General features: G+C 39.7%; 1 protein-coding gene across 5 annotated transcripts; it reads right to left on the bottom strand.

Annotated features, from left to right (window-relative positions):
- Nucleotides 1–43,388: 43,388 nt before the first annotated feature.
- LOC136874982 (zinc finger protein OZF) lies at nucleotides 43,389–104,595 on the bottom strand. 5 transcript variants are annotated; one of them, XM_068227946.1, is made up of 6 exons: nucleotides 104,543–104,570; nucleotides 94,925–94,998; nucleotides 93,009–93,086; nucleotides 91,462–91,521; nucleotides 89,540–89,622; nucleotides 43,389–44,862 (listed from the first exon to the last, which is right to left on the bottom strand). In XM_068227946.1, exons 2-6 carry the CDS (start codon nucleotides 94,934–94,936, stop codon nucleotides 44,037–44,039), a joined length of 1,059 nt encoding a protein of 352 aa, XP_068084047.1. In that variant the 5' UTR covers nucleotides 94,937–94,998; nucleotides 104,543–104,570; the 3' UTR covers nucleotides 43,389–44,036. The 5 variants fall into 5 exon arrangements, with proteins under 5 accessions (XP_068084047.1, XP_067004794.2, XP_068084048.1 ...); XM_067148693.2 differs by lacking the exon at nucleotides 94,925–94,998 and having other exon boundaries at nucleotides 104,543–104,595; XM_068227947.1 differs by lacking the exon at nucleotides 91,462–91,521.
- Between the last annotated feature and the right edge of the window lie 39,584 nt (nucleotides 104,596–144,179).

Genomic DNA, 144,179 nt, shown 5'->3' with positions numbered 1-144,179 from the left:
GGCAAGGCAGAACCATGGTAGCTATCATCCCATGGTCCCGCTCATAGAGTGGTACTAATCATAGGTACTGAAAAAGCCGACCGCTTGGTGCTCCTGTGTGCTACTAATCATAAACCTATTTCGTACCTAATATAGTGGTACTACGCACAAGTAAAAGCGACCCTTGGTGTTCTCCGCGTGGTGGTACTAATCACATGTAGTTTCATGGTTCGAATGCAATCATCCCTTGGTCGCCCCTTTGAGTCGCCTCTCACGACAGGCAGGGGATACCGTGGGTGTATTATTCGTCTGCCTCTCCCACCCACAGGGGGTGTGTGTTTGGTCCGCGAGAGGTATTTTATTTCCCTCAAGTCCGCCGGCAAGCCGGTTAGGACCCCCCTATCCGCCACCTGGGACGCGCCACGTGGAAGTATCACCTCTCCCCTGCTACGCCTGCGTAGCAGGTGCGTGGCGGAAAATCTGGAACAAGATTTTAAATGCGTAAGTTATATGACTGGTCAATAGATGAAAACACAAAAAAAAGGAATTTAATAAAATTATTTTTTGTTTAAAAAAAGAACTTATTTTCACTTGCTAATAATTTCTCCAATTTAACTCGACCTTTCAGGGAGTGTCTGTTCAGCGTAACAGCATACACGTGACATTACGTGATAAAAGTAAGCAAGAAAAAGGAATGAAAAAATTAATATAATTAAATTTTTAACCATGTGTCATGACCTTAACACAACGCCGAAAATCAAAACAACGATGGTAACACACACATCAATAATTCACAATAAAAATAAAATCACTTAACCTGCAGAAAGAACAAAATAAAAATGCACGAAATAAGTCTCCCGTTACCATCATCCACCAAGGAAAGAATTATAACCAACTACAACTACGGATACTATTTTACAAATATACACACACGTCCACACGTTATCCGTTCATTTTATGGGAATGGCGGACTCCCATACATAATGATTTGCACCTATAAGTAATCCATCCGGTACAAATAGTCTGGGCAATGATGACTAAAATATCGCCAATATTTGCATCGAACTCAGGACGTTACCAAAATTTAGCATATATCGAGGAGTTGAGTAATATTATACAGCTACGGTTTGATATTATTGCGATGACGCTCATCCGATATGACAAAAAGCTCTCACCATCTCATACACTCATTTTTATTTTGTAGGGAGACATGTGGTTTACCTCGTGGTTCAATATTTTATGAAGACGCTATCGCCTATAGTTCTCTCACGAAAACAACTCACACCTACATCAAAATGACGATAAATTATTCCTAAATATCCATTCATCATAGCACGCAACATCGCAGAAAATAGATTACATGTGCTCCTGTTCACAGACACGAAGGTTCGCCCCCAAATAGCACATAAAATCACCATAATCGATGATGATGATGCTTATTGTTTAAAGGGGCCTAACATCGAGGTCATCGGCCCCTAATGGTACGAATGAAACGACAAAGTAAAAGTTCACAATCATCCACTGACCAAAATAAAAAATGTCATGAAGAACGAACGAACGAATGAATGAATCAATGAATGAATGAATGAATGAAAATGAATTTAAAACAATCAGTGGATCCGTCTCAAAAAGCTATCATAGTTAATAGTAGTACAGACCAAGGGACCACTTCCAAAGCACAATCCTGAATCGAGAATGCTTGGTGGCTAAATGGGTCCAAAATACAGATCAAAGGCCCCTCAGAATGATACTTATCGCTTGTGATGCAGAACCATGGTATCCGTCCTGTTGCGGTACTAATCAAAAGTAGCAGAGACTTGCGGTATTCCACACATTATTGTACTACTCAGAGGTTATGAAATTCGACGTATAATACAGACCTATGTTTTTCTCACTTTGCGGCGCCATTTACAGGCAACGCAAACCTATGGTGTTCATCACATGAGAGTACTAACCACAGGGACCTCTCCCTATCCCGTGGTGTTCCTCATATAGTGGGTACTAATCATAGGCAAGGCAGAACCATGGTAGCTATCATCCCATGGTTCTGCTCATATGGTGGTACTAATCACAGGTACTGCAAAAGCCGACCGCGCGGTGCTCCTGTGTGCTACTAATCATAAACCTATTTCGTACCTAATATAGTGGTACTACGCACAAGTAAAAGCGACCCTTGGTGTTCTCCGCGTGGTGGCACTAATCACAGGTAGTTGCATGGTTCGAATACAACCATCCCTTGGTCGCCCCTTTTAGTCGGCTCTCACGACAGGCAGGGGATACCGTGGGTGTATTATTCGTCTGCCTCCCCCACCCACAGGAGGTGTGTGTTTGGTCCGCGAGAGGTATTTTATTTCCCTCAAGTCCACCGGCAAGCCGGTTAGGACTCCCCTATCCGCCACCTGGGACGCGCCACGTGGGAGTATCACCTCTCCCCCTGCTACGCCTGCGTAGCAGGTTCGTGGAAAATCACCATAATCCATGCCACATTTCTCCACATGGCACAATGGCAGAGGTACAATAGCGAAAATAATTCGCAACATCCGTCCAAAATATCACGGGAAATTTCTCATAAATGACTGGAACCATGTGTAATGTAATAATCAGACAATATCCTCCCTTGAAAGTATGAAATCGGATCCAAAGGAAAGCTATCCGTATCGTTAGCGTAGCGTTAATATGTCAGATGAGCCCGCTCCCTCGTGCAAAATATAGCAAACACTTTTGGCAAAATATAAGAGGAATACATTCCGAAGAATGAAAATATCACGCGCACACAATCCTCAGTATTATAGTAATTGAATGGAAACGTAAAATTCCTTAAAGGTTAGCTGATGGCTGATATTTAAATCAGATACTTGTCTGATGACATGACTTATTGAAACCCGTGTGGTCGATGAAGTCGGCATACAGTCATCACGCAACTTAAAATCACATAGTAATAGAAACTACAAATCCAAAGTCGTATAACACAAGAAAATGACATGCTAAAGATACTAGAAATCTACTCAAACTACTGTTTGAGCAATAATCCCTTCAAGAAGAAAGTTAACTACTTATTACAGCTACATAGAACAGATAATACCCAGTATAAATGAAATGTTGACTTAACTTGGATGTCTTGATGACCCTGGTTTTCTTCTAGGTTGGATTCATGGCATTAGGTCGCTGTTGGCCTTGGTTCTGGCGTTTAGTACTGCATCCTGATCCAGGCGATGTCTCCAGGGCACACGAACTTCTTACTGTAGGTCTTCATTGCCTTGGCTGGTATCGAACTCTTATTGCTTGAGGTGCACTGAAACTTTCACAAAAGTATTATTACAAATTCCCCACTCGTGGTTTCACAATTGACATGTAATGATACGTACTTTCTTCCCAGACACTATTGACGTCTGTTATGATTTTAGATGGTCTGTTAAACTGCACAGAAATGACACTGATCTCCTCGTGGTTCGAGAAACAGCTGTCCAGGTCTGTAGAAGACCTCTTTGCGAAGTTGTTCCCGGGCAACACGCGCAGCCGGCAGAAACAAGAGAGAGTGAGAATATTCTAGTGCAGGTTCGCCACCTATCTTCTGAGCTCTGACGTCACATCTCGTGATTCAATTGACGTCCTGAATTCCTCGACGTTGTAATGAACATGTCCCCTAATTTCTTGTTAATTAATTATATAATTAATTCCATAATTAATTTAATTTCCAAATATTATTATTCAGGCCTTCTTGAAATGGGATATCACAGCTTTTACGCACACTTGTTGGAGAATGTTTATTAGGACGTCGAATGTGAAGTTGTAATATGACAAAGATTTTGAATGCAATACTTGTCGTGGGTGAAAAGTTCAACCGGATAAAAAAATTTCCCGTCTCCTTTTGCGGTGATAACATTGTCTCTCACCCCTCAACAGGTTACATAAAAGATAAACAAAAAATCATCCATTTGAATTCCCCTGCCGACACTCCACGCGGGACAGCTGGGGTACAGTCCGGTCTTATAAAATTCACTGCCAATTACAGTAGACCTAAAATGTCACTATATATATATATATATAGAGAGAGAGAGAGAGAGAGAGAGATAGAGAGAGAGACTGACATATCAGTTTCTCTTCGTTAGAAGTGGCCACGAACCTGCTGCGCAGGCGTAGCAGGGGGAGAGGTGCTACTCCCACGTGGCGCGTCCCAGGTGGCGGATAGGGGGGTCCTAACCGGCTTGCCGGCCGACTTGAGGGAAATAAAATACCTCTCGCGGACCAAACACACTACCCCCTGCGGGTGGGGGACGCACATGTAGAATACACCCGCGGTATCCCCTGCCTGTCGTAAGAGGCGAGTAAAAGGGGCGACCAAGGGCTGACTGAATTAGAACCATGAAACTAATTTTGAATCGTACCATCACGCGGGGAACACCATAGGTTGCCTCAGCGCCTCCTAGAGAACAAGGCCTGGCAATACGATTCGTGACGTCACGCGACTGGGCTCAGCCGTGACCACCACGGCTCAGCGCGAGTGGATAGTAGATGAAGCTAATTCCTTACGAAAATTGAAAAATACTCTGGTTGAAGTGCATTCTACGAATATTCTTTCTCGTAGACGCGCATATCGGAAGAGAAATGAGTAATATACCGTAATAATTAGAAAGAACAATTAAAAATGCAAATAAATTTTTTAAGAGAATACTGAACAACTTTAATAATATGTCTATATGACGCTTTCTTACGTATATTTAAGAGTAAAAAATAATCAGTTCCTTTTACAAAACTTGCCATAAGACCTCTCTGTGTCGGTGCGACGCAAAAAAAAAAAGAAAGGCAAGCTTTTACAAAACTGAATTTGCTGATGAAAGATAAAAAACAACATGTAAGTACAGAAAAAAGCTATTAAATCAAAATAACATATAAACTACCTTGCTTACAGTATATTAGTAGCAGTCCAGGAACATACAAGCTGTAATGCTCAGTGTTGTCGGTCATGAAAACAGGTAAACTTTTTTTTTTTTTTTTTTTACAATAGAAGCCTCACATAAATTAAGGGGGTGAAGAGCTCACACAATTTGGCTGTTATACAAAGAGAATGATTACAGTACATGCCATCAATAGTTTGTTCATCAAGTCATCAAAATTATATTCGCATTCCCTAGTGTAAATAAATGTACTTATATGATTTTGGACCCTGATTCAAATAACCAGAACAGGGAAAAAATTGACATTCTTAAATTTGAAAAGTAGCATGCCAATTCTTATAACATTTGAACTGACCTTCACCCAGACATTTTCTGAAATTGTTTTCAATTTAACTTCACCAGGTTGCTTAAAACTGAAATGGACATGAGGTGAACATGATATAAGAAAATATAAAAGGATATCTCTATGAACATTAATTGTTACAATCCTAAGAAACCATATTAAGAACTTGCATCCCTGCCATTACATTAATACAGAAATAGCAGAACACACACTGAACTACTCATTTCATGCTTTATGAACCAGCTGCATTATATAGATATGGCACACGTGAGATCAATTAAGTAATTAATCCCCAATTTTTCACAGATGCATGTTAGATTCATTACATAACAAAAGCTGGAAGGAGTACTTTCTCCCAGAGGAAATTCATAACCACAGTGTGAATAGGCTATAATGCTGGAAGAGGAAATTCATAATTGAATTCACAATTACTCAAACAGGAATGTTTACTACTGAAGGAACTTACAGTGGTTAGCCCTGAATTCAGAGTTTACACATTCCCTTTGAATGTAATTCATAGAGGTTCATCAACTCAGTGATTAATAATAGTAATGTACTTAAAAAAAAAAAGAGAGCCTCAGCTTACCACAGACTAAAGGAAAGGATGGTTAATGATTTTGTAGGATATGTGCCAACAAAAGCCTCCGTGGCTCAGACGGCAGCGCGTCGGCCTCTCACCGCTGGATATCGTGGTTCAAATCCTGGTCACTCCATGTGAGATTTGTGCTGGACAAAGCGGAGGCGGGACAGGTTTTTCTCCGGGTACTCCGGTTTTCCCTGTCATCTGTCATTCCAGCAACACTCTCCATTCTCATTTCATAGCATCTATCAGTCATTAATACATCACTTTGGGAGTGGCGACCCCATCGTACTAACAGCCTATATCTGCTTCATTCATTACATCCCTGACCTGGTCAATGACTGGAAAACAGGTTGTAGGTTTTCATTTTCATGTGCCAGCAAGGTAATGAACAGTATTTGTTAAATGACAAAATACCTGTTTAACATAAAAGGTGTCCTCTCAAATGTAACATCACTCCCTGAAAACATACCACCTGGCAATAAATATGATAAAATAAAAGTGCTCTTGTGTTATTACTGTGTTCTCTTCTAAATAAACTACTATGGAACATAGAGCTACTAAATGTGTTCCTTTTCAGTGCAGTTCCAGTCTTGTTTTACAGATATTGAACTTAATTTTTCTTTAAATTCCTGGAAGTTCTTGAAAGAAACAGTACTGACATGAGCTTCATAGGTCTCTAAACTTCGAGCAAGAGCCTTGGCCAAACTTTCATTGTCTACTTGACAACGCCTATCGTCTGGAGCTTCTCGGTGGGCAGATGTGGTATCAGACAAGTACTCTGGGCAGTTTGGAAACTGAGAAGGAACAGCTCCTAAAACGTTTAGACCAAGTTAGAATGCATTCGCCTAGATGTAAATGCGCTCGTCTATTAATTCATGGCACCACTTACTTCACAGGACCATATCATGTCTTAGATATATCTGGTTCATTTTAATATAAAATGAATAGCACACAAGGAGACAGAGAAAATCATTGAACTTATAATAATTATACAGAACCTAACATAATAGCAATAAACACAATAACATTGCTGTCTAGCATAAACTAAAAATATTAACCCACACTAAGTGGTATTTTCCCTCATGCGATATAATAAACAGAACTGCCTCACTTGCAGTTAAGGGTCCAGCACAGAAGGAATACTTGAAAGCCAATACCTTATAGGGCCTAAATTATGAAGGCATGTAAGTTTTCCCAGAATATCACTATACCCCCAACAGTAGTCCTATGAAGTAATGTGAATACTTAGCACATCCCAAACTAAATATAATAACTGGTCAATTCAATACAGCAAATGCTTAAATCAGTAAGATATAAATCACCCTAAAAAAATTACTATTTCATTCATAAACAGCAAAGATATAAGAGACCTATCCACAAACCTTTCACAGGCCTTGGATGAGATAAAGGTGCAGTCAATAATTTCCCATTTCTCTCATCGTGCATGCTGGTCGTCCTTTTAACCTCATGAGTTATGAAATGGAGCTCGCACACCTACAACACTGGGCTCAATTTCAAGGACCATTCCACAACTTAAGTGATTGAATGATTGAAATCATATAAAATACACTAATAACTAAGACTTATATTTGCATTTTTGCAAGGAACGAAATGATCGCGGCGAATAGCTCGTAACCACTTAGCTCTCTCCGAGTCGTCAGTTGGAAACGAGAAAACTCACTTTAGGGCCAGTGCGATAATTGCCCTTACAATTTGGAACACTGCATTTCTGAGGCATCGTTATTCATAATTTGAAAAACAGTGATCGCAATTCACAACACACCATTAAAAATAAACTCAGTTCTAACCTCACGTGGTGGTCATGCCGGCACTTTAAACACAATTTATCAATATCACCTTTAACTGAACTTACACTAATAGGAATATTAAGCGAGTGTTAACACACAAGACTTGATTAATATAATCGATGAAAAACACACATAATAGGGAAACGCGTCCTCATACACCAAGCAGTAACAAGCTAACTGATTTACTGGCATGGGCCTCCTTCAACATACGTCATCAGCTACTCTCATTCGTATTGCCAGGCCTTGTTCTCTAGGAGGCGCTGGGTTGCCTGTACTTGCGAGTAGTACCACTAAATTCGGTACGAAATAGGTTTGTGATTAGTAGCAGTAAAAGCCTGGCCTGGTGGATTCCAGTACCCGTGCGTTGTACCCATGTGTGCAACACCGCGGGTCTGGGCGTAGCCTGTGAGTTGTACCACTATATGAGCAGCACCGTGGGTCTGCGTTGCCTGTGATTAGTACCCACTATGTGAGGAACACCACGGGAATACCGGCGCCCGTGTTTAGTACACCTAGGTGGGGAACCTTCTCGGTTTGCGTTGACTCTGAGTTGGGCCATTGTGTGAGACACACCATATGTCTGCGTTACTTGTACGTATTGCAATACTTGTGAGTAGTACCATCTTTTGTGGAACACCATGAGTCTTCGCTACTTCTGATTAATACCCCAACATGACACATACCATGGTTCTATTTTACTCGCGACATGTACCATTCTGTGGGGCCTTAGACGTGGATTTTGCACCCCCTTTAGACACCAAGCATCATTGTGCTTTATAAGTGGTTCCTTGGTCGGTAATAATGTTATTTTTGATCTGTATTGAGTCCGATCCACTGGTTTTTGTTTGTTTGTTTTGTGTTTTGTTGAGTTCCTGTCCATCCATCCATTCATTCTTCATGCCATATTTTATTTTTATTTTGGTCAGTGGATGCCTTTGCAATTATTGTTCTTTCATTTCGTACCATTAGGGGGCCGATGGCCTTTGATGTTAGGCCCATTAAAACAACAAGCATCATCATCATCATCATCATCATCGTTAGGAGTGGGTGATAACTCCTGTCATTGCACAGTTCATGTATATTTTTCACAGTTTCATATCTATTTTACTCATATAATACAGAGCTACATTCTTCAAACTGGACAGACCTATCAAAGTTGGTCCTATGGCATGAAAGTACAACTCGATCATGGCATGTTGGACTGCTATTTCCAAATAACAGGCACAAAATGAATCTCCTTGGCGACGTGTTCCCATCCTCCTATATACAGCATTTATTACCAACTATTAAGATATAGCGTAAGCTGCTGTCGTCTAGCGACAATCTGTCCATCAAGTTGATCCAATCTTCTTGCGGCTTTGCAATTATGTAAAATTACCTAAAATTACCCATCATAAAAGACTACCCATCGGATTTCGTTCAAACTACTTTATAATCTCTCTCAGAAGTAATAAGAACAAACTGTGAAATTTTCAGCAAAATCGGTCCAGTAGATTTTTAGTCTATTAACGTCAAATATACCAACATTCAATTATATATATATATATATATATATATATATATATATATATAGATAGATAGATAGAGAGAGAGAGAGAGAGAGAGATTTCTTAACGGACTATCAGGATATAGCGTAAACTGCTGTCGCCTAGCAACAATTTTGGTGCTGCTTAGCAATTTAATAAAATTACATAAACTTATTCATAATAATAAAACTACCTATTCGATTTCATTCAAAACACTTCACAATCTCTCTCAGATGTAATAAGAACAAACTGTGAAAATTTCAGCGAAATCGGTCCAGTAGTTTTTGAGTCTATTAATTACAAATATACCAACATCCAATTTTATATATTGTACCAGGAACTGTCCAGACCTGTACATTGTTTTATTATTGCCGGAACATATGGAAAAAGGACGGCGAAAATATCTATTCCTATGCCCGACATCTTGTGCTAGCGCAATACGAAGCTCCTCGTGGCGAGCTGGACACGACAGGAGCAAGGAACCTGCGGGTGACGTCACTACCACATGTTGCACGCCTCTCTATCGAAAGTACTGGAAGAAAATGTCCAACGTTTCAACCAATTAAGTTACGGAAATGAGACATACACTATCGTGTAGTTCATGTTCTAAATGTAAACATTTGTTAGTTTCAATAAAATCCGTCAAGGCATTTAAGAGATATAAGCACATTTCATCTCTGTGACGTAGCAAGCAGCCTTGAATCGTACGGGATATAAGCAGCAGGCCCGACCACAGCAATTCAAAGGAGCAGCTGACTGTCGTAGCGAGAGGTCGTACGTGCCTGTCGCTCCGTTGTCTCTCTCCTTGCCAGGCGCTCAGTACTTTCAAGTGCTAACCAGGCAGCTGTACTTATTAGTACGACTTCGAAAGGGCTTTTGTCTGAGCTGAGCACTTCTCAGTGCTCGCTTATTCTTATTCTCTTTCAGGAGTACCAGGATGAAGAATACGGACGTGTGGCGAGCAGCAGACTACTGCTGGGCATCGGAGGAGAAAGAGCCGCCTGCACCCGAGCCGGAGCCGGAGACCGAGGTGGAGACGGAGCCGTACAGGGACGGGTGCGACCCCCCTGACGGCTTTCTCTTCTCCGAAGGCCACACCGACCCGGAGTACGAGGCGCTGCTCGTGTACTACAGGCCAGGGCGCCCTGTAACTTCTGAACGGGGCCTCGTCCTGGACAGAATGCGGCGCCCTCGCCGAGGAGGCAGGATCATCTCGACAACCATGGCCGTCGAGAGCTTCCTACCAGGAGGCCTCATTATCCGGCATCACGACCAGGAGCGGATGCGCGACGCAGAGAAGGAGCTTTCTACTCTGTTCCAGGTCATCCGTCTACCAGGGAGAGACGGCGTGCCAGGGATGAACACCGGCGCAGTCAGGGCCGCGACGGAGACCAGAGAGACGCCGAGGAGGCTAAGGAATAGGGCGGTTAATACCGACCTAGTCCTGGCCACCCAGCCGGCGACCAGCGACGCCATCACGGAGGTGGGGCATGACGCCCCCTGGCGCCGCGACGGTGCGACTTCAGTGGAGGAGGACGCCCCCTGGCGTTCTGAGGCTGCTGTCCAGGCCCAGCCTGACAGCACGTCTGTCGAGCTGCAGACCTCGATGTGCGCCCCACAGGACAGGGAATGCACTCAGGCGTTAGCACCGACCGACGCCGCCGCCGCCGCCAGCCAGGAGAAGGAAGAAGACGGCGACGCAGCGGAGCCATCAGCTACCCTGGGGTCACCAGGCCGGGAGGAGGGCCACCAGGACGAGGCCTCTTCCCCCGCCGAGAAGCAACCCCCGGGAAGAAGAAGAAGAAGACGACGCCGCACCAGGAAGCAGAAGGCGTCGCTGGCTCACCAGGAGAGGACCGCCAAGCCGCAACCCAGGACTGCTCCCAGGACAGCAGTCAACCGAGGAGCCAATCAGGAGAGGACCTCAGCGGGTAGCGGCAGTCAGGTGAGAGTAAAACGTCCCCCTCAGCAGCTCTTGCAGTGTTTCCGCTGTCTGAGGTGGGGCCACCGTCAAGTTAGCTGTGGACTCCAAGTGAAGTGCAACCGCTGTGGTGGTGATCACCACTACACGGCCTGCGCAACACTTAAGGAGGCGCCGGTGTGCGCCAATTGCGCGGGGGGCCACCCGGCCTCCCACCGCAGTTGCCCAGTCTACAGGGCCATGGCGCGGGCAGAGAGGAGGGAGGCCCGGCGCCATGACCCACCCCATTCCAGGAGGCCCCCGCCTCGGCGGGCTTGGCCTCATTCTCCGGGATCGGAGACTGGGTACGAGGTACCCCAAGGAGGTGGAGTCGTGCAACAGGCCCTAGTGGTACTTGACGCATGTCTCCGCAGCCGGCAAGGACCGCGCTAGTTCCAGCAGTGCCCAGACGGACTGATCCCCAGGCGATGGAATGGCGAGGAATTGGTTTATGTTTTGTGCATGTTACCTGTTCCTAACTAACACAACCTCTGGTCTTTTTCCAGCCCACATCCTTGCATGTGCTATCAAAAGATGTCAGGTTTTACATGTAGGCTCTTTCTTCTTTCTGCCTATGTGGTTTTTCCCTGACCCTTCAATACCAAACTTCAATACCATATACCTAATACAATATCGCCTGGTAGCGTGTTTGAGATGGAAACAGGCAGATACTCCTTGTATCACTTCCCACTCTTCCCTGCTATCTCTTTCTTCTTCTTAGAAATAATAGCATGTCGGAGGCCATGTAGATTGAGTCGTTGGTCACGCGGGGGGAGCGGGCTTCGGGGGCCCCCCCGAAGAAGAAAAAAAAAACACAGCAATTCAGTTCGCATCCTTCACAGCTGGCTAGCATGTCACGCTGCACGCGAGGATTCGAACTCAGTATTCCTACGGCCGGACATCATAATACTTGGTAAATTTCGACGGTAAGTTGACACTTAGTTTCTGCGAATACAAATGAGTAACTTATAAATTGTGGGACTTGCAATTCATCAGACATTCAGGCTTAGAAAATTAACGTGTGTGTAACATCAAAGTCTTAAAGACTTGTAATATTTCACCTATAGGTGCACTTGACAAGTATCTTAGTTTTTGAGTGAATAACCGTAACTAACTTGGAGTTAGTACAGCTACTTCGCATTGTAACGATCTTGGACTACTTTAACTTGGAATATCGTGTGTGTAGGTCGCAACACATTGATTATTTTGAGAGCCTAGAACACTTTCATTTGTGTAGAAAGACTTCGCGTATCGTCATAACAGACCGTGCTATTTAAAATTAACGCGTGTGTACAGACTGTATGATGAACTCCGTAACCAGTGCTATTGTGAAGTATAGGACTTATACATGAATAATTGAGATACAACGAGAGAGAGAGCCACTTATTTACTTTTGCTGTAAAGATGAGCCATGACAAACTGTGTTTCAAATGAAAGTTACTTTGACCCTACGAACAGTGAGCAGTAAGTGTCTATATAAACTGTGCAGTGGAGTGTATTTCTCATCATCGTAATTTACGATAATAGACAGTGCTCCGATGTATTTCTCATCGAAGTGAATGGCGATTATTTATGAAACAGTCACCAGTTCTAACAGTGCAAAATCAAATGGTGCACATTTTCAACCTAGTCAGTTGGACTTTCTCGTGTTAAGCCACTCTTTTTATAACATGAGAAATCCTGACTCGAGACGACAGAGAACGACGGAGATTGGTACTGCGAGGGACAGTTCCAGGAACGTGGTAATATGGAACATCGTGGTGTCTGCTGAGAGCTGAGTTCCAGATTGCTGTTTGCAGAGCAGTACTCAACAGTTCGAGCTCAACGAGAAGGCGTATATCAGGTGATATCAGTGCATTTTCCATTCAATTCTGACTTTGAGCAGAACTTTTATAAACTGAGTCATTACGGACAAAGAACATTAAGAGTTCACTTAATTAATATTTTACTTGAACAGAATTAACATTTTTCAAGTCAATACAGACTTTCAAACAACAGTGTGCTCTCGTATATTCTCATTTACTAGAAATTTGAAATTTCAATTGAGTGCATTATTCGTAGTGGAAGTGTAACATAAACTCACAATTTACCATATTTTCATAAATTGTACAATAATTTACGAAAGAATAGGACGATACTCATAACTTTATACAAGAAGGCTAGATTTGATTTCAAGTGTTTTTATATTTGAGTTTAATGTGTTCTCGAGAAGGAATTACCAAATTTACTTTACTCAATTCATGTATAAAGCGTAATATGAAATCGCAAGTGCCCATAGAAAGACTTTAGGATTTCTTATTTTGCTTACAACATTCTTTATTATTGATTTATGCCATGAAGGATATAATGGACATATCAGATTGAGAAAAATATTACTCATTAGGATTTCACTCGAATTTCGATATTCTGTTGTTAAAATTAGGATTTATTTTCTATTAAATATTCATAATTCGGAGACATAACAGGGTGCCTTCCAAAAGATTGAATAAAAGAAAGAAAGATATAATATCTATTATTTCGATTTGTAATCCTCTCTCTCTGTACCATCTCCTAAGGAGTCGGCACCCCTCAGAAAGACCTCATGCTCTAAACAGTCAACTTTTCCTGGTACAATATATAGATTACGTTATATTCTGCATACTTATGTGGAAGCTAAAATAATGAAATTTCAATTATATTACAAATCATACACAAAAATACAATCTTCTCACTCGCGTACAATTTCCGTAACAGTGAAATCGAATTACATCTCGTCAATAATCCACGATTCCGTGATAAACTGCACTCCAACGCGTCCCACAACTTAATTTTTAATCACATTTGCTACTGCTCGGCGAACAGGTATACGGCACTCAATACCTAATACTTTAAATCTATTACAATTTGAATATCAGATCCCTTAAGGGAATAACCCCTGCGCATTAAGTTCTACATTAGCCAGTTATTATTCATTAAGTGAAGAAATGCTCAGATCCACGTTTCTCCGACGGCGATCACCAAAACTTCCGTACCGTACCGTCGCGTTCCGAAGTTAGGAGAGTAGCAAGTGTCCGCTTCACCACTTGGCGTCCTTCGGTCCGCTTTCCTCGTGGCACAGCGTCTAGGGAATCCCCTGACCAATTTCACCATATCCTGTTTCCAGTAGCCACATATTTAAATTAAAAGGTTTGCAAAGATATTTCAATTTCATTTTTCTACTCATGTAAATGTCTTATTTATCTTTGGATTTGAGGTAATATCGCAGCGCGTCCATATTGGTGTTCATGCTACTGCATAGCTTCTCTCCCCGCGCGCTATCTTGTAATTCGCTGGTTCGAAAGTTCTGCCAACTTAATTTAGGATATCTCTGTCGCCTAAGTCTCACTCTTCTCTCTCTAGAGTGGAAGATTCCATTGCCTTCTTTCCTATGCAATATCCGCCGACATCGACACGTGTGCTATTGGACTTTTTAGCAAGCTCGTTTACAACATGCATCCTGCTTCCCGTACAGACTTTGCCTCATATAATATTACTTCCATTCAATTTTTACAATTATAAGCCAATGACATGAACCAATTGGGTTCAATATTAATAACAATGTTATTGGTTTGACGTCCCAATAACTACTTTACTTGACGAGATGCCGCAATCTTGTCCCACAGGAGTTACCTGCAAGTAAATCTACGGCTGACGTATCTGAGCACCGTCAAGTACCACGGGACTGAGCCGGGATCGAATCTGTCAACTTCGGCTCAGAGAGCCAGCGCTTTAACTGTCTGAGCTATTCAGCCCAGTACTCTTGTGAATATTACGAACTGATATGTGACTGAACTAATGAATAATTTCCGTTGAGTATTAATTGGTTTCTGTAATATACCGGTAATACTTTTATTATATTTTATCTAAAATATATAAAGCAGACATTGCGTCTCATTTCAGTAATTCATTTCACTCTTTTACTCCCCGAAAGATTGTGGAAGATATATTTATTTTAAATGAAGTTTGACGTGAGAAAGTCTTACGTGCGACCACTCGTGTTATACTGTAGTTTGGCTCGCTGCCACTCATGGGTTAATAAAAGGATTCATATTTTAGGAATGAATAATAATTAAATTCGCATATGTTATAATATTTTATTTACATAAACTTCGTAGCTCATATCCCTGAGATGTTCTCAATATTGAGCTGCTTGCCTGAATGGCTAGAACTGTGAGTTATTGATTTTTGGGAGGAAAATTGCCGGTACAGCGTACCATTGCATACCGGCACAAAAGAAGCAATGATTATGTATCATTGTACAGAAAGGCACACGGAATGAGGAATAAAGGCTAAGTCAACAATGAACTTGTGAATGAACCCGTGACCACAGAAGAATCAAAACTCGGCCATGACGGATAAGGGAAGTAAGGGGGAGACCAAAGTCTAGTTCGGTAAATTCTGTTTTTAATCTTTGAATAATACAAAACGAGGCCCAAGTGCTGTGGAGAGACTTAGTGAATGCACAAAGGCTTACTGGCTAATCACTGAAGTGCGTCGTAGTAGTAGCAGTATTAGTAGTAGTAGTATATATAGTGTGAACATATTGTAATCTTCAATCATTCCGAAACTATTTATAGATCAAGTATTCAGAAGTCCATCTCCGTGGTGTAGAAGTTAGTATGATTAGCTGCCACCCCCGTAGGCCAGAGTTCTATTCCCAGCTCTTCCAGGAAATTTGAAAAGTGGTACGAAGGCTGGAACGTGGTCCATTCAGCTTCGAGAAGCCAACTGAGTAGAGGAGTTTCGATTTTCACACCAGCGATCCTCAAAGTCGTTTCCCAATTCTCTCCAGGCAAATGCCGGTATGGTACCTAACATAAGGCCACGGCCGCTTCCTGCCCTCTTCCTTCTCTCTCCCTTCCGAACTTCCCATCAACCCATAAGGCCCCTGTTCAGCATAGCAGGTGAGGCTGCCTGGGCGAGGTCCTGTTCATCCTACCCACTTGTATCACCCGGCCCAAAGTCTCACGCTCCAGGGTACTGCCCCTGAGGCGGAAGAGGTGGGATCACTCGCTGAGCCCGAGGAAAATCTAACCCTGGCGGGTAATCGGATGAAGAAAGGAATTTCCAGGAAGGGCTTTCTACGATCAGAATCCCTAATTTCTGAATGTAATCTACGGCATATTTTGTGGAAATGACCTTCAGACTGTAATAATTCTGTGAACAAGCAGGTTCGTTTCATGAAACAGTATATTCGAGATATAGCTTCTGAAAACTTCATGGATATTTGGTAATATTATAATTCATAAGAAACAAGATATGTCATTTAAAAAACAACGTATTCTAGAAATTGCCTTCTGATGATAACAACTAGGACTCGGAAGTTAACGATATTTAAAAAGAGCTATAATATCAAAATAGGGTTAAAAACTGCCAAACGTACGTGTAAATGCAATCCAAATGTATTCATAATTTTAGTTTTTATTATAGGCCTACTGCATTTAATGAAGGGAATAAAATATTTTAAATATTCAACTCATGTGGCATGCAACATACAGGCAAATATGTATGTGCGAAATACTACTTTTTCCAGACATTATCTATTTTTAGATTAACATCATTGTAAAAAAGTAATTCCTTGTCTGTTAAAAAAGTACTTTCTTAATTTAGAATGAAAAGTTTTCTCCACAGAAACTGGAATTCTTAAACCTGACCTCAGTTGGCATTGCGGTATATCACAATAGTCTTCTTCAGGTTCTTAGGTGTGAAGGATTGTCTGGTTTCAGACAGCACGTTACAAAACATCAAGAAACGTCTTTCCACATGAACGGATCACATTTTGCTCCAGAAATACGTCTTTGTTTAGAACAGTACTATTTGACTTTACTAAACAGTATTTATTTTGTATCTTTTCCTTAGTAAGCTTATTTAGTGCTTACCTTTGTGCCACAAATCTCATCATGTTATTCAACAATTACAATATGCATTATGACTGTACTGAATGAGTGAATGACTGCATGAATTAGTGAATGGATAAATTCATGATTGAATTGTGGTGGTGCATGAGTGAATAGTACTCTTCTCACCCGGTCACGGATGGCCACTAACTGGGGAGAGAGCATTGAATGATGAGTGAGTGAGTGAGCGAATGAATTGGTGGACTGAGATGAACATTCCAGTTTGAACGAATGAGAAAGAGACTGCCTAAATGAATGAATGAACATTCTGGGTATCAAATCTTCTCTCCAAGTCACTACAACCCCGTTTATGTATTCACCCTATGAAGATCTTTTCTTATATGAACAGCTAGCAATTTGTAGTTACCTACATACACTCCATCAACAATATAGTCAGAAAGGAGAAGACATTTCCTGACATTTAACACCCGCTTGACGCCTGCAGTCTATCTCGCTACATTCTTGAGGCCTTTTCACAGTCGCTTACAAAGATGTACTTTATTCATTACTCTACATTACCTTAGAAAGGCTTCTCTCTGATTCCATTTCTTTACTCATAGCATTTATACGAGAAATATAAAGATCCAGTAATACTGTCTTGCTAAGCAATCCACTTAATCTCTACAGGATCCGACAATCTTTCACTGATATTTATTTTCTAGAAACGTACCCACCTATCCAGTCACCTTTTTCTAGTCCATAAGCCCTCATATCTTGGACATTTCCCCTTCATATACCCTATCAAATGCCTTGAATTCCTCAATACAGAAACTGTCCATTTGACCTTCTCAGTCTAGTATCCACTGTATACTGCTGGAATCCCGCTTGTAGAGTCCCAGCAGAAAAAAATTATTTGATTAATCCTAAATTCTTCCTATCAAACCAGCTACTAATTTCAAAAATATGTCTAATATAATAAGCAGCAATGCTTATTGGAGCTTACAGGCAACACTTGACCGGCTGAATGACCTGTAATTGTCTGCTTTATGTTTGTCACCATTTCGACTGTTCACAAGTATACTTAAGCAACTCCCCATTCATCAAGTACAGCTCCTTTTTAATTATTATTATTATTATTATTATTATTATTATTATTATTATTATTATTAACAGCAAATAATTGCAAATGGGAAATATTCCGGTGGCAATAGTCACTTACAATAATATAATAATGAAGTAATGTTAAAATAAATACCCAACAACAACAAAAAACAAGCAAGCAAACAACACGAGTACAACAAGCAAATATACGGAGAGAATATATTACAAGAATTATTACTAGCTTAACATTCTAAATCCAGCATCATCACACAAAAATGTAAAAAGTAATCATATAAGCACGTTACTATATCCAAACCCATCCCATATAGGATAAAAGACGTGTGTGTAATTTGGATCATTTAATTTTAAACGTCAATAACTCTATTGACCGTAATGAAAATCTCTCAAATTTTAAACACGATAATTCACACAACGTATCAAATGATTTGGTTAAAAAAAATGTTTTTTTGCTAGGGGCTTTACGTCGCGCCGACGCAGATAGGTCTTAGAGTGCAATTGGACTAGACAAAAGAGTGACTGAATGGGTTGCTATATTTCTAGAAAATAGATCTCAGAGAGTTAGAGATCATGCGGAGCACATTCGAGAACTGACTCTGTTAGCAGACGGACGTGCAGCTTATTGCTAAGACCCGGACTGTGTGTTGAGTGTGTGCGAGTGTGTGGTTGGAGATTGGAGATTGGAGTTGGACTTGGAGATTAGAGATTGCTGACCCTGCTTCCCACTGGTTTTTTGACTTGGTTCTGTGATGTCCGAGCCCCCACCTGGTGGTGGGGTCTCGACCCCCCGGCCAGCCAATCAGATGACAACCCCTGCTACAACAACTGACAACGATTGGGTAAAGTTGGCGGAGGCTGCTGGCTCACAACCCAGCTCCTCCATGATAAACTTACTCCCTGACGCCAAAACTATAGAAGAACAGGCTAAAATTCTTGCTTCCTTGCACAAACGTACCGACTCCCAGGCTTCCTGGTCAGTCGCGCGCAAAGTCAAAGGCAAATCTAAACCTCGCTTTGTTTTGAAGAAAGTCTCGGCTACGTCCCCCAGCAAAATTTATAACAAACATACTAATAAATTTGAACCTCTTTCGGCATTGCCCACCAGTGGCAGCACTGGGCCAGAGGCACTAGTGCCTGCACAGTCTCAGACACCACGGACAGAGACTGCTGCCGCCCCCTCTACGAGTGCCTCTGCCAATGCCACAGCTCCTGGTGGGGAGGTCGAGGACATGGAAGTAGTTCAAACCACCCCTAAGAAAAAGTCGCTGCCGCCGGTTGTGGTTCATGACAAAACCAACTACCAGCAGCATTATCGATACCTTAAGCAACGATGCACTGGCGAAATTAGGGTAGTCAACACTAGGGATGCTCTTAAGTATCACGTTGACTGTGAAGAAGACCACCGGCTGTTGACCCAATATTTTGAGAATTCCAATGCTAACTTCTACACCTATCAGCTGCCTAGTCAGAGGTTGCTGAAGGTGATTATTCGAAATATCGTCTCAACAGTCGATGTTGATTGGGTTAAGGAAGAGCTGCTTGCCCAAGGGTACGACCCCAAGGACATCTATCAGTACACCAAACGGGATGCCACCACCAAAAAGGTTATCCCTATGAGTGTTTTTAGTGTCACCCTACCTAATGATGAATTTAGCAAGACCATCTACTCGGTTCGCTCCCTTTGTGGTGCCCGAGTTACGATTGAGGCTTACCGGGGCCGTGAGGGGCCTTCCCAGTGTTACCGATGCCAGCGGCTGGGCCACACCGCTAATTATTGCAAGATGTCCATTAGGTGCGTCAAGTGTGGAGAGAACCACTTGGCGGCTGCCTGCCCGCTTAAGCCGGAGACACCCGCCAAGTGTGTTAATTGCCAAGGGGAACACCCAGCTTCGTGGCGAGGGTGCAAACTTTTTAGAGAGGCCATTGCTCAGAAGCAAACCGCACAGCAACTCAAAGCCCAGAAAAAGAGTGCTCTGCCACCCTCGCGACCTGTCACTGAAGAGATCTCGTTCGCGAGCCTCTTCGGTGGCGCTGCTGCCCCTTCGCCATCTCCCGCAGCCACCACTTCAAGTAGCACTGGGACCTCCCTTCCCGACCTGTTCGGTCTGGGTGACATCATCGGTCTGCTTCGGCAGATTGATTTTTCCAGACTCATCCCTATACTTAAGGATACCTTGACAAAATTGAGCTCGTGCACTAGCACTTTTGACAAAATCTTGGTGCTGATTGATGCCGCTATGCGGTATTTCTCAGCCCCTTAGACGACGCGACAGACGCCACGGACTATGGACTTAAAGGTTGGTGCTTGGAATTGTCAAAGTGTTGTCGGTGAGAGGTACGAGCTTGATGCTTTTATCTCTGACCATTACATAGACATCATGTTGCTGGGTGAGACGTTTCTGAAAGAGCATATGCCCTTTAGAATCAAAAATATGGTAGTCTACCGGAAAGACAGAGCCGGGATGAAGGGCGGGGGCGTGGCCGTGCTGGTTAGGTCTAGCCTTACCCATCACGTGCTCGACCCCCTCCCCCACTCCGTGCTAGAATCCCTCGGGATTGAAATCCGACATCGGGACTATCATTACAGAATTTTTTCGGCTTATTTACCACCTGATGCTCCTCTAAATCTCGTAGAACTAAATGCTCTTTTAGAAAACCCTGGCCACGTACCCACCATAGTGGCTGGTGACCTTAATTGCAAGCACCCCGACTGGAACTCTAGGGTTGCCAATCCAAAGGGGAGAATCTTAAGTGCCTATATGAGAGACAGTGACGTCAAGGTGTGCGCTCCCACGGAGCCCACGATATACCCGGCTAATGGGTTGCCTGACGTCATAGACGTGACAGTTGCAAAATATTACAGTAGAAATATTGATTTTGTTGTTCCATGTGAACTAAATTCAGATCATAATCCCATTGTTTTCAATCTTACCTGGGAGCGTCTAGAGGGGCCATCTCGTTCGACCCCTCCTTCCAACCTGGACTACCACAGGTTTACTAAACATGTGGACAGAAATTTAAACACTTTTGATATCCGCACTCGGGATGATGTTGACCGCGCGGTTGAGCACCTTACGCGTAAGATGCTCAATGCTCGGAGACACATCCATGAAGTTGCTAGAAATTCTCGTTCGACCCGCGGTCCACAAGTTGAGGAGGGTCTTCCCGATCTCCTCAAGGATTTGATCATGATTAAGAATCGCTATCGGAAGAGGTGGCAACTCTTCCGCGATCCTGCTGACCGGGCAGAATACAAGGAACTTGCCAAGGTCGTCCGCCAACGCCTGCTGGAACATAAGATTGAAAAATGGGAGGAACTCTGTCGCACTCTCACTGAAAATGACTCAGACCGCGAGTTTTGGAGGGTTACTCGTAGTCTGACTCGAACCCGGGAACCTAGTCGTGCTCTTCATGGCCGACGGGGACTCGTATTCTCCCCCTTGGAGAAAGCTGAAGCTTTCGCTGACTCAATTGAGAGTCAGTGTGTAGTACATTATACCCACCACGATGACGACCGTACAGACAGACAGATTGAACGAAAAGCTGCAGCTTTCAGGCAAAGTAGGACGCCACGTGACCCTGTGACTGACATCACACCTGCGGAGGTCCGCAAGTGTATTAAAGGACTTAGTGAGAATAAGTCTCCCGGGGCTGACAAGGTCACTACTAGGGAAATCAAGTCCCTCCCCTATAGGGCGGTGGTATTCCTGGCCACCATCTTTACAGCCTGCCTTTCCATGGGCTACTACCCGTCGGCCTGGAAGACGGCAAAGGTTTGCCTTATTCCAAAGCCGGGGAAAGACAGGCTGTTTCCTCAACATTACCGACCTATCAGCCTTTTATCGCACCTCTCTAAGATTTTCGAGAGACTTATTCTCAAACGCCTCAACTCGTACCTCGGAGCCAATAGGATACTGAGACCGGAGCAGTTTGGTTTCCGGTCCAAACGATCCGCTCCATTGGCAGTTTTGCGCCTGGTTCAGTATGCTACGAGATCGTTCACTTTACGGCGTAGTGTGCCAGCGGTGTTCTTTGACGTAGATAAAGCATTTGACACCGTCTGGCATGAAAATCTCATTGTGAAACTGGGGGAATTATATCAAGTCCCCCTCTATTTGGTAAAAATCATTGCGTCATATCTACGTCATAGGTACTTTTTTGTTACCTGCGAGGGTGAGAACTCCTCCCTTCGGCCCCTACTTGCAGGGGTGCCACAGGGAGGAGCACTGTCGCCAACCTTATACGCCCTATATGTGAACGATCTCCCTAGGGTAGCAGGAGTAGAGATCCAACAGTTCGCAGATGACATTGCAGTTTTTACCGCCCAGCGAAGACATTGCCTTGCCATCGCGAAACTTCAAGCCTGGATTAACCACTTTCTATACTGGTGTACCAAGAATAAAGTCAAAATCAATCCGGACAAAACCCAGGCTATCCTTTTCTCGAGAAGGCAGCCGAGGTTTCCTCATCTCACCATTCGTAGGACAGAGCTACCATGGCTGACCAAGGTCAAGTACCTTGGTTTGATTCTGGACAAAAAACTTACTTGGAAATGGAATATAGACCAGGCATTACAGCGTGCCAACGCCCGGACAGTAGCACTGCGCCCTCTGCTGCTGAACGGGCATCTAAGCGATAGCATTAAGAGGACTCTGTACCTTGCGTGCATTCGCCCCATTATTTTATATGGCTGTGAGGCCTGGTGCTATATTGCTAAGACGCACATTCGACGACTTCAAGTGTTCCAGAACAAGGTGCTACGGCGCATGACCCGTTCGCCATGGTACACGTCCAATAACAAGATTCTTCAGAATCTCAATATGAGAACTATTAATCAACAGATTAGGAGGATTGTTGGGATGACGAAATTTCGGATTACCTTAGCCCAATCAAGTGATGCGGGCATCGCCCTGCTAAAACGGGTCATCAGGACCAAGAAGCCTAATACACGTTACCGCATTCGTGGCCCTTGGCTCCTGTATAACAAATTATAAGTTTCGGCCTTTTTCCAAATTGACAACAATTTCAGGTATTCATTAATCAGGTACAAAATTCCGTCTCTACAAGTCTGACCCACTTACTAGTTGAGTATTTTTAGCCCAGCGATGAGGGGGTTTCAATTCTGCCCTACCAATCCCTGGTAGGAAAGAGTGATTTTTCCCCCGCCAGTGTAGGTAACACGCGACTTTTTCTGACTCATCAGGTAACCACGGTAACAGATGAGTAAGAGGGCATTTTTTAGCCCTGGGGCTCCCATGTACTCGATTACCTTGAAAAAAAAAAAAAGAGAGTTAGAGTAGGTGAAGCTTTGTCTGACCCTGTAATAGTTGAGAGGGGAGTTCCTCAGGGCAGTGTTATCGGACCTTTATGTTTTCTTATATATATAAATGATATGAGTAAAGGAGTGAATTCGGAGGTAAGGCTTTTTGCGGATGATGTTATTCTCTATAGAGTGATAAATAAGTTACAAGATTGTGAGCAACTGCAACATGACCTCGAAAATATTGTGAGATGGACAGCAGGCAATGGTATGTTGATAAACGGGGCTAAAAGTCAGGTTGTGAGTTTCACAAATAGGAAAAGTCCTCTCAGTTTTAATTACTGCGTTGATGGGGTGAAAGTTCCTTTTGGGGATCATTGTAAGTATCTAGGTGTTAATATAAGGAAAGATCTTCACTGGGGTAATCACATAAATGGGATTGTAAATAAAGGATACAGATCTCTGCACATGATTATGAGGGTGTTTAGGGGTTGTAGTAAGGATGTAAAGGAGAGTGCATATAAGTCTCTGGTAAGACCCCAACTAGAGTATGGTTCCAGTGTATGGGACCCTCACCAGGATTACCTGATTCAAGAACTGGAAAAAATCCAAAGAAAAGCAGCTCGATTTGTTCTGGGTGATTTCCGACAAAAGAGTAGCGTTACAAAAATGTTGCAAATTTTGGGTTGGGAAGAATTGAGAGAAAGAAGAAGAGCTGCTCGACTAAGTGGTATGTTCCGAGCTGTCAGCGAAGAGATGGCGTGGAATGAGTAGACGAATAAGTCTGAATGGCGTCTATAAAAGTAGGAAAGATCACAATATGAAGATAAAGTTGGAATTCAAGAGGACAAACTGGGGCAAATATTCATTTATAGGAAGGGGAGTTAGGGATTGGAATAACTTACCTAGGGAGATGTTCAATAAATTTCCAATTTCTTTGAAATCATTTCGGAAAAGGCTAGGAAAGCAACAGATAGGGAATCTGCCACCTGGGCGACTGCCCTAAATGCAGATCAGTATTGATTGATTGATTGATTATGGCGACGATGGGATAGGAAAGGCCTAGAAGTTGGAAGGAAGCGGCCGTGGCCTTAAGGTACAGCCCCAGCATTTGCCTGGTGTGAAAATGGGAACCACGGAAAACCATTTTCAGGGCTGCCGATAGTGGGATTCGAACCTACTATCTCCCGGATGCAAGCTCACAGCGGCGCGCCTCTACGCGCACGGCCTACTCGCCCGGTATTGGTAAAAAATAAAAGTTAATATTATATTCAGGATTTGTTTAAAAGTAATATTTGTTCTAAAATTTGTATCGTGTAATTTGGACTGTTAAATATAAACACTTACATGTTATTTAATGTATTCTTTATGAAATCCTAAGCAATAAAATACGTCACTATGAATTGTGGGCGTAACGTCTGGCATTTAGGACAGTGATAAAACCATTCATCCTAAAGTTTGGTGCAGTTTCCATGAACCACATTTTTGCAACTAGTGCACTGAACCCAACCGTCACCATAATACTTATCACATTCGATACAAACAGTTTTATATATTTTTGCGTCTGTAGTGAACAGTGTAATGACCACTACTCATCCCGAAAGCCTGCAGAATAAGAGGTGTCGAGTGGTTAGCACGACGAATACTATCAGCCGTTATTCTTGGCATTATAGAATGGGGCCGCCATTTCACGCTGAGATAGCGCCCCACTTGTAATCGCGTAGGCTGAGTGTACCGCGAACCAGCCCTTAGATCCAGGTAAAAATCACTAACCTGGCCAAAAATTGAAAGCCGGGACTCTTGGCTGAAATGTCGACTTCCCAGTACACTGCCACAGTATAAGCTCACAAGGAATCTGAGTATTAAGATAGTTTTTCTCTTCCCCTTTCAAACTCAAATCCATTAGCAAAACAACTTCCAGAAAAAAGCTAACCCCGGCTGTCTTGCCGACCTTGCCTGAGACTGATGGTGACCAAACATGCAAAAATATTATCGGTCCAAATTACGCGCAGGTCCAAATTACAATGAATTCCGCTATCCCCAGACACCTCTTCTCTTTTTCAAATTTTGTACTTTTTGAAAGTTATTTTGTTACCATAGATACATTTCAGAATAACGTTAATAACAGTCACCTCCTCTACCTGCACATCATTCTCATTCCACACCAAACAATTCGAACTTATGTAAATCCCCACATACAAAACACTTTGTTCATTAACGATTCCTGGAATGACCCACCTGGAAGCTGCTGCTTCATTATATATACTTCCAATCTGCAAAAATATCAATCAACCGATCAATCATCTATCATCAATGAACTTTATTTAGAGCTGTCGCCCAACTGTTTACCTAGGCATGTCGTAAAACTTTTAAAGAGCTTGGAAATGTATCGAAATTTCCTTTTATAAATTATCCAAATCCTTTACTGCTCGTCCTATAAATGAATATCTGTACGGCAATGGTACATATAATTATATATACCTTCTGTAAGTCATCACATATACACTCCCCATATTTATTAATGATCCCTGGAATATCCTTCATGGAATCTGTTTGAAGGCTATATTCGACAAATCGTTCAGTTTAATAATGCATGCACTCAACCCGTGCAGTCTGTGAAACACGCCGGCAAAATCCAAGGGTCGTAAACGGGTAACACCCAGAAATATCTTCGAGTAAAAATAACTAAACTTACACTACTAACAGGAAGGATTAGAGAAAATAAAAATATGAATGACAACCTTTGTTGCAAAAAAAATTATTAAAGAAAATAAAAGAAACACTGGCAAAGCAAAACATGAAAATAAAATTTAAAATAAACCACCCCTCGCTACACAAATATTCGTCACTCACGCACTAGGTCAACTGAAACACTTACTAAATATTTCATATCATAAAACTGATCAGAGCCACTTGAAATTTATTCCAAGTAGCTACATTTTGCTTTAATTTATTTAATTTTACATGTCGACTTAATTTCAAATTAATTCAATTTTACTCATAAATTTATTAACACAAAAGAACAAACTTATTTCGTAAACTCCAAATCCAAATAAAAGTATTTTAAGTTGTTGAAATATATTACCACTTAACAAATTCATTCTGACAACTTCGTTAAAACAAATACCGCCGACATCAATTTAATTAACTCATCCATTTATTCACCACATATCGGGTTGCATTATTATTTATTCATTAACATTTCCAAAATATCATTGACCTAGGTTATTTACCTCTACTTCATTTTGAGTGACATTGCGATCCAAACGATTACAACTACAGTTCTTCTATATATGAATTGTTTAATCGATATTGCATCATTATCTTTCCTCGTGGCTTTATAGCTCGAATCTACAAAACAACTAACGTGGAAAACGAATCCGGACCGATGAGTACATTCGGACACGACTACTATAGAATATCACTCTGATTTTGGCTTAAAAACATTAACACCACACATACATAATCAGCTGTTTATATTTCACAAAATAAAAACAAACTCGTAGCAAGAGCCCTACAACTAACAAAAAGTACCCAAAAGCTTATATCTACACTGAGTCTACTGCAGCAGGACATAACCTCTGCTTCAGAACATGACATCCACCTGAAATTGAATCCATCAATCGAAAACATTACAACCACTAATCAGAATTTGCGTTGCCAAGATGTACAATAAAACAATTCACATATGCCAACAAAATAAATTCATCCATCAATAATAACCGTCAGGAAATACCAAGTCCATTGACCTGGTCGAGAGTCGAAGTGACGACCATCAGGATTGTGACATTACAGTGACCTAAAATCCCTACCTTTAATTGAAGTATTGCAAATAATATGAAATCTTTTTAATTTCTATGTGCTGTTACCTAAGTATTCAATCTGAATTATATAATAAATGACATCGTATCTATTCTTTGATGACCCTATTTCAACGGGGTTCATTTTTCAAACACGAAACGCAGAGCAGTGGAAACATCTTATCTTGAAAGTCGAGCACATTTATTTTCTTCACGCCTTCAATATCTCCATGTCCTCGGCAATTCACTTGATTCATCTCAAATAGTACTCCACATAACTTAAAATCCACTGGCTTATAATCTCAATCTGACTAGCCCATCAGCCTGTAACACATATCACTGAAATTTCTAACAATGTCAAACATCTCTAATAATTACAAATATGACTAAACTCTACAACATAACTACAGAAAATATTATATAGAAGAACTATCTACAATATTTACACAATATCTACAAATGAAGTAATACTCCTACTCTCCAATTAAGTCAACTCCGGGACATAAATGCGGATATGAAGTTTCCATGTGGTTAGGAATTCATACGATTAAGATTAGGTTCTCGCCTGGAATCGAACTAATGCATGTTATAGTTAATAATCATCCCAAAATCTGCATCATAATTCAAATATTCTTCAGTAAATATTTACAAATACACTAAAAAACTTGGATCAGTTATCTCATCTACTTGCACCAGGATAAATTTATTTGACAGAAATGAAGTCATCATCTTGGAGTACGGCAAACAACTTATTATTATTATATTACTTTATTAATGCGACTACAATCTGGTATCCCTGAGGACACAGTTATTCACCTCCATCAACTTTCAAATGTCAAATAATAAAATATCACAGCGCAAAATATGACGGAATTCACTATCTGACGCCTATCTTCACATTCATTAATTTTCTATTAACTCAATAGTACCAATAAATAATTTACAGCGCCGACCATTATCGTCCATAATCATATCTCACACAAAATATGTGGTCAGAAAAAGTCGCAAAATATTATACAAAAAACAAGTCTTAATATATCATATCAATCTCGAAGGTTATATCTACCACTTGCAAGCATATACTTTTACACATGTACTCCAAAATACGCAATGATCAAATTTCTGAATTAATATTCTGACGACGCCATTCAGTCACCCCAAGGTATGAGTGTAAACTCCAAGTACCAAAATATAAAAAGGAAACAAAAAATATTACCACGCTAGATTCATATGGCACATGCCAACTCACAAATATCGTAATATTCATTAAATATAGAAGGATGACCACGATAACACACGGATAATCCTTCAATGATCCATCATGGTCAAGAGTATGTAACATGTGGTCAGGGCTATCTGTAGTTTTAAGTGACCCACCTATTTGAATAACAATTCACATTTCAACTCAGTGTTCTGATGATGATGATGATGATGCTTGTTGTTTTAAGGGGCCTAACAGCGAAGGTCATCGGCCCCTAATGGTACGAAATGAAAGAACAAAAATTACAAAGGCATCCACTGACCAAAATAAAAATAAAAAATGTCATGAAGAATGAATGGATGGACAGGAACGCAACAAAACACAAAACAAACAAAAACAAAAACCAGTGGATCGGATTCAATAGAGAACGAAAATAACAGTATTACCGACCAAGGTACCACTTATAAAGCACAATGATGCTTGGTGTCTAAAGGGGGTGCAAAATCCACGTCTAAGGCCCCACAGAATGGTAATGTCGCGAGTAAAATAGAACCATGGTATGTGTCACGTTGGGGTATTAATCAGAAGTAGCGAAGACTCACGGTGTTCCACAAAAGATGGTACTACTCACAAGTATTGTACTTCGTACAGGTAACGCAGACCTATGGTGTTTCGCACACAATGGCGTCACTTACAGCCAACGCAAACCGATGAGTTTCCGCACCTAGGGTACTAGTCACGGGTGCCGGTCCCAAGGGCCCCGTGGTGTTCCGCACATAGTGAGTACTAATCACAGGCAACGCAGACCCACGGTGTCGCTCATATAGTGGTACAACTCACAGGCTACGCCCAGACCCGCGGTGGTGCCCACATGGGTACAACGCACGGGTACTGGAATCCACCAGGCCAGGCTTTTTACTGCAACGAATCACAAACATATTTCGTACCATATTAGTGATACTAGTCACAAGTACATGCAACCCATGGTGTTCCCCGCATGATGGTACGAATCAAAAGTAGTTGCATGGTTCTAATTCATTCATCCCTTGGTCGCCCCTTTTAGTCGTCTCGCACGACAGGCAGGGGATACCGTGGGTGTATTATTCGTCAGCCTCCCCCACCCACAGGGGGTGTGTGTTTGGTCCGCGAGAGGTATTTTATTTCCCTCAAGTCCGCCGGCAAGCCGGTTAGGACCCCCCTATCCGCCACCTGGGACGCGCCACGTGGGAGTATCACCTCTCCCCCTGCTACGCCAGCGTAGTAGGTTCGTGGACTCAGTGTTCTCCCCAGGACCTTTTTAAGGGGCGCACCGCCCGGCTGTTTTTACAGACCGCCCGGCTAACATAACCTAGTGCACCCGTCCACCTCCCGAGTCCCAGACTAGCATTTATCTCAGGGGTGTCGGTTCATTATTTTAAGTCCACGAATATATAAATATAGCGGCATAATAGAACACGGGAATGAACGGAGCAATTTAAAATAAAAATGGGGAAAGCTCGAGTGTAAACTTGAATTTAAGGACTCCATGATAGGACTAGGAAGTGAATGTTAACTTTAAAAAGGGTCTCATTTAACTACAATAAAAAAGATTATGAGAATGGTTTCCTTTGAAATAATTGCCAGAAGGTGCAGTTTATTACGCCATCCAACGTACGAAACTTTGATACATTTGGCAATGAAATTTAAATTTCCACACATGTTACATAAACAAATCACTTGCTATACCGCAAGTGGTATCAATATCTTGCTGGGTTTCTTCTGAAAGAAATTACAATAATTGGAGTATAACATACGGATCGATTCCATTTGAATCGAACCGTTGTTCAAGGATATAGCTTCCTTCTATCGGGAGCCCGAGCATAACCCATGTTATGGTCGGCTTCTCGATTTAACTAAGATGATGTACCCCGGCTATATACATTTTTCCGAGACCGGTACTCGGACTGGGTAATGTTTCTCGTGAATTACGAAAATGGATTACACGGACAGTTCCTATCTTACGATGTCCAGCTGATGCCATACCACTGAATTAGCATTTATATTTTATTTACACATGATTTGAAATGTTACAAAGTAGCCTCAGTAGACTACTGCCACAGATGAGATAACGAGCAGCGGTGGGAAATACCGTGCCGTTGACCTCCCCTCGCATCGCCAGCGAAGTAAACAAACACACCAAGTATTACTGTAACTCGTCCCGTGCGGAAACCGTACAATAACGAGGTAACAAATGACTATAATATTATCACTCTTATTATTCAACATAAGAGTAGAGGGATGTTGTCACCAACTAATTAATTCACTATCGTCAGAATATTCATTTATCCACGAAGTTATCATCATTGAAATTATTATTATTATTATTATTATTATTATTATTATTATTATTATTACTCAACGGTTCCTGGCACTGCCACGTTGGATTAATATCGTCATTATTGTGCGGGACGCAAACACAATGGTTATTAAAGTTCTTATTATTATATCCCTCTCGTGGTTATTATTATTATTAATGAATAGGTGACTCAAGATATTATTATTATTATCGTCACTCAAGATATTGTTATTATTATTAACGTTACTCAAGATTATTATTATTATTATTATTAATGAATCGGTCACTTCCGCCAAAATATATTAGGATATCGGTCGCAACTACAATTATTTCACTAATCAACCAACGGCATCATTACTGTTATTATTATGACAATTATTATTAATCTGACCGCGATGATTTAACATCGTCCTTACATTGTTATTATTATTATCGGTTGCATATTATCATTTAGATTCCCGTTTAACATCTTTATCAATGCTCATTTAATTAAGGGGGTCCAATCCTTTATCTGCAATATTTATTATTATTATTATTATCACGACATCATGATTGTCATTACTCGTCATTACAATGATTACAATATACGATCATTTATATGGACTCTGAACTTTCATTATCCTTAGATCCGTAGTATCTCGACGAATAGCTGTGCAGTCTATTTATTTCGTACATGCTGTCACGGGTTCGAATTCTACCCGCTACGTAACTCAGTATTTCTCTGTGACACTGCCCGTACATTTTACACTCATTTCAATATCCTAAGTGTCTCTCTATCTCAATATTCCTTGATTCATTTATTTCTCACGGAATTATCAACTGACTTATTTATTCCACTTCTGACATCGTACGACCTTTTATTATCTGACTGCAGATTCTTTAACATTTTTCTATCTCATTTTGATCTACGCCTTAGTTCGTTCTCCACAAATAATCGTAACATCTTGAAATTATATTTACCAAAATTTGACAATCATGGTTTCGTAATATTAGTCCTACGTGTTCCGGCTACTGAATCGCAACTTTAAGACACGACATTTATACGTAAAAAAATATTGGACCGTAATTTAAACCACACGTTCATTAACATGTACGGATTATTAGCACCGATCTTAAATTTCAATATTATTAATTTATCAAGTTAAATTACCACACACTTTAATTCCGAATTAAAAACGACCTCCCGTCATTAAATGATTCCCGACAAACTCAACACCTGATCACTTAAATTTATTATTACGCACGGCTCACTAAATTTCCGATATCACATGAATTATTATTATATCCAAATTTATTTTTAAAAAATTTCTTCTTAAAAAAGTAGTTTTATTATATTTATTATTATTATTAATTAAAAAAATTAATTTTCGCCTGTTACACGGTAGTCCATTCTTAATATGTTTAACGCATAACCCCTTTTACAGTTTCGATTTATTCTGGCACTAATCAATCCAGATATGATTTACTTGGAATATTATTAGGCCTATTATTATCGCTTCTCACAAATTTTACAACTTCACTTTGGTATGACAAGGCTGGACTTCCCTTCAATGTCATTACATAACTCGTTAAAATGACAAACAGAAAAGCACATATCGGGTCTATTTAACTATAATAACCAAAATCAAATGTAAAGAAAATTATTCTTGACTACAAAGAAACTATGAATGCATGCATGACTTAACGTACTACCCTATATCTACAAAATTTACATCTACAACAAACTGAATACATAAAAAGACCCGATTATTTACATTGTTATATTTACTACTGTCCGTGCTACAAATTTAGGATGGGGTCGTTAAGCGACTCATCTTGTTACAGAAGGTAACCAAGTATAATCAAATTATTCCCATTTTTCCCAATCACGCTAACATTTCCCAAATATTATATACATTATGTACTCATCTTAGTTTCTCCGTATTCCATTACAGCTTTGCAGATGAGAGGCTCCTTTCGGGCCCTCTCTGCATTTTGCTCCTCCATTCTTGATGACGTAGTTCCACAAAATATTTCCTGGCACATTACCATTTTACACTAATACCTTAATGATCACAAAACTTCACCATTGACAACGTTAACACTGAACACTTTAACTTTTATACAACAAATTAATATCCTAGACCCAAAAATTTAATATTTTACACTATGTTAATCTTCGTCCAATTACCGCACAATGGACCTGGACACGTACGACGAGGTGTCAACTTTTACGCCTGTCGCGATTTATGTCGTCCGACGCGATACACCCGTTTCATACGGCACTCTTGAAGTGTTCATGATAGCGGTTCGATATTGCAAAGTACAGGCTATTATTCCCTTAAGTACTGTTCGTCACACAGTCTGTTATTTACGTACTTATTGCGGTGCAATTTATATTACTCTCTTACAGTGCAATTAACTGACTTCACTGATATTTATAACTGACAAACACTGTCCTACGTTAACTATTTCCAGTTCATGTTGCTTGAGCGCGATCACATTTTATAAACACTGGCGGATGCTCGCGCCATTAAATGTTGAGTTACTGTACGCCCGTAGAATTCTAAGTTAGCTGCGACCGACAGTTCAGCTCCAGAGATTCATTTCAAGTGTGTTGGCGAGGATCCCTTGTCCCGTATATATGGATGAAGCTTTCCCTCGCGGATTCATTGACGTCATACCCCTCAGGGAGGGGGTGGATTTTTAATATCGGCACTTGCGCTCCGAATTGGACGTTAAAATTTACATCAAATTAATCCACTCCGCTAGCATATCTGCTGGATTAAATATGAACTCCTGGTGATCACAGATTTAGGAGATACGGATGGATTTAGCTCCTCACATTTCGCGCCTTTGGAAGCGTCCCTTACAACGTGGTCTTCGTCCAGCCAATGACATTCAAGCTGTCTGGTTTCCAAGAAATCCAGCCTTCAATTTATTTAATTTGCCAATAATTATTGATTATTTTTCCATGCGTGACATCTAATAAATTCATTACATCGATCCGTGTACTCACAATAATTTATTACTGATTACTTTTGAAGTTACGAGAATATCTCATCCAACATTCCTTAAGATGGTATCCCTGAGTCTTCCATCAAATTTTAGCGATTGGCCGGCAAGCGGTCACGTGATTTAAATTTCCACCTGCCCGAACCTAGGCTAGCGAATGTCCTCCCAACCGCTGTAGCTTTCCATGACGTCACGGAATTTCCGTCCTGCCAAAAATATCCCAGCGCATTACTCATGTTGCGAGCTTCCTTTATGTCACCTATCCCTTTCTCTTTCTGACCAAGACTTATTTGTGGACTTGTATTTCCCTGTTCGCCAACTAATGAGATCCCCTGCTGTGAAGTAGCTAAATGTTGTTGTGTCGAGCTAATCCGTCAGGCTCCAGTCTGTTGTCCTTCCTTCGCTCCTATTTCGACATTACACAGATGAAATATTTTCAACTACACTTCTGTATTTCAATAAATGTACCATATATTATTTTATCAATCAAATCATGATTGACTTTGGGCCTAAGTCACTCGGGTTCACTAGATGTGTGCTAGTTACGTTATTTGAACACATAGTTGAGTCATTGGTTGTTTCGAATTAAAATATAAATGATGATGATGATGCTTGTTGGTTTAAGGGGCCTAACATCGAAGGTCATCGGTCAATGGTACGAAATGAAAGAACAAAAATTACAAAGGCATCCACTGACCAAAATAAAAATAAAATATGGCATGAAGAATGAATGGATGGACAGGAACTCAACAAAACACAAAACAAACAAACAAAAACCAGTGGATCCGACACAATACAGATCGAAAATAACATTATTACCGACCAAGGAACCACTTATAAAGCACAATGATGCTTGGTGTCTAAAGGGGGTGCAAAATCCACGTCTAAGGCTCCACAGAATGGTACATGTCGCGAGTAAAATAGAACCATGGTATGTGTCATGTTGGGGTATTAATCAGAAGTAGCGAAGACTCACGGTGTTCCACAAAAGATGGTACTACTCACAAGTATTGCAATACGTACAAGCAACGCAGACCTATGGTGTGTCTCACACAATGGCCCAACTCAGAGTCAACGCAAACCGAGAAGGTTCCCCACCTGGGTGTACTAAACACGGGCGCCGGTATTCCCGTGGTGTTCCTCACATAGTGGGTACTAATCACAGGCAACGCAGACCCACGGTGCTGCTCATAGAGTGGTACAACTCACAGGCTACGCCCAGACCCGCGGTGTTGCTCACATGGGTACGACGCACGGGTACTGGAATCCACCAGGCCAGGCTTTAACTGCTACTAATCACAAACCTATTTCGTACCGAATTTAGTGGTACTACTCGCAAGTACAGGCAACCTATGGTGTTCCCCGCGTGATGGTACGATTCAAAATTAGTTTCATGGTTCTAATTCAGTCAGCCCTTGGTCGCCCCTTACGACAGGCAGGGGATACCGCGGGTGTATTCTACATGTGCGTCCCCCACCCGCAGGGGGTAGTGTGTTTGGTCCGCGAGAGGTATTTTATTTCCCTCAAGTCCGCCGGCAAGCCGGTTTGGACCCCCCTATCCGCCACCTGGGACGCGCCACGTGGGAGTATCACCTCTCCCCCTGCTACGCCAGCGTAGCAGGTTCGTGGTAAAATATAAATAGGCCTACTGTGAAACTGTTTATTTAAATGAAAAAAAATCATTGTTGTCAGCATAATTACATTGCAGTTTAAGTGTTTTGCTTCGCTATAACGTAGCGTTGTGCGTGAGCGGGGGGATCAGCGTAGAATCAAAGAGAATATGTAGAATCGCTTGCGAGCACTTGTCTCGATTCCGTATGACGTCACAAACCCGCACGGCACTCCACAGCAAAGGAGTGGCAAGCGCACGATGATACACGATTATGAACGAGCGGTAGAACGCCATAAGTTCAAAATTCTCTGTCAATACTTGAAGTAATAACGATTAGAACAAACTCCATGCAATACAAATGGAAGAAATACACCGTATAATATTGGCCAGGATCGTTAGAGACCATTATAAGAACGAGATGGTGATTGTGATATATTAGTAGCGTTCTAAAACACAAAATTCTAACTACATTCTCTCAATATAGAAATACATTTACGAATCAATTGGAGAGGATTATGTTGCAGCAGCATTAATCAAGTCATGCATCCCAATGTGATGCTTGGTACCAGCATCCTCCCAGTCACCTTGGTGAATTCATTAACAGTGATATACTGATAATAATAATGTTGTCGTTACGTACCAGTAACTACTTTGGACAGTTTTCGGAGACGCCTAGTTGCCGGAATTGTGTCCCGTTGGAGTTCTTTTCTGTGCCAGTAAATCTACCGAGGCTGATATATTTGAGCACATTCAAGTATTACCGGACTGAGCTAGGATCGAACCTGCCAAGTTGGGGTCAGAAGGCCAGCTCCACAACAGTCTGAGCCGCTCGGCCGGGAACAATATCACTAGCAGCTACACAGAAATTACTGACATTCAGTCCTTCCATACTTAATTTCATGAAGTGGTAACGCGAATACCACACTAATGTTTAATGAGATTATCCTAAGTTAAGATTTAACCGAGTTTGGGGTTTTGTTCATTATTTTATTCTTGATTTGAAATTATGTACTTCGCATATATTGAACCATATCATTGTCTTGGAGTCATTAAGTGTTATTTTAAACACACTTCCTTCGTTACATCACGATTTCATTCCTGCTAGTTTCGTTGTTACAAGTAATTTTACGAACGGTCAGAGATACCGATGCGTATTCCCATGGACTCGATTCCGGCGCAGTGTCCATTTCCAAGCATAGAACTAAACTCGAGACAGACTTTCTCGACTCCACTCCATCGCTAGCTTATCACAACATTTTACCAAATACTTCAATACAATATTTGGTATTGCGCATTAGCTATGGCAGCCATTTTGACGGAAAATATCGATCTACAATCGAATATTTTTTTTTTTTTTTTGCTAGGGGCTTTACGTCGCACCGACACAGATAGGTCTTATGGCGACGACACAATCGAATATGAAACATACGAATCGATAGAGTATGTGTTAGTGTTCAGTGTCACCAACTTAGTTGTTTTCGAAGCAGATCTGTTTGTTCGGTGTTCTTTTGGTTTCTTTAAGATTTACTACTGCTAACAATGGACTTCAGTTGAATTATAGTTCCGATTTAATTACATTTTAACTATTGTTGTCACTGTTTTCCATTTGTGCTTTACTTTCTAATTCATCACGAATATTGGTATTATTTTCAATCCCTTGCCGGGAATTACCTAAATGAACTGCTCGTTTCTTTCTTCGTGTTTTTGACGCCACATTCTGTGTTCTCAAAATGAGTAGGAAATCTCGTCAAACATCTACTCTTCTAAGTTTCTTTAAGAAGAACCTAGTAAAAGTAATAATTTAACACCAGGAGAGATTTCCGAAAAGGACATTGCTGAGGCCGGCTCATCTGGTGAAGTGGAAAGTATTCAAAATGAAAAACCACAAGTGAAACATTCTACTAAACACCGCTTATCAGGCATCAGTAATGACTGGTTTAAGCAATTTACGTGGTTAGTTGTGAAAGAAAATGGTGTTTTGTTCCACATGTATAAAATGTTCTTTGAAGAAACCGACAAAGAAGGAAGTGACTTGGGTGACTATACCGTGTGCAAGACTTCGAAAGGAGAGTTTAGTTGACCATGAACAAAGCAAGCTGCATACCAATTCTTGTTCAAACTTAAGTGAAAGACGTGCATTCGAAGAAACTGGATTTGGGCAAATAGAAAAATCAGTTTCTATTTTAAACAATTTACAGAGAGATGCTTTTCTCGGAGCCCTAAGATCAATGTATTGGTTGGCAAAAAATGAGCTACCACACACTACATTATACGGAAAATTGCTCAAACACTGTGAGGTTGTACATGTCTAAAGCATCTTAAATTGGTGATAATGCTAATTATACTTCAGAAAGAATAATGCAGCAGTTACCTGATGTTATAGCTTCAGAAATTAGATGTGAAATATTAAAGAACAGACATTCAGCAGATAATTTCAGTGTTCTGTTTGAAGAAACTACAGATATTTCTGTACTGAAACAACTTATTGTGTACATAAAATATGTTAACCAACTTCAAAAAGAGGTTAATGTTAGTTTTGTGTCAACCTGCAACATCATTGATGGTAAAGCTGAGACCATAACAAATAAACTAACTGAAATCCTTGAAAATTTAGGGTTAAAAACTTGTAATTTGGTAGGTCTAGGATCTGATGGGGTAGCTGTCATGATTGGTAAGAAAAAGGGAGTAGCAACACTGCTAAGAGAGAAAAGAAATGGACTCATGGTAAACTGTCACTGCATTAACCACAGATTGGCACTTGCTAGTGCCCAGGCAGCAGCTGAAGTGCCTTATTTAGTGAAGTTTAATGACATTTTAAGACAACTCTTTTTCTTTTTTTCAAAATTCCTCAGTCAGGATGGCTGGTTTAACTGAAATCCAGAATATCATCGACAGCCCTCAAATTAAACTAAAATTGGCCAGTGATACTAGATGGTTGTCTCATGACTCTGCTGTACAGTCTCTAAGAAGATCTATGGTGAGTGTTGTTGCTGCACTTGAAAGAGAGGCCACTGAAAGGAATGATTTTACAGCTGAAGGCTTAAGCAAGTACATGAAAACATACAATTTCCTAGCTGCAATTATGATGCTTTCTGATACCTTACCTCTTCTGTGCACATTGTCTAGAGCTTGGCAAACGCAAGATATTGACTTGACAGAAATTGAACCAATCTTAGAAGCCACAAAACTCAGCGTCTTAAAATTGAAAGAGACTCCAGGAAATCATTTTCATAGTCTGTCACCATCTTGCTGGTGAATGGTCAGGCTTCCATATCACTTATTCAGATGTCAATGTTGTGACCTTCAAGACAACAATTTATAACAAGTACATAGATACTGTTATCCAACATCTAGAACACAGATTTCCAGATATGCCCATCGTTTCCTGCTTTTCAAGAGTGTTTAATGCAAAAAGTCAAGATCAGAATGAAGCTTCTGAGTTGCTTCTTGACTTCTACTCTAAAATGGGAAGCCATCCAGTCATAAATTGCAATAGCACTAAACTGGGATGGTCTGTCGCATCAAAAATGTTCCAAGGAGAGTCCTACATTGGATTAAGACCTAAACAAATAATGATGAACTTTGCAACAACATGCGAGCTTAAGGAATCTTTTCCAAATTTAGCAAGACTAGCTGCTATTGGGCTGTCCATACCTGTGAGCACAGCTGAATGTGAAAGGGGATTTCGGCTTTGAAGAGAGTTAAAACCTCTTTGAGGAATCGTATGAAGCAGAGCACACTCAACAATTTGATGCCGATTTCACTAGAGGGACCAGATTCAACAGAATTCAATTAACACGTTGAGTGCCAGACCGAATTTCATAGGACTGCCGTCTAGTGCCGTGAGCTAATAACATCGAGTTACTCCCTGTTGCCAAAACGTTCACAGGCTTAACCAAGCAAATGATCGCTGAAATGAGGATGTATTTATGATATATTACGTCAACATATTATGTATATTAGGTAAAATATTGCGACCCCATATGGGGTCGCATTGGTCATTACGAATTGTACACGAACACGCGCCCCCATATGGGGTCGTACTTATACAGTAGTTACTGTCCCGACGCTCAATCATACTTACCTTTTCCTTTGCAGGGACGCGTTACACGCTGTTAACTATGAGAGATATGTTAGCTTGTTCATACTGGGGCCGTAAAAAAATAGGATCCCCGATTTTAGGTCAGGAAATGTTTGTAAATGGCGATCTTCCGATTTTAGGTTAGGAACTTTTCGTATAAAATGTTGTTATATAAAGTTGTGAAAATCATGTAAATTTGGTTAATTAGGATGTAGCAGAATATTATTATAAGAATAATTAGTAGTTACGGAATATTGAATAAGTGTGTAATTTTATTTGTATAACATTTAATTTGAGTGAGAGAAACCCAGCAGCGATGATAGTGCAACATGGGAAACCAGTGACTATATCGTTGAAGACGGTCATAATTGTTGCAACAGCTGGCTTGGAAACCCGGAATACAGCGGCGATGTGTATGCTGAAGACTGTAATTTCTCAATATGGATGAACATGCGAAATCGCTATTTGTTCTGTACTGAGTTCAAAATTAATGTAACTATATACTACGTTTGCAACATTGTCTGACTTGTTCGATATATCGTCCAGACTATCTGCACTAAGTATTTTACTGCTCGATTTACTAGTAACGACTTAAAAAAGAAAAGGAAATTCGCAGCACTGCACAATTACATAAACAATCCGTGCGCGAGATAGACAATGACTTTTTCACCCTATATAGCACTCTTGACGTACCCATATGGGGTCGCGCCAAAACAAGAATTGAAGAATGGAAGGTGAACTATGTACGTACTTAAATAGACAACCAGCAGATGGCAGGAAGAGAACTTATACAGCTTCGAATCACATACTTACTGCGCACCCAAATGGGTTCGCACAGTTCTTGATTTAGAACGAACGTACGACCCCATATGGGGACGTGAAGTTCAAAAACTTGACTACTCTCACGTACCCATATGGGGTCGCTTGGCACTCAACGTGTTAAATAAGAGCGGCAGACAACTCGGCCTCAAAGAAGAAAAGAAGTATCAACATATAAAATGTCATGCTAAAAGTAAATTTCAATTTTTTAATGGTAGAAAAAGATATATCTTATTTTGTCTTGTTGGTGATAACAGTGAAATCAATTTTTTAGTTTATGTTTACCTCTCTGATATTATTGTTAATCCAAGCATGTGCCCCACCTATATCAACCAGAGAGGAATAAACAATTCATTTATTGAAATTTTATCACTCATATTTGAAGTAGTATTCCCCCACCCGGCTACTTATTCCTGCCATCCGGCTGACAAAAATTTCTGGGGAGAACACTGCGAACTCATCCATTTAGTTGATGAAGCAGGCATAATTTTCCTGGCAGGCACTTAAATAAACATCTTAATGTCCCTTGCAACCGTCAGAAGGAGCACGACGTCTCTTACTGACGTTCCAAAATATGCTGCGACGTTCTTGATGAGAAAAACAGAATGAGAATGAGCATGCATATTGCCTTGTTTAAGTAGGCCACTTTCCTCCACTACTCACTAGAAGTACAAGTCAGTTCAAATACTGAATTCTTGCAAACTCCATAAATTAATTACCACTAACACCACACGTACACAGTTAAATATTTAAAAATAAATTACATTCTTAATATTGTAATTTAAATATAACATCCTTAACACTGTATGATCTAGTTTAATGTTTGAACATATTTTGTAATTATAGTAGATCGTACTGTTCACAATTTTCAGTGATATTTACTTCCGTATGAAAGACAACTGTGAGGGTGCATAATTCATTTATTACTTCTCTTCCATTTTCTGTCTAGCTAGCTCATCTCCACTTGATTGAGATAATTTTGCCGCCGCGCTAAGCGAATACGACACACGCCATGCCGACAAAGAGAGGCCAGAAGTTATTCATCATATCAATCCATATTTATCCATTCAGACAGAAGCATACTCTCACACTATATATCTGATTAGTGCATACATTTCAATTCTCGTACTTGTCGTGCATGTTTTCGCCTTTTCTTTTAGATATTTTAACCTGTTCTACAAGCAATATTAAGAAAAGATTAAGTAATTTATGCGTGAACTCTTTCGGCAGGGAAACAGCTGAAAGGGAACATGAATATATTAAGACATATTTCGAAATCATATCACGATCAGTGAAGCTTGAAACACGTTGATTGCGTCTTTGGGGACGTGACCTGAGAAAATAATATTTAACACATACACTCACTCCCGAAATAAAGTACTCTCCTGTCACGTCTGTAGATGTTGAGTATTCTTTTTCGGGACTGAAGCCAGTTTTAACAAACGCCATAGAATGAAATCAGAAAACATGCAAAAGAATGCTGTAGTGCGCTGCATAGCAAAGCAAACAATGAGGACGTGGATATACTCATGCATCTAATTCTTGTAACACAAAATAAAGAAAGTACAACATCCATAAACCGTCCTTATTCCTAAAAAGTGCACCGATGATGAAAATGTGACCTTTTTTCACATAAAAATGAGATCGACTTCCGAAGGGTTAAATTGGCATTGTAGGTAAAATTGCTACCTCTTAGCAAGTTGTTTCTCTGATGTCCATACTGTGGCGTAATAAATATCTCAAGAAGGAAGTATAAATAACCACCTAATCGATACTTTATTAATGCCTCAGGCAAAATTGAATAAAATTAAAACTTACAGGACATGTTTCGACCACTTAGTGGTCCTCTTCAGCTGTATAAATAAAGAACTGAAAAGAAAAACATTATGACAATAAGCACAAATAAAAGTTCTTTGGAGACTCCTTTGATAAAAATGGAGGTTATCAGAATAGGTCATCTTGCCTCTCGTTCTTGTTTGGAAAAGATGATTATTCTGCGCTGTCTAGAGGGTCTGTCTTTGAGCGCGACCTGGTGAAGTAACGATGTGATACAGTTTGACAGTTCATGGAAAGCTCTGGAGAGAAGGGAAGTAGAGTTTTATTGTCATCTAAAATAACATGTGAGGGAGGAGGGAGATTGGGCTGTGCTTCTGCGATGTCGTGTTTGATTATATCTCTTGTTCGTCTAGTCTGTTTCATGTCTACCCATTCTAAGTATTTGCTAATATTCTCATATAAGATGTTTTTATGCTCGTTCTTTTCGTTGAGATTCTCTTCACCGTTTTCCAATTTATCAAGAACGATGTGGATGTTTTCCAGGTTGTTCATAAGATTACTTTTATTAATCATACAGATAATTTGAAGGTCCTGTTTTATATTGGTGAATTTGTGCTTCGACTCTTTCATATGGGATCCCATGGCAGAGAATCTTTTGTATCTTTCAGCTGAAATTATATGTGTGATTAATAAAGGTAATCTTATGAACAACCTGGAAAACATCCACATCGTTCTTGATAAATTGGAAAACGGTGAAGAGAATCTCAACGAAAAGAACGAGCATAAAAACATCTTATATGAGAATATTAGCAAATACTTAGAATGGGTAGACATGAAACAGACTAGACGAACAAGAGATATAATCAAACACGACCGCAGAAGCACAGCCCAATCTCCCTCCTCCCTCACATGTTATTTTAGATGACGATAAAACTCTACTTCAATTGTCTCCACAGCTTTCCATGAACTGTCAAACTGTATCACATCGTTACTTCACCAGGTCCCGCTCAAAGACAGACCCTGTAGACAGCGCAGAATAAACATCTTTTCCAAACAAGAACAAGAGGCAAGATGACCTATTCTGATGACCTCCATTTTTATCAAAGGAGTCTCCAAATAACTTTTATTTGTGCTTATTGTCATAATGTTTTTCTTTTCAGTTCTTTATTTATACAGCTGAAGAGGACCACTAAGTGGTCGAAACATGTCCTGTAAGTTTTAATTTTATTCAATTTTGCCTGAGGCGTTAATAAAATATCGATTAGGTGGTTATTCATACCTACTTCTTGATTAAACATCGATACGGTCACGAAATGGACAACTTGTAATAAATATCTCATGCGAAAATTTATACTCGGTACGTCTTAAATGTTATTGCTGTAACGTGAAACAAAATGGAATGCAAATTATATTCACCTAAAACCACTTAATATAAGTACAAACACATTTTAAAATACAATATATTTAATTGTTTAAAACATAAAATGTATAACCTAAAATGATGACTATTTTAATTAATTTTATTTTCTATCTTACTGAGTATGTGAGTGGAGTATTCATTATGAGTGTAGGTTGGATATTTAAGGATATTGTTATTTGCGATTTTTCAAATGTTTGAGTCTTACAAACTGCCAGTTTTTTTATTTGATCAATTCCGCAGCCAGGGATTTTGTTAAGACTATTATTTCTTTACCATAGCATTATTATTGACAGTATGGTGCTGCGATAGAATGGCTTGCCACGAAACATACAAGGGGACGATGACCTTCGATGTTAAGCGGTGAAGTTTCTCGCCAGTGTGATTCTTCAAGGGCACTTTTAAGGTACACAACTGGATACTTCTCAGAACATTTTTAGCCTTCTAGAACGTATACTTGCGAATGTAATAAACAGCGTGATATTCTGGGCGAACGCAGTATGGCTGCTAACTTGTATTTAACCAAATGTGATTGCTGAAGTTGGGTTTCTGGCTAGAGCACTTGCCACCGATATTGCATTAAAACGGCTCCTCACCTGCATGCGTCAGCGATTGTCTCGTTAGTTCGGTAGCCTGGCTAGTCTTTCCAACACATATTGCTGCAAAATGGCCTCTAGTCTGTATGCGTCCGCATGTGTGTGTTTAGATTGCATTTTACGCTAAAGCCCTTCCCACACAATTTGCATATGTACGGCTTCTCTCCTGTATGCGTCCGCATGTGTATGGTAAGATACGCTTTCCGGCTAAAGGCCATGCCACAAATATTGCAGGAAATTGGCTTCTGACCTGTATGCGCTAGCAAGTGTCTAGTTATTTCACCTTTACTGCTGAACCACTTCCCACATTCATTGCAACAGCATAGCTTCTCATCTATATGTGTCCGCGAATGTTTAGTTACTGCGCTTTTACGACCAAAAACTTTGCCACAGAAATTGCAGGTGAATGGCTTTAAACCTACATGCGCCTGCCTATGTGTAGTTAGAACGCTTTTAGAGCTAAAGCCCTTCCCACACAAATTGCAAGAAAGGAGTTTTTCACCTTTATGGGTACGCATGTGTATCGTCAGAGTGGCTCTCTTGGTAAAAACCTTCTGACAAATATTACATTTTAAATGCTTCTCCCTTGCATGCGTCTGCATGTGTTTCGTTAAATGAGACGAAAACCTGAACATTTTCTGGCATGATGAGCACTGAAATCTCTTGACATCGGTGTGCAAACCCATGTGAACTCTCAGGTTTCTCCTACGTGTGAAGTATTTCTGGCAAATTTCGCACACGTAGAAGACCATGTGGATCATGACGTGCTCAGACAGGCTGCTTTCGCTATTGAACACCTTTCTGCAGTGATCGCAGATGAAGCGACTCTTCTCTATGTGTCTCTTGAGATGTCGCCCGGAATCCGGAGGTGGATGATCTGCGTAGCTCTCATGTGGGCGCGACCTACAGTGACAAATAGAAACTATGTGACCAATAGTTTAACAGTCGACCCCAGTTCAAATCTTACACAGAGGAATGGCTACTAAACATTTCACTCAGTTATATCGCATGCAGAGAACTCGTTACTAATGACCATCACATCCCCGAGGGTTAACATCATCTTCACTGATAATTCAGAGAGTATTCGTCAAATTCAAAAAGCAGTCACCTGTTAAGAGGAGGTGTTACACCTTTTCTCTCGAATGCCTAACGTCAATATATAAAGCACAATAATCTTCTGACAATTTACTAATGTAAGAGCTAATGGACTACCTCATTTAAAGAATGAACGAGGAGGAATGGTCTACCCGAAAGGAAAAGCTCTTACATCCGGAGAACATTTAAGTACTGAAATCCGTAGAACGGACGGCATATGCTTTGGAGTTTTGATCATGTACAACAACACTGTGGTTTGTGGCAGGTGCGTAATTAATTTTTGTAAAAGCCCTTGTCGTTTGAGGGAATCCCAGTATTCTAATAAAGTTGAGAACATTCTTTGCCGACAGTCAGCAAGATCTGCTCAACGATGGCAAGTAGTTTATAACTATTAAATACTGTGATATAAACATAGTATAATACTGTGATATAAACATAGTATAACACTCTCAGCTCGAACGGGAGATAAGTGACGGTAACAAAGCATTAAGTACGAAGAGACAGAATATGCGACGGAGATGAGAATAATCATTTGTCGTGTGTTTTAAATGTCGTGCTGTACGCCGGAAAAGGAAATTTATGTACTTGTGAATGAACGAAGATTTGGGAATTGTATGTTATTTTGATAAAATTATTAGTATTAGCGTGCATGTGTGCGTAGAATTTTCTTTATATCACAGCGACACAGACAGGTCATATGGCGACGATGCGATACGATAAGCCTGGGAGTGACAAATAATGGGCCGTGGCCTTAAATTGCGCAGAGGCCAAGCATTAGCCTGTGTGAACATGGTAAAAAACGGAAAACTATCTTCAAGGCTGTCTACATGGGGCTCAAAACCACTAACTCCCGAATGCACGCTCACAGCTGTGCGCCTCTCTCGAACTCGCCCGGTGTATAGTTTTCTTGTTAGAGTTGTAATGAGATTCCTACGGAAAGGAAATTGACGTACGTTACCGGAACCCAAGAATGTAACAACTGGCGTCACAAGTGCGACAGTCCTTGGAAATTAGTGTCCGTTTAAGGATAGTATGGTATATGGGAGACGATACAATTCGTGATGACTTTGATGAAAGTGAGTATGAACGACTTAAAAGTTGCCGAAATGAAGTGCGAGCTGGAAGAACGTGATGAGGAAATTTTCGAAAGGAAGGCCTTATTACGGTCACGACTTAAAGCAGTAATAGAAGCAGAAGGTAAGGATACAGACAAATACATTTTTGAAACAGCGGGTGATTACATATCTGCGCAAAATTTGGAAGTATGTAAATAGTTCTAAAAAGACAACTCAGAAACAAGCAGAAATACAGAATGGTAGCATGTAAAATAGTTGAAATTTGTCAAGGACTAAATGAAATAAAAACTGATGTAGAGCGTAAAACAACGACTATAGATGACCGATTTGCATCATCAGAAAATAAGTCTATACGAAAGAACGGGCACACCGCAGAATTCAGATCAAAAGCAGAGAATGTTGCGGGACGTTGCGTGTGAAATCAGCACCTTATGTTTGCAAAATTCCTATCGAAGGTAATTTTAAGCCGCAGCCGCCACCAATGCGTTGACTAGAGAAGAAAAAGGCACTGCCTCGGATATTGCGCTGCGAAATGATGCATTGGATGTACTCCGAACGATTCCAGACAGCGAGTAAAGTCATTTCAATTCTCTGGTGGCCCGATTGGAGATGGGATAAAGACCTTCAATAAAATTTACCATAGTCAACTTCTTAGCAGACGCCACAAACGTGGCGAGACACTACAAGTTTTTGGATGCAGACATCGCGCGTCTTGCTTCTATGGCTTATAATGCACCAACAAACGATTTCATAGAAAACTTAAAATTGTGTAGAGTCCCTTTTGATGTATATATCCGACCCAGAATAGGAACGAGCTCTTCGTCTGGCACACCCAAATAGGTTAAAAATGCGTTGGCTCGTGCGTTTTACTTCGTAGCTGCTACATAGACGTCAAATCTAGAGCAGCTTCGTCGGCTGGATGAAGGGGATCCTCTAGACGGAAGGGTAGAGGGGATTGTTTGGTAACAAAGTCCAATGAGGATGGACAACTTCGAAGGCGGGAGAATCGCTGTTGGAGTTGTGGTGAGTTTGGACATGTCAGTAGCCGCTGCCATAAAGACTCAATATTTTCGGAAAACTAAAAAGGGCCGGTGCTAACGGGTAAGCACAACGTGTCAGCCCTCCTGCAACGAGAAAGGTGGTACATATCATTTCATTGGTGCGTCGGTTAGACAGTAATATTTTCGACAGATAAGTGAATGGTTTTGCTCGTGCTTCGCTTCTGAACATCCTGCCCAAACCAACGTTGTCAAGGACACCGCAAAAGGAGACCTGGAACCTGTGACATTTTTTATTGAAAACCGCAACCGAAGACCCAGTGAACACGTACGGCAAGAAATAATTCAACATCGGCCAGATGAGCAAATTGATAGAACATCGAGTAATAGTGGCTCATGTCACAGATGATGTTATTATCGGCATGGATCTAATGACTACATCTGAGGTCATTTTGGATCTGAAACGAGGATGTTTCAAATTCGCAAAAGAAGAATACATTCTTCGCGGATGAAACAGTCCAACCATTCAAATTGTCTAAAGTAGAGACTAGGTACTTCATACCAGAAGCGATAATGTGATGTGGGTCAAATGCATAACATAAAGCGATAAGTGACGGGAATTATCGAGCCCGTTGCCGAAAAGAATGTCTGCCCTACAAAATTAGAGGGAAGAGATGTAAATGCTAAGGGACCTACTCCAATCAGAAAGATGAACCTAAATGGTTTCCTAGTATCATTGAAAAGAAGCACTCAAGTGGCCTGTTGTAATCCGGTATGATCCATTGTTCGAGGGGAGACCACGAAGGATACCCAGGATGTCCATTACCTTTCAGAATTAACCGAGACATCGGACATATTAAGCTGACGCAGGATCAAAAGGCCAAAGCCGAAATATCAGGATGTGTTCGCAATCGACGACTGTCCGTACGACAGGACGAGTGTCGTGAAATATAAAATAACCCCGGAAATACACAAACGATTGGAGAGCATCCACGAAGCTGGCCATTATCGAGAAGGGAGGAGGCTGAGAGAATTGTTTGTGACATGTATAAGCAGGGTGTTACTGAACCGTTTAGTAGTCCCAGAACGTCACCGGTGATCTTAGCGAAGGAAAAGGACGGGTCGATCTAATTTTATGTGGACTGGCGACAGTTCAATACCAACGCAGTGAAAGAACTCCTTTATCTAGGACAGATGACACTCTAGAAACACTGTCTGGATCTCAAGTGTTCTTCACACTGGATTTGGATAGTGGATATTGGCGAGTAGAAATGAAGGCCGAAGATAGAAGACAGCATTCTCAATTGGTACGGAACTTTGGCACTGCAAGGTTACGATATTTGGACTAGGCAATGCATCAGCTACGTTTGAAAGACTGATGGAAACAGTACTCCGAGGTCTGTCCTAGGAAGCCTGCCCAGTTTACTTTGATTACGTCGCTAAAATAGGTAAGACTTTGATGAACACCTATCGAACCTGGAGGAAGTCTTTAAGCGACTGCAGGGAGCAAACCTGAAACTGAATCCAAAGAAATGCCACCTCTTCCGTATGGTAAGATGGCGGCGAGCGAATATCTCAGTGTGGGTATCCTCTGTGCTACTTTAGTAATGTGTGTGGTTAATCAAGGATTTGCTGTCTCGAATTGTGTTGGAATTTCTTCCGAGGAATTTAGTGATGATGTGGAGTGTAGTGAGTGTGCGATGTGTGACGATATAATGGTGAAAACAATGAGATTGTGTTTGTGCGCCACGTGGTCGGGGTGTGACAAGCTTACGCACACTACGGGGCCGGCGTCCTCAACTGCTGCGAGTGATCCGCCTTCAGGGCCTGCAGGTACACAATGGAGCGTGGAAACTTCCTTAGCCCTCTCACAGGCAGGAGTCTGGTTAACTTCGGATCGTAAGTTTTATTTTCCTTCCTTACCGACGGCTAACCTGTCTTGTTTTCTTAAGGTCCCAACATCGACCCACGATTCGTTGAAATTACGCTGTCATGCGCGCCGTTCCCCGTTAAGTTTCTTACTAACACTGTTACTACTGTCTGGTGATGTGCAAATTAATCCTGGGCCGACAATGAATAATGAGTTCTCCGTGTACTGTCAAAATATCAGGTCCATAAAAAATAAGATTACAGACTGTGAACTTCATGTTCAAGAATTAGCTGCTTTCGATGTTATCGCCTTAAGTGAAACTTGGTTGACGGATTTTGTGTTAGACTCTGAAATCCCACTCTCAAAAGAGTTTTCGTTATTCAGAGCCGATCGTAGAACAGGATCCCGGGGAGGGGGTGTTTTAATCGCTGTCAACTCTAAATGGCATGCGACCCTACGCTCCGACCTGATGAATGACTGTGAAGCTGTTTGGGTTGAAGTTACATTTCATAACATAAAATATCTTTTTGCATGTTTCTATAGACCACCTCGTTCTTATCTCAGCTATTCTGAAGCTTTTCTTTCCTCTGTGCTTAAAGCCGTTCATTCCAAAGATAACATTGTCATACTAAGAGACTTTAATCTGTCTGTCTCCTGGATTTCCCCTTCATTAGGTCAGCCTTCTAATAGCCTTGACAAATGGTATATGGACCACTATATTACTGGACTGAACTTCAAACAGCATGTCTTGGAAAATACCTGCGGAAATAGTCTTCTTGACTACCTGCTTTCCTATAACGAGCCCTCATCTGTTTCTGTGGGACGAAATATTTTTAAATCCAACCACAAGTCCTTTGAAGCAACTTTCACTCTCACCCCTCCCCGTGCTCCGAGATGTCATCGACCTGTCCTTAGGAGCTCTGTGCCTGTGTGGCGTAAAGTTGACTGGCAGACTGTGAATCGTACCATGTCCCTGTTACCATGGCATTTGTTGCATGTGGGTGAAGTTCAAGATGCGGTGGACTTATTTTATGATTGGACGCTTGCTGTGATTCGGGACCTCATTCCTACTCGTTCGATGTCCAGAAAATTCCCTCCATGGAAGAAGAGTGATACTAAAAGTGCTGAACTACAAAAATCGGTAGCCTGGAGACAATGGAAGAATGCGCCTTCCGAGAGTAATTATAAAATATTCTCGGACCTTCGCAAACACCACAAATACTTATTACGGCGGGATTACTCTGACTATATTAACGGAGCCTGCATTGAAGTAAGACACAACAGTAAAAGGTTCTGGTCACTTATAAATAACAGAAGAGACAATAAACGAATACCGGAAGTAGTAACCTGGGACCAGTCTATAGCCAGTGGAGCAGATAGATCTGAATTATTCAATGAATATTTTACATCTAATTTTGTTAAACCTGTGCAATATGATGAGTTTCCTAAATTCAAACCTGTTACTTCCCATAGCCTCAGTAATATTTCTACCACTGATTCTGAAGTGTACTCCCTACTTTCGTCTTTGTCAGAAAATAAACCCACTGGTCCTGATGGTCTCAGTCCTATCTTCCTTAGGAATACAGCAGTAAGTCTTTCATACCCTATTAGTGTGATATTCAATCGGTGCTTCTCAGTCGGCTACTTTCCGAGCTCCTGGAAACTTGCGTATATCACACCAGTTCTTAAAGGTGGACAGAGGTCGGATATTGCAAATTATCGCCCGGTCTCTATATTACCTGCTTTATCAATCATTTGTGAAAGGATCATCCATCAGCATTTGCTTGCGTTTACAAATCCCTATATATCCCCTCAGCAGCATGGTTTCCTTCCTGGAAGCTCCTGCGTAACTAACTTGGCTATCCTCCTCCATCATGCCACGTCTGCCATCCACGCGGGCTCTCAACTTGATGTATGCTATATCGACATCGCGAAGGCCTTTCATACCGTGGATCACACCCTTCTTCTTGTGCACAAACTTTCTGAACGGTTTAACGTGCATGGGAGACTCCTAGCTCTAATTAATAGCTTTCTGAGCGAAAGACTACAGCGCGTTGTTCTTGATGGATGCAGTTCTTCTCTCACCACCACCCTCTCTGGTGTCCCGCAGGGTAGTGTCCTTGGTCCACTTCTTTTTGCCCTGTTTATTGATGACCTTATCGATACTGTTTCCCACCATTCATGTGAAATACTGCTCTTTGCTGATGATTGTAAAATCTTCAAGCAGATCGATTCTCCTACAGATACAATCCAATTGCAAAATGCACTTGATTCACTATCAGGTTGGTGTACTACATGGCGTCTTAAACCTCATCCCTCCAAGTGTTCCACCATTTCGTTCACACTTCGTAAATCCCCCGTTCTACAAGAATATCACCTACTGAACCAACCGATTGCTCTTGTTGACAATCAAAAAGACTTAGGAGTGCATTTTGACAGTAAATTGTTGTTTGTCTCGCACATAAACAGGGTTACCTCACGTGCTATGTCACTCCTTGGTTTACTCTACAGGTTTTCTGACATCACAGATGTAAATGCCCTCAGAGCATTCTACGTCTCCTGTATCTTACCTATTGTTGAATACGCCTCTCCAGTCTGGTCCATTTCTGCTTCTTCAAACCTCAGCCACCTTGACCATGTACAATCTTTTTTTCTGTGCTATCGTCAGAGCCAGGGTCCCTGCATGTCGCAATCTAAGCACTATCCAAGTGCTTGGGAAACTGAACCTCAAGACTCTTTCTGCTCGGAGGAAAGTAGCCGACCTAAAGCTGCTATACAAAGCTGTTAATGGTCTGTTTAGGTCTCCAGATTTAGCTTCCTTATTTCCCCTCCACGTCCCGTCCCGTAATACCAGAATGAAGACCCTATTCCATACTCCTTACTCCCGGCTTTCTCTCACCCAAAGGTCCCTTTCGGTACGTATTCCAGCAATGTTTAATACATTATCTATCAACAACAACCTAGATCTCTTCGTAATGCTTCCTTCCTTCTGTCATGATATTTATCATATAACCTAATTTTCCTTCTTGTTCTTTCCCGTTCTGCTCCTGTATTTACTGTAAATGTACTTTTCTTTGTTAATAACGTTGTTTATGTAAATATGTATTATATATGATTGTACAGTTTTTATTGTGTATATTCGTGTCCTTTGTAAGTATTTATATATCTTTCATTTTAGATTCATACCTATTGTACATAGCTCAGATCGTTGTAATTCGGCGTTATGCTGTTGCTGAAAATAAATAAATAAATAAATAAATAAATAAATAAATAAATAAATAAATAAATAAATAAATAAATAAATAAATAAATAAATAAATAAATAAATAAATAAATAAATAAATAAATAAATAAATAAATAAATAAATAAATAAATAAATAAATAAATAAATAAATAAATAAATAAATAAATAAATAAATAAATAAATAAATAAATAAATAAATAAATAAATAAATAAATAAATAAATAAATAAATAAATAAATAAATAAATAAATAAATAAATAAATAAATAAATAAATAAATAAATAAATAAATAAATAAATAAATAAATAAATAAATAAATAAATAAATAAATAAATAAATAAATAAATAAATAAATAAATAAATAAATAAATAAATAAATAAATAAATAAATAAATAAATAAATAAATAAATAAATAAATAAATAAATAAATAAATAAATAAATAAATAAATAAATAAATAAATAAATAAATAAATAAATAAATAAATAAATAAATAAATAAATAAATAAATAAATAAATAAATAAATAAATAAATAAATAAATAAATAAATAAATAAATAAATAAATAAATAAATAAATAAATAAATAAATAAATAAATAAATAAATAAATAAATAAATAAATAAATAAATAAATAAATAAATAAATAAATAAATAAATAAATAAATAAATAAATAAATAAATAAATAAATAAATAAATAAATAAAAGGTCACCTATTTGGGATATGTCGTTTCCAAAGATGGTGTAGTCGTAGATCCAGATAAAATACGTGCAGTAAAAGATCGGCGTGTCCCCAGAGATGTACATGACCTCAGGAGTTTCTTGGGACTATGTTCCCACTACAGATGTTTCGTGCCCGGATTTTCCACCAAAGCTATACGGATGAACAGGACGAATAGAAAACAGCTATCTAAAATTTTAGCCGTCAACCACTTGACTGGGATGAACACTTGCCTTTATTTTTAATGGCATATGAGTCTTTGGTCCATGAAACGACAGGACAGACTCCAGCCTGTGTTCTCTTCAGGAAGAAGATGCGTTTCCCCTGCGATCTGAAGTTCGGCAGTAGACCCAGCGAGCACCAGATCCAGATGGCTAGGTATGACTACGTGAGGTGTTGGAGAGAAAGAAAGGGTCAGATTCACGGCCTCGACCGAAGAAACACCGAAGCTGCTTGTGGCCGAATAAAACATGCCTACGACGCGCAGGCTGAAGAAGGTGGATTCGAAGCCAAGGATTTGGTGTGTCTCTAATCCACGGAGGCGGCGAGGTCTGCCACCTAAACTCCAACGTTTATGGGATGGGCCGAACGAGGTATATAAAGTCTTTAACACCTCGACTTTCCAGGGGATTGCAAAAGGTGGAGCATACGAAGGAGCAAATTCCTTGACTAATGGGTAATAAAAAACTGGTTGCGAACTGATCCAGGATGGAACAGGTATAAGGAGGGGGCAGTATTACGAGTCAAGGAGTAGTAATAACTCCCTCAGCTAGACAAAGAGACAAGCGACGATCACTAGCCGAAAAAGCAAGGAGAGACAGAATGTGCTGCAGAAGTGAGAATAATATTTTGTCTCGTTTTGTTGAATGACATGCTGTATGCCAGGGCAAGGAAATATATGTACTCGTGAATGAAATATGATTTGCAAATTGTTGTATATTATTTTGATTAAAATTATTAGGATTAGCATAAATGTGTGTGTACAGTTCACTTTGCAAGTTGGTAATGAGATTTACAAGATCAGGTGCCATAGAGTTTCCTACGGAAAAGAAATTGACGTACGTTCCCGGTACTCACAAATATAACAATACGTATTTTACTTGTGCATTTTTATCACAAAAGTGTAGCATTCTATTATGTCACAATTTGGTCACACCTAATTACATAGCTTTATTGTGCAATCAACCAGAGCTGCCTTAAATACTGTACAGTAGGATTATGTTTGTGGTACATGTTTGTGGGTTACTCTAGTCACGTCCTAGTTCGTGAACCATGGGTAACGGCTGAGTGGCCTAGTAAGTGGTCCTGAGAGTCGGGATACCAGTTGCTATGGAATGGGAGTGGGCATCTCGGACATATTCTGAGTCATGGCCCTCCTTGTGCTCAGGTGGCTAGGACTATACAATTCACCAGTGGTCCATAACCCGTTAGAGGAGAGATCCTCACTTGGACTATGTGCAAGTAGAGTAGCATCCTGCTTCCTAAATTTACCGAGCTCAGAACACTTTAAGCAAACCTCGGACCTATGGGAGTAATGGAGTCCCACTCCCATTTGACAGGCGGGGGACATCTTGGAAACAACTTGGCGAATGAAATGGAATTCGATGGGGAGCTATCAATATTAATGGGGTTTATGGAAGAAAGAAGGTAGAACTGGCTGAGTCAGCAAAGAGGATACATCTGGATGTGCTAGGAGTAAGTGATATTCGGGTAAGGGGAGATAACGAGGAAGAGATAGGAGATTATAAAGTGTACTTGACGGGTGTTAGAAAGGGAAGGGCAGAGTCTGGGGTAGGGCTCTTTATCAGAAATACCATTGCACGCAACATAGTTTCTGTTAGGCACGTAAATGAGCGAATGATGTGGGTAGATTTGTCAGTTGGAAGAATTAGGACTAGAATTGTCTCCGTGTATTCACCATGTGAGGGTGCAGATGATGATGAAGTTGACAAGTTCTTAGAAGCATTGAGTGACATCGTGGTCACGGTCAACAGCAAGGATAGAATAGTGCTAATGGGCGATTTCAATGCGAGAGTTGGGAATAGAACTGAAGGATACAAAAGGGTGATTGGTAAATATGGGGAAGATATGGAAGCTAAGGGGAATGGGAAGCGTTTGCTGGACTTCTGTGCTAGTATGGGTTTAGCTGTTACGAATACATTCTTCAAGCATAAGGCTATTCACCGCTACACATGGGAGGCTAGGGGTACCAGATCCATAATAGACTATATTTTAACAGACTTCGTATTCAGGAAATCTGTTAGGAATGTACGAGTTTTCCGGGAATTTTTCGATGATACAGTCCACTATCTGATCTGTAGTGAACTATCTCTAGGCCTACGGTAGAGAAAGTGAAATCTGTCTGCAAACGATTAAGGGTAGAAATCTCCAGGACAAGGAAAATAGACAGTAGTACGTGGATATGATTAGTGATAAGTTTCAAACAGTAGACAGTAAGCAGGTTCAGGATATAGAAAGTGAATGGGTGGCATACAGGTATGCTGTAGTAGAAACAGCAGGGGAATGCCTAGGAACTGTGTGTAAAGATGGGAAAAGGCGATTATCATGGTGGAATGATGAAACGAGACCAGCTTGTAAACGTAAAAGAAAGGCTTATCAGAAATGGCTCAAAACAAGGGCCAAGGCAGACAGGGATTTGTACGCAGATGAAAGAAATAGAGCGAAACAAATAGTTGTTGAATCCAAAAAGAAGTCATGGGAAGATTTTGGTAACAACCTGGAAGGCTACGTCAAACAGCAGGGAAACCTTTCTGGACAGTAATAAAGAATCTTAGGAAGGGAGGGAAAAAGGAAATGAACAGTGTTTTGAGTAATTCAGGTGAACTCATAATAGATCCCAGGGAATCACTGGAGAGGTGGAGGGAATATTTCGAACATCATCTCAATGTAAAAGGAAATCATCCTGGTGGTGTTGCGATGAGCCAAGCTCATGGGGAGGAGGAAAATTATGTTGCTGATATTATGCTTGAGGAAGTGGAAAGGATGGAAAATAAACTCAATTTTCATAAGGCAGCAGGAATAGATGAAATTAGAGCTGAAATGGTGAAGTATAGTGGGAAGGCAGGGATGAAATGGCTTCATAGAGTAGTAAAATTAGCATGGAGTGTTGGTAAGGTACCTTCAGATTGGACAAAAGCAGTAATTGCACCTATCTATAAGCAAGGGAACAGGAAGAATTGCAACAACTATCGAGGTATCTCACTGATTAGTATACCAGGCAAAGTATTCACTGGCATCTTGGAAGGGAGGGTGCGGTCAGTCGTTGAGAGGAAGTTGGATGAAAATCAGTGTGGTTTCAGACCACAGAGAGGCTGTCAGGATCAGATTTTCAGTATGCGCCAGGTAATTAAAAAGGCTAAGAGAGGAATAGGCGGTTGTGTTTATGTTTTGTACATCTAGAGAAAGCATATGACAGGGTATCAAGGGAAAAGGTGTTCGCCATACTGGGGGGCTATGGAATTAAAGGTAGATTAATAAAATCAATCAAAGGCATTTATATTGACAATTGGGCTTCAGTGAGAATTGATGGTAGAATGAGTTCTTGGTTCAGGGTACTTACAGGAGTTAGACAAGGCTGTAATCTTTCACCTTTGCTGTTCGTAGTTTACATGGATCATCTACTGAAAAGTATAAAATGGCAGGGAGGGATGCAGTTAGGTGGAAATGTAGTAACCAGTCTGGCCTATGCTGACGACTTGGTCTTAATGGCAGATTGTGCTGAAAGCCTGCAGTCTAATTTCAGGGAACTTGAAAATAGGTGCAAGGAGTATGGTATGAGAATTAGCCTCTCGAAGACTAAATTTTGTCAGTAGGTAAGAAATTCAACAGAATTGAATGCCAGATTGGTGATACAAATTTAGAACAGGTCGATAATTTCAGGTATTTAGGTTTCATGTTCTTCCATGATGGTAATATGGTGAGATTGAATCAAGGTGTCGTAAAGCTAATGCAGTGAGCTCGCAGTTGCGATCAACAGTATTCTTTAAGAAGGAAGTCAGCTCCCATATGAAACTATCTTTACATCGGTCTGTTTTAAGACCAACTTTGCTTTACGGGACCGAAAGCTGGGTGGACTCAGATATCTTATTCATAAGTTAGAAGTAACAAGAATGATTGATGGTACAAACCGGTGGGAGCAATGGCAGGAGGATACTCGGATTGAGGAGATAAAGGCTAATTTAGGAATGAACTCGTTGGATGAAGCTGTACGCATAAACCGGCTTTGGTGGTGGGGACGTGTGAGGCGAATGGAGGAGGATAGGTTACCTAGGAGAATAATGGACTCTGTTATGAAGGGTAAGAGAAGTAGAGGTAGACCAAGACAACGATGGTTTTAGACTCGGTTTCTAACAATTTAAAATAAGAGGTATAGAACTAAATGAAGCCACAACACTACTTGCAAATCGAGGATTGTGGCAACGTTTAGTAAATACACAGAGGCTTGCAGACTGAATGCTGAAAGGCATAGTCTATAATGTATGTAATGTATGTAGGATTATACAAAGAAGTTCATAGTCAATACCGTGTATTACATCTGTCTATGTCTTTATTGCTTTCTTTCACAGTGGCCATATGCAACATGGAAACCACTAATCCTGATGAAATCTTGGGGAATCTTAAAGATAACAAGCAGATGACGGTTTTCTCCCTAACTTTTGACGCTTCTACATCATCTTCAGGTAATACTGTCCTAGAATTTACGATGGTGACAAAAAATATGGGCTAGGTTGTAGTGTTTTATAAAAATGTTCTGATATCCTGAAATATTTGTATCAAAATGCAAGTTACCATGTCCATGAATATTCCTGCAAGTGTTCCTTTGAAACTACAGCTAAAAGGAGCATGAAATTCAAAGCATAAACCACAATTCAATATAACAGGACAATGAAGTGCACCGCAGTGTGGCATAGAAAATATCGCAATATGTACAAAAAGCAAATTACAGCTCCTATAAATAAGAAACATAGGAACTATGAGCTGCCAAATACAGAATATAAGTACATGTAAGGACAAGATTCCCTATGCAGATTAGTCCAAAACGCAGCTGAATATTGTACATTGGCTAGCAAAGGCATTCAGTAAAGTTTAAATACTGGAAATAAAACACTCTACGCATCCATGGCGGTTCAAGTTCAGTGAACATGAAGGTCGATAAATAATCCGTGTCCTAGACTTAAACATCTTTCGCAGTGAGCACATCGAACGGCGGCTGCCATGAAATTCACTGTAGACGATAAAACTACTTTATCTGTGATGAACCGTTCCATAATTTTAAATGGACGGAAAAGAAAGCACCCACTGGTTACACCAATCCAGAACATTTTGCAGGGATCGGTTTCTTGTGAAATTCAACATCTTCTGGAACTGTCTCAGTGTATAGAGCATCATCTTTATTTCCTGTCAAATAATCAACCAAAATAAAAAGTCTATATCTGTCGCGCAAATCCGGCCATAACACTTGTTACAGGAACGCTTTCAAATGCCGTTTTGTCATGTTCGGTGATTTGATAGCATATGCCTTCACACTGGGATATTCAAGTGTATGCTTGGTGGAAATTTCCCACTGGATTTCGAGACGATAACATACGTGTGTGGAATAAGGATGCCATCCATTAAAATAACACGCATTATCATGTATGAACAGGTGGTTACTGCAACTGAACCCTCGGTACCACAAATTGTCTTTGCTCGCTTAACGGCAACAGGTCCCCCAGAACGTTACTCTTTACAAAATCTTTAGTGATCTGCATTAATTATCTGCTCTGGTGTGAAATTATACTCATCAATGAAACGCCTTACTTCCATAAAAAACTCAACAGTTGTCTCTTCTACATCAGTGGTATCACCAATAGATCGGCTGCCAACTTTATGCGTGATTTTGAAAGAAACAATCTTAATTTTCTCTCGAACCTTTGAATTTGCTTGCATCAATTTAGAATTAAGAAAACATCGCCCAGATTCATAGCGTTCAGTCATGTATAAATGCATGTTGTTTTCGTACTGCAATGAACTGATCATGTAGGCCTACATCGTTATTTATTCTTTCTTGTAGCACCTTCCTGTTTATGCCAAGTTATTTCAACGACTTTTCAAAGTTTTGCAAAACTGTCTTATTTTTTATTGGTCCTACTGTGCCATTACGGTAGTGAATAAGATCCGAGGGATACTACAGGAGGGCAGCATTGTAGAGGATCATATCCTCTTGATGGCGTTGTCCACATTTTGTAAGCATCAGCAAAGTAACCGTCAGGAAATTTTGTTCCAGTCTTCTTTTGTGGTAATGGATAATACGAGGAGCCATTGTCACATAATGCTGGACCGCTTTATAAATTTGTTGTTTCTTCTAGCTGGATCATCCCCAAGATCACACTCAATATCATCTTCAACGGCGAATTCTTCATGTACCATAAGAGTTTCATACTCGTCAACAAGAAAGTCTTCATCAAAGAGCTGTCCCGTGTCTACACATTTCATTGCACTCCATACATCCTTTGCCCTCTCCTTCCAATTCCAGCGGTCCATAGTACGTTAAATTGCACCAAATATCATAATGATGTTCCGAAACATAAATAAATTGATCTTGTCAGCGATAACAGTTGGGCACTCTTCCTTGTTACCTTACGCTGAGACGTGGAAATAATGGTAATGAGACCCTAATACGTTTTTCTTACAAATATAATGAAACCTTATTCCATGCATCCTACTACCAAATGATCTTAAAACTACCTAACTAATCAACGAACACATGCTCATTCATTCTTCAATAATAATGATATTTGCTTTACGTCCCACTAACTACTTTTTCGGTCTTTGGAGACGCCGAGGTGCCGGAATTTAGTCCCGCAGGAGTTCTTTTACGTGCCAGTAAATCTACCGACATGAGGCTGTCGTATTTGAGCACCTTCAAATACCACCGGACTGAGCCAGGATCGAACCTGCCAAGTTGGGGTTAGAAGGCCAGCGCCTTAACCGTCTGAGCCACTCAGCCCGGCATTCATTCTTCAACCACTCAGTCAGCTGTCTTCAGCAGATAGTCTCAGCATGCAACTTCACATCTTGATAATGAGTTAGTTTCTGTAACATGAGCTGCAGGGAATACCATCATCTGGTGCCGGTCACCACAAACAGTCTATTATCTTTATTCATGCGGTACACAAGTAAGGAACTCAAATGGAAAAAGATGGATTTAGAAGAAATGTACAGTGGCTGCTTTCCAGCCAACATTCTAAATACCACTGGTAAAATGTGTAGCTGCTGACATTTGTCAGGCTGCAGCCATGTGAGAGCCGGATAGTATAGGGTGGCATGAACATCATACCCGATATTGCAAACAAATTGCAGGTGAGAGTTCAGTGTTAATTGAAATGCTACGTGTTTGTCCCCTTGTCATGTTAACTAAATTGTCACAACAATCAAGACTATGGAAAACCAGTGTCTATGGCCCTTACCACATATGGAATTATATCTCCATGTCGTTTAATAGGGTAGAGCACTTCATAAATATTTTGATGGATTTATTTTACGTGATCAGACCAATGAAGTGTTTAATTCATTATTATGAAAATAATTATATATGTTTTCATGTTGGGAATGTCATTACCATTCTGCAGGATAGGCACCTCAGTCATCTTTGTGATCCTAATTGCATAAGTCTTGGTGGCATTCAATATAAGATTATTTCATTGTGCATATACACTGAGTCATCTGAGTAATCATTCTTAATATTTTCTATTGCTTCACCTAAATCTAAAGTCTCAGTGTTGATATATGAAAGAACGTCAGCAGAGAGATGGAGCATGTTGTTTCCAATCACAGATGGTACATATATATATTATCATTATAGACTGTTATGCCTTTCAGCATTCAGTCTGCAAGCCTCTGTGAATTTACTAAACGTCACCACAATCCTTGATTTGCAACTAGTGTTGTGGCCTCATTTAGTTCTATACCTCTTATCTCTAAACTGTTAGAAACTGAGTCTAACCTACCCCTACTTCTCTTACCCTCCATAACAGAGTCCATTATTCTCCTAGGTAACCTACCCTCCTCCATTTGCCTCACGTGACCCACCACCGATGTCAGTTTATGCGTACAGCTTCATCCATCGAGTTCATTCCTAAATTCCAAGTACCCTCCTGCCGTTGCTCCCACCTCTTTCTACCAGCAATCATTCTCGCTACTTTCATGTCTGTTACTTCTAACTTATGAATAATATATCCTGAGTCCACCCAGCTTTCACTCCCGTAAAGCAAGGTTGGTCTGAAAACAGACCGATGTAAAGATAGCTTCATCTGGGAGCTGACTTCCTTCTTAACCCTTTCAGACCTGAAAGAAAACTTGAGGTGTGAATTTTTGTTTGTATGTCAAAAACTTACTAAAATGCTCCTCAGTACACATATTGATAGTTTATTTTACAAAATAAAAACCAACATCCGAAAAGCAGGACCCACACAATTGTGCATATCAAAATTCAAAACCTCGTTGTATCACATACGATGATGTATCTGCAAAATTTACGTTCACTAACCAATGTACACACTTCATTGAATATATTCCGGTATTCAGTAAAGCTTCTAGATTAATATACATGCAATAAATAAATACTTAATTTTGGCACTACTGCTTCCCGTCATCTCGCCGATCAACTGTGCTTTTTAAACTCTTTTTCCTTCGCCCAGGCGGTCAAGCGCATACTAAAAGCAATTGAAATATACGCCACGAGTCCCGCACAATCACTGCAGTCCGGTCTAGCGCCGAAAAAACATCAAATACGGCCAGGGATAACTAAAATATGAACCCGCACAATTGTGCGTACTCGGTCTGAAAGGGTTAAGAATACTGTTGATCGCAACTGCGAGCTCAATGCATTAGCACCACCATGGTCAAGATTATTAATAACTGCATTAGCATCACGACACCTTGATTCAATCTCACTTACTGTATTACCATCCTGGGAGAACACACAACCTAAATACTTGAAATTATCTACCTGTTCTAGTTTTGTATCACCAAGCTGACATTCAATTCTGTTGAATTTCTTAACCTACTGACATCAATTTGGTCTTCGAGGAGCTAATTTTCATACCATACTCCTTGTACCTATTTTCAAGTTCCAAGATATTAGACTGCAGGCTTTCGGTCCAATCTGCCATTAAGACCAAGTCGTCAGCATAGGCCAGACTGTTTACTACATTTCTACCAAACTGAACCCCTCCCTGCCATTTTATACCTTTCAGCAGATGATCCATGTAAACTACGAACAGCAAAGGTGAAAGATAACAGCCTTGTCTAATCCCTGTGAGTACCCTGAACCATGAACTCATTTTACCATCAATTCTCACCAATTGTCAACATAAATGCCTTTGATTGATTTTAATAATCTACATTTAATTCCATAGTCCCCCAGTATGGCGAACATCTTTTCTCTTGGCACCCTGTCATATGCTTTCTCTAGATCTACGAAACATAAACAGAACTGCCTATTCCTCTCGTAGCATTTTTCAATTACCCGGTGCATACTGAAAATCTGATCCTGACAGCCTCTCTGTGGTCTGAAACCACACTGGTTTTCATCCAACTTCCTCTCAAAGACTGATCGCACCCTCCCTTCCAAGATGCCAGTGAATACTTTGTCATGTCCAGGGACACGAACCTTCATCAAGTAGCAGCACATAAGTAATACATAGTGATTATTTTGGCAACTCAATCCATTGGCCTTGCTGTCGAAGCAGCCATGTGCTGGGGGTGATATAGAATGACAGTTAAAAACAGAGTTGTGTGAGGTCAAGAGGTCTCACGATGAAGTCGATACGGACAAATCTAAAAAGTCACGTCCTGTCGTCTGGAGATGGCAAGAAAATGGGGGTAGTTTGAAGGATACCATACTTAAAATTAATGGGCGACCCAATTAAGTGAAACGGGACGCAGTGTCATGTTTATGATGACAAGTATTAGAAATGGGGGAGTTATTTTATGAGCATAGGTTTAACGGCGAGAAGTCAAGTTCATGTTAATAAATATTGCCACGTGCATAGTGTGGGATTTGAGATACATGGGGGAGGTGGTAGCACCAATAGTAAGCCAGTAAGGCTTTATCTGAGAGGAGGGGAGACCCTCATATCATATTGCTAGTCCCTTTAAATACGTATGTAATTGAAGGAACAAGCGTCTTATTGCATTAGTCTTCGCTTTGGGAGCCTTGCCTTCCGCTCACGTTAGAGAATTGCGATCAATTCTCCAAGCAGTCTCGCTACTTAGAATATTTCTTAGTAGATCAGGTTGAACGGTGGTGCTAACACTTGGTATTCACCATTCATACTTTGATTCTCGACTTAAGCCCTAGTTCTTCTGGGTTTTATCGTAGTTGGCAACTTAAAGCTTGAGGAATCTCTGTGAGACTCCACGATACTCTTGTTTTTAACATCGATTAGCATTTCAGTGGTACTCTAATGCTTTAGAGTCCACTTGCATTTACTTGGAGTAGCCGTTCTGAGGAAGGCTAGTTCCAGTACGTCACAATACGTGACCGACTTCAATTGTACGTGTATATTCTTTGTACATCATCTGTCAATATACGCACATATATAGGAAATCATATGAGTTTCAACTCTTAACAACCAACTTACCTAACGCCTATAAATTACCATCTTATATCCCTTTCGTTTTTAGTACTGTTGTTAGCCATCAGGTGATTCCACTCACCGCTCGGCGTCTCACCTGTTGGCCGGGATACGACAGGAAAAGAAAAACTGGTGTCAGTTTTGTGGGGTTGGTCCTGAGTTCGACGTCCATCCAGGGTTGTTTAACATTTAACCAGGCGTTGGTGGTTTCCTAAGCGGCTGTCTATCCTAGTAGACTGAGGGGCGGTCGGCAGGAGGAAGAAGAAGTCCGTAAGCAGACAGAGAGCAGAACCAAGGGCTGGCCCACGGAGTAGCAGAGGGATTCATAGGAGTCCAAGGAAGGAAGACGCAATCGACCCGGCGTACCTGCACGTCGTCAGCTCACCATCAGCACGCAGTAGAAGACCAAATATTGTAAGGTAAGCCAAACTCAAAATCAGTATGTCTAATTCTGAAGTGGGAAGTGCCAGTGATAATTCAGATAACAATTATATTAATATCAATCAAGCGTTCAAGTTAATCGGAGATCCTTTTGACGGGAGAAATCAGAGTAGGTTGAAAGAGTTCTGTGCAAATGTAGATTCAGCAATAGAATTTGTTCAACCAGATGAACATCCGCTGTTTTTTAAATATGTTCTTACCAGAATAACGGGTGAAGCTAGAAGCAAGTTATTAGTAAGACAGGATGTTACGAGCTGGCCAAAAGCGAAGGCAGCTTTGTTTGAAAATTATGGAGAGCGAAGGACTATTGATCATTACGCATGTAAAATGTTTAAAGCACAGCAAAATAAAGATGAATCTGTAATAGCTTGGGGTTCGAGAATGGATGCAATGGTAAGCGAACTTAAAGAAGTTGCCACGGCAAGAGTCGAACCGGAGGCAAAAGTTCATAGAGCGAATTTAATAGGAGAGTTAGGGATATCATGTTTTGTACAAGGATTAATTGATAAAAGCATTCAAACGATTGTCCGTAGTAGGAACATTACGGATGATTTCGGTTTAGCAGTTGAGGTAGCGGCCCAAGAAGAGTCGGCCGTACTCTCAAGTAAAGAAAATTTACGGTGAATCAGTTAGGAGAGATAAATATTGTAGTAATTGCAATAAGAAAGGACATTTGGCATCCTCATGTTTTCTTAAAATGCGACCAAAGGAAGTTAAGGCAGTAACGTGTTACAATTGTAATAAGGAAGGGCACTATTCACGAGAGTGCAGAGTAATAGTTTGTAAACGGTGTAAGAGAACAGGGCATGTAGAGAAAAATTGTAAAAGTAGTAAACCGCAGCAATTCACTAATTACAAGGGTAAAGGTTACGAGAAGAAGCAGGCGGAAAACTAGAACAGGATCATGACGCAAGGCCGGTTATAGGTCCTAAAAGTGTTCACATAGGCCAAGTACACAAGTGTAATAACAATGAAGGGACAGTTTTACTATCTATAAATGATGTACACGGACCTTTTCGATTTTTAATCGATACAGGCTCAGAAATAAGTGTAATAAAGAAACAATGCGTACCGAAGGAAATAAAGATAGATACAAGCGATAGATTAAAATTGCTAGGAGTTAGCAAAGGAACACTATTCACGTGTGGAACCGCGAAGGTAAACTTGGGAACATCTCAATGCAAATTGCATGTAGTAGATGATGAATTTCAGCTGTCACAAGACGGATTGATAGGTAGAGATTTATTGAAAGATTCTGTAATTAATTTCACGGAGGAATTCATAGAAGTAAATGGTGATAAACATCAAATAGAAATTAGAGACGCTAAAGTAATAACAGTACGTCCGAGAACGGAAACTATGTATGCACACGTAATGAAGGTAGAAAAAAGTGAAACACAGCAGTGTACAGCATCGAGAACTCAGAGGGTAATCGAACAAATTAGGGCAGATCATATGCCAAGGAGTGATAGAGAAAAGATCTTTGAAATATGCTCAGAATTTAATGATATATTTTATTTAGAGGGAGATAAGCTTTCATGTACACCATTATTGAAACATTCTATACCTACTGTACGTTAGAGAATCACCCACCTGTGTATTCAAGACCGTACAGAATACCCGAAAGTCAAAAGGAGGAGGTACGGAAACAGGTAGATGAGATGTTAAGGGAGGACATTATTCAACCGCCAATCAGCCCGTGGAGTAGCCCCTTATTGCTCGTCCCAAAGAAAATAGATGCATCAGGGACTCAGAGCTGGAGGGTCGTGATCGACTACAGACGTTTAAACGATATTACGATCGGTAGCGTATACCCTATACCATGTATTACAGAATTAATTGACTCGCTAGGGAAGGCGAAATATTTCTCAACGATTGATTTAGCCAGTGGCTACTATCAAGTTGAAGTAGAGGAAAAGGATATTGAAAAGACTGCATTTTCAGCGTTAGATCGGCATTTCGAATATAAAAGGATGCCTATGGGTTTGAAATCGGCCCCAGCAACGTTCATGAAATTAATGACAAATGTATTGGCGGGAGTAAATGGGATAAAATGCCTTTGTTATCTTGATGATATTATAATTCATGGCGATTCAGTGGAAGATCATAATAGTAAAATGATTGACGTTTTTCAGAAGTTAAGAGAAAGTTCGTTACGCATTCAGCCATGTAAATGCGAATTTTTACGACCAGAAGTTTCATTCTTAGGTCATGTAATTACCAGTGAAGGTGTAAAACCAGATGAAAGGAAAATACAAGCAGTTAGAGATTTTCCTCAACCCACGACCACAAAACAACTTAAGGGATTTTTGGGATTATCGGGATATTACAGACGTTTTATACCAGATTATAGCAAAATTGCTAAACCACTGTATGAACTTTTAAAGAAAGAAGTAGACTATAAATGGGAAATTAAACAAGAGGAAGCATTTCAGATTTTAAAGAATAAGTTGATAACGTATCCGATTTTACAATATCCAGATTTCGAGAAGCCGTTTATTGTAACAACCGATGCAAGCAATGAAGCGTTAGGTGCAGTATTGTCACAAGGGAAGGTAGGAAGCGATTTGCCAGTAGCATACATATCTAGAGTATTGAATAAGGCAGAAAGAAATTATTCAACAACAGAAAAGGAAATGTTAGGAATTGTATTTGCAGTAAAGTATTTTAGACCGTATGTCTTAGGACGAAAGTTCACTGTAGTGACGGATCATAAACCACTTAAATGGGTATTTAATGTGCAAGATCCAACCTCAAGATTGCTAAAATTTAGATTGAAGTTAGCAGAATACGATTTCGATGTTGTTTATAAACAAGGAAAGTTAAATACAAATGCAGACGCACTGAGCAGAATACACAAATTAGATGAGGTTGAACAAGAAGAAGTTTCAGAAATGGAAACAGATGAGAAATTCACAGAGAAATTAACAGAGGATGAAAAGAAAGAGATTATGAAAGAATTTCATGCATCTTTAGTTGGAGGACACCAAGGCATTACACGCACGTATGCTAGGTTAAAAGATTGTATTGAGTGGCCAGGAATGAAGAGAGATGTAGAGCAATACATTCGATCATGTCATTCATGTCAAACTAATAAGTTTACGAAGCCAGATACGAAGGCGAGTATGGTTATCACAGACACACCGCGGATTGTGTTTGAGAAAATAGCGTTAGATGTGGTTGGACCACTTCCACTTACACTCGACGGAAACAAATTTATTTTAACGTGTCAAGATCAGTTATCGAAGTACTTAGTAGCAGTGCCAATGAAAAATCAAGAAGCAGAGACAATTGCAAGGGCATTGATGGACAATGTAGTACGAACATTTGGAATACCAAGTGTAATATTAACTGACCAAGGTAGCAACTTTTTGAGCGAAGTAATGAAGAAATTATGTAGATTATTAAATATTAGGAAGATTCATACTGCCGCATTTAGGCCACAGTCAAACGGAAGTTTAGAGAGGTCTCATGCAGTATTAGCTGAATTTTTGAGACACTATGTATGTGGAACCCAAGACGATTGGGATAAGTTCATTTCAATGGCAACTTTTGTATACAATACAACGAAAAGTATGTCAACTAATTTCACACCATTTGAATTAGTATTTGGAAGAAAGGCGAATATACCAGGGACATTGCAGAGAAAACCAAACGAGAAGAATTATAATGAACACGAAAGCTATGTGGAGGAATTAGCTCGAAGGCTTAGAGAAAGTCACGAGGTAGCACGTAAAACTCTAATAGAAACCAAGTTGAAAAATAAAGTCCAGTATGATACAAGAATAAACGAAGTAACGTTTAAGATAGGAGACCAAGTTCTTTTAAGAAATGATTCAGTAAGGCGAGGTCGTAGCAAAAAATTAAGTCCAAACTTTGTTGGCCCGTACACAGTACAGGAAGTTTCAGGAGTGAACTGCGTTTTGAATATGATTAAGCGAGGGAAGCGCGTTACAGTACACAGTAACCGATTAAAGTTATATATTTAAATAAGAAGGAAAATTGTATGTAAATACATTGTGAACAATCAGTAATAAATTATAGGCAACGCAAGGTAAGACAAATCTGTTACTTGCAGGTCAATGGCGCTGATAGCAGCGGCGATCGCAGTGATGGCGATATTTACGAAAAGAGGAAAGGCAATTGATTTCCAGCTCCAACCATATGAGTCCACCCCAGGGGTTTATTTCGACAAGCTAGGTGAAGTTCAACTCTATAACACTGAATGGAAGGTAGTAACTTATGTAAATTTAGAAGCGTTAAATGATGCGTATAATGTTGGTAAGAAATACATTCAGAGAACCATGAGATCGTGTTCAGAACTGGAAGTAAATTTAACATATACGTGTGAGAATGAGGTAAAGCTTTTAATTATGCAATTAAAAAAAACTCAAAATTTGCGTGAATTAATAAGACAAACAACTAAGACTGAGGAGAAGGAAAATTCAGATCAGAATAGAATGAAGCGAGGAGTTCTTAATTTTGTAGGAAGTATTGCTAAAATTTTATTCGGAACCTTAGATTCGCAAGATGCAGCCTATTATCAAAGTCACATTAAGGATCTTGAATCAGAGAATTTGTCGATGTTAAAAGTCACGAAAGAACAGATGATTGTAGTAAAAAGTACGTTACAATCAATGAATAGCTCATTGTATGACGTCGCTAAGAACGAAAAAGAATTAAGCGATAATATAGCAACAATACGGGGATATCTGAAGGATGAGACTGAGCAAATAGAAAGCGCATTTAGGAGAACGGAGATTGAAATCGCGGTCAATAGGCATTTAATTGATACGCAAGGATTCTTAGCGCAATTAAAAGATCAATATGAGATTCTGTTAAATGGAATAATGTTGGCTCAAAAGGGAGTCTTACAACCTCAGATTATAAGTCCTAGTGATATAATAAAGTCGTTTTCAAAGGCACAGAATAATTTCCCACCAGGAATGACATTACCTGTTGAGTTGAGACTGGCTTATGGCTATTTAATAACTAGAATAGCAGAGATTGAAGTGTTCATTACTAAAGAAATACTTGGTTACATTGTAAAGGTACCTTTGGTAGATAAGGTAAAATATGATCTTATTAAGGTTATACCATTCCCAACAAGAGTGAATGGTGAGGTAGAAAACTTTGTTTTCATTAATAGTGAAAATGAATTTATTCTTTTGGACCAGAACAGGCAAAATTATGTAATGTTAACTGAAAATCAAATTAATAATTGTAAGAGGTTGAATGATAAACTTAAGGTATGCAAACAAGAGTTTGCTATCAAACTAGCTCATTCACATGAGGAATGTGTAGTAAAATTGTTGACAGGGGCACAGGTTATGCCACAAGATTGTCAAAAAAATGTAATTAGAGTACAAGAAGTAATGTGGTTTCCCTTAAGAGAAAATAAATGGATTTATATCGCTCCACAGGAGGTAAAAATAACAGTAGTATGTCAAGAGTTGCACACAAGTGATGCTAAGTTAACAGGTACAGGAATAATAACAATGTTTAATAGATGTACGGCCTTTGGGCCAAAATCAAAAATTCAATCTTCAAATGTAATTAAAACAAATAGTACCAAAGATCAAGGGTTTGTACCTGATCTATTGTTACAGTATGACTGTTGCGATCATTTAGGAATTAACACTAAATTGAGTCAATTGCAGGATGAAGGAAAGATACCGTTGGTAAATGTGCTTCACCATGCAGAGGAATTAAAATTAGCAAGTCATAAAGTAGAGGCAGTTGAAAAATTAATACTTGAACAGGAGGATGAATTAAAGCAAAATCATAAATTGGATAAGTTGAATTTTCTGTCTTATATAGGTGGAGGAACAATTACTGTTATTTTGTTATTATTATGTTCCTGCTGTTGTTGCAAAAGATGTTGCAAAAGATTTAGACTTGCTCATAAACTGTCAGAGCTAGGAGATGAGTGTTGCGGAAAGGTGTGTATCCGCCAAACTATAATTAATAGTCCTAACTCACATTGTTCAGATGAGGACGTTACAGTGCACTTTGATAGACAGGAGTATGTAAGAGGTAAGCACGTAAATGAGTGCAGGGGTAGAAGTATGACAGATCTTACTACTTCCAGTATAGAGCTTAATGAAAGGTCTCTCATCAGAGAGCCAAGGAGGCAATAAAAAGGGAACATAACCACATTAGCAAAGTAAAAATATCAATGACCATTGTATAAGTAATGAATCACTAGTAAGACAGTGTTAAGGCTGTAATGTAACAAATGTAACTTTAAAATTATTAAAGTAAGAAAAAAAGACTTGCCAAGGGGCAGAGTCGAACAGGCAACCTTATGTTAAGGTAAAATTTCATGAGACTGGCCTAAGAAGGCACAGTTCGGGCTTGTCGAGGGAGGCAAGACCCAAGCGTCCATTCCTATGAGTTTGGTACGGGTAATGTCAGTAATAGCTGCACAAGAATTTGTGAGACTGGCCTAAGGAGGCACAGTTCGGGCTTGTCGAGGGAGGCAAGACCCAAGCGTCCATTCCTACGAGTTTGGTACGGGTTATGTGTCAGTAATGACTGCACAAAAAATTTGTGAGACTGGCCTAAGGAGGCACAGTTCGGACGTGTCGAGAGAGGCACGGTCCAAGCATCTATTCCTATGAGTTTGGTACGGATAATGTGTCAGCAGTGACTGCACAAGTTTGTAAGACTTACTCAAGAAGTATAGTCAGGGGAACCGAGTTGCTATTGCAATCTCGAAGCCGGCCATTCCAAGAGTTTGGTACGGAAGTAAAAACCGACCAGAGAAGGCTGGAAGGTAAAGTTGTATGTACTGTGAAGCATATAAATTGATATGTGTTAATTACTGTGAAATGTGAAATTAAAAAATGTGAAATGTAAATGAGTGATATTAAGTACTGTAAAATGAAAAAAATGAAGTGTTATATGTACTGTGACATATATAAATTGATATGTATTAATCACTGTAAAATGTGACATGTAAAATGTAAATGAGTTATATCAGTACTGTGAAAAAAAAATTGAAATGTTATATGTACTGTGAAACATATAAATTGATATGTATTAGATGTTAAATCTAAACTGTGTTATATTAAGTACTACATGTACTGTGGAATATATGAATTGAAATGTATTAATGCAATATGGTTTACTGTGAAAGAATATGTTAATTGTAATGTGAAATGTATTAAGAACATTAATTGTATGAAGGGTAAAGAGAATTGTATTAATGTCAAAATGTAATAAGTTAAAGTGTATCTATGAAATGTAATGTAATATTGCTAAAATGTAAAGTGCCATGTAAGGTACATGCGGTAATTAAACCTGTATGTACGTGTACTCAGGTGGAAACCAGTTGCATGTGTAGCAACTAGTTTCTTTCCTAAGGGGGGAGGTGTCATGTCCAGGGACACGAACCTTCTATCAAGTAGCAGCACATAAGTAATACATAGTGATTATTTTGGTAACTCAATCCATTGGCCTTGCTGTCGAAGCAGCCATGTGTTGGGGGTGATATAGAATGACAGTTAAAAACAGAGTTGTGTGAGGTCAAGAGGTCTCACGATGAAGTCGATACGGACAAATCTAAAAAGTCACGTCCTGTCGTCTGGAGATGGCAAGAAAATGGGGGTAGTTTGAAGGATACCATACTTAAAATTAATGGGCGACCCAATTAAGTGAAACGGGACGCAGTATCATGTTTATGATGACAAGTATTAGAAATGGGGGAGTTATTTTATGAGCATAGGTTTAACGGCGAGAAGTCAAGTTCATGTTAATAAATATTGCCACGTGCATAGTGTGGGATTTGAGATACATGGGGGAGGTGGTAGCACCAATAGTAAGCCAGTAAGGCTTTATCCGAGAGGAGGGGAGACCCTCATATCATATTGCTAGTCCCTTTAAATACGTATGTAATTGAAGGAACAAGCGTCTTATTGCATTAGTCTTCGCTTTGGGAGCCTTGCCTTCCGCTCACGTTAGAGAATTGCGATCAATTCTCCAAGCGGTCTCGCTACTTAGAATATTTCTTAGTAGATCAGGTTGAACGGTGGTGCTAACACTTGGTATTCACCATTCATACTTCGATTCTCGACTTAAGCCCTAGTTCTTCTGGGTTTTATCGTAGTTGGCAACTTAAAGCTTGAGGAATCTATGTGAGACTCCACGATACTCTGTTTTTAACATCGATTAGCATTTCAGTGGTACTCTAATGCTTTAGAGTCCACTTGCATTTACTTGGAGTAGCCGTTCTGAGGAAGGCTAGTTCCAGTACGTCACAATACGTGACCGACTTCAATTGTACGTGTATATTCTTTGTACATCATCTGTCAATATACGCACATATATAGGAAATCATATGAGTTTCAACTCTTAACAACCAACTTACCTAACGCCTATAAATTACCATCTTATATCCCTTTCGTTTTTAGTACTGTTGTTAGCCATCAGGTGATTCCACTCACCGCTCGGCGTCTCACCTGTTGGTCGGGATACGACAACTTTGCCTGCTGTACTAATCAATGAGATACCTCAATAGTTGTTGCAATCCTTCCTGTTCCCTTGCTTATAGATAGGAGCAATTACTGCCTTTGTCCTATCTGACGGTACCTTACCAACATTCCATGCTAATTTTACTACTCTATGAAGCCATTTCGTCCCTGCCTTCCCACTATACTTCACCATTTCAGGTTGAATTTTATCTATTCCTGCTGCTTTATGACAATGAAGTTTATTTACCATCCTTTCCACTTCCTCAAGCATAATTTCACCAACATCATATTCCTCCTCCCCATGAGCTTGGCTGTTCGCAACACCAAAGGATGTTTTCCTTTTACATTGAGAAGATGTTCAAGATATTCCCTCCACCTCTCCAGTGATTCTCTGGGATCTATTATATGTTCACCTGAATAACTCAAAACACTGTTCATTTCCTTTTTCCCTCCCTTCCTAAGATTCCTTATTACTGTCCAGAAAGGTTTCCCTGCTGCCTAACCTAGCCTTTCCAGGTTATTACCAAAATCTTCCCATGACTTCTTTTTGGATTCAACAACTATTTGTTTTGCTCTGTTTCTTTCATCTACATACAAATCCCTGTCTGTCTTGGCCCTTGTTTTGATACATTTCTGATAAGCCTTCTTTTCACGTTTACAAGCTTCTCTCACTTCATCATTCAACAAAGATGTTCGCCTTTTCCCACCTTTACACACAGTTGTTGCTAGGCATTCCCTTGCTGTTTTTACTACAGCATACCTGTATGCCTCCCATTAACTTTCTATATCCTGAACCTGCTTACCATCTACTGTTCAAAACTTCTCACTAATCACATCCATGTACTTCAGTCTAATTTCCTCATCCTGGAGATTTTCTACCCTTATTCATTTGCAGACAGACTTCACTTTCTCTATCCTAGGCCTGGATAACCTTAGTTCACTACAGATCAGATAGTGGTCTGTATCATCGAAAAATCCCCGGAAAACTAGTACATTCCTAACAGATTTCTTGAATTTGAAGTCAGTTAAGATATAGTCTATTAAGGATCTGGTATCCCTTGCCTCCCATGCATAGCGGTGAATAGCCTTATGCTTGAAGAATGTATTCTTAACTGCTAAACCCATACTAAGCACAGAAGTCCAGCAAATGCTTCCCATTCCCATTAGCTTCCATATCTTCCCCACATTTACCAATCACCCTTTTGTATCCTTCAGTTCTATTCCCAACTCTCGCATTAATATCGCCCATTAGCACTATTCTATCCTTGCTATTGACACTGGCCACGATTACACTCAATTCGTCATAAAACTTGTCAACATCATCGTCATCTGCACCATCAAATGGTGAATACACAGAGACAATTCTAGTCCTAATTCCTCCAACTGACAAATCTACCCACATCATTCACTCATTTATGTGCCTAACAGAAACTATGTTGCGTGCAATGGTATTTCTGATAAAGAGCCCTACCCCAGACTCTGCCCTTCCCTTTCTAACACCCGTCAAGTACACTTTATAATCTCCTATTTCTTCCTCGTTATCACCCCTTACCCGAATATCACTTACTCCTAGCACATCCAGATGCATCCTCTTTGCTGACTCAGCCAGTTCTCCTTTCTTTCTTCCATAAACCCCATTAATATTGATAGCTCCCCATCGAATTCCATTTCATTCGCCAAGTTGTTTCCAAGGAGTCCCTCGCCTGTCAAATGGGAGTGGGACTCCCTTACTCCCATAGGTCCGAGGCTTGCTTAAAATGTTCTGAGCTCAGTAAATTTAGGAAGCAGGATGCTACCCTACTTGCACATAGTCCAAGTGAGGATCTCTCCTCTAACGGGTTATGGACCACTGGTGAATTGTATAGTCCTAGCCGCCTGATCACAAGGAGGGCCATGACTCAGAATATGTCCGAGATGCCCAATTCTATTCCATAGCAAATGGTATCCTGACTCTCAGGACCACTTACAAGGCCACTCAGCTGTTGCCCATGGTTGACAAAGTAGGACGTGACTACAGTAACCCACACCATGAACCATGATGGTACATCATGAATATAAATACCAAATGTAAGGGGCCACTGAATTTCATTTTCCATTTAGAGGCCTTCTCGTTTACTGTTACCTGCTGTCAATGTTAACTCAAAAACTAAATCAGAGCTGTAATGAATTTTAGTAATTGCATTTTCTCTATCATATTGTGAATTTTTTTATAGCGTCAATGGCTCTACTGATGTTAAGGATAAGTACAGTGAGCAGTTGTTCATAACATTTCTAATGCCCTCACTATCATTCAAAAGTGGAGAGACAGAACTGTGACCCATCCTAAATCCAGACTGCATTGGGTCAAAAAGAGCATATTTATTTAGGTATTCCAGAAACTGATCATACTCTAAATGTTCAAAAGCTTTAGAATGCACAGGGATTATGGAGAGGGGATGATATTCAGAGAGTGACTGTGGGTCTGCACTTTTAGTAAATGGTATAATATTAGCTGTTTCTCCAGGCAAGAGGGAACACTGTAGTTAGGAAATACATTAGAATGTACATCAATAGAGGCAGGACGAAAAAAACCAACCCAATGGCACTTAACGCCCTATAAAGAGCCTTGGCCTGCCCAGCGACCGCTGCTCAGCCCGAAGGCCTGCAGATTACGAGAGGTCGTGTGGTCTGCACGACACATCCTCTTGGCCATTATTCAGGGCTTTCGAGACCGGGGACGCCATCTCACCATCAGATAGCTCCTCAATTCTAATCACATAGGCTGAGTGGACCCCGAACAAGCCCTCAGGTCGAGAGAAAAATCCGTGACATGGCCAGGAATCGAATCTGGGGCCTCTGGGCGAGAGGCAGGCACACTACACCTACACCACGGAACCGGCCAATACAGGCAGGACAGCACCCATAATGTTATTTATGAAAATACTAGGAATATCATTGGCATCTGGAGCATTTAATTTAGGAAGAGTACAAGACCTTTTCAGCATGACTCTCTGTGAGACAGTGAAATGTGAATGATGTATGGGAATTAGAGGACAGTGCGTCAGTGCACTTAAGTGGGATTGGTTGAACTGTTCAGTTTGGGAAGTGGTATGACAGGATTTGTCTGTCGCTCCAGATGTTCCCTATTCTCAGGCCATTAAGTTCATCCCAAGTGAAATTAGAATTTAAATTGTTAGCTAAATATATATATCCTTTGTTTCTGATCAACAGTTTTGTGCAATTCTTATGATGCAATAAGGTCCAATGTGTGTCATGTAGGGTTTGCTTATAACATTGAAATAACAAGTCACAGTGCCTTGGTTTCATCATCTAACCAAGGTCAAGAAGAGTGGGAAACCTTTATCCATTGTTTAAGGGCATACTTGTCATATTCAGATATTTACCATGGTAATAAACTATTTCATTTAGACATTGTATATTGTCCCATGGTAGTTGATAACTGTCATAATAAAAGAAATCGAAGTTTACATGCTTTGTTTTTCTGACAGTTGTTTAGTTAAGCTTGTATCAATCAATCAATCAATCAATCAATCAATCAATCAATCAATCAATCAATCAATACTGATCTGCATCTAGGGCAGTCGCCCACATGGCAGATTTCCTATCTGTTGTTTTCCCAGTCTTTTCTTAAATGATTTCAAAGAAATTGGAAATTTATTGAACATCTCCTTTGGTAAGTTATTCCAATCCCTAACTCCTCTTCCAATACATGAATATTTGCCCCAATTTGTCCCCTTGAATTCCATTTTTATCTTCATACTGTGATCTTTCTTACTTTTAAAGACACCACTCAAACTTATTCGTCAACTAATGTCATTCCACTCCATCTCTCCGCTGACAGCTCAGAACATACCAATTATTCGAGCAGCTCGTCTTCTTTCTCCCAATTCTTTGCAGCCCAAACTTTACAACATTATTGTAACGATACTCTTTTGTTGGAAATCACCCAGAACAAATCGAGCTGCTTTTCTTTGGATTATTTCCAGTTCCTGAATCAAGTAATCCTGGTAAGGGCCCCATATACTGGAACCATACTCTAGTTGGGATCTCACCAGAGACAAATATGCTCTCTCCTTTACATCCTTACTACAACCCCTAAATACTGTCATAACCATGTGCAGAGATCTGTACCCTTTTTTTACAATTCCATTTAAGTGATTACCCCAATGAAGATCATTCCATATAATAATACCTAGTTATTTAAACAATGATCACCAAAAGGAACTTTCATCCCATCAACGGAGTAATTAAAACTGAGAGGACTTTTCCTATTTGTGAAACTCACAACCTGACTTTTAACCCCGTTTATCAACATACCATTGCCTGCTGTCCATCTCACAACATTATTGAGGTCACATTGCAGTTGCTCACAATCTTGTAACTTATTTATTACCCTGTACAGAATAACATCATCTGCAAAAAGCCTTACCTCTGATTTCACTTGTTTACTGATATCATTTATATATATAAGAAAACATAAAGGTCCAATAATACTGCCCTGAGGAAATCCCCTCTTAATTATTACAGGGTCAGATAAAGCTTTTTACCGGGCGAGTTGGCCGTGCGCGTAGAGGCGCGCGGCTGTGAGCTTGCATCCGAGAGATAGTAGGTTCGAATCCCACTATTGGCAGCCCTGAAGATGGTTTTCCGTGGTTTCCCATTTTCACACCAGGCAAATGCTGGGGCTGTACCTTAATTAAGGCCATGGCCGCTTTCTTCCAACTCCTAGGCCTTCCCTATCCCATCGTCGCCATAAGACTTATCTGTGTCAGTGCGACGTAAAGCCCCTAGCAAAAAAAAAAAAAAAAAAAAAAAAGATAAAGCTTAGCTTACTCTAATTATCTGAGATCTATTTTCTAGAAATATAGCAACCCATTCAGTCACTCTTTTGTCTAGTCCAACTGCACTCATTTTTGCCGGTAGTCTCCCATTGTTCACCCTATTAAGTGCTTTGGACAGGTCAATCGCGATAGAGTCCATTTGACCTCTTGAATACAAGATATCTGCTATATCTTGCTGCAATTCTACAAGTTGAGCTTCAGTGGAATAACCTTTCCTAAAACCAAACTGCCTTCTATAGAACCAGTTATTAATTTTGCAAACATGTCTAATATAGTCAGAAAGAATGCCTTCCCAATGCTTACATGCAATGCATGTCAAATTTACTGGCCTGTAATTTTCAGCTTTATGCCTATCACCCTTTCCTTTATACACAGGGGCTACTATAGCAACTCTCCATTCATTTGGTATAGCTCCTTCAACCAAACAATAATCAAATAAGTACTTATGATAAGGAACTATATCCCACTTCGGTACTCTCAGAGAACAAGATAAATATATAAGGTCATTGGTCAGAATGGATGGCACACGAATTAGCCCATGGGTTATTACTTAACCTGAGTTTTCGTTTTACTGAGAATGATAAGTGTGTGTGATGAACGGTTAGTTGGATTCATGTAATTGGTAGGTTGTACCATGAGAATAGTTACATTACGGGTATTAAAAAAGCTACAAATTGATTACTGCCATGGGTCGCATTAAGCAGGTTAGTCATCCAAACTAATTATGTTCCTGGAAACATAGTAAATGTGTTTAAAATTCTCACACTAGGCAGTTTATTCATTAGAGAAATCAGAACTTTTTGCCTATTAATATTTACTTTAATAAATGTGAATTCGAGATATGTTCGAACACCCTGGGATGACCTACATGAAACCTGGCACCTTAGGTCATGTCTACAACAAACTTGCCCTCCATCTGACCAATAAAAATGTTTTCGATCATATTGATCAATTCAAACATGGAGGACTGTAGTCGTACTTCCTCTGAAAACAATAATCTCCACCACCACTACCTGCAAAGAGTCAGCAAGCTTTCAAAAATGCATAGTTTTCTTGTGTAGTGCTAGAATTTCAACATAATGCAAGGAAGACAAAGGGAGTTTATACTGCCACACTTCAGGCTGTATGAAGGTGATGATAATGCTTGTTTCAAGAGAGTACCTCCAGAGAAGGGAGAGTCCAGGCAGGAGAGATTATTGATACTGCCACTGCTAAGGTCATATCCAGTAGCACAATAACTGTCTAGCTCATTAATGAGAAATCCAACAGGTAGATCTTTAGAGAACACATGGTGTTTAAACAAAGCTACACATCTACACTTCCCTGAGAATGAGACAGTTGACTATCACTTGCTGGCACTTGCACACACATTCACATCCCTACACATAAGAAGTCAGTAGCAACAATTACAATAAACATTGCTTTTATTGCTATCTCATTTAAAATTTAATCTTTTCAAGTTTGCATTTGGGGTAATAATTTAGGTATAATAATGCTTTTTTTTTTTTTTTTTTTTTTTTTTTGCTAGAGGCTTTACGTCGCGCCGACACAGATAGGTCTTATGGCGGCGATGGGATAGGAAAGGCCTAGGAGTGGGAAGGAAGCGGCCGTGGCCTTAATTAAGGTACAGCCCCAGCATTTGCCTGGTGCAAAAATGGGAAAACACAGAAAACCATTTTCAGGGCTGCCGATAGTGGGATTCGAACCTACTATCTCCCAGATGCAAGCTCACAGCCGCGCGCCTCTACGTGCATGGCCAACTCGCCCGGTGGAATCATAATGTTGGTACCATCTGGAAGCAGGTGTCTATCTTGTATCCACACATTTTTCATGCCACATAAAATGACTGAACTGACAATCAGCTAGAATAATACCGAGGAAGTTCCAATTGCTACAATCAATTCTTGGAGATGGCAGCTGAACACGCATCGGAATCAGCAGTGATCATACTACTGGTTTAAGTTTATCAACAACAAATGCATACAAATATACGAACTGAGCAAGGTTACATGTGCTTAACAGTCCCTCAATCTGCAGCACAGCCTCTGGAGTTGACAACAACAAGCCTTCTTCATTGCCATGATAGGCCCATTTCTTGTAGTCGACAACAATGTGGTGAATGATATGGCATAGAGCTCCACATGCATAGTCTGGAGTTGCCACCACCAAATCATCTTTGCTGCCATGATAGGCCCAAACCTTGCAGTCAAAAACAATGTGGTGAATGGTTTGGCACAGAGCTCCACATTTACAGTCTGGAATTGCCACCACCAAGTCTTCTTCGTTGTCCTGATAGGCCCAAACCTTGCAGTCGAAGTATATGTGGTGAATGGTTTGGCATAGAGTTCCACATTCACAGTCTGGAGTTGCCACCACCAAGGCTCTTTCGCTGCCATGATAGGCCCAAACCTTGCAGTCTAAGCCAATGTGGTGGATTAGCTTGGCATAGAGCTGCACAGGGACAGTCTGTTGTAGGCAGCTTGTTCCATTTGTGTACTGCATTTTAGCACCTGCTGTGGCCCATTCTGATTTTGTTCAGGGAAGTCCAGGTCTTGCAAGGTAGCTGATATACACTTGCAATTTAGCACCTGACAAGATGATAATGCAGGTGCACTTCTCTTGCTACTCCCCGTCAAACGTTTCATTCTTCATGAGATTTAAAACACTTGGCAACCACATCAGCAGCATCACGCAGTATTGGATGATGTCACTGTAGCCTCTGAAAATGTAAAAGTGGCAGGTCCCTATGTGGGAGTCCATGAGAACTTTCGGAATTCATTGATAAGGACAACAGATCTGCACAAATAAGATGGCATTATATCCATCAACAGTGAACAGGAGTGATTGGATTGCACATTGTAGTGTTCAGCTGGGTGTCAACAAGCCTTATGTAATGACTGTTCAACAAAACATATGTAAATACTCTGCACTTGAGTACACCAAACCAACATTGAAGATTGCAAGGTGGTTGCTGAAGATCCCCAGGCAGTTCCATATAATTTATGGAAAATGTTGTTATGAGTCCTCATTTTTAAAACTATACCTGGGTTCCAATTATGACGAAGGACTCTGCTGCTGAAACTGATGCTGAGTTTTATGTTTGCCATATTATTATTCAAATGAAAGCAAGATTGGGTTGAATTTGTCAGTTTATGAAATAAGTATCCAACCTAGATAAGTCATTGGGCAGCAACATTTCTGCCTCTTCCAGTTGTTTTTGTTGTATGGCTAGAGCTAAATTGTTGGCTCAGCAGAATTTTCTGGCCAGAGTGTCAGGAAGGTGAGAGATGTACAAGTGGAACAGTAATGGTGAATGAAGTGATCCTAGGATCAATCCATCATTAAACTTCCTCTGATGACTTATCTTGCTTCCAACAATTAACTGGAAATTCCAACCATTCACCATGTTATTAAATCCAAATAACGTTGAAGGCAGGAGTAAAGTCAACAAACACAACAGATGTTTTCAGGATATTAGAGATACCACTTCGTCAAAGCAATTATATTGTGGTCTGAAGCCTGGCTCATCAGTTGGAATATGCTCTAAGACAGTGCTACTCATTCTGTTATAGACGAGAGTTTCAAAGAGCTTATAAGAGTAGGTAAGAAGGGCTATGGGGTGACAGCTTTCTGCCTAATTGCTCGGTTTGCTAGGTTTCAAAATAGAAATTATCTTTACCTTCTTAATGATCAGTCAACAGGAAGTTGGTAGAGAATTCTTCCATTGTTTAGCACTTACTAGTACATGAATCAGAAACTGAATCCAGGAGCATTTAGAGTCAATGTCGGAAAACATGAAGGAACTTGCAGAATCAGATGTGGGAGATAAGAGTCATTTTCGGGTTTTGCAGCGGTTGTCGAATGTACCTGGTATGTTTCTTATCAGGAGATACTCTAGTTATATTAACACCTTAACTGTGTACTAAATTCTCCACATGCGTAACCTGCCCTGAGTACTTTTTCCCCACTTCGAGATATTTAAATATTTCCTTCATAAATGTGTACACAATTAGTTTAAAATAATATGATAGTAATTATTATTATTCAATAATGGGTTACCAACATTATGAAACTGTCAAAATACCCGCACAATCAAGCCGATCTTCTTTACATTTCGAAGCCATGCTTCGCGACATAAATGACAGAGCAGGAACTTTGTGCAAGGCGCCAAAACAAATACATTTTACGAAGCTGTGCCAGCTCTAAAAAACAATACACACCGTGATATCGTGGAAAACATATCAACTAATGCGATAAATTCCACAGCAACGCCATATGCCTAAACCCTCTAAAAGATATGCGATATAGGTAGCCTGTTTAGCTAATAACTGGAATATATCATCACCTACGAACGTGCTGAAGTATTCTGCACATCACTAAAATCTATATTTATCTTATTTACAACTGTAAAAGCAAATTTGGTCTTGGGCCACCATTCGCAACGAAGTTAGCCGGCTGAGTTACATTTTGAACATCGTCCGTGTCATTTGGTTCGTCTGGAACAATTTCATTATCGGGATCACTTTCACTGTCCTCTTCATCTGTATGAATCCACTCATCATCATCATCAGATAAAGAACATAACTCATCATCACCCTCAGATTCTAAAACTGTCGAAATACCGGCACAATCAAGCCGTTCTACTTTATGTTTGGAAGAGATGCTTCGGGACATAAATGGCTGCGTGGGAACTTCGTACAAGGTGCCAAAACAAATACATATCACGAACCTGTGACAGCTCTAAAAAACAATACACAGCGTGATCTTTTGGAAAACATATCAACTAATATGATAGATTCCATGGCCATGCCATATGCCTTCAAACTCACGATAAATACACGGTAAATTTTACAATCGACTAATGCCGTCATACCCACTGTAAAAGCCCAGCGCGAAAATGTCTAAAGACGTCATACCCACTTAGGGGGACAATGATGTGAGAAGCAATTTGGTTCGGTGTCACTTCAGAATGTCTTCTGCATACTGGTGCACTTCTTCCCTGCGGATGACCTAGATATTAGGACCCTTTAAACAACAAGCAACAATCTTAATCTTCTTCCCAATCTTCTAAAATGACTAAATCTGTCTTTGTTGGAGTCGGTAATGCCCATTTTTTTGACTGTTTTTGTCCATTTATGCCTGCAGGACAAGTCAAAATTTGACAAAAGTTGGATTGTTATATCAGGGTCTCCACTTCGTTGGAAGTGATGGTACAGTATTTCACTTTCATCGTTCCATCCTGGAATATATTCTTTACGGTATCCTCATGGCATACACCCTTCAGCTGTTCACACACTTACACAGAAAACTCAGTCCAGTCATCTTTACATGTGGTGTTCATTGTATGACAGGGACCGTAATACTTCCAGGTCTGTATTCGCTGTGAGGATAGACACCGAAGACTTTTCCCATGACGTTCATGGGATAGCACTTTCATTGCAGCTAAGAAAATGTAAGTCAGAATTTGGATCCTTGACCCCTGCAGTGGACCTAAAAGTACATTGATCGTTGGCATCAAAATCTACCTGAAGACTGTCCTCCTTAGCCCATTCTCCTAGCACGCTCTCACTTGCATCTTTGTCAGAGTACAATCAAAATTTATGATGACAGTTGAAGTTGTCTATGTAAATTGCAGTGTTTTGCAGTGTGTATGACATAATTAGGAAATAGTGTTTTGGGTAGCTTGTAAACCTTTGTGACAGAGAAGCCATGCAATATTGTATAATAACTCAGCATCCTAATTTCAGAAATCAGGGAGGTCTCATCTATGATGCTCCAGAGATACGTACCAACTCTATACACCTAGCGCTAAGTTGCTCAAAGTGTGGTATAGCCCATAATTTATCCTGTACTTCATAAATGTTCTTCACTGGAAGCATGCCATTCCCTAATGATGACAATATCAATGTCCAGCAAGAATTTTGACAGATAGGCACACTTTGCCTTTTTAACATTTTAAACAATAAGTTGGTGGAGTGGAATGATTGGCCCAATGTTTCTCATTAATGAGCTCTGAAAAGAACTGTGTTTACTACTTTGATATGTCATTGTGTGCAATTGCCAGGAGACCCTATGGATAGTCTGGCTGCCTGTATCGTTGTTCATTCTGCACCATCCACTGGTAGGCATTGAATATGGGCTTAATTTTAAGCCTAGTGTATCAGCAAGCTTACGCAGTATGAAGTTCTTCTGAGATCTGCTACCAAGTGACACTCAACAGTATTAAAAACACCTTTACTGCCCCTTACTCTGACAGTGGCAGTAGACAACAGAACTTCATATTGCTGAAAGGTTCCCTTGACAGTCCAGTATGACTGATATCTCACCGTCTTATTCTGTGTGGAGGGATTGGTTGCAAATCCTGTTGTTTTCCAGTGAGCACCTCTTTTTCCTTATGTTTCCTATGTTGCAGATGAACTAAATGGGGTCACTTACAGTCATGTTTTTGAAAATAGTACATTTTAAAGAGAATGAGGGCCATTACATCACCCATATTATCAAGAAGTAGAAGTAAATGCCTGAGGCCCCCTTTTTGCTATATCACTTTTAATTTGATTGGATTTAGTAGAGGTTCCTTTGTGTAACGACACAAGCTCAAGACTCTTGACAACTGCTCTCTTTAAATTTAACCGAACGTTGCAAAAAAGGACATGCTTCACTTAAACTATTATATTCCCACTACTTCTGAAAACATGAAACGATTATGTCCGTTGTAAGAGAACATTTCCATGTAACTGAGTTTCCACCTCTAAAGTTTGTCTGGCAATGAGATTACTGAATAGTTCTTTATTCAGTAACTTCATATCCTTTGATGATTCTGATCAGACTATAGGTACTGAAAATAACTTATTTGCAAATCCTGAGTTAATCTGGGATTATTGTAATGACTGCTGATAAGGTCCCATTCATTCATTAAGTTGCCTTGTGTTACAGGCAATCAGCTGATGCAGTTCATCTGAATGCAAGACAAGAGGTAATATTGACAATGGAAGTCAGTCAATTGATTGTTTTCAATTATCAAGAGAGAAATGAATCATGGAAGTGCATGAAAGCCGCAAGTGAAATCCTGAATTTTGGGAATGAAGCAATTGGCAACTCAGTATTTTAACTGGAGGTTATATATTGCTGATTTATCGAGGAAGGTGGAGTTAACCCAATTGCATTTGCGCTCAGTTAGAAATTAAGAGTAGGTTCGTATCCCACTATCGGCAGCCCTGAAGATGGTTTTCCGTGGTTTCCCATTTTCACACCAGGCACACCTTAATTAAGGCCACGGCCGCTTCCTTCCAACTCCTAGGCCTTTCCTATCCCATCGTCGCCATAAGACCTATCTGTGTCGGTGCGACGTAAAGCCCCTAGCAAAAAAAAAATTAAGAGTAAATCACCCCATCAGAAATGCTGTGCTCGATTGTGAAATAAATATCATAAATTATTATTATTAATTATTCTCCTTAAATTATACGTGTACAATCTAGGGGTGGTAGATGGAGAATGTACACATGAATTCCTCCATCCCCATATGTATGTTTATGTAAACTCTACTGAATATTTACGTATGTGTAAACAATTTTGAATTTACATATTTACACTCCAAACACCGCACACTTAGAATAATTATCTTGATTTATGCTATGCATATTAGAGTAAGAATACCCTGTCTTTCATACCCTCACTCATACCCCTGTGTACACACTAATTCATAATCACTCCCACACCCGCACGCATACATATACGCTCACATTCGACTGTACTTGCACACATCATTCTTAATCCTAATTTATACACATTATATACATCACATATGGGATTCTATTTATATATTTATTTCCTTTACTGCGTGGAGAAGGTGTAGAAGAGGAAGCACTCTTTTTTCAGATGGTAGAAGGTTCGACAGATGAGCAGACACTGCCTAAAATTCATTTAAATAGAAACATTTTCTGAAGAAGGGGGGGGGAGGTGTGTTGAGAACACAACAGTAACATCTTGGCCTCTATTAACAAAGTGAAAATTAACTTACAGGGAGAGATGTGTGTTGCCTGTCAGGGATTTCTTAAGGAAGGCTAAGTCTACTTGTTTACATAACAAGTCCACTGGTGGCAATAACACGGTTGCGTTTGTTTACTATATGTTCTGCTCGTTGATGAACACCTTCCAATATCCTCACATTTTCTGTTGTCGTTAGGTGCCAAGAAGGAAGACCATATGGGAGTATGTGCCGTACCTGGGGAGTATAAGCCATTTGTAGGGCTTTACTTCTTCCTCCAGAGAGACATCTACACACAAAACCTACAGCAGTGCTCAATATGCCTTGTATCTCATTTCCTCCACATGCTTATTCCACTGTAGATTATCCGTAACATGAATACAGAGCAGTTTGATGGAGTTAGAAGTTGGTAGTTTAATTCGACGTAGAGTAGGCTGGTTCTAGAGTGGTGGTCTAGCTCTGATTAATCTTAGATATTTACATTTCTTAACATTTATACACATTACATTTATATCACACCATAGAGCTATACTATCCAGATCCGATTGGAACTGTACCAGATCATCATTATTTTCATGGCTCTGTAAATGACTGTCATCAGCATACTATGCCATGGTCGAATTAACACAATCCAGTAAGTCAAGAGCATAAATCAGGCACAAGCACTTTACACTTAATGTCGTAGTTGTCAAGTTTTAACAGAAGTCTTCGATGTAACACCTGGTCAAAAGCCTTGCTCCAGTCCAGAGCCACACAGTCTATTTGTGACACACCCGACTGCTCCAAAGAGAAATGCCAGTCATCAACGACTTGTGTTAAAAGTGCTGTGCAGGATTTTCCAGGAATGAAGCCGTGGTGGTTTAAGATCAACAGGTTCCTCTCCTTGAGAAAATCTAACATATATAAAACAAACAACTAGACATTCCATACATTTACAGACCCCTGATATTATCGAAACTGGTCAGTAATCATCAAAGTTTTCCTTGTCTCCATCTTTGAAAACTGGGACTACGTTGGCTTTTTTCCATTCCACAGGCACTGTCCTGGCATTCATGGAACGATTGAAGAGAGTGCCAAGGTGGTTGCACAGCTCTTGAGAAGTATTATCTAATTAAACTTCGGCAGGCCTGCTCTCTTCATCGCAATCACTTCCAACTTCAGATTCTAGAATATAATCTTCTCTGCTGTCAGAAGAATCATCAGCTAAAGAAAATATGTCACTGGAAGAGAAATCATCCATATCATATTCAAGAACTTTGTGATATCACTTGAATCAAGTAGCTCATCATCCATGATGAATGTTTACACTTCAAAAGAAACAATTTGAAAAAACTCAATAATGTGTTGAAAGATAACGAAATATATTCACAGAAACTAACAGGAATAGCGAGCGAGCGCTAAGTTACATAGCAAATGAGACGACACGTGAATGGGGAAAGAGTAGCTGATTTTATACCTACTCTGATGTGATGGAAGACTAGACTTCATTTTCAATGTCTTACTTGTTAAAATAGCGTAAGTGAACGATGAATGATCTTATAACTGATTAAATGAAAGCATGTACTATGCGTCGCGTGTGTGACGTTGGCATTCTAGTGACATTATATTGAGTCGCAAGCGCGATGTTTGGCAGTTCTAGGGTTAAGCGATTGGACACATCGTGATATGTTACTTAGGAAAAGATCAAGTGTTGAGGGTGTTGTTCGCATAATACGCATGGCTTTGAATATTAACTGAGGAAGGAGAAAATCATAGAAAGTGGAAAGGAAACTATTTCCAATGACGTTATTTGGAACAGGGACAGAATTTCTGGACAACATAATTTCTAGGTTGAAATCAGCGATAATAAAAATGACATCATAATTTTGTTGTACATCTTACACACCCGAGAGAGAGAGAGAGAGAGAGAGAGGAATAATTAATCGTTGATCTCCAGAGATGACTTATGGGCGTGACAAAATGATCCAATAAGGAATTCATGTTTGTTGCATGTCAGTTCTACCCACAGTGCTTCGGCTCTTGTCCCCACGTAATTAACTCAAGTTGGGTTATATTCTGGCTTGGCTGCAATTAGTACTCCCCGTGTACAGCCATGGGAATGGGCCTTACAGTTCAATATCAGCACGTCAGGAAACATTTCGAGTCATAAATTTTGTTGACAAACCACTTCTCACTGACACATACGATGGTCGGGTCTAAGCTTTCAAGCGATGCGTGGATATTTTCTAACCATACAGGTCGAATCATACTGCACACATTGAAGGAGAAAAGTGATAGATGTTTATTTACATACAGTATTATTCACTAAATCACTCTGCGTATCACTGTTAACTGTAAAGTGAGCCTGATAATGGCGATATTTCAGACTGGCAGCATAACCATGTACGGGAACGGTTCCTTATCTTTCTGACATCAGACATTGAAAGCTTTGAGCAGGTTCTCTGGCCAATTAGCGAGCAGCTATTACAGTGAACAAATAAATGGTTTCTCTTAGCGCTATTTCCGCAAATTGTGGACTATTGAGGAGCCGGGATCAGTTTGATGTCCTCACTTAGGTCAAGCACCAACCACAATAATGGCTGATCATCTACGGGCAGTTCTAGTAACACCGCACACATCCCTCCACTGCAGCCGACCTATGGCTGCCAATTCCAGGCTTTCAGCAGTGTACCATGACAAACAGTTAAGAGTAAATTTTTCACTTACGAATATTTTTTCAAATAGAACGGTTATCTGAAGTGATTATAACACTTTTGGAATATTGCACTGCAATCTTTACCACAAAAAATACAATAATATTCTGCCAAGGACCTTCAGGGCTGTAGTGCCATGGGCTTAGGTTTCAAAATTTATGAACCTGGGACATCAGAATACAGAGAGCAAAGCAGGCCTTAATGTCATCCTCATTAGTGTTAAACGACTGAACATCATGTATTCTTTTCTTTTCCTATCTGGGTCCAATAATTGTTCCGCAGTGTAAATAATTGTTTCCCGTGCAATGTGAGAAAACAACAGGTCCATAAACTCCAAAAAAACAGGCATTTCCAATAGAGAATTATCTAAATATTTGTCTCTCAATTCTCCCGACACCCCTAGAGAGCCTGTAAAGTGATGAATAATTGGCTGTTTATCACTATTACTAACCCACAACATAGTCACTATGTTTTTCCTTTGCACAAGGAACTTTTAATACGATTTCACACTAACTTTTACCAGATGAATTTTCACTTTCACTTAAAATCCCTTCTTCATTTTCATGATATTCCCATCACATTCCCCCAAATCATTTTCAATAACTCAGCAATTGCACTGCTGTCACTGGCCTTTACCATACCTGGAACATTGGCTATGAGACTGACTGACACCTAATGAAAAGTTTGCGCTTCCAGCGGCTACAATTGGGCAATGTGTTATGTATATGTTCCCAGAAGGAGAGCTGTAAATAAGCCACATTCCTGTTCTATTTATGGAAGATCGCTAAAGGGAAACCCTTGCAGGGGTGATGAAACTCTATAAACTAGCACATATGCCACGGTGCGCGATTATCTCGTCAATTGAGTTGAAGGTCTAGACAATATTCGCATGAACGTCATGTCAAGTTAGTCAAGTGGGTTGTTAAGATCGGACAGAATTTCAAAACATAAAAAACATGATCCCACAGTGCTACAGCCATAATGGGCTTACCTTGACCTACTAAGCGATCACTACTCAGCCTCAATGCCTGCACATTATGAGCTGATTTCTGGTCAGTGCAATCAATCTTCTCAGCCATTATTCTTGGCTTTTCTGACATGGAAAGCCATCTCACTGTCAGATAGAACCCCAACTGTAATCAGTTAAGCAGAGTGGCCTTTGAACCAGTTTTTAGATCAATGTAAACATACACAACCAGACCAGAAATTGAAACCCGAGCCTATGGAAGATAAGCAGGCATGCAGGACATCTGGTTGGCTGCTTGTCAATCTCACTCTAAGGTCCACTTGATAACAAAGTACACCATATCTCTTGAGGCTCAAGAGCTGAGTTGTCATGAGTTTGGTCATGTAAACTTGCCGACATTGCACAACACAAAGTATCCAACTTTCAACAGTACATCTACCTGGAAAAGCTTTCAACCTGGGATCTTTGTATCCCAAAGGTGACTTGCACACAGAGGGAGCTAGTGTTAGGGGTGTAAAATATCAACTGTACTTACTTCTCCTCATATTTGAAACATGGTAGAAGCTGATCAAGTGTAGGTTCTTCTATGATTAGTTCATCCTCCACATCTGCTGAAGGCTATAAGAAATACAAAAAGTAAATTAAGAAAAGTAGAGTAAAGAGATTACAAGAATAAATATGTAAAAGGTGTCCCATACTCCTACAGGAAGTAATAGGGGTCAACGCTAGATTTACCCTATAATTAATTAACCAAACACAATACCTGTTGAGATGTGGGCCACCCTATCTGTGCTGAGTATGAGTAGCATTCGGTGATATAGAGCGTAGTCTGGTTGAAATTCATTGTACATTTCTGATGGTTGTGTTTGCTGTGCACTGACTGTGGTACCAGTACAGTTGAGGTTGTGCTGTTAGTGCAGTAATGTATCAGAGCAAAACTGGAGATTCTGTATAAAGTAAATTATTTAAATAGTGAAACTGAGTCTTATTATTTCTTGAAGGAAATGGTGGATAGGGTATTCCACAATGGGTTAGCTACAGGCTCATGTCATGAACGAGTTGGCCGTGCACGTAGAGGCGCGCGGCTGTGAGCTTGCATCCGGGAGATAGTAGGTTCGAATCCCAATATCGGCAGCCCCGAAAATGGTTTTCCGTGGTTTCCCATTTTCACACCAGGCAAATGCTGGGGCTGTACCTTAATTAAGGCCACGGCCGCTTCCTTCCAACTCCTAGGCCTTTCCTATCCTATCGTCGCCATAAGACCTATCTGTGTCGGCGCGACGTAAAGCACCTAGCAAAAAAAATAAAAAATAAAAAAAATGTCATGTACGCTGAACAACACCCACAATTCCACATTCCTTTAGCAGTAATATTCAGCAGGCTATACTGGTGACTCGAAGATATGGGATCATTTGCAGCAAGAAGGACAGATCCAGTAGGGGTCATACAGTCCACATGCTGTAGATGGAGAAGCAAGTGCTGCGACTTAAAAAACGTGATTCTTCAACAACAAGTTTTGCTGGCTCTTAGCTAGGACACCGAAGATCCACAGTTCACAATCAGCATTTTATTTACAGAAGTTGCAGGATTCACAAGATATGGCATATTAATTTACCGGAACACATCTGTGCAGGCAGACGAAAATTCTCAAGCAATCATGGAGATATGGCATTAGGTCTGCTTCAGTATCAATGTGTCGGCAGCAATCATGTGTGACAGACTAGTAAGACCACATGTTTTACCACAAACATGAACTTGTGCGAGTATCATCAATTTTCACACCTACAATGAATGAACAGCTCTACCGGGGAACATTACACTTGCAGAAATACAACAGATGTATTTCATGCACAACAAGGTAATACCCCAATTTCTATACCTTGTAAAATAGCATCTAACCCAAAAATTTCATGGGTGAATGAATACTTGAGGAGATAACAGTAACACAGTCTCTCCATTCATTTGCCCTGAATCCTTCAGATTTCTGGCTATGGGAACACTACATGCATGCATGCGAGCCCAACCTATCCACAACATGCATGTTACAGGAGCGTAATCAATTCATGTGACCAAATCTGAGTAGAGCCAGGATGATCCCAAGCGTTCATGATTCACTGACAAGAGGCTCTGAAGCATGTGTAAGGGTGCATGGTATCCACATGGAGCACCTCCTTAGTGTCTACATCTACGTAATACACAGATGACAGATTGGCTCTATCTCAACAGCTGACAAAATAAATTTCATTCCTCCACAATAAATTCAGTATTTTACCATCAATGCTAAAATTTTAAAAATGGAAATGAACCAACAAGTATTGTATCATGTCATAATTGTAGCATACTGGTTAGCACTATGAGCTGCCCTCCTCAGAGCAATGCATCTAATTTCTTGTACTGCCAGAGATTTAAGAATGGCAGGAGGGCTGGTACGTGGTGAAAATGGTATATGCAGCTCACCTCCATTGGAGGTGCACCTGAAAAGAGCTGAACCTCCTCGGGGTGAAGACATGAGTTTACCTATAATACAGGAACATGAAAAAGATAAACATAATAAGAAGAAAGCACAGAAAGAGAGAGCAATAGAAAAGGACAAGGACAATCCGAACATCCCCACACAATGTCATTTCATCCCAGAATATCATGTCATCTTCATCTTATTGTGTGTCACATGTTTGTCCCTTGCCATTACTGGTGGTCCCATGGATGAATTTTATCACCAAGCCGACATTCACTGGATCTCATATCCCATGCTGAAGATTTGCCTACAGTGTCCAAGTTTGTTCTTCAAATGATCAGTTGTTGTGAATTTTTATCAAAATTTACTAAAGTTACAACATTTTTTATTCAGATTCTGAAGGACTATGTGCTCGCCTCGCAGCCTAGAGATAGCAAGTCTGAATTCTACCCACAGGCACTGGGGTTTAATTCGTTGCAAGGTCAAGGAATTTTACACTGATCTGAGGGCCAGTTCAAGGTCTAATCAGGCTGCAAGAGAACAATAAGGAGCCAGAGTTTCCAGTCTCGAAAAACGAGAATAAAGAACAAGAGTAATTGTCACGCAGACCACACACCATCTCATGAACTGCAGGCTTTCGGGGCTATATCTCCACAGTGCATTTGCTTGCTTTTTGTGTTGGGTACTTCAGTCCAAATAGAAACCATTTTACGAATACGCAACAGCAGAGGTTCAAATAATGGTCTATAATAAATTTACACTACATCAAAACAACATAACTTCACTATGCTTGAAGCTGGTGATTCTCCTGATTTATCTATAAAAAGATCAGAAAGATGGTAAAAGACGCAAAGGAAGCTGGATAAGTGAATTTGCATACAAGTTGATCAATTTGATAATAAATATGTTTAAAATGTAGGCCTATATAAAAATATAAAGATCACAGGTAGGTTCGTGTATAGATTTCAGTGATACAAATCAATACGAACGAGAGCTTGGGATTGAGAGGAGGCCAGCATTTCTGCCCTCGGCAATGAATTGTCCTTGAACCAGCCCTCAGTTTCAGGTAAAAAATACTTCAACTCTGGGAATAAAACCCAGGCCATACAGGTAAGATGTAGGTGCTTTAGCTCAGTTATTTTGGCAGTTTAAGCTATCCCTGGTAAAAATGGCATGAATAAAATGTTCCAATATCAACAACTGCCCTCAATTTTCAATAACACTGAACGACATCAAAGGATGCCATCACCAAGAATATCAAGGGCATTGACAGTGACATGTTATAACGTGCAAGAGATCAGTCACATTACCATCTAGATGTACCATGCATTGGAAGGAGAAAACAATGAAACACCTGAAAAAATACCTATTAAAAGTTGGAGAATTTGTTTCTTTTTCTGAATCACCTAGAATAACCCTGAATGTTCACTAATTAAAGGAGCAGGATATTAAAAGATTTCACTTCCAACATATATTGTTAACACTGAATTGTTGAACATGAACCAAATTCCAGTCATTATAATATAAATTAATCTGGAAGGATACTTACGAATGATGTACTTGCTATTTCTTCAAGCCCGACCGTTTCTTCCTTGATATTGAATTTCTGGTCCATTTCACACAGCAACTGAAAGATGTATTTGCATCAGCTGAAGTAGTAAAACATTTCCATAGACTTTCTAATGAAACAAGAAACAGATAATATATCACTATCATCATCATTGTTAAGGCCAAAAGTTCATAGACAAATCAAGCAAGGAAGCAAGCCTGTAGCTTTGCATGACTGTCAATTTTCTTATCACAGCCCCACAACCTCTAGTCAAGCATAGAATCAAAATCACACAGGCACATGGCTTTGGTTTCAAACATAATACATGCACTGGCTGGGACTGAACCATAGGCACATTGGTGAGAAACCGTTGACAATGCTACTATATAACCAGTGCCGCTCCAAGTCCCAAGACCGGTTTGATACAGGTGCCCATGTCACCATATCCTGTGCTAACCTCCTCAATTTCTTCATAAGCATCAGTCTACATCCACTACATAATCCCCATCCCATATACTTCTTTGAAGTCAGCTGTAAGACTCCTGGGTTTCTCAGCGTGCATTCTAACAATAATATTTTTACAAGCTCCTTTATTTCACACTGACACAGATAGATCTTATGTCAGCGATGGGATAGGGAAAGGCTAAGAGTGTGAAGGAAGCTGCTGTGGCCTTAATTAAGGTACAGCCTGGTGTGAAAATAGGAACCACCCACTGTAAACATCTTAAGGGCTGCCAACAGTGGAGTTCAAACAAACTATCTCCCAAGTGGAAGCTAAGAGCTGCGTGCCCCTAACCGCAAGGCCAACTTGCTTGGTACTAACCTCTTCTAAGGTCATTGCCTAATCTTTCTCCTCTTACGAACCTCATTTACCACCTATTTATTTGCGACCTGAACTTTCAATATGATTTTGACACATTTTTGTAAAAGCACATTTCAGAAGTTTATTTTATCATTCTTCCTGTATCAGTTGTTATCCATGTTTATTCCAGTACAGTGAATGCTGGACAGTAATGTGTTCAAAACATTTTTACGAGTATCTGTATTTGAGGTGAACATGGTTTTCTACTATTACTTATATTATTTATCACAAGTATGTGATATTAAGGACTTTTCTTAGCCAGTGAGTATCAGCTCTAGTTCTTCCTTATGAACAGTGTCCTAAGATAGCTGGTGTATTTATTTGATCAGAAGGACGCTCTTGATGTCACACCATAGTTCTCTTACCCTCAACTTGGAAAAAGGAAGCAACAAAGAAATGTATGAAGTACGTATACCACAGAAACAAAGGAACAGTCACTGGACTTCCGCACACACTAGCTTGTGATCCCTTCAGCTTACCTTATGGTGGAGCATAACCTTAGAATGTTTGGAGAATGAATGTTACTGTACAAGTGGTTGTGCAAAGAGGTCTACATAGAGATACCTTATCAAAGGAAATGCATGGACTTGGTCTATACTTATACAGGTATAATGGAAAAATCTATGTCTGTCCATCAAGTGCAGAAATGATGTGAATTTCCAAGAGGTTAGAATGACTGTAAGAAATGAATAGTGAAGATGCTGCGCATCAAGATTATATGCACTTCAGAAAGGGCACAGGAAGAGACATTGGTGCTGAAATAGTTAAATGAGCACTCTAGTAAGTGATAATATAAACAAAGCACATTTTTCTAATGGAGAAACATATTTACATAATGATGAATGTTACCTTTTGTGAATAATTTGAAAAGTAGCACAATACTGAAACAAAATACAGCCATTCATCCTGGCCTATTTCTACCCTTTGTGTAACAACAAGATCAGGAAGTCTCACAAAACTGTAAAATTACCTAGCGGGATGTAAAGCCAATAACATTCTAGATCAGTAAGTGAACAGTTTTGACTTATATTTTCTAGTTACAATATTTACTTACTGCTTGTAGCATACTGTCTTAGTGGAATTGAATTTGTGGGGGTGGGTTACTCCAGTTTGGCTACTGTACATCTGCTGAGCAAAGAGAGGAAAATACTTCCTTGATATAACAAAACCAAGTATAATATAAAGATCACATACCACATACAGAGGATTCCATATTGCAGGAGCAAAAATTAAACAATTTTTTCATGTGTATCACACAATAATAAAAACATGGACAGTTTACACAATGGATATTAAATACATGTATAAACACATGAATTAATTCCTTCAAGAAAACAATTGTTTAAACACAAAAAATTAGTGTTATATCCCCTCAGATATTAATACTTAATATATCCATTTTATTACTATTATTTTCTCTTTTTAAGTTTGCTTCTTTCAAGTGGCAGATTTATGGCTCCATGCCCTCTCTTACACTTAACCCTATCTACTACAGTTATCTACAGACACATGAATATAAAATCTATCAGAGTTTCATTGTACTAACGCTTTCACATGTATAATAAAATTAAAACAGTAGCCTACACTGTCCATTAACCAATATTAAATAATACTCCTCAAACACATACACAAAATAAATACACATATTTCACAACTATCAACTACGTCTACACATACAAGAGACACAGACACACACTCAGCTCTACAGTGCACAGTTTTCAACAGGTAGTCTTGGCATGAATCACTGACTGGTAGGGAATTTCAAAGTTGGAACAGTTCACAGTAAAATAATTCTTATACATAGATGCAGAATGAAGAGGAATAGCAAGGGTAGGGCCAGCTCAAGTATTAAATTATGAAAGGAGTTGCTATTGAGTTTGTGTATTAATACATGTGACACCAACATTTTTCAGGATTTAGCCAGTGAAGTTTTTGATACTAAGTAGTCATATGCACATCACAGCTCAAGTTAAAGAAGGATTGGGGCAACAGTTCAAAGCTTACTGATATTCCGTCATTCATTCCATAGTTGCATCATCAAGGTTTATGTCACAGTAGTAGAGGATAGGAAGAATTGAAGACTGGATAAGCCTTTGTCTCATGTCCACTGGTAAGATAACCAGGTTTATTTTCAATGGATGAAGCAAAGAAAAAAATATCTGACATATATTTTTGGTATATTCCATCCTACTTTGAGTTTACATCATAGTCTCACCAAGGATTTTTTCACAGTTGTATTGTAAGAAATGATTTTATTGCTTATTAGCAGAATTGGAATAGGTATACTATTGACCACACATAGGAGCTTCTGAGAACCGATAATGATTGCTCAGGTTTATGAGAAGCTCCTTTGATCATGCAAATTTCTTTAGTTGTTTCGCGTCAACAATTTTTTTTTTTAACTACATCTGATCATTCATTTATTTTTGCAGTGGGTATATCTTTGAAGGTCATCTACATATAAGTTATAAGAACATGACTTTAGTGTAGAGGAGAACTCATTGATGTACAAAAAATAATGTAGTGGTCCCAAAGCACTTCCCTGTGGGGTCCCTACTTTCCTGGGTTGCCGTTCTAAAATACTGTCACAAGATGATACCCGCTGCTAAGGACTTCAAGTAAGATGTTAAAACTTCAGTGTTAGAGAGTCAAACCAAAAAGATTCCATCTCCCTAACAAACAGCTGTAAGTGTACTGTGTCTTAAATACCACCAGACATGTTTCCATAGCGAGTCTGATGTCTTGTGTCACATCATAGGGAGCAGGTGCAGTACTGTACCCCTTCTTGAAACTCCATTTTATGGGGTCAAGGAGAGAACGGTAATTTAAATATTCCAATACTCATTTGAAGACAAGTTGTTCCTAAACTTTGGGAAGAACCAGGAGAATAGAGTTGGGCAATAAGCAGAAGTTAGTTTGGGATCATGTTTCTTAGGTATTGCAATAACATTTGTACATTTCCAGAATGATGAAAAGGTAACAGTTTTAAGACAATAGTTGAAAATGTCTCACAACAGGAAAAAATGACACTCATAATAGTATGGATGAAATTGTATAAGAATGTCATCTACAATACAGCTGCAGATTTACTTGAATAAAGTACCTTCATAACATGGTTGCCAGAACAAAATGTGGGTGATTACGCTGTGGGGTGAATGATTGGTACACATTCATGCCTGGTTAGGTAATTGGATTAGGAGGTATTCTATATTCTAAAAAATATGTATTAAGCTTGTCGGTTTCCTCTGTTGCTGCTGACCTTTCAAGTACCCAGTGAGCAAGTGTTAAATGTGTTTAGTTTACTTTAATGAGAGTCAAGTATTTATATTTCTGGTTTCTAGGACTCACTTGACTCAGATTCTAACCACAAGATAGCTTCGGAAATCATATCCAAGGAGAGTTCTCTTGTAATCTACAAATATGCATCATAATGAGCCATCAGATTTTCAATTTTCTCATTTAACCATGGGTAGGGAGGGTGACTAACTTCCACAAGAAGTTTGGGGGCATGCTTGTCCCGCAGTCTGATATCAAGAGCATTAAATCTGTCAACTTTTGTGTCAATATTGTCCAGAAGTAGGGTATCATTCTAGGTTAGATTATTGGCATCATCCCTTAGGTGACCCTAATCAATGCTTTTTTATATTTCTACAGGTGGTAAAGTTTAGCTTGTACTTGGGTACACAAAGGGAGTAGGCTGAAAAAATGAGCTCATGATTTGAGACTGATGGAATAGGAATTAGGCCATGATTTACAACTTTCTGCAGATTGTTACCTGCAGGTTAGATTAATATATGAGGTGTGATTATTTGTATATAAGTGAGCAGCATAATTTGAAGGAAGGATAGCCAGGTTACGGAAAAACAACAGGCCTAATAATTCCCAATATGGGCTAATTCTTACTTTAGGTTGATATTAAAGCTACCTATGATTATTACATGTTCATAGATATGCACAAGGTCGAATCAACAAGTTTCAAACTCAGTAATGTCCATATTGCCACAAGCTTTATGGACAAATGCACTGGGAACTTTTGCTGTGTTAACAGTAATATCAACAAACATGAACTCAGGTCCCAGCTGAGCAACATGCAATGACTTACTAGTCATTTCTATAATAAAGTGTTACTCCAACTCTGTTCCTACCATTGGATCTGTCCCAGTGGACAAGTTCATAGCAATCAAGTGCTACCACAGAGGATGGGATGGTAGATGTGAGCCACTTTCACTGATATATAGGACCTGTAGCTACCCATAATTCATCAGTGTGTGCAGGAAGACAGAGGGCATTTATATGACATCGTAAACACTGTGATGTGGAGGGAAGGGCCTGACTCAATAGAATACCTGTGGTGATGGGACGGGAAGGATGGAAGGAATAGTGTTGAGTCCCACACCACGGCCAGCACCAGGTAGTGGACATGGTTCGACCTACGAAAGGGAACATACCTAATGAAGTCACAGTTAAGTTGTATGAAACATTGGGGACTTTTTTTTCAAGTTTAAGCTCACGTGCTTTAGATCTAAAATCAAAGGACACGCACGTCTATCGCCTTATTACTGTAATTTCATTACTATACCTGAAAATACGTGTCAGAGGCCGACTGGTGAAATTGAAGTCTAAACAGTCTGACACCGTGGTTTGCCAGTTCGAGTCCCATTAGTCGAAAAATAATTCACCATCGGAATGTTGGCTGGCAGGGTACGGGAGGTGGTGGTATACAATATCCAATCATTATATTGCATGCCAAAAGCCTGGATTAAATTCCAAACCACTCTATAGTGCTCAAATGAAGTGAGGGCATATGACGCTGTTGATGGTGATTCGTCCATCAGATGGGGAAGATAAGCCTCGAGCAGACCCCTTGGTGCTATTCGACAGGAGAAGGCTATGTGCCGAAAGAGGATTTCACCCCCTCCCTTCCCATCATATATCACGTCATTCATTTCATCTCATTAACTACTCTGTTGAGGTTGACGTCAGGAAGGTCATCCGGTCTTACAAAGTCTCCACGAGAGATTCATCTCACTATACACCTGACCCTGTACAGAAAAGGGCAGGTGTTGGACAAACAAAAAAACCTGAAAACATGTGTACATCGTGCAAACAGATTTGATAATAGATTGGTCTAGGTTTGTTATTTTTAAGCGTTCATAAATTGATATACCAGTGTTTCTTTAAGAGCTAAATGAAGAACCTAATAGGTCAAACTAATCAGTGTTGTTGTTATTATTTCGATGTGTTTTTAATTATTTTAAGTATCTCCAGTCCAATATTCCTGTTTCGCCTACTATTTTACATCAATCAATCAATCAATCAATCAATCAATCAATCAATCAATCAATCAATCAATCAATCAATCACTGATCTGCATTTAGGGCAGTCGCACAGGTGGCAGATTCCCAATCTGTTGTTTTCCTAGCCTTTTCTTAAATGATTGCAAAGAAATTGGAAATTTATTGAACATCCCTTTTGGTCAGTTATTCCAATCTCTAACTCCCCTTCCTATAAACAAATATTTGCCCCAATTTGTCCTCTTGAATTCTAACTTTATCTCCACATTGTGATCTTTCCTACTTTTAAAGACACCATCCAAACTTATTTGTCTACTGATGTCCTCCCACGCCATCTTTCCACTGACAGCTCGGAACATACCACTTAGTCGAGCAGCTCATCTCCTTTCTCCCAAGTCTTCCCAGCCAAAACTTTGCAACATTCTTGTAACGCTACTCTTTGGTCAGAAATCGCCCAAAACAAATCAAGCTGCTTTTCATTGGATTTTTTCCAGTTCCTGAATCATGTAATCCTGGTAAGGGTCCCTTACACTGGAACCATACTTTAGTTGGGGTCTCACCAGAGAAAATTTTGCTCTCTCCATTACATCCTTACTACAACCCCTAAATACTCTCATAACCATGTGCAGAGATCTGTACCCTTTATTTGCAATTCCATTTAAGTGATTATCCCAATGAAGATCTTTCCTTATATTAATACCTAGGTATTTACAAATGATCCCAAAAGGGAACATTCACCCCATCAACACAGTAATTAAAACTGAGAGGACTTTTCCTATTGGTGAAACTCACAACCTGACTTTTATCCCCGTTTATCATCATACCATTGCCTACTGTCCGTCTCACAAAATTATCGAGGTCATTTTGCAGTTGCTCACAATCTTGTAACTTATTTATTACTCTGTACAGGATAACATCATCTGCGAAAAGCCTTATCTCTGATTCAACTTCTTTACACATATCATTGATACATATACACATACATTATCATTATAGACTGTTATGCCTTCCAGCGTTCAGTCTGCAAGCCTCTGAGAATTTACTAAACATCACCACAATCCTCGATTTTCAACTAGTGTTGTGGCCTCATTTAGTTCTATACCTTTTATCTTTAAATTGTTAGAAACCGAGTCTAACCACCGTCGTCTCGGTCTCCCTCTAATTCTCTTACCCTCCATAACAGAGTCCATTATTCTCCTAGGTAACCTATCCTCCTCCATTCGCCTCACATGACCCCACCACCGAAGCCGGTTTATGCGTACAGCTTCATCCATCGAGTTCATTCCTAAATTAGCCTTTATCTCCTCATTCCGAGTACCATCCTGCCATTGTTCCCACCTGTTTGTACCAGCAATCATTCTTGCTACTTTCATGTCTGTTACTTCTAACTTATGAATAAGGTATCCTGAGTCCACCCAGCTTTCGCTCCCGTAAAGCAAAGTTGGTCTGAAAACAGACCGATGTAAAGATAGTTTTGTCTGGGAGCTCACTTCCTTCTTACAGAATACTGCTGATCGCAACTGCGAGCTCAATGCATTAGCTTTACTACACCTTGATTCAATCTCACTTACTATATTACCATCCTGGGAGAACACACAACCTAAATACTTGAAATTATCGACCAGTTCTAGCTTTGTATCACCAATCTGACATTCAATTCCGTTGAATTTCTTACCTACTAACATCAATTTAGTCTTCCAGAGGCTAATTTTCATACCATATTCACTGCACCTATTTTCAAGTTCCAAGATATTAGACCGCAGGCTTTCGGCACAGTCTGCCATTAAGACCAAGTCGTCAGCATAGGCCAAACTGCTTGCTACATTTCCACCTAACTGAATCCCTCTCTGCCATTTTATACCTTTCAGCAGATGATCCATGTAAACTATGAACAGCAAAGGTGAAAGATTACAGCCTTGTCTAACTCCTGAAAGTACCCTGAACAGAGAACTCATTCTACCATCAATTCTCACTGAAGCCCAATTGTCAACATAAATGCCTTTGATTGATTTTTTTTTTTTTTTTTTTTTTTTTTGTTATTTGCTTTACGTCGCACCGACACAGATAGGTCTTATGCCGACGATGAGGCAGGAAGGGGCTAGGAGTGTGAAGGAAGCGGCCGTGGCCTTAATTAAGGTACAGCCCCAGCATTTGCCTGGTGTGAAAATGGGAAACCACGGAAAACCATCTTCAGGGCTGCCAACAGCGGGTTTCGAACCCACGATCTCCCGAATACTGGATACTGGCCGCACTTAAGCGACTGCAGCTATCGAGCTCGGTTTGATTGATTTTAATAATCTACCTTCAATTCCATAGTCCCCCAGTATGGCGAACATCTTTTCCCTCGGTACCCTGTCATATGCTTTCTCCAGATCTACGAAACATAAACACAACTGCCTATTCCTCTCGTAGCATTTTTCAATTACCTGGCGCATACTGAAAATCTGATCCTGACAGCCTCTCTGTGGTCTGAAACCACACTGGTTTTCATCCAACTTCCTCTCAACGACTGATCGCACCCTCCCTTCCAAGATGCCAGTGAATACTTTGCCTGGTATACTAATCAATGAGATACCTCAATAGTTGTTGCAATCCTTCCTGTTCCCTTGCTTATAGATAGGTGCAATTACTGCTTTTGTCCAATCTGAAGATACTTTACCAACACTCCACGCTAATTTTACTACTCTATGAAGCCATTTCATCCCTGCCTTCCCACTATACTTCACCATTTCAGCTCTAATTTCATCTATTCCTGCTGCCTTATGACAATGGAGTTTATTTACTATCCTTTCCACTTCTTCAAGCATAATTTCACCAACATCATTTTCCTCCTCCCCATGAGCTTGGCTGTTTGCAACACCACCATGATGGTTTCCTTTTACATTGAGAAGATGTTCAAAATATTCCCTCCACCTCTCCAGTGATTCCCTGGGATCTATTATGAGTTCACCTGAATTACTCAAAACACTGTTCATTTCCTTTTTCCCTCCCTTCCTAAGATTCTTTATTACTGTCCAGAAAGGTTTCCCTGCTGCTTGACCTAGCCTCTCCAGGTTATTACCAAAATCTTCCCATGACTTCTTTTTGGATTCAACAACTATTTGTTTCGCTCTGTTTCTTTCATCTACGTACCAATCCCTGTCTGCCTCGGCCCTTGTTTGGAGCCATTTCTGATGAGCCTTCTTTTTACGTTTACAGGCTGCTCTCACTTCATCATTCCACCAAGATGTTCGCCTTCTCCCATCTTTACACACAGTTGTTCCTAGGCATTCCCTTGCTGTTTCCACTACAGCATCCCTGTATGCCACCCATTCACTTTCTATATCCTGAACCTGCTTACTGTCTACTGTTCAAAACTTCTCACTAATCATATCCATGTACTTCTGTCTAATTTCCTCGTCCTGGAGATTTTCTACCCTTATTCGTTTGCAGACAGATTTCACTTTCTCTACCCTAGGCCTAGAGATACTTAGTTCACTACAGATCAGATAGTGGTCTGTATCATCGAAAAATCCTCGAAAAACTCGTACATTCCTAACAGATTTCCTGAATTCAAAGTCTGTTAAGATATAGTCTATTATGGATCTGGTACCCCTAGCCTCCCATGTGTAGCGGTGAATAGCCTAATGCTTGAAGAATGTATTCGTAACAGCTAAACCCATACTAGCACAGAAGTCCAGCAAACGCTTCCCATTCCCATTAGCTTCCATATCTTCCCCACATTTACCAATCACCCTTTCGTATCCTTCAGTTCTATTCCCAACTATTCCCAAATATCATTGATATATATAAGAAAACGTAAAGGTCCAATAATACTGCCTTGAGGAATTCCCCTCTTAATTTTTACAGGGATAGATAAAGCTTCACCTACTCCATGAGATCTACTTTCTAGAAATATAGCCACCCATTCAGTCACTCTTTCATCAAGTCCAATTGCACTCATTTTTGCCAGTAGTCTCCCATGATCTACCCTATCAAATGCCTTAGACAGGTCAATCGCGATACAGTCCATTTGGCCTCCTGAATCCAGGATATCTGCTATATCTTGCTGGAATCCTACAAGTTGGGCTTCAGTGGAATAACCTTTCCTAAACCCAAACTGCCTTCTTTCAAACCATTTATTACTTTTGCAAACATGTCTAATATAATCAGAAAGAATGTTTTCCCAAATCTTACATACAATGTAATTTTTAATTTTTAGCTTTATGTCTATCACCCTTTCCTTTATATGCATCAGGGTAGTGTATTGACGTAGGTTGGCCGCAGCGCACGCTTCCGACTTCAGAATCCTGCTACTCATTGCCAGTCTAGATCTATATGTCTGTGTATCATACTATGTCAGCATTCAGGCAGCCTGAATTGTGGTACCTAACTTAAAATTCCTGCACATGGTAACTGAGGGAACAGTTAAAGACACCACAATTCCTTAATGAAGCAAACCATACAGAAATAACATATTTAACGCATTAAAAATAAACGAAGTATGGCGCTAGGTCCCAAAAAAAAAATCCATATTTATACTAAAAAGGGCCGATGACCTAGATCACAATCAATGTTATACACCAAACCGACCACTTCGAAAATGAACCGTGAGACATTTGTAACTACAGTATAACAGTACTCTTCATGCAAACGAATATGCCCTCGCTACAAATCGCTTAGTTTACTAATAACAATAATAATAATAATATTAATAATATTAATAATAATAATAATAATAATAATAATAATAATAATAATAATAATAATAAAACCCAGCATGAAGTTAGGTTGTGCTAAAGAAAACAAAAGTCTATATACCGCATATATGAGTACGAAAAGCACAGCATCAAGTGTAAATCAAAGCAGGAACAATGAATAACGACCAGGTAATAAATGGAGACGAATTTTGTGAACAAATATTCTACACAAACAAACAAAGCTTGGTGATACACAGACTGGAAGTTATGCATACACGCTATTTCATTGGAATAATGGTGGACTATACAGTTAATTCGGCAGGAAAATACTGACTTTCTGATAGTAATAAATAATTACCCGTATGTTATTTGCTTTACGTACCACTAACTACTGTTACGGTTTTCGGAGACACCGAGGTGCTGGAATTTAGCCCCATAAATCCTTTACGTGCCAGTAAATCTACCGACACGAGGCTGACGTATCTGATCACCTTCAATCAATCAATCAATCAATCAATCCTTATCTGCATTTAGGGCAGTCGCCCAGGTGGCAGATTCCCTAGCTGTTGTTACCTAGTCTTTTCTCAAAGGATTTCAAAGAATTTGGAAATTTATTGAACAACCACCGGTCGCATTTTGAATTAAGTTCGATCATTTATTGCACTATAATTACAACTCGTGTATTTATTTTCAGCTTACCTACATGTGCGTAGAAATACTAGCGGTATCAATGTCCTCTAGGTCAAAGAGAAACGAGACGGCCCTGAACGTTCTTCTTATTCTTCTTATACTTCTTGGTTAGTTGTTGGACATCGTCGCAAGACGCTACGTCCAGTCCGTTGCCTACGCTATTATAATGTAATTTTGTTCTTCTTCTTCTCCTTGGTATTTTCTTGGGCGCTGCTAAAATATTGCTTGCTTGCTTGCTGATGCTTATGGGCTGTGTCTACGACATTTCACCCAGTCAATACTCGCTTACTCATGTAAACACACTGATATAAATGAAAACTTCAGTTCAATAATTGTTACTTGAGCTTGCAAGTAGAAAAACACAAAACACTGAACTTCACTATATCACATAAAAACTCGATTTGGCGAGAGGAGACTGTTGTTATACGGGAAACTTCCAATCTTGCAATCACACTGCGTCTAAAGCTTCACCCACACGAAGAATCCAAAATAGCACTCACAAGTAATACACTGATGATATGAGGAATCACTCAAATAGAACCTTCTAAAGCATGAGCAATTCTCACCCTATATTATAGATAGAATTATAACACGATATTGGCCTCATCTAGAAACAAATTTAGCACCCAAATAATCTCGACTGTAGGATTACAGAGCAAACAAGAAACACTGGTAGGAAAAACCTGCTTGAGTCGCTTGAGGTTATTCAGAAGTTTTTTACGGGGGTTAGTATATAAAGAACATTCAAAGAAAATGTGGTTGGAGTCACCATTACGGATATCTGTACCACACAAACAGTTTGTATCCTGCGTTAAATGGAAACGTGATCGATATTGTGGTGTAAGGGCATGATTAAACCGTAACCTAATGATGTTAATAATATGTCGTCTAGTATAAGATCCTCGTATAAACCAAGGTTTAACTAAAAGCGTTGGTTGTAAATGATAATAGAAGTTACCTTTGACTTGTGCAGTCTGTCGAAAGAAATTCTGCCAGTCTTGGTGCCCCTCCTGTCGGATAACAACTACATAATCAGAAGCCGGAACAATATTGTTAGTATTCGGAACAGGAAGACGAGAAGCTTGTTTTGCAAAACAATCTGCTTTTTCATTACCGTCTACGACATTTCACCCAGTCAATACTCGCTTACTCATGTAAACACACTGATATATATATATATATATATATATATATATATATATATATATATAGAGAGAGAGAGAGAGAGAGAGAGAGAGAGAGTGAGAGAGAGACGAAATAGGCCGCGGGAGTTGTCAAATAACAACATACTTTTAGAATAAAAATAGCAATATATTTCATTATAATGTAGATTTAATAAGAGAAGTAAGAAATACATAGTTGTACATATATATATGAAGCAAGTGCACATAGGGTTATAGGTGGTTATAGGGTTAGTCTTATTTTCAGAGTCATTAATATAATACTGAATACAGATGTATGCGTCGAAAACAAAATTCCATATAATAATATGATTAAAACAGTTTAAATAAAAGAAATCTCTGTCTACCCCCTTACTCAGTTCACGCTTCGCCACTGATTACAGACAGAATTATAACACGATATTGGCTTCATCTAGAAACAAATTTAGCACTCTAATAATCTCGTCCGTAGGATTACAGAGTAAACAAGAAACACTGGTTGGAAAAACTTGCTTGAGTCGCTTGAGATTAGTCAGAAGTTGTTTACGGGGGTTAGCATATAAAGAACATTCAAATAAAATGTGGTTGGAGTTGCCATTACGAATATTTGTACCACACAAACAGTTTGTATCCTGCGTTAAATGGAAACGTGATCTATATTGTGGTGTAAGGGCATGATTAAACCGTAACCGAATGATGTTAATAATATGTCGTCTAGACAACGTTTCAGTCAATGGTTTGCGGGTTAATGATTGTCTAGCAGAGGTGCCAACTTAGAGGAAATTAATACACTACAAAAGAGTAGGGTTAGCTAGTTACGGAAGCTAATCACAGCCGGTAATGATGAAACGTAGGAAAATTCAAATTTATTTCGGCTAACCTATCAGGGCATAACACAAAATACACTGGGACACAAGGTTCTAAATCTTCACGTCCGTGTAGTCTGTCACGACGTCTTACTACAAACAAACGAGACCGGACCACAAATAAGGGTTGGGATGTGAGATTGGGTACCTAGAGAAAAGAAAAAGGTTACAACTGGTTGTTACAGGTAACTAAAAAATTGAGTATTAAGTCTACAACGCGAAAAGTCGGTTGATACACTAAACACGAAACGTTTAACGGCAATTAGTAACCCGCGTAAGAAGCTTAGCTATGAATTCGCGACGTTGATGTTCATATGTCTGACACTGAAAAAAGATGTGATTTACAGTACCGTGTGCATTTCCACATGCACATAAGTTACTTTCGATAAGATTAAGGCGATATAGATGTGCGGGCGTACATACATGATTTAAACGGAGCCGTATGATTGTAGTAATATGACACCGAGTGTAGTTACCAAAAGCGAACCACGGTTTATAAGGAATGTCAGGCATATGTGTGAATAGGTGCTTACCTTTAAACTGTGATGTTCGGCGCCATTCTGCACTTCCCTGATCTTGGATGAAGTGACGACATTTTTCCCATAAGTCTATGTGTGGAACTGCGATGTAGTATTCTAAGCCGGTACCGTGTGCTGCCCCTTTGGCTAGGGTATCTGCTGTGATGTTGCCTTGTATTCCAGAATGGCCCGGAATCCACGCGAATAGGACTTTAACATTACGTAGGGACAAGTCGTAACTTAATTTGCGTAAATTTTGAATGTACCAATTATTTGTATGTTCGGAATTGTCTAAAGCCATCAAAGTGCTTAGGGAGTCAGTACAAATTAGAGCTTTTAATATTCCGGAATATTTTATGTACAATAAAGCCTGGCGGATTGCGAATATTTCGGCCGTGAATGAAGAAGCTAGGTGTGGGAGAGTGTATTGTTTTTTTCACATCCAGTTGTGGTGAGTAAAATGCAGAGCCTACACCAGTTGGAGATTCTTTGAAGCATCCGTGTAGAAAGTGATATACTGCTCGTGGTTACTTATCGCAAATTGAAATAGACTGTTCGTGACATGACTAGTTGTTCGTAGTATTGGAGGACGATATTCGAAGTTAGTGTGAAGAATGTCGGGTTTAAATGTACTAGCTCGAAAAGGTATATAGTATTTCGGGTGATTTAATGTTTGTACCATACTAGTACGAAAGTGACCGAATTGGTTAAATGCCCATAATAGAGCCGGTTGATGTACTTCATTAACATTCTGGGTTTGATAATATTCGTGTAACAGCTGTGTTTTCGGGAGGATTGGATGGAGATAATTATTTAATTTGTTTAGAGTATATTTGCTTGCAAGTAGTCGTCGTCGAAACTGTAATGGCGTTTCTGATGCTTCGGCAAAAATTGCGTTCGTTGGTGAGGAAGACATAGCCCCCATGATTAATCGGAGTATTCTAAACTGAAAGGTATCAAGTTTGCGTAGGTGGCTTGTAGACGCTATATCAAGAAAGTGGCAGCCATATTCAGATACTGATCGGATGATATTTTTATATGCCGTAAGAAGGACATACGGATCCGATCCCCAGGTGCGTTTAGTGAGAGATTTAATGATATAATATTTAGTTTCTAATTTGGAAAGAATATAGTCGATATGTTCTCTCCAGAGCAATTTGTTATCAATTTTAATTCCTAAATATTTGATGGAAGTTTGGATACGAATCTTATGGGAGCCAGAGGTTATTGGTGTGTGATCATAATTTCGTTTCCTCGTAAAAATCATTGCAGAGGATTTTTTATATTCTATTTCTAAATTATGATGTAGAAGCCATCTATGGAGAATCGTTAGTGTGCGTTCAATGGTAGTACGGGATTCGATTGCCAATTCTTTAATGGAATAGATAACTATATCGTCAGCATAATGTTGGATTCTAGCCTGTTGAGAAATAACCCGCACTAAGTCAAAGGTATATAACAGATATAAAATCGGGCTCAAAAGGTCACCTTGTGGGAGCCCTTTGGAAGTGTACCGAGAATCGAGAATCTGTCCATTGTTCTTTATAAAAATATGATGATTAGTGAATAATTGCCGTATGATATTAATAAACGGAATAGGAAATTGCCACTTATGTAATTTGGCAAGAAGTACTCCGATGTCCACATTGTCATATGCTCCTTTTATATCGAGAAACATAGCCGTCAAAACTTCACCTCGACTTCGAGTGAGTAATAAGTCTGTAAAAAATATGTTAAGAGCGCCTGTCGAACTTCTATCTTTCAAAAACCCAAACTGATAAACTGGTAGTATATTATAGTATTCTAAGCAACATAGAAGACGATGCAAGAGAATTCGTTGGAAAGTTTTACGAAGGCAGGATCCCAAAGCGATCCCTCTATACCCGTGTGCGCCTTGAGGATGTTTACCTTTTTTAATATTGGTATAATTTGAAAATCATTCCAATCGACAGGAATTGCCTGGCTGTCGAGTATGGCGTTAAATTTATTTACCAGCGTTGGCTTAGCGTGGGACGGTAGAGACTTCAACATTTTATAAGTTATAGAACCTCTGCCCGGACTAGTATCTTTTCGATGTTCAAGTGCCATATCGAGTTCATGGAGGGAGATATTCTGTAATAGACTAGAAAATTTCGGGGAGGCATGGATAAAACCATAGTCGTAAGAAGGTTCCACGTAATCTGGTGTTAGATGGTGATAAAATTGGGCAATTCCGTTAGGGTCCGTTTGAGAAACAAAATTTGTGTGAGCGTTACTTAGATGTTTGATGGCTGCCCTTATATATTTGATAGGACTTTGTCTATTGAGAGATGTGGCAAATACCTTCCACGCTGTTCGTCGTTTTTCATTAAAAATAGACTGGATAGAAGCGACTATTTTTTATACTGAATATAGTGTTCATAAGTGCCATATGTTCTATAAGCTTTTAAGGCAGCTTGTCTTCGATGAACTAAAGAAGCGCATTCGGAGTCCCACCAACGAATAGAATTGTTCTGAGTTTTAAAATTCTATTTGTGTTCAATGGGGTGATAGGTATCTAAATAAGAATGAATAAAGTGTAATAGTAGATCATAGTCAAGAATATGTGGATCCGGAAGTATAGAGCGTATTTGATCTGCGAGAAAGTTCGTGAATAAATCAGAATCAAACGAGCGGAGATTACGGGATGCAGTAAAGTGAGAGACATTCCTGTGAACCTGTGGGCCTTTATCTATTAGTATGGGGAAACGGTCGCTTTGATGGGTATCATAAATTACACTCCAATTTGTTTTGTGTGTCAAATCGACTGTGCAAATAGTGAGGTCTACTACACTTGTATTAATGTTAGGAGCTGTTAAACGAGTAGGAGAGCCGTCGTTGAGGATAACCAGTTCCTGTTTTACGGTGATTTTTTCAATATTCCTCCCTTTGGGGCAGCTAGATTCGCTCCCCCAAAGAGGATTGTGGGCATTAAAATCACCACCTATGAGGGTGGGTTTTTTGTGAAAATTGCGAACAAAAGATGTCCCATTGAGCATAATTACCTCTTATCCACAGCGGGCAGTATATGGAAACCACGTACCAATATTTAATTTTTACTGCAAGGGCTTGGGTGCCCGGTATAATATAGTTTAATGGGGCTACCTGAAAGTTGATGTCTTGTTTGAGTAAAAGGCATGTACTTCCAGAGATGGGTGCATAATGCCGTAGTGCCGTAAAACCTTTCATACGAAAATGAAAATGAGATTTCAACCAAGTTTCGCTCAATAAAATTACCTCAGGATCAAAAGAATTTAACAAACTTACTAATTCATGTTTCTTATTTAGAATGCTCCTACAATTCCATTGCAATAACGGCATATTTTACTTGGAAGTAGTGGAATGTCCCAATAAAAGAAAAACCTCATCATGTAATGACTTTAACAAATGCTTCCATTGGACGTTTTGTCCCATGTGTTCCATTAAATCTTCAAATTTCTTAGAAAAGTTTCGACATTTTTCATTAGAATTAACATTTGAATTACAATGTAAAGACGTGACAGAGGAAGATGCTGATATTTGTGCGTGGGGATCCGAAGGGTGCCCTTGGTGACTTGACTTCCATGAGGAAGATGCAGTCTCGTTAGGAGTAGCAGGTATCAATCTCACTACTGGAGTGCCAGAATGTTCTGGAACCATCTTCGGATTACTTATCAAATTCAGATATGCTGTCCTGTCATAACCTGGTTTAACTGGTGGGCGGGGAAGTTTACTAACCACCATAGTAAATTTACGCTTTCGAGGGAGAGTTTCTTCCGATTGGGAAGTTATATTGGGTAAAGGAGGGAAATGTTGTGGCATCATAAGGGGGTTGGATATGGACTCTAATGGGGTAAAATAGTTTTTGACTTCTAAATACGATTTGTTTTCCACAATCATAATTTTTTGATTTCTTTCTGTTGTTTGTGAATTTCACATTGATCTTCCCCCGCAGGATGATTTTCTGCACAATTAGCGCATTTAACTAGTTGGTGAGTGCAATCTTCGGTAGTGTGATTAAGGGAACATTTACCACATCTCGGCTCCCTTGAACGACAATTAGTAGCGGTATGCCCATACCGCTGGCAGCGTTTGCATAATAAGGGAGAGAATACAAAGGCCTGAACCTCTAAAATGACCTTAAAAATGGAAACATTTTCGGAAGTTGTTGACTTAAAAATACAACCTTCACAATACCTGTAGGGATATATTCAGTTTTTCCTACTTTCGAGGATCGTCTATTTAGGCGTTGTATTTTCACTACAGGATATGGCGATTCTAAATAGGTGAGAATGTCGGTTTCGGAAATAGTAGTGTCTACTCCCCTTACTACTCCTACTCGATGAATATTCGAGGACGGAATAAAAGCTTTCAATTTATTTTCCTTAAGAATGGGATGTGAAAGAAAGGCGTTTGCAGCCTTACTAGACATGAAAGTAATTTGGATCCTATTTCTTCCCTTCCTATGGATGGCCTTGACTTCACCAATTTGCCTCTCATAGAAAATCCGACCCAGAGTCATAGGGTGAATATGTCCTATTTTATTTTGAGATTCGGTCGATTCTACATATACTATGTAGGGACCAAGATGAGTGTTAGAATATGTAGATACAGGAACGTGCTGGCGGTGATCCATGTCACGTATGGTATCTTGAGAACTGTCTCTTTGGGTATCAGTATTACTAGCGTCCGTGTGTAAGTCCTCACTCAGGGAATCATTGCCAATATCAGGATGTCTTCCGAAAGGGCCACCTCCACTATCTACAGACATAGTACACCGAAAGATGATTACACTATACTATCACCGAAACAACTACAAGGGAAGAATTACTAGGATACAAACACAAAACTCTACTTATCTACAGACGTGAAAAAGCCGCTGCACCAGTGACCGAAGAGAGACGAGTGCACTGCACAACAGCCGAACACCGAATGGACTCTGAACGTTATTTTTCACTTTACGCAACGGCTGCCGCAAAGACTGCCGGGAGCTGCCGCAAAGATTGCCGGGAATTGCACGCTAGCGCGTCTGACCGTCAGGACGTCTGAACTAAAATTACCAGCCTGGCGATTTAAATCTTTTAGCGCGACGGGTGCCCAGTTTCTCATCCTCCCTCCACTCTTAAATATTACATTAAATATACTAATTTCCTTTTTTCATTGCTTTCATATCTTTTCTTTCATTATCTTTTCTTTCTTTCTTTCTGTTACCTTTTACTCAAATTCTTCATTCTGAACAATGATACACCTGGAGGTTGGCCTGTGCTTTATTATTATTAATAATAATAGTATTTTTTGCTGGAGAAAATAAGCTTACCAGCCTGTGTCTTATTATAATTTTATTTTTACTAATTCACACACCTTTGAAGAATGGGAGTGACCGGCCTAGCCTGTGCTGCTTTTTTTCTGCTGAGGAAAAAGGAAGCTAACACACGAAGGAAGGAAGGAAGGAAGGAAGGACGGAAGGACGGGAGGGAGGGAGGAAGGAAGGAAAGTGAGTGGGATTGGCAATCCTTATCGCGGATTAAGAACTACGACAGAAATAGACACTAACATCACCTCGTAGGCCTACGTCAGTCCTCTCTAACACTATTTAAGCCAACCTCAACAGTCAATAGTATTAAGATGTGCCACTTATGCAGGAAATGAAATATAAATACAATGTAAGAAAGCCATATACAGGAACCAAAGTGATAAAGGAAACACCTATGCTAAGGAGGGAGTTTGTAGAATTCAAAGGTAAACTGAAATGAAACATGATCTTTCGATTTATGGAGCTATATTCTACCTACAATCCACAGTATTACAGGTATAAAAAAGTGTAGAAGTTTTCCCAAAGTTTTAGTGATCATAGTATATCATCATTTCATGACATTACATTCAGTAGTGTTAATCATCAATTAATATTCATCAGCTAGAAAACAACACAATACAAATACAAAATCATTCATTTATGAAAGAAAGACTGGAACTGACCAGTTACAACATAATAATTTTATCTCTTTTTGCAGTCTAACGTTGCACTGACATGTCAGAAGTTTTCGGCAAAACCATTAGTATTTTCTCAAGGAACTTACTATATGATACATCTTTCAGTCTGTCAAATGAGGCACCTAGGGCCACACATTGGAAAATATTGAGATGTGTTCTTCTTTTGCATCTGCTAGAGGATGGCAAGTCTCTGGCAGAGTAGTGTTTGAAGAAACCAAGACATGATAGCACGTTCTCTGTTCCTACATATTCCACCAAAACACAACATATCATTCAATCAATCATCTGCATTTAAGTGATAAACAATGTCAAGGTACAAAATTGTATGCATCCCTTGCATTCATTGTTCTGCATTATTTACAGTACTTAAAGATGTATTATTTTATGTGACAGTAGGAAATATCTAAATTTCTTTGCTACACGGAAAAGGATAGAATCATGAATATGTTTGTGGGCTTAAAAGACAAGAGAGCGATTACAGATTCTGTGATTGTTCCCTCTTACAACAAGCAGGAGGTACAGATAATACTTCCTTTCAGTTTATCCGCAGGAGAGGAGTTCGAGTAGATTGAAAAAATATGTAGCATCAGGATCTACGTACAATAATATGGCAGCTGATCCAGCACAAGACATACTCATGTCACGTCACAAGACAGCTCCACCTATTAAGATCTACGTCTAAGGAATTGGTCGCTAATTTACGTACAGTATTATGAAAAATATGCTGCCACATTCCGCGATATTACCATGTGCAAGGGACTTTGCTGTGAAGTGAAACCATCTTCAAGGTTGCTGACAGTGAAGTTCGAACCCACCACTGCTCGAGCGCAATCTCACAGATGCGTGACCACACTATGTAGCCTACTTGCTGGGTATTTTGTAATACAAAATTAAATACATTAATACCCTATCATTAGGGTTTTACAAATTGATATTGTTGAATTTGAAGTCTTCAGCAATATTTAACCCATACACAGTGTTCTCCCTAGGAACTTTCACTGACCGCCCGGCTATCATGACCTACACATGTGCTAGTTACATAATATTTCAAGTTGCTTTACGTCGCACCGACACAGATTGGTCTTATGGCGACGATGGGATAGGAAAGTGCTAGGAGTGGGAAGAAAGCGGCCACGGCCTTAATTAAGGTACAGCCCCAGCATTTACCTGGTGTGAAAATGGGGAAACTACCATCAGTGCTGCCGACAGCGGGTTTCGAAGCCACTATTTCCCGAATGCAAGCTCACAGCTGCGCGCTCCTAACACACTCGGTTTACGTAATATTAACACAAATTTCAGTCATTGAAAACCTATTACCTGTTTTCCAGTCAGTGACCGGGTCAGGGATGGAAATAATGAGGCCCCATCTTGCGGCGAGGATAGGAATTTTGCCGGCTGCCGAAGCCTGTCGCACTCCTCAGGGGCAATGATTAATGACTGAGAGATGAAATGATAGTGGAGTGTGTTGCTGGAATGAAAGATGATAGGGAAAACCGGAGTACCTGGAGAGAAACCTGTCCCTCCTCCGCTTTCTCCAGCACGAATCTCACATGGAGTGACCGGGATTTGAACCACGGAACCCAGCGGTGAGAGACCAGCGCGCTGCTGCCTGAGCTACGGAGGCTACACATATTTCAGTCATTATGTGTTCAAAATTAAAATGTAAACACTGTAAAACTGTTTAATTAAATGAAAAATCTTCATTTTTGTCAGCATAATTGCGCGAGTTACATCGGAGTTCAGCTTACCACGTAGCGTTGTGCATGAGCGGTGTCCGGATTAGCGTAGAATCGCATGGGAGCACTCGATTTTGTGGGACGTAACAAACCCATCTGGCTATCCACAGCAACCGGCGTGATTATGAACGAGCAGTACAACACTAGAAGTTCAAAGTACTCTGTTACGTCTTCTTCGTTATAACACTAAAATAGCTGAATTTTGTAGTTAATGTTTACCTGTCTAATATTATTGTTAATCGCCTGAGGGGAATAGGTTGAAATTTTATCATTTTTATTTTTTACGTAGAATTCCCCGCCCGGCTACTCATTCCTGCCACCCAGGTAACGAAAATTTCTGGGGAGAGCACGGCATATATCATGAATGAATATGGACATATGTAATTACTATTACTTCGCTACGGAATTCTCAAAAAGACTGTTTTTTGTGGTTTTCTCAACTGCAGTCAACATAGGTCATTACAATGACTTCAGTAGGATTGTAGCGATTAAAATCAATGTTATCATATAAAAGACTGGATCAAATGAAAAGCGCACATTTCCTCACTTTTTCAAACTTATTTTCTTGCTATTGGCTTTACGTCGCACCGACACAGATAGGTCATATGGCGGCGATTGGACAGGAAAGGGCTAGGACTGGGAAGGAAGCGGCTGAGTCCTTAATTAAGGTACAGCATTTGCCTGGTGTGAAAATGGGAAACCACGGAAAACCATCTTCAGGGCTGCCGACAGTGGGGTTCGAACCCACTATCTCTCGAATACCGGATACTGGCCGCACTTAAGAGACTGCAGCTTCGAGCTTGGTGCGCAAGAACAGTTCTACGGTGCCGATCTAACGGTCCATAGTCCCAGTGCTGTAATGACCAGGCCACAGACAGCCACGAACACTACTCTGCCATTTTTCCGCTAAATGTGTACACTACTCATTCCAAACAGTGCTTCAGAGTAGGGATTGATTAGCTGGAATGCTATGATGAACCAGTGTGTTACGTACCAGTAGTATGAGGAAAAGTAATGTTACTGTTAATCTATTTTATGAGCTTTCTATATTGTGGGCCTTCACATTTAGTTTTCTTCCAACTTTGTGATATTAGGGCATGTCGGTAGATTTACTGGCACGTAAAAGAAATCCCGCGGAATCAAATTCTGGCACCTCGGCGTCTCCGAAAACGGTAAAAGTAGTTAGTGAGACGTAAAGCAAATACATTTTTAAATTAGAAAATGTATTCCCCGACTTTACATACCGTTCCATTAAATTCTGTTTACCCATTTTCTCGTGACTCGGCGCTGATATGGACTTAGAAACAAAAATACAAATTCATCAATATCTCTGTTATCATAGCCGGTACGGTAAAAGTGTATAAGACATACATGATCGGAAATTTAATACTATATAACTTTATTTATGTAGTATTTTTCGATAGGAACGCTAATAACATAAATATTTGAGAATTACATTTTAGGCCTTCCCCTAAACTACCATTTCACTCACAGTGATTAAAATTATTTATGGCCCAGATTGTAGTGACTTATTCCTCGAATTTACATACCAGTTTTTATTAAATTTTCTTGAGCCGTTTTCTCGTACTGCGTGTACATACATACAGACACACATAAATTACGGAAAATTAAAAAGTGCATTTCCTTGTTACTGTTAACATGACCGATACAGAAATATCATCCTTTTTTAATTCTGAACAATATACAGACAAAACTCTTATTTTATATATATAGATAGGTACTAAAGCTTGTACAACTCTTTCCATCATATGATATGAATGACTTACCATCACAAAATTCTGAAACATAAATTACTTGGAAACTGAACAGATACTACTGTGTAAAAGGACTTGCTTACAAACTGCAAATAGAGGAAAAGAGCATAACACATATTTCATGGACTCTAGCTTGTACATCCAACAAAGATTCAATAGTAGCTGCTACTGCATGACTGAATACATAAGCTCCCAATTTCACTCGCATGGCCCTATAACCTGTGGAGTGAATGTGGTCTTTTGTGAGCCTGTGACAAAAGTGGAACGTCCTCTGAAAGTCATATTCGAACAATCCATTCCGCTTTCATCCCGGGTTCATAGAGCACGCCATGGCAAAACACGTTATTTCCAGTTGTGTTCAGAAGGTGGGGAGGATCAAAGATTAGATTGTAACAATCTCCGTCCCTCCCATTATGAAGAACGGACCAAGATGGCCAGTGCGAGTCTCACTGCACAGCTTTCATTTTACCCTGCAGGTAATTTCCAAACCAGTATTCAGCAAAGCACGAATGACATAATTTTACAAAACTTCAAGTTTCTCTGTGGATACAGTGCCTCTGCAGAAAAATTAAGCAACAGGTTGCTTCCATTTTCTGAGGAGAGCTCTAACCATGGACATCAAGGCATGATCAGCAAATCTGTTGGTACGCCCTAGGTGTCCATAGTCTTTGTACCCATCAATTTAATCCAAAGTCACATTGTAATGAAGTCCAGCAGACAAAGAATCTTCATTAAAAATGAGCGACCAAATTTTTGATCACTAGCCTACTTACAGTTCTGACTCGAAATTCTAACACTTCGAAGAAAGCCTTGCCAATGCCTGTAGGAAATTAAAAGGAATTAAGCATTTTGGTAAGGGTTCAACAGTATCACTATAGGCAGTAGTAGTAGAAACAGAAACAGTCGTAGTAACAGTGGTAGAAGTAGCAGCAGTAGCAGCAGGAGTGGAGGCGGTGGGAGCAGCAGTAGCAGAACTCGTAGCAGCTGAAGGACCTGACCGAGGACCAGACTCATGTCGAGGCACATCTATATTGAAGAAAACAAAACACTAAGTAAGGTATGGAATATTTCCTCCCCTACTACAGTAAATCCAGGGTATTGACTTTCAAATCTCATTACATCATTCATTCATAAATATCTATGGTTATTATGGCCCACCTACAGTTCTTAAGGTAGTAAAAACAGGAATAAAATTACATTGAGCAAGTTGTACACCTCAATTCGTTGAGCACTTGACTGTATTGAGGGATATTAAAAGGAGTGATTTGCTCTGTTCATGTTTGGTTGAAATTAATGAACAAAATCTTACTGTCATTGCAAATTTGATATTCACTGTCTCCAAAAATAGATCCTTGCATGCTCAGAGCAACATGGCCAAAAATCTGAAAAGGTACATTCAAATGTTCGGAATTTCAGCTACACTCTGCCTCTAAGAGATGTACAAATGGTATTAATTCATCCCGGTCGATATCATATTTCTAATGTTATAAGTAAGTGGAAATTAATGAAATATTTCTTGGAGAGCGTCTCAGAGGAAAGATGTGTTCATTGTGATGTCCAGGAACCCACCGTCCCGCCCTAAATAGTACATTTACTTTTATAACCTAATGAAGATTATTACACATCATTTTCATTTCTGACGTAGCTACTTGCATTCCCATTGGCCAATGTAAAGTGGCACGTGATGTCGTTCCCGTCGATAATGTTAATCATAATCCGTTACCAACCTCAGCACAATAAAAGCGCAAGAAAATGTAACGTTGCGTGTCCCTATATGACATGTCTTGTCCAGATCCCATCCTAAACGTCCGCATGGCAAGAACCACTCCAGACCAATGGTCTTGTCCTGGTCCTATCCTAACCGTCCGCACGGCAAGAACCAGTCCAGACCAATCGTATTTCCACACGAAACTAGAGGCCTAGGGCCGCTTCGCGGCTTCTAACATGGGGGCTTACGCCCCCAGACACCCTTTGCATGTGTCTATATCACAGGTATTGTTCAGATCCTATCCTAACCGCCCGCACGGCAAGAACCACTTCAGACCAGTGGTCTATCTGTAACAATAATCACCGGTATTAGTTCAGCCCGTGAGCCAACATATTTCTAATGTTACAAGTAAGTGGAAATTACGACAGTCTTACTTGGAGAACGTCTCAGAGGAGAGATGTGTTCATTGCGATGTCCAGGAACCCACCATCTCGCCCCAAGAAGTATATTTACTTTTATAACCTAATTAAGATTATTACACGCCATTTTCATTTCTGAAGTAGCTACTTGTATTCCTATTCGCTAATGTTAAGTGGCACGTGATCTCCTTCACGTGAAGAAAGTTAATCACAGTCCGTTACCAACCGCAGCACAATAAAAGCGCAAGGGCCGCTTCGTGGTTTCTCACCATCCAGACGAATGGTTTTGTACAGATCCTATCCTAACCGTCCTCACGGCAAGAATCCTGTCCAGATCCTATCTTAACCGTCCAGGCAATCGTGTTTCCTTACAAAACTAGAGGAGTAGGGCCATTTCGCGGCTTCTAACCGTCCAGACCAATGGTATAGTCCACATCCTATCCTAACTGTCCGCACGGCAATAATTTTGTCCAGATCCTATCCTAACCGTCCGCACGGCAACAATCTTGTCCAGATCCTATCCTAACCGTCCAGACCAATCGCGTTTCCTAACGAAACTAGAGTCCTAGGGCCGCTTCGCACCATCTAACTGTCCAGACCAATGGTCTTGTCCAAATCCTATCCTAACCATCCGCACGGCAAGAATCTTGTCCAGATTCTATCCTAACCGTCCGCACGGCAAGAATCTTGTCTGTGTAACAATGGTGTAACTAATCACCACCACCAGCTATCGAAGCATAGTTCCTAAGTACAGAGGTTGGCAGCACTGAGCACTGCTGGAGAACATCATTTCCGAGAAGGCGGTGAGCAAGGAAACAAACGTCAGTCGTTACGCGTCTGTGTAAATGTTGGCTCACGGGCTCAACTGATGATTAATCATCACCACCAGGTATCGAAGCACCACTCACTCATTAGTTCCAAAGTACAGATGTTTGCAGCTCTGAGCATCGCTTGACAACATCTTTCCTGAGAAGGCCGCGAGCGTGTGAACAAAGGACAGTCGTTACGCGTGTGCGAATATCTTGTCGACTAGGCTGAAGTAATGATGTACAAATTTCAACTTACTAGGTAAGGCAAGACTAGGTATGACGGGCATTAATATAACTTTCATTATGAGAAGCGAGGTTCACCCTCGTCTGCCCCTTATGAATGTATCATAATTACCTCTGGAGAGCACTTTGAAATGAACCACAGGAAATTTTGATAGCTCACAGTACTATGAACATTAATAATATTAATAATGATAATAATTACTTACTTCTATCTGGGACAGTATAATTGATAGAGGTCCTGGATAGCTGGAGCGGCGAAAATGCCTCAAACACATAGTGCGGTTCCTCAGCTGCGAAGAAATCTGCCACAACCTTTGGATTCTCACAACGTCCAGCCACTCTTTGCAAACATCACGCCTAGGAACAGGGAAATAGTGAAATAAGGTAAGATTCCCTGCTGCCGGACCTCTTCGGTATCGGTGTATATCCCACAACTTTGGCACTTTCCATGCATGGTCTGAGGCATAAAAAGAAATAGAAGAAAATAATTAAATGCACTGTCACCAGTTTATACTTTTACTACTAATTTCAATAACATCAAAACGATAGTGGCTTATCAGAAATAATATAACATTACATGAACTGAATTCATTTAAATTAATTAAGAATTTATTTCAGCCAAAAGGCCACAACGTGACATGAACATGTATGATATACATGACATTGTTTTTAATAACAACCACCACCACACAAAAACTTTTAAAAAATATATTTTTGGGGACAGAAACAGCTATCAATCATCAACTTAATAACTTACATAACCTTCTGTGGCCTAGCGCTCTTGTAAGAGGACACTGTTTAAAAATAGAATCAAATATCACGCAAAACATATTTTATACAACAAATAAATAGAGCATTGAGTAAGCCGAAAAGTTGGTGTTCTAATTTATTGGAGTTTCATTTGAATTGGTGTGATTTGCTTTTCATATTACGGCCTCAGGAGGTTAATAAAATAAGAATAATAAGGAACTCTTACCTCAAATATCTTCTACCCCTTTCCAACCGAACCCATATGATCGTGCGAGTTGGGTTTTTATTTTATTGATAGAAAACTAGCCCGTTTCCCTGCGTCGCACCGGGCTGGAATGTTCGTGCGGGTTCCCCGCTTCGTTTTGCAGTTGTTTTTATTTCGATAGTTGGGCACAAGGAGGCAGCATATGTGTTTAAACTTTTGTAAACAAAACATACCATGCGGCCTCAAGTTAAATTGTCTCTTTTTATTATCTCCTACATATTGAGTTCGTTATGAATCTTTTTAAAACATCCTAGAATTATCATAGAAGGTATACATATCCTTATCAATGCTACTCTTTGAACCTAGCGGTTATAATAAACTGTCAATCTGTAACTAGCACGATGTTGCGGGTTAGGATTTAATTTGAGGTAACGGTGTGTTTCTAACCTCAAAAATGATCATTAATATTCCGGGAAGATTTCTCCAATTAAGCAACAGTATACTTATGTGAATACAAAATACATGTATTTATATGAATTTTAGGGATATCAGATGAAGAAATAGCGAGGTTAACCTATGCATCTGATTGTGAGGCCTTACTCAGTGAAGATGGTGATTATGATGATGATGATGATGATGATGAATGGGTACCTGAACCTATATCTTCACACGTAGGCAACGATTCTGATGATTCTCATCACGGTGGCGATATTGATGAAGAGGAAAAACACACAGGAGATAATGATTCTACTGATAATCATTCTCTTACTACAAACTAATCATTTACTAGACGTCAATCACCGAGTTCCCAACCGGCATCGAACCAAAGACTACTTTTCAAAGCATATTCTGTTCATATAAGTCCTATATTGATGTCTTATAACCTATTTTACCTCCCCTGCGAACCATGTGACCTTGCCGCGGTGGGGAGGCTTGCGTGTCCCAATGAAGCAGATAGCCGAGCCGCAGGTGCAACCATATCGGATGGGTATCTGTTGAGAGACCAGACTAAGGAATGGTTCACCGAAAGGGGAGTAGCAGCCTTTCGGAAGTTGCAAGGGCGGCAGTCTGGATGATTGACTGATATGGTCTTGTAATAATACTCAACATGGCTTAGCTGTGTTGATACTGCTACACGGCTGAGAGCAACGGGAAACTACAGCCGTAACTAACTCCCGAGGACATGCAGCTCTTTCTGTATGAATGATGTACTGATGATGGCTTCCTCGCGGGTAAAATATTCCAGAGGTAAAATAGTCCCCCATTTGGATCTCCGGGTGGGGACTACACGAGAGGGGGCGATCATCAGGAAGATGGATACTAACATTCTGCGAGTCGGAGCGTGGAATGTTAGAAGTTTGAATCGTTGTGGTAGATTAGAGAACTTGAAAATGGAGATGGTTAGACTAAAGTTAGATAAAGTTGGTATAAGTGAAGTACGCTGGCAGGAAGAACAGGTTTTTTGGTCAGGCAACTACCGAATTATCAACACACAATCGAACAGGGGAAATGGAGGCGTTGGTTTAATAATGAATAAGAAAATATGGCAGCGGGTAAGCTACTACGACCAGCATAGTGAAAGAATTATTATCGTCAAGATATACACCAAACCAATGCCCACCACAATAGTGCAGGTTTATATGCCTACTAGCTCAGCGGATGATGAGGAAATCGAAAGAGTATACGAAGAGATAGAAGATTTAATACAATATGTAAAAGGTGACGAGAATCTAATAGTGATGGGAGACTGGAATGCAGTGGTAGGCCAAGGAAGAGAAGGTAATACAGTAGGAGAATTCGGATTGGGACAAAGGAACGAAAGAGGAAGTCGGCTGGTTGAATTCTACACTGATCATAATTAAGTCCTTGCCAATACTTGGTTCAAACACTACAAACGACGGCTGTATACGTCGACGAGACCTGGAGACTCTAGAAGGTACCAAATAGACTTCATTATCATTAGGCAGAGATTCAGAAACCAGGTGTTGGATTGTAAAACTTTCCCAGGAGCAGACGTGGACTCTGACCACAACTTGTTGGTCATAAAATGCCATCTGAAGCTCAAGAAATTGAAGAAAGGAAATAATGCAAAGAGATGGGATCTGGACAAGTTGAAAGAAAAGAGTGTGAGGGATTCTTTCAAGGAACATGTTGCACAAGGACTAAATGAAAAGGCTGAAGGAAACACAATAGAAGAAGTGTGGACAGTCATGAAAAATGAAGTCAGTAGGGCTGCTGAAGAAATGTTAGGAAGGAAGAAAAGATCAACTAAGAATCAGTGGATAACATAGGAGATACTAGACCTGATTGACGAAAGACCAAAATACAAGAATGCTAGAAATGAAGAGGGCAAAGAAGAATACAGGCGATTAAATGAATTTAATGAAGTGGATAGAAAGTGCAAGGTAGCTAAGGAAGAATGGCTGAAGGAGAAGTGCAAGGATGTCGAAGGTTGTATGGTCCTAGGAAAAGTAGATGCTGCATTCAGGAAAATCAAGGAAACCTTTGGAGAAAGAAATCTAGGTGTATGAATATTAAGAGCTCAGATGGAAAGCCACTTCCAGGCAAAAGAAGACAAAGCAGAAAGGTGGCAGGAGCATATCAAACAGCTGTATAAAGGTAAAGATGTAGATAATTTGGTTCTGGAACAAGAAGAGGCTGTAGATGCTGATGAAATGGGAGACCCAATTTTGAGGTCAGAGTTTGACAGAGCTGTGACCGACCTAAATAGGAACAAGGCACCTGGAATTGATGACATTCCCTCTGAATTACTGACTGCCTTAGGAGAAACCATCATGGCAAGGTTATTCCATTTAGTGTGTAAGATGTATGAGACAGGAGGAGTCCCATCCGATTTTCGGCAGAATGTTGTTATACCTATTCCGAAGAAAGCCGGTGCTGACTGGTATGAAAACTACCGCACTATTAGTTTAGTATCTCATGCCTGCAAAATTTTAACACGTATTTTTTACAGAAGGATGGAAAAACAATTTGAAGCTGAGTTGGGAGAAGATCAGTTTGGCTTCAGAAGAAATGTTGGAACACGTGAAGCAATCCTGACTTTACGTCTGATCATAGAGGATCGAATCAAGAAGGACAAGCGCACGTACATGGCATTCATAGATCTAGAAAAGACATTCGATAATGTTGATTGGACCAAGCTATTGAAAATTCTGAAGGTGATTGGGATCAGATATCGAGAACGACGAATTATCTACAATCTGTATAAAAATCAGTCTGCAGTGATAAGAATCGAGGGCTTTGAAAAAGAAGCAGCAATCCAAAAAGGAGTGAGGCAAGGATGCAGTTTGTACCCCTTCCTTTTCAATGTTTACATAGAACAGGCAGTAAAGGAAATCGAAGAGGAATTTGGAAAGGGAATCACAATCCAAGGAGTGGAAATCAAAACCTTCAGATTTGCCGATGATATTGTTATTTTATCTGAGACTGCAGAAGATCTCGAGAAGCTGCTGAATGGTATGGACGTAGTGTTGGGTAAGGAGTACAAGATGAAAATAAATAAGTCCGAAACAAAAGTAATGGAATGCAGTCGAATGAGGGCAGGTGATGCAGGAAATATTAAATTAGGAAATGAAGTCTTAAAGGAAGTAGATGCATATTGTTACTTGGGTAGTAAAATAACTAACGATGGCAGAATTAGGGAGGACGTAAAATGCAGATTAGCACAAGCAAGGAAGAGCTTTCTTAAGAAAAGACATTTGCGCACTTCAAACATTGATATATGAATTAGAAAGATGTTTTTGAAGACTTTCGTGTGGAGCGTGGCATTGTATGGAAGTGAAACATGGACGATAACTAACCCAGAAAGAAAGAGAATAGAAACTTTTGAAATGTGGTGTTACAGAAAAATGCTGAAGGTGCGATGGATAGATCGAATCTCGAATGAAGAGATACTGACCCGAATTGGCGAGAGGAGATTTATTTGGATCAATTTGACGAGAAGAAGAGATAGAATGATAGGACACATCGTAAGACACTCAGGACTTGTTCAGTTGGTTTTTGAAGGAAGTGTAGGTGGTAAGAACGGTAGAGTAGACCAAGGTATGAATATGACAAGCAGATTAGAGCAGATGTAGGATGTAGTAGTTACGTAGAAATGAAAAGTTTAGCACAGGATAGGGTGGCATGGAGGGCTGCACCAAACCAGTCTATGGACTGATGACTCAAACAACAACAACCTATTTTTCTTCATATATTTGATTCACTGTAAATAAAATCATCCACTTGCAGAATTTCATATTCTCAACATGTGTCATTCAGCAAAGAAATGTGCTCAAATAAACCCTAACTAGCACGATCGTGCGGGCGGTTTTCCAGGATAACGGCGAACAAAATATTTTTTTTACAATTTTTCCTGAAATCTATGCTCAAAATTACGTACAATGAAGTAAGAAAAATTCAAATTTCGAAGAAAATATCTCAGGATGGAAAGGGCTACCTCTTCAAACAAGAAATTTCACTCAGAATTTCAGTAAAAAAACACTCGAAGAGCATGAAAACGAAAATAAACAAAAAGATAAACAAAGGTGACACAGTAGACTGGTCTCGCACATGGTCATCAAAGCGATAATTACGAATTCATTTCAGCCGAAAGGCCATAACGTGAGATAAATATGTATGATACACATGTTATTGTTATTAATAACATACTCGCATATAGTGTAACTAAAATTAAAAACGGGTTGGCAAACTCAAAACACAAATATAAACTATCAAAGCGATAAACAGCCGAATCGACTGGGAATTCTCATCTCCAAATCCACCAATAGCAATCGCGAAATTTTTCTACCGATAGGAGCTGCCGTATTCGTCACGTGGGGTTCGGATGAGTGACGAGGTGTAAAACAGCGCTCTCGGTGTGTGGCAGGTCTGAAGTACTGTCTGAGCCGGGTCCTCGGAAGCGTAGGATCTATGCGACTGACAGATAACAACTCAACACTAAGATTTGTACTTTTCCTATCATTCTCCATTACAACGAGTATAATTAATGTACCCAAACCTATGACTGTAGATTAATGTGTAAATAAAACCTTGTTTCGTTCCATCAGTATTGTACCTTTTGTTCATGAGAAATAATTATTGCAATCAAACCTGAACACTCGAGTACTCTACTAGAGATACTCGCACTTTTCACTCCGCTACACAGAAGATCACAAAATTGTGGATATGAACTTGTTCTCATCTTCTAAGTCTAAAACATATCCATGATCCTACGCTTCTCCGTGAAGTGTACTAGTGCAAAGTATTTTTGTACTACTACTACTGCTACTATATGCTTTACGTCGCACCGACACAGATAGGTCTTATGGCGACGATGGGATAGGAACGACCTAGGAATGGGAAGGAAGCGGCCGTGGCCTTAATTAAGGTACAGCCCCAGCATTTGCCTGGTGTGAAAATGGGATACAATGGAAAACCATCTTCAGGGCTGCCGGCAGTGGGGTTCGAACCAACTGTCTCCGGATTACTGGATACTGGCCGCACTTAAGCGACTGCAGCTATCCAACTCGGTGTATTTCTTGTAAGGAACACTGATCCCGAAATGCACTTTGCACAATTGTGCACTACACGTATTGTTATTATTATTACTATTACTATTATTATTATTATTATTATTATTATTATTATTATTATTATTATTAAAAAGAGTTTTAGCTCGTACAGTTAAACTTACTACTAGTGTGGCTTATACAGTACCAACTCACAAAACTTCTTTCTTTAGGAATAACACAAGGACCTTTTTCTTTATCTTCTCCTGCTTGCCCATACACACTCTAAATTATATTCCATGATCATTATTAGTATCACAATTTCATTGCACCCTTCCCTAGCTTTGTAGAGAGCATGTTCACACGTCATCAGAATAAACAACCATCGGCACAAGTACTACTCCTCATAGTGGAAATGTCTGGGTCGTCGTTTAATTCGAGGGCCTCTCTATCACACTTCAAGGAGAGGAACACTTGACCAAGTGCTGACTTCACATCGATGTTCAAATCACTACCAAGTACAATGGGTAGTAAATTATAATCATTCTCACAAAGCTTGCGTTTAGACAATGATGCTCGCCTAGTATACTTACGTGATGGACCTCCTTGCCACAGTTACAGTAGTGTCAGGAAATTGATGATATTTCCAGATAGATCTCCAGCCCATGAACGTACCCGTGTTAACTGTACCTGAGACTTCAGTCAAATACACTATAGAGAATACGTGACATTTTGTGAGATATCGCAAGACATTGCTTGCCAGCGCACATAGCTTGACGACCTTTAAACTGAGTGTAGTAGTAATACCGATCAGCTTATGCAGTGTGAAACTTTGATTTTGCGTTAAAAAGAAGATTTTTGTGAAAACTTAATTTTTCCGGTGACAAAAGTTTTTGGAATTACAATATTACAAGCACTGAAACATGTATGGTAAGGTTTGTACAGTTTTGGGCTACAATAACTTGAACTTGTTCAGCTATATAAATCCTTCTTTGGCTTTCCTGCAGACAAAACAATGTAAGTAAATTCCAATATTGTAAAATATTAGTGTACAAATCACATTAGGTTTAACGTATAGTTGTCAAGTATTCTTATCTTAGATTAATTACGTGAAGAAAATGAAAACAATATACATAAAATATAAATTACTCTTTTTCTGCCGATTTCCCATTTTTCACGCCATCCCTATACAGAGGGATATAATCACTAGAGCTTGGATTTTAGGGAAAAGCCTATTTTGTTCTTGAAGACAGAACTTAAAATGAAGTGGTATTTACATTTTTCATGTATTTATAATATTAGAAACAGTAGTTATATAGTGCTTAATGTGCCTGAAGTGACGTTAGAACCAAAATTTGCATATATTCCTACAATTCATATATTTATCCCTAAATCGGTTAACATGCTTTTAATATATTCCGAGAAAATACAACAAATTGCTGACTTGCTTCCAGTATCTTAAACAAAATCTTAAAATCGGAGAGCTGTAAACCACATTCCCCGGAAAGCCTTAAGAACCTCCCGCAGCGAACACTTACGTAGTCTGTCACGAGGCTGAAGACAGGTATCTACTGACCTGCTGGAAAAATCTCCATTTCATTCTGTGAGAATATTTCGGCATATCCCCAGTGTGTGAGTTATGCCGAAACTTTCAGGTTCAAAGTCGCCTTTAATGAAAAAGTTACGTGAGTTCCCCCAGTTCACATCGAATGATAAAATTATATTCTGTGACGTTTGTAGCAAAGAGGTGAGTGAAATTTGTTTTATATTTCTTCCTAACGAGTTATTATCAATTTAGCAAAATGAACATGGTATTTTAATTAAAGCCTATTAAAATACGTAAAATTATAGCTGCCAAAAATATTTTAGAACCTATTACAGAGCCTATTTTAGGCAGCTAAATAACATTCTAGCACCCAAAATCCGAGGTCTAGTAATCACTATTGCATGTTTCTGTGATGGTTGGAAGTGTAGTGTCTGAATATGAAGATAAAGTGTTGGAACAATCACAAACCCCCAGTCCCCGAACCAGAAGAATTAATTAGACGGGATTAAAATCTCCCATCCCGCTGGGAACAGAACTAGAGGACTTAACGCTGACCATTCAGCCAAGAATTCGGACAAAACGAAATCGTTATTCAGTTTCATTATGTCTATCAGTATTAGCATTCAACTTTCTTAATAGAACAACACAAACATAAGTATTTAGTTTTATTATTTCTATCAATTTTAACATGCAACTTATGTAGTTTCAATTTTACCTCCCGACGTTTAAGGTCAGGCTGCCAGGTGCGTCACTGTCAACATGTCTCACAGTTTAGTACGGGAGAATGCGGAAGTGCCCAGTATTGTCTATAGTGTATTTGCTTCATTCCTTTCTCACACATCATGACATGATATCTATTACATTATTTTTCCCGTAACCAGCATATGGACTGAAAGTCTGATTGATGAAAACTTCCGTTTCTACACACTTTTTGATGAAGACCGTGCACTAAAATTAGGTCACCACATGTCGCAAGTCGTACGATGTCTGCATATTCCTGTGAGATCTTCGCTCGTAAAGGAATAATGTTTGCATGAGTATCGACCATCAACATGAAAAGTTATCGCTCTAAATGAATTAAGATCTCCATCATTTCAAACTTTCCTCGAGGAGAATAGTGCGAAAATGATGGAACCATCTTCACGCCATGTGTGTATACTCGTTGATTGGTTGTTGTGCAATGCATGCCGGGAAATCAGTTACCTATATATATTGCAGTATTGAAAACTCGTCATTGAGAAAGAATCACTTGTTGGGAAAGGACATCATGTCATAATTGTCTGATATTAAGTGCAACGATGTTGAGAAGGCATTCGTTAAGTTTTATGTTTGCTATAAGATACTACAATATTTTACAGTACTTATGAAAAGTTGAAGGCTTTACCAAAGGCATATCTAGTGAACGCAGCTGCAAGTCCTGTAAATGGAAGCAAGATTCTGTTGGAGCTTCAAACGTACATTCTAAATCTTCAACAAGTTTGCTTATTTAAGAGACCATCAATGATACAGTGTCGTACTCGTCGCTGATTAAACTGCATAATGCACCAACATTAATGAGTTGACTTAGCTTATGGCTGCCAAGAGAGAGAACAAGCAAAAGCCGGAAGCAGAAAATGATAAGACGTTCTGTGAGAAAGGCCCGCTCAACATGGGCTTATCAAAAAAACTATTGATCTTCCTCTTTTTAAGCTTAATCGCCCTGGCACTTAACTTGACGTTCACTTTGCGCGTGGTAATCCTGGTATTAATATTGATGTTAGATGCTGCTTGCAAAGACCACGACCTTGCTTACCGTGCTAGAAAACGAGAAAAAAAGCCTGAACTGAAACTTATAGGAAATGAAAATCTGTTTGGTAAAGCTAGGCAGCGTGTGACGTCACCTAATGCTACAGTTGCTGAGAAGATAGCAACGGTTGTTGTTGCCGGTGTAACGAGAGGGGAGCTGTTGCTGCAGGTTGTGGTCATTCGAATACGAAGACAGAAGAGGAAACTTGTTAAAAGAAAAATGTACCCATGCTAAAACAAATATGATTTTAAAACACAATGGTATTGTTGCTTAATTTTTTACGTTAATCCTACTAACCCCCAATTCCTAACTTATCTAGTAGTAACGATGTTGACTAACATGTTTAAGCAATAGTAGAGAGTAGAGGTTCCGGAATAAATAATGCATCAGTGGTTTTAAAGTACATCCCATTTATTAATACGGGACTTGAAGTTGTTATTAAAACCAAACTATCTGACACACAGTTTTATTAGCAGGACGACTGAAAACACGTTCGATTAAGCAGTGACACTCACACTTTACTTGCTGTCCTGCAGTTGTTCTATTTCTTTCATGTCGGTACGTGTCATCAGCCAAGTTGATAACAAAGCGTTCAAGGACTTCCTCCGCAATGCCATCCAGCTTCCACGTATTAGCTTCTTTCACACTGATAATGAGTAAAATACACGATTTCCAGCGGTCAGTTGTGACAACATCAAGATTTCAATCATTAATTTTCGCACTTCCTTTATGGTGAAATTGACATTATTTGCAGCCATACTATGTTAACGTCTCTGAAGAGTTGCACTAGAATACGTAGGTAATAAATCGTCACTATTAACTGAAGCTAACATTTTATTCAGATATGGTATTTCATTTCTTAAAAAGAAGTCATGAGCTTTTGTACGGATAACGTCTTTTGATTAACTGTCGAATTTTCCTCTTAGCTTTGTCGCTTGACGTGTTTCATTAGGAAAAACCTGTTTCCTATCAACCTTAGGTTATTTCCTAGCACGACAAATGCTCGACTTGGATTCTTACCTGTTACATCGGCCACTGCACGTCTTACTTGATCGGGAGTACTTCCAGAATTTTCTTCACGAAATTTGGTAAACACTTAACACACATATCTTCCAGCCACACGTTAGTGGTTTTCTTTTTTATGTTTAATCACGGATGGGCTGGTTCACACTTTGTTAACAATTACGGCACTTTCACACAAGCACACCCACATATACTGCACGGACGTTTGCACTTGCAACTAATTAAACAGTATAAATTATAAACGTGTGTATTATATGTATTCACAATAAAATTAGAACAAGCAAACAAACAAATTGGACACGTGTTTTGGACCAGATTTTGCGAAACGGATTGTTTCTTTCCGCAAACCCTTCCGTCAAGTGACTTGCCTCCCTAAGTCTGGGAGATGTAACATGTCTATACATGCATGAGGGAAGAATAAGGAATACTCAAATTATATTGTTAATAATGAGCAAGAGCTCCATATGTTATGCTTGTTGCATTTCTCCTAAACTGTGGAAGTTAAGTAACGTTATTTTTTTTTTTTTTTTTTTGCAGATGTTCAAATAAAGAATGCGTGTTTAAACCAAACCTCGTAAATATTGCATACTCCTCTCAAACATGGTGAGACAGATTGTAGGTAAACACAAGTCTAGGCAGGAGATCAATCCATCGATAAGAACTTTGAGCTGTAAATTCTCGCCACATCATTGTTTGAGCATACGAGTAAAGCGTTCTGCAACACATGCCTTGAGACTGCTGTACGTATAATAGTGAGATGAATTCCGGCCTACTTGAGATGAGAAGAAAAATACTGTTGTAAAACTCTTCACTATGATCCGTTAGAAGAAGTAATCGGCAGCGTTTTGATTGTTGAACTATACCTTTTAAGGCGTCCTTGATTTGAACTGCTGTTTTAGAGCTCATGGGCTCCGCAAAAACAAATTTAGAATACACACCTGTGTCAAAAAATAGATTATTATACCCTTTACTAATAGAGATATAAAGGGATCATTATTTTCTTCTAAGTCAGCTTGCCATAGTTCATCCTTTCCACTAGTAATGACACGTCTGTACCGGTAGGGGTGACGAGCTGGTTTATGTAACACGTGTGCAATGCTTAGCGTCACAGGTGAGGTCTTGCCTTGTAGAGGAATTACTCAATAATACGCGCATAACGTAATTTTTCCTCTATTTCTAGATTCTCTGATTCAGGACCTGTGTGGCCGGAATCTTGAGATACTCTTAGTTGTTGCAAACGTTCTAGGAGTAGGTTGGGATCATTGCAGTATCTTGTGCCTATATAGAGCAAGTGAGGTTTGTAGATAACAACTGAGACCTCGGGCAGACAGTTGATGTGAAGGCCACAGCTTAGAAATAAACTCTCGACACTTGCGACTCTTATTTTCGTTTACAGCTTCTGCCCTCTAGTAATTACGTCGAGTAGCGTTAACAGAAATCAGAATTTCGATCATCTAGTAGAAATATATTATTGTCGGGTAACCGAGAGAAGAGGAGTTCAACGAAACCTTCAGTTCGTTTATAGGTAACACCTTTTAAGATGAGACTGTCATTGCCTCAACCATGAGAAAAGAGTTACTTTCGTTCCGAATACCATAGGTAGTGTCGGTGCGTCCATAGGCGTAAAGTGACGTTAAGATCTTCTTCCTACTCCTATACTTCCTCTTCATCCTGCATCTCCATATTTTGAGTTGTAACAGAATATAATAGGTGATGTGATAGTATTAAGAATATATTTTTGAGTTGTACCGAGTAGCGCTTTTAGACAGAAATCAGCATCTCCTGGAATACGTTTAATTTATTTAAATTTACGTCGAATATTGTTTCGGGAATGGCTATACGTTGCGTAATCACTTTGTTTGATGTTGACATGATGTCAGTGTTAGATGGAGTGCTGTCCGTAACTGCTGTTTTGATGCTGACCAATAACTAAGAAGCCGTAACGTTACCATGATCAACATGTAGCACCTAGACGTTTACAGTCATTGAATGCCATATCAGTTTTATCATTTTTGGCATACACAAGTCGCATGTTGCGCTCAACTTGTCGAAAAATTACAATGATATTGGCGTTGTCACGTATCAACAGCTTAGGTGCACGAGAGTTAGTTTGACACAAATAAAAACATTATACAAATTTATGACGTACCATACTTGAGTATTCACGAGTAACGTCTTGTTCTTCTGTCACAACATCGCCAAAGATCATGAGAAAATTGGGAAGCATATAATCCGATAGCAGTATTTGCTGACGCGCGTAAAAATGAAAATATTTCTAACCAGATTTAAGCATATCCTGAAGAATCATATACAGTGGATGATAGAGTGACTATGCAAAAATGTAAATATTCTGGAAGCGTATGCCATTTGATAAAGTAATGAGTTTGCTTTATAATATTTTTGCTAATTGAATGATGAAGTAGAATAATATAAGCATATATATGACGAATGAGATGAGCCGAATGGTGAAACATCTCTATCCCAACGTTATGAAGAAGAAGAAGAAGAAGAAGAAGAAGAAGATGATGATGATGATGATGATGATGGTGATGATGATGATGATGATGATGATGTAGTAGAAGAAGGAGAATGAAACGAAGACAGTAGGATGGAAAGTGAATGTAAAAGTGGCTCAAAAATCTAGTCGAGGATAATACAATTCATGAACAGAGTACAAAAAAAGAATATTTAGAAAACACGCTCGAATTATTCCTGTACCAAAACGAGGTGGATTCCTTCCAGCGTTGATTGCTGGACTAGCGGCTTTAGGATCTCCAGTAGATGGCGATAGTGCTGTACCAAGACCTGTTAAGGCTGTAGAAGAGGCAAAGCAGCAGTTGAAGGCAAGTCCTTGTCATAATAAAATGATCGAGGCGATTGAATTGCGACGTAAATGTGCAGACATGAAAATAGCACCAAACAAGAAAGGCCTCTGTATCTACAAATCGACAAGAAACGTCTGCTGAATGCAGTGCCACATCCAGCACTTACCCACGAAAGAGTTGCTACGTTTGTAAACAACTAGGCTTTCACTCTTTTGGCAGTGTGTTCACGCTAGACCACCTACAAGCATACCCTCGTCAACATAAGAATGCTGTGATCATTTTAGATGCCCTACGCCCTACGCAAAACGTAAATCTAATATATGCAATCCGATAGTAATGAGGCATTGCCACCTCCATTTGAGCTAGCACGCTATTTCTGAAGCAGCGCAGTTGTAGTTTACAATAAAATCCGAGCCCAAAAATTAAATACACGCATGTGCGGTCGATTACGTCTAATGTTCATACAAGAAACCCAGACTGTAGACAAGGATCATCAAGTGTACACTGATGTCCAATGTTGCAAGACCATTTACCGTACGCTTAGAAGGACCTGAAACAACTCTCTACTTTAATCCTCCGATCGTACTCAATCATGAGCCTAATAATTTTGGACATGTATCACTTAAAAGCTACAATAAATCTACAACGTGTGAGATGGCATAAACAAGTTCTGTTACGATGAGTATGTGCTAACGCTACCAACAAACACTTATTCAGTAGATGATATTCATGACTGTATTGAAACTGTGTTAATTGAACAATTTGGTGATAGTAATAATAATTACATGATCTCTCTTGCAGTAAACAACATCACACTTAAGTGCATCTTTGAGTCTTCTTTCAAGAATGACATTAAATCACAACCTGATTCGATTTGCTCGGATTTTGAACAAGAAAAATCATACCGAGCATATGTCATGAATTTGATCAACCTATAACACTTTCGATTACCATCATGTAAACATTTCGTGTAATATTATTACAGACTTACATAATAATTAACGAACTTCGCATATCCTGCACGACTTTATAATTAAAGAAGAAGGTAGTTGTAGCATTCGTGAAATACCGTCAGTAGAGCTCTATCATCTTGTGACGAACACACATTAATGACATCACCCCTAGGCTTATCAATAAACATAAACAGCTCATTCATATAGATTATCATACGTCTGTAGCTTACAAACTTCATCTGAAAGCGGTACGAAACAAATCTATAAAAGAAGCTGTACGTATAGTACACCGAGGAGACTTACCACATATTTTCGAAGAGAAAACGAGTTAATAGATCAGCATAGGCAAATCCCCAAGACTTAGGTTATACTCTACTACAGCAATCTGAAAGAGATGCTAGATGCTAGAAAGTGCAATACGATGTGAGCTCCATTCTTTTCGAAGTTTTACGTTTGGACCCAATAACATTGGTGAAATTCGCTTCATTATCAGTCAGCTAAGTTGTATACACCATATCTAACGAAAGTTACCTCTATATTGGTTGATGCATAGATAAGCTGGATGGGACTGGCCCGAGCACATCTCAACTCTACAACCATGGTCTAGCCTTTCTCATTTCTGAGGCGCGTTTTGAAGCAAATAATGTAGAAATAGATAAATTAAGAATGTAGATATTACAAGTGAAATTAAACTTATCCTTCCTTTAGTGCTGATGAAAGTAATATCTTACGGATGACAGGACTGTGTCCAAAAATACCAATAACTGGATGATTAATGTGGATAGTACAATTACAGGTATGCTATTGCTAAAATATATTCTTGGTTTCGCTGAAGGCTACAGATGTATTACAATCAATGTAAAACAAGAGCAAATTCTGACCAGTGATCCTAATTATTACAATACTCTCAAAACAGCAGAATCATCAGTAGACTCGAAAATTACCGTCAACGTATTTTGTGGAGGATTCCGCAAGTAACATTACCTAATCAAGAAAAATTCTGATTGCTGAAGATTGTAAAAAATGATACACCATTACCCATACGATTTCGAAGTTGGAAGCTGCATGGGTGTCTTCTAAACGTCACTTAAAATACCACCTAAGACCTTCTCAACGTTCTAAATCATTTTACCCAGTAACTTTCAAAAGAAACAGCTGGGGGTAAATTGATATTCATCGCCGGTTAGAGGATAATATTTTATAAATTCTAAGCTGAAATTAGTTTTTACGACTAACGGTTTTGAGGAAACTGATTTTTTAATTTTAGGGTCGTTTTCACCAACAATTTATTTTGAACATAAAAGCCACTTGAAGCTCATCCCAGACTTCATAACGAGGTGAGTAAGATGGCGGACGGTTGCAAGCGTGTTGTAAGTGTGTTCCTGATAATAATCGTGTTTCTTGTGGTCCAAGTGCTTTTATCGCGGTTACGTGTGAATGAAATTGAACCGACTAGCGTATACTTTGATGTTAAGTGCGGTGTAAATTGTTGGAAAGATATACTCTTCAATAATAAGCTGCAAATAAGTGCCCACGTGTTGTGTATTAACGGCAAGCAGCAGCGAATGGCGTCCAGTCAGCGTGTAAAGCACAAGCCCTCGGCCAGTTACACATCCATCATGACGCTGAGTGTTCTACTACTAGCAGTTGACGGCGATGTCCAGCTGAACCCAGGACCGGAGGTAAATACCAGCCTTAGCATCTACCACCAGAATGTCTGTAGTCTTAAGAAATCACTCGTGGACTTCAATGTCGCTCTGAGTGACATGCATTACGACTGCGTGTGTTTAGTGGAGTCCTGGCTCGACTCTTCAATAAACAATAGTGAAATACTGCACGACAATTACGTTATTTTCCGCCAAGATAGGCAAAATATTATTACTAGTAAGAACAAGGGAGGTGGGGCTTTAATAGCAGTGAACTCCGCGTACGGTCCAGTGCAACGACCTGACTTAACGGGAAACTGGGAATGTGTTGTTGTGAAAGCCACCCCATCCCCTGGCCGAGCGCTATATATAGTCTGCTGTTACCTGCCCCCGGAGTGTTGTTGTGAAAGCCACCCCATCCCCTGGCCGAGCGCTGTATATAGTCTACTGTTACCTGCCCCCTGACGAGGTGAAAGTACGGCTCACAGACTTACGAGAAACCCTGGCTCGAATCAATCGCGTAGCAAAACAAAATGACACTATTATCGTGTGCGGAGATTTCAATATGAGCCAATTAGCCTGGGCCTCAGACGATTCGGGATCTATTAATCCTATTCTCGCCCATGTCAACGAGGAAGCCTGCTTTCTTTTAGAGATCACCAACGAATTTAACCTTCACCAAGCTTGCGGTTTTCTAACACGAGGAAATAACTTCCTGGACCTTGCTTTCGTGTCTGAAAAAGTCACTAATAATACCCTGTGTGAATCAACAGAACAGTTAGTACAATCAGATCATTCTGCGCTTCTGCTCAGACTTCATATTTCCCGTGTTCCTCGTTTACCACAGACTACAAAATCATTATTCGTTGGACAAAAGCAGGCTTTCCCCATCTACGAAATATCTTATCCCGTTGTCCGTGGAACTTGCTCGAATCCTGTCCATCTCTTGATGCCGCAGTTGACTTGTTTTATGACCTACTGCACTGCGCTCTTAAGGACGCCGTACCTTCCCGCATAATGAAGACTAGGCGTCTTCCCTCTTGGTATGATTGCGAACTTACAGACAGAATGCGGGCAAAGGAAAGAGCAAGGAAACGAGCTGCAAGGTCTTCACTTCCTTCAGATTACATCGAATTCGCGGCGCTAAGAAAAGAATACAAACAAATGCAGCAGAGAAAGTACAAGGATTATGTCGGGTCTGTTGAGGAAGATATTATCAGACATTCACAAAGATTTTGGAAATTTATTAATTGCAAATCAAAATCAAGGTGGCTACCATCTATGATGATTAATGAAGACAAGGAAATTAGCTCATTGAAAGAAATTCTGGATAATTTTGCTGACACTTTCAAAACATTCCATCCACCCAGTGTTCCCTGTAATTCTCACACCGAACAATTCGGGGAAATTAATTTATCATCAGTAGTAACTTCGGCATCGGAAGTCTGCAACATCTTGAAGTCGATGGATACGAAGAAGTCTTGTGGTCCAGATCAAATTCCAGGAATTGTGTTACGTGAGTGTGCTGTGGAGCTGGCAACCCCACTAGCCACGATCATCAACTGGTCTCTTCGTACAGGCAATTTCCCGTCCGAATGGAAGAAAGGATATTTTATACCAGGTTTTTAAGAAATGTGACAGATCTTTATTTGTCAATTACAGACCAGTAGTTCTTCTTTCACTCATTTCCAAAGTAGCAGAAAGAGTCGTATACAAAGCCATGTACAGGGCAGTCAGTGGTTTAGTTAATATTAACCAGCACGGTTTTGTCCAAAAACGCTCAACTACCACCAATCTTGCTGTGTACTCCCACTTCATATCTAACGCTCTGGACAATTGCAAGCAGGTTGATGCCGTGTAAATGGACTTTTCCAAGGCTTTCGACTCAGTGCAGCACAGTGCTCTTCTGACTACGTTGTCAGCATATGGCATTCATGGAAACTTGCTTGAATGGTTTAAATGCTATCTTAATGAAAGAAGGTATTCAGTAAAATACGAGGGTATCATTTCTCGCCCTTATCAGACTATGTCTGGCGTCCCACAAGGTTCACTACTGGGACCTTTATGTTTCCTTCTATTTGTTAATGATCTGCCATCACAAATCCATTCGAGCAACTACCTGCTCTATGCTGAAGAACTTAAAATCTACAGGGTAATTGAAAAGATGAGTGACTGTGAATTGTTACAGTCTGATATAAATAATATTAGTGATTGGTGCAAAAAGTGGCATTTAACCCTAAATATTTCAAAGTGCAGTGCAATATCCTTCACGAGAAAAATGCAAGTTAATGTATTCAATTATCATGTAGAGGATCAAGAAATGAAGCGTGTTAATAAAATTAACGATCTTGGTATTATTTTTAGTCATCAAAACGGTCTATCTTTCAATGAGCATTTGTTAAATATCGTTAACAAGGCATTTAAAACGTTAGGCTTCCTCAAAATAAATTGCAAGAGTTTTAAATCTGTTGTCCCATTGAAAACCCTGTATTTTTCGCTTATACTGCTCTGAAGTGTGGATCCCCTCACAGCAATACTTAGTTAATGCCTTAGAGCGAGTACAAATCAGATTCTCAAAACGGATCAGTAAAAAGTGTTTGGGTATCAAGCTGTCATCGACAGATTATGATTTGTTTTGTACAAACATGTGTATTGAGTAACTCAGGACTAGGCGCAGGTATGTCAACGCACTTTTCATACACAAATGTTTCGGTAATTTCCTTGACTGACCAAATTTACTCCAGTTGCTACCAATCCATGTTCCTTCCCGCAATACCCGACAGGCTGTCACCTTTCACTTATCCAGGTGGAGAACGGAATCACACAGGAACTCTTGGTTTATGCAGGCCCTAACATCCCTGAACGAAATTAGCGGGACAGTGGATATATTTCACTCGTCAGCTAGTGAAATTCGCAGACATCTTATGGACGCTTCATAGACAGAGGTTCCTTGAATCTTGTTCTGCCCATTTAGTAACTGAAAGTTATACTTCCTTCCTTCGGTCATTTGAAATGTATAAACACTTTTCTGTTTTCATGGTTTTTTTCCCTTCCTTATGTGTTTTGTAAATATGTATATATTATATATTGCTTAGTTATAATTAGTGGTAGTAGTAAGCTCTGTTAATACTGTTATTATTTGAATGTATTATATCTTCTGTAATTGGAGAATCAATAACTCTGTTGATGATAAATAAAGAAATCAAATCAAATCATTTTTACCCCAGAAGTTTTAAAAGAAACAGTTAAGTGTGAGTTGGTACATATAACCGCATAAAGGATAATTTTAATAAATTTCAAACTAAAAATAAGTTTTCGATGACGAACGGTTGAGGAGATAATGAATTTTTACTGTAGGAATGTTTTAACCCTTTCCCGGACACGAGTGCATTTTAACTTACGACTACAGTTACTACAGTTGCACATGTTATCAAACAAATTCCAAATACACACAGGCACATTGGTCTGATGACCGCGATGTGACTAAGCTGCTAAAGAATAAACAAGAACAACATCTTAAAAGAAAGGTTCGTTAATGAAGGAGGACAAAACCTTCCATATAAGTCCTGCGTATCAACCATCTTGCCAAGTAACCCTCGCGCCAGAAGCCTACGAGCTAGTGTAGGGAAGGGCACCCGGCTAAAAGAAAGAAGAAGAAGAAGATGATGTAGGTCTGTGCAATGGTTAGACTATAATCCCCACAGACTTCCTACTTACCTGTATCCAAAACGGAAAGAAGTCTACTTCATATTTCGCGAGTCTGTTAGAAAGAATAAGCCAAAACGTAATTTTGCTTTAGTCTACATTTTGTACTCCTCTGTGAGTGTTCTGAAATCATTATTACATGAAGTTAACTACTTCTCAGTTGCTTCCTTCTTTCTTTCTGTCGCCTTCTGCTCGAACTCCATCGCACAAAAGATCTTTGGCAATTTTCATTCTGTCCACTAATTCGTATGCCAATAAATATGAAATTAAGTAAGGAATACTAACTAAAAGCAAATCAAGAGGACGTAATGGAAGTCAAAAGACAGGGTAACACATCAATACCGGGCTACAGAAGCTTCAACAATGGAATTCTAAAACTGCAACTGAATACAACACAGTAATGGGCAAGGCAGTACTGTAATCAAGGGTAGATATATTTTTTCCAATTTCATGACTCTTGTATAGGTAGGCCGGCGTAAGGTTGCACATGACAGCTGCGCACAATGTTGGTCACACTGCAATGGCGCACGAAGCGATGTTGCCGCCATAACAACAGCTGTTGTACGACACGTGAGTTCTTAAAAACATGGGAGAAACGGTCTTAATGTCATCGCGATGATACACAATACAAATGAAATCGGCCGACAAAAACAGAACTTTCAACTCACCGATTATTAATCGCACAAAATGATACGAGATAAATATACTACGAAGTTCTGATTATCGCGATGTTAGAAAATACGGAAGAAATCGGCCGACAAGAATCTCATTTTAAATACACCAATGAATGTTAGAATAATATACACCGATGCTAACGCAAAAGGTTTAAAGTAAAGTCTATAAAATTTACGAAAATTCAAAAACCTTATTTTCATACCTGATTCACAACGGTAGAGGCTCGATACCCTTCAGATCACTGCCATCACTACCGTCGCCTTTATTGTCATTGTCATCGTCGTCTAGGCAGATCATCAAGTCCTGACATTCACTGATGATGCCATGTATTGCCATTGCCGAGGTAATGAATGTTGCGACATGGCTAACTTTCTTCCTCCACAATGCCGCATCCATTCGAGCAATACTCTCCCGGAACAGTCCTTCCACTTCAGTAACTGTGAAGGTCTTGTTATTAGTGTGTACGTATTGTTTTACTTCACCCCATACCGTACCAACTCAATGAGGTTGAAGTGACAGTGGTACGGCGGCAACCTAATAACCTCGTGCCCTTGTTCCTTCGCTACCTCGTCCACTAATTTAGACATACACATATGCGCTGTGATATTTCTTTACTGCAGCCATTCCACTAATAGTTCTTTACGGGCGCTCGAAGTAGGGGTCTTGTCCTTTATTACGGAGTGGTAAAGTGTATTGTCCATAACAATGACAGAAGGGACTTTGAGCTGTAATAATCGTACTCGTGTCTTCGTATTGCATCAGCCTGGAAATAATTAATTCCTGTTACAAAAGATAGCTTAATTCGTTTCTTTCCCGGAGTGCTGTGAAACAAATTCCTACTATCAGCCCCGTCTCCGCTACGGCTATGTTCCCCAGTCCCTTTTTCCTTCTGTTCCTGGAGGCAAACACCTCTCTGAATAACAGAATGCTCCGAAATCCCTAATGTTAGACGTATACGTTCCACAACATGATCTGCAAGAACAGAGAGACGGTTATACAAGCGTACGAATTTCCTCCCCCTCTCGTAAAACCCACAAGTTCTCCGCACTAGTTCTAATGCTTGACTATTAAGGGACACTCCGCGGCGCAAAGGATTATTACTTCGCGCTTCATGACTATGTTGTTATTTCCAAGACATCGCACTGCATTCGTTAAAATAAAATTTCACAACTATCTCACAATCGAAACAAAACTTTCATAAACGCGCGAATCACACCCGACCACGTGCTAGCGGCACTACTTCAATACGGTAGTCAAGCTACTTTCAGATGGCACCCCTATACTACCCATATTGCCAACAACAATCAACTGAAAATAGTTCGTATTTATTTTGTGGCTCGCTTAAACCTTATAATATTTTTTTAAATGCTCATATTTGTGTAAGCAAATAAAAGATTATAAACACTATACGGAATTAAATACGAATTAACATGAATAAAATGTGGAACTGTATCTGACATTAAAAGTAGTAGATTGGTGATTCTGATTGACGGGTGACGTTCTTCATTCAATTTTGTAATGGTGCCAACATGAATTACAACTGTAAAGTGCAATCTTGTGCCGGCCTACCTATAGTGCCGAAATTCCCGTCACTTATCGTTTCATTATAAGTCTGTTGAAACTATGCTCGGCGCGAGCACCCGCACACCCTCACAACCGCAGGTTGGTGCTCGTGGCACATGACCCTCATTCAGTCCATAGCTATGGCCCTGGGTTGAAGTACGACAAATGAAAACTTTCTGGTTCAACTGACCTTCCCATATTAACTTATTCGCCATTTCATGATCATAGTTCCTGTCATTCTCATTACATTGCCAATTGACATTTGGTGAAATGAAATCACCAGCTACAATCACGCTCCTTTACGTATCGCTTCCCACAAAGCTGATTATCTTATCAAATAATTCCGCCTCATTTTCAGCGCCGCCTTTTCCTGGTCTGTATACTCCAAAAGCATCAAGTTGCCTATTACCTTTAGATATGAGCCTTGCACCTAGAATTGCATGTTCCTCGTCTTGAACTCTTTCGTAGCATACTAATTCGTCTGTCGCCAGAATTAATAGTCCCCCCTGCTGCCACTCCTATCCTGACTCTACGATAAACACTCCAGTCCCATGAGAAGATTTCCTGAGTCGATTATATCACTTCTCGGTCAGGATTCGACTCATATTGCATTATCTGTTAAATATAATATCTATTACATTACATAATTCTATCACTTTACAATACTCAACAGTTCAACACAAACACAAGAACTTTTATGTCATCCCTACTTGATTTCTAGATCCCCGTACCCTTATCACCGCTCCGCACTCCACCCGGTTTCCATGAATTTACCTCCCTATAACCCTTCCAAACACACTTCTCAACTTATACGTACCACTGCGGTTCAAGTGACGGCCAACTGACCACAGATCCCTATCCCCTACCCATGAATTAGGATCTACAAATCTCAATTGCAGTTTTTCATAAACACATTCCATAGTTTCATTAAAATCACTGATCACTTTCCAGTCATCACCCCCCCCCCCCAATACTGGATTACACTGAAAACAAATATTTGTGATAGACAACGGGGTATGATTCCTGAGATCAAAACAAGAACAAGTGTCCCCACATAAAATACATGACATGACATACATTGGCCATATGACGGAAGATTATCAACGTATCAGCCATGAGCGGCCATCCGTAGATACCTGGATCCTGTCGAAGAGCAGCGCAGTCTTTGTTGATATACTGTTCCAGGACGTTGATGTCGTTAACCGGAGTAGCGTACACCCTATTTTCCTTTTCTCCCCACTGAGAGAAGTGCGGCGGATTTAGGTCAGGTGACCGGGCAGGCCAATACAATCAACCTCGTCCGGAATCCTACGCCCATGCAAACTAAAGTGTCCTTAGGCCCCGTATTGCATAGACTTCGTGGTGCGGCGAACTTCTAGAGGAACTTCTACCAGGAAACGACTCGTCAGTGAATTAAACGGCCGACGAACAACAAATTTCATCATTAAGATAGGATATATATTCATTGAGTTATTATTTCTTTTTTAAATCCTAGGAATCATCCACGGTGTTCGTCACATATGTTTAGATATACCTTTATTTGCTAGTGTGCATCGATAAAGTAAAAAAGGAAGAAGAAGAGTAAAATATAAAATTAGGTACTAGCACGCCTAGAACCTGAGATTCCCACGTGGACGTTTAGGATCCTAAATCACAACTTTCAAATTTCGCGAAAGTTGCTGTAATCGACTGAACTATAGTGGCGTAGATCATATTTCGTCTGTCGGAGAGGATCTATGCTACATATCTGGTACTGTTACCACTGGTGTCTGATTGGCCACTTTTGTTCTGTACTTTACATCTCTTATAGAATGTAAGACTAAAGGAACATTATCGGAATTCTGTGAAATGATTCAAATTATATGAATAAGGAAAGAAATATTTTTAAATAGAGATCTAAGAGGTGTGGTGTGGTGGCTAATGGGGAAATATAAAATAAGTGTCTGGGAGATAAACATAACCAAAACCATTGTTTATTTCGTAGATAAATAATGAAAGAGGAAAAATAACGAAAGAGCTAAATATTTGGGTGGTGAATATAAAACAAAAATAGAAAGAGAAAAGGAATTTTATACAGTTATTAAATTATCAAACAAAGAATGGAATACGCTGGGAAGATTATCAAAATATTTTTGTATATTGAAAGATATGTACAAAAGGCAATGAGAAAGATAATCAATAACCTAATGAATGAAAGATACGATGACTGTTTGTCCTAGAATCTGTAGAAGTGCACT

Source organism: Anabrus simplex, chromosome 5 (assembly GCF_040414725.1).
Source record: "Anabrus simplex isolate iqAnaSimp1 chromosome 5, ASM4041472v1, whole genome shotgun sequence".
Lineage (NCBI taxonomy): Eukaryota > Metazoa > Arthropoda > Insecta > Orthoptera > Tettigoniidae > Anabrus > Anabrus simplex.
Note: the sequence above shows the minus strand (reverse complement) of the source record. Positions and strands in the feature narration are given on the sequence as shown.

Coding starts and splice junctions, on each gene's coding strand:
- LOC136874982 (XM_068227946.1), bottom strand. Junction 91,522..93,008: donor AAATAGCAAGTACATCATTC/GTAAGTATCCTT, acceptor CCTGTATTATAG/GTAAACTCATGTCTTCACCC. Junction 44,863..89,539: donor TGTTTCAAATATGAGGAGAA/GTAAGTACAGTT, acceptor TTGTCACTGTAG/GTCGCGCCCACATGAGAGCT.